Raw genomic sequence first — 138,737 nt, forward strand, 5'->3', positions numbered from 1 at the left:
TCAGCAGCATCCCCCACAATGCACCATAGTCAGTAAGAGAGGTGAGTGAAATGGCTGCCAGCAGCACATGGCAAACAAAACAGGGAAAAAAACCTGACAGTAACCTCCCCTCAACGACTCCTCCCCCGCGGGAGACAAAAGGCTTTATGGTGGAAACGGGCATGGAAGGCACTGAGGAGGGCGGGAGCATGAACATCAGAGGGAACCCAAGAACGCTCCTCCAGACCGTAGCCCCTCCAGTGAACCAAATATTGTACACGGCCCCTGGACATACAAGAGTCAATAATGCTGCTGACCTCATACTCCTCATGGTTGTCAACAAAGATAGGACGGGGACGAGGCAACACAGTGGTAAACCGATTAAAAACCAATGGTTTCAAGGAGACATGAAAAACATTGGAGATGCGCATTGCAGGAGGAAGGTCAAGAGCGTAGGCCACAGGATTGACCTGTCAGAGTATTCGAAAAGGACCAACATAATGGGGAGCCAGTTTATTGGAAGGCACACGAAGGTTCAAGTTGTGGGAGGACAGCCAAACTCTCTCACCAACCTGGTAGGAAGGCGCGGGCAGACGCCTACGATCAGCCTGGAACTTTTGGCGCTGCATAGAACGATTAAAGCAATCCTGAATCTGCACCCACATGGAACGGAGTTGCCGGAGATGCTCCTCCAAAGCCGGAATACCCTGAGACATGAATGAATCGGGCAATAAGGATGGTTGAAACCCATAATTTGCCATGAAGGGGATAACTTGGAGGAAGCATTAATAGCACTATTACGAGCAAACTCTGCCCAAGGTAACAGTTCAGACCAATTATTGTGGTGATCTGAGACATAGCAACGGAGGAACTGTTTCAGAGCTTGATTAGACCATTCCGCAGCCCCATTAGATTGAGGGTGATATGCAGAGGAGAAGGAAAGCTGGATCCCCATTTGAGCACAAAAGGAACGCCAAAATCTGGAGACAAACTGGCTACCCTGGTCCGACACTATCTCCTTGGGTAACCCATGTAAACGGAAGACCTCACAGGCAAAAATTGAAGCAAGCTCCTGAGCGGTAGGCAACTTCTTCAAGGGAATGCAATGTGACATTTTAGAAAAACGGTCAACCACCATAAGGATAACAGTATTGCCATTGGAAACAGGGAGCTCAACAATGAAGTCCATGGAAAGATGTGTCTAAGGACACTCACCATTAGTAATAGGTTGAAGAAGACCCACAGGAAGACGTTGAGGAGTCTTATTCTGTGCACAAACTGAGCAGGAGGCAACATACGCAGCAACATCAGAACGAAGACCTGGCCACCAGAATTGTCGAGTGACAGACCAAATCATTTGGTTCTTGCCTGGGTGACCTATGGCTTTAGGATAGTGGTAAGTGTGCAAAAGTTTAGTTCGAAGATTCTCAGGAATAAAACACTTACCATTAGCTTTCTCAGGAGGTGCATTGGTTTGTGCAGCCAGGATCTCTTCCCCCAAGGGAGAAATCAAATTAGTACGTATGGTAGCTAAAATATGGTCAGGAGGTATAACAGGAGTAGGTACAGACTCCTCCTTGGACAGAGGCGAAAATTGTCGAGAGAGGGCATCAGCCCTAACATTCTTACTACGAGGCAGGTAGGAGACCATATAATTAAACCGAGAAAAAAATAGTGTCCATCTGGCCTGTCGGGGCGACAAACGTTTTGCTTCTGATAGATAAGTTAAATTCTTGTGGTCAGTAAGAATAAGCACTGGCACGCTACTACCCTCAAGAAGATGGCTCCATTCCTTGAGTGCCAAAATTATGGCCAGTAATTCCCTGTCGCCAATTTCATAATTGCACTCCGCTGGAGACAATTTCTTAGAGAAGAAACCACACGGATACAAGGAACCGTCAGGCGTAGGACGTTGAGTCAAGAGGGCACCTACTCCAGTCTCAGATGCATCGACCTCAAGAACGAAAGGCAGGACAGGGTTAGGATGAGCCAGAACTAGAGCGGCAGCAAAGGCAGTCTTAAGTCTTTCAAAGGCCTTAATGGCAGTAGGTGACCAATGGAGTGGATCATTGTCTTTACGGGTCATGTCTGTGATAGGTTTGACCAAGGAAGAAAAGTTTTTAATAAACCCACTATAGTAATTGGCAAACCCAAAAAAACGTTGAATAGACCGAAGACCAGCTGGGCGAGGCCACTGCAGAACTGCAGATAACTTGTCAGGATCCATGGAGAACCCTGCAATGGAGATAACATAACCTAGGAAGGTTACTTGAGTCTGATGGAACTCACATTTTCCAAGTTTACAAAAAAGGCCGTTCTCACGTAGTCTCTGAAGAACCCCTGTAACATCAGAACGATGAGCCTCAAGTGTGGGTGAGTGTATGAGGATGTCGTCTAAGTACACCACAACACACTGTTGCAACATATCTCGTAGGACATCATTAATAAATTCCTGGAAAACAGCAGGAGCATTACATAGGCCAAAGGGCATTACAAGATACTCATAATGCCCGCTCCTGGTGTTAAACGCTGTTTTCCATTCGTGGCCCTCCTTGATCATAACGAGATTGTACGCTCCTCTCAAATCAAGTTTAGTAAAGACCGTAGCTCCCTTGAGGCGGTCAAAGAGTTCCGTAATGAGCGGAATAGGGTAAGCATTTTTAATGGTAAGACTATTAAGACCCCTATAATCAATGCACGGCCTTAACTCACCACCCTTTTTCTTCACAAAGAAGAAGCCAGCCCCTGCAGGAGAGCAGGATTTGTGGATGATCCCCCGCGACAGAGCATCGGCAACATACTCCTCCATAGCACAATTCTCTGCAACAGACAGAGGGTAAACCCGGCCCTGAGGAGGAATGGCTCCGGGTGTCAGGTCTATGGCACAATCGTAAGACCGGTAAGGAGGCAACGTACTGACATGCACCTTGTCAAAAATGTCTAGGAACTCTCGGTACTCCTCTGGCAATTGAGATACCGAAGAAGTGCACAAGACTTAAACTGGTTTCCGAAGACAAGTGGAAATACATTGTGGGGACCACGACAACATTTCGGACCTGCACCAGTCGAGACTGGGATTGTGCTTTTGGAGCCAGGGATAACCCAGAACAACCGGAAAATGCGGAGAGTTTATCACCTGGAACTGGAGGGTTTTAAAATGGAGAGCCCCAACAGCCATGGACAACGGAGCAGTTTCGGGAGTAACTAGTGCGGGCTGAAGGGGCCTGCCATCAATGGCCTCAATAGCAAGCGGAACGGGCCGAGGCAAAACAGGAATGGAGTGCTTTGATACAAAAGCACTGTCAATGAAATAGCCCGCAGCACCAGAGTCAACAAGACCCTGGGTGACTATGGAGGAGTCCACCCAGGAAAGGACAACCGTGACCAAAGGTTTCTCCTTAAGCGGTTCCGGGGACGAGGATAAACCACCCAAGGTCTGCCCCCGACAGGACCTTAGGTGTGAACGTTTCCCGGCCGTGTAGGACAAGACTTCAAAAGGTGGCCCTGTAACCCACAATAGAGGCAGAGCCCCTCCCTCCTCCTAGAGGCCCTCTCCGCCTCAGAGAGACGCGTGAATCCCAACTACATCAGCTCAGCAGTACCTGGTGACTCGTGGACCAGGAGGCATGGGAGGAGAGGGAGGCATGGGTGGGAACAAACACGTAGGAGACAACGGAACAGGAGGCTTCCGCAAGCGCTTCTTGAAAGAAGGCCTCTCTTTGAGTCTGATGTCAATTAGGATCAAAAAAGACACCAATGCCTCGAGATCCTCTGATAAATCTCTGGCAGCAACTTCGTCTTTAATCGCATCAGATAGCTCATGAAAGAAGGCGGCAACAAGGGCTTCATTGTTCCAACCAACCTCTGCGGCAAGCATACGGAACTTAATAGCATACTAAGCAACAGATCTTGTACCTTGCTGAATGGACATGAGTCGTTTAGCAGCAGAGGAGGAGCGAGCCAGAACATTAAATACCCTTCGAAAAGAGGCCTCAAATTCAGGGTAATTTGAAATCAACGGTTTATTAGTCTCCCACAAGGGATTAGCCCAGGCAAGATCTGTGTCAGAGAGTAACAAGATAAGAAATCCCACCTTAGCTCACCTGGTTCAAAAAGCCTCTGCACTGAATAGTATAGCCTCCATATCGCTGAGGTAGAGGTGCAGAACCGGACATGCTCCTGGTAGGACTAGGTGCAGCAGTGGAAACAGGAGCAGCCATAACTTGTGGGACACTTTGGTCCAAATGTGCAGTGCGAGTCAGCAGGGTTTGCAGGGCTAGTGCAAATTGATCCAAGCGGTGATCCTGTTCATCCATCCTGGAAATGATGGCAGGTGAAGATGGATTATTAGCACCATCAGGATTCATGGCCTTTGCGTAATGTCAGGGTGCCAGGGTTCAGACAAGAAGTGCAAAAATAATCACACCTTTATTAATAACAAAAATATAATATAAAGTCCCCAAGTCAAATAACAAGCCAGGGGTCAAAACCAGAGCTGGTAGTCAGACGAGCCGAGTCAGGAGCCAAAGCGAATAGTCAGACGAGCCGGAATCAGGAACAAGGAAAACAGCAGAGTCAGGAACATGCCAGGGATCAGGAACCAGGAAGGACGTCAGACAGCCAGGTAATACACAGGCAGTCTCACAAACAGGTCTGAGACAACGCAAAGGCAAAGCATACTGAACAGAGGCCCTTTAAATAATAAGTGATGACATCATAATTCTGAGACTGCTGGGAGGGTCTGATTAAGCACTGAAAGACGTAAATGGCCTAAGGAAGAGGGGCTGACGGATCTCTTACTGAATGTCTATAACTTAAGCATTTAAAAGAGTGTCTCAATACTCTGTGACTGACAAGAATCTATTTGAGAGCCAGTTTCCTCTTTTTCTTTTTTTTTTTTCTTTTTTTTGTAGTTTTTGTTTGTATAAGTATAACTGAGTGCCTGATTATATGAGACAATATACTTAGGATACTTTGCTTTAGTTGCTAAGTGTCTCTTAGATGTATAGTCATATCTCTGTACTGCTGTCTTCTATGTTAAGCCAAACTTGGCTAGTTTAAGTTGAGCTAACAGGGAAACGAGGCTAAAGGGCAATGCAATTTATCTGAGACCTATGAAAAGGTGTCCTCAGCTGGACCAGGTCTGGATATGGTAGTTTAAGTATATGAACCTGAAAAGCTAAAATCTATCAGATTAGGAGGGTTGATATCACCTGTCTGGGAATCATTATATACTATTCTGTGTATTGTTGTATAAATTCCTACATTTCGTAGGATGGTAGCTAGGTGGTCAGTAGTTTAAGTGGTAAGACAACTTTGTTCTGACATTTATTGTCGTTTGGTCTTAAAACACCCCTTTTTTAACTTCTTGTCTTCTCTTCTTTCTCCTTCACTGTTTTCTTCTTCTTCCATCTGTTTTTTTTTCACTTACACTCACTTATACAAGAATCCACTTTATTCTTCTTGTTTTGTTCTTTCTTTCTATTTTTTTATCTGTGATACCCACGTGTGTCACACATAAGTAAACATTTTCATTGTGTGTGTATTGTTTCATAACATGGAATTTTTTCGATGCGTCTAACACGTATATTACTATTTTGCAATTTGGGATAAGTTACCTAGAGGTCTTTTTTAGGTATATCAGAGTGTTTTTGCACTTGATTTATTATTTTTATTGTGTGCTATACACTCTCTCACATGAAAAGGTATATTTCTCCAACATAGGTGTGTCCGGTCCACGGCGTCATCCTTACTTGTGGGATATTCTCCTCCCCAACAGGAAATGGCAAAGAGCCCAGCAAAGCTGGTCACATGATCCCTCCTAGGCTACGCCTACCCCAGTCATTCTCTTTGCCGTTGCACAGGCAACATCTCCACGGAGATGGCTAAGAGTTTTTTGGTGTTTAAATGTAGTTTTTATTCTTCAATCAAGTGTTTGTTATTTTAAAATAGTGCTGGTATGTACTATTTACTCTGAAACAGAAAAGAGAAGAAGATTTCTGTTTGTAAGAGGAAGATGATTTTAGCAAACGTTACTAAAATCGATTGCTGTTTCCACACAGGACTGTTGAGATGAAGTAACTTCAGTTGGGGGAAGCAGTTGGCAGACTTTTCTGCCTGAGGTATGACTGGCCACATTTCTAACAAGACTTTGTAATGCTGGAAGGCTGTCATTTTCCCTATGGGGACCGGTAAGCCATTTTCTTAGATTAAGTAAAAGAATAAAGGGCTTTATAAGGGCTTAAAAAACTGGTAGACATTTTTCTGGGCTAAAACGATTACTTTGCTAAGCATATTTGGCAGATTATAACTCTTTATAGTTATTATAATCTTGGGGATTGTTGTTAAAAAACGGCAGGCACTGTATGGACACCTTTTTCAGATGGGGGCCTTCTCTAGTCATAGGCAGAGCCTCATTTTCGCGCCACTAATGCGCAGTTGTTTTTGGAAAGCAAGGCATGCAGATGCATGTGTGAGGAGCTAAGAACCACTGAAAAAGCTTATAGAAGGCGTCATTTGGTATCGTATTCCCCTCTGGGCTTGGTTGGGTCTCAGCAAAGCAGATACCTGGGACTGTATAGGGGTTAAATGTAAAAACGGCTCCGGTTCCGTTATTTTAAGGGTTAAAGCTTTCAAATTTGGTGTGCAATACTTTTAAGGCTTTAAGACACTGTGGTGAAATTTTGGTGAACTTTGAACAATTGCTTCATGCTTTTTCGCATATTCAGTAATAAAGTGTGTTCTGTTTAAAATTTAAAGTGACAGTAACGGTTTTATTTTAAAACGTTTTTTGTGCTTTGTTGACAAGTTTAAGCCTGTTTAACATGTCTGAACCATCAGATAAGCGATGTTCTATATGTATGAAAGCCAATGTGTCTCCCCATTTAAATATATGTGATAATTGTGACATAGTGTCCAAACAAAGTAGGGACAATGATGCCACAGATAATAATAGTGCCCAAGATGATTCTTCAGATGAGGGGAGTAAGCATGGTACTGCATCACCCCCTTCTGTGTCTACACCAGTTTTGCCCACACAAGAGGCCCCTAGTACATCTAGTGCGCCAATACTTATTACCATGCAACAATTAACGGCTGTTATGGATAATTCTATTGCAAATATTTTATCTAAAATGCCTACTTATCAGAGAAAGCGCGATTGCTCTGTTTTAAACACTGAAGAGCAAGAGGACGCTGATGATAATGTTTCTGACATACCCTCACACCAATCTGAAGGGGCCAGGAGGGAGGTTTTGTCTGAGGGAGAAATTTCAGATTCAGGAAAAATTTCTCAACAAGCTGAACCTGACGTTGTAACATTTAAATTTAAATTAGAACATCTCCGCGCACTGCTTAAGGAGGTATTATCTACTCTGGATGATTGTGACAATTTGGTCATTCCAGAGAAATTATGTAAGATGGACAAGTTCCTAGAGGTTCCGGTGCCCCCCGATGTTTTTCCTATACCCAAGCGGGTGGCGGACATAGTAAATAAGGAATGGGAAAGGCCCGGCATACCTTTTGTTCCTCCCCTTATATTTAAGAAATTATTTCCTATAGTCGACCCCAGAAAGGACTTATGGCAGACAGTCCCTAAGGTCGAGGGGGCGGTCTCTACTCTAAACAAACGCACTACTATTCCCATAGAAGATAGTTGTGCTTTCAAAGATCCTATGGATAAAAAATTAGAGGGTTTGCTTAAAAAGATGTTTGTTCAGCAAGGTTACCTTCTACAACCAATTTCATGCATTGTTCCTGTCACTACGGCAGCGTGTTTCTGGTTCGAAGAACTAGAAAAGTCGCTCAATAAAGAATCTTCGTATGAGGAGGTTATGGACAGAGTTCAAGCACTTAAATTGGCTAACTCTTTTATTCTAGATGCCGCTTTGCAATTAGCTAGATTAGCGGCGAAAAATTCAGGGTTTGCTATCGTGGCGCGCAGAGCGCTTTGGCTAAAGTCTTGGTCAGCGGATGTGTCTTCCAAGACAAAATTGCTTAACATCCCTTTCAAGGGCAAAACACTGTTTGGTCCTGATTTGAAAGAGATTATTTCAGACATCACCGGGGGGAAGGGCCACGCCCTTCCTCAGGATAGGTCTTTTAAGGCTAGAAATAAGCCTAATTTTCGTCCCTTTCGCAGAAACGGACCAGCCTCTACTTCTACATCCTCTAAGCAAGAGGGTAATACTTCTCAACCCAAACCAGCCTGGAGACCGATGCAAGGCTGGAACAAGGGTAAGCAGGCCAAGAAGCCTGCCACTGCTACCAAAACAGCATGAAGGGATGGCCCCCGATCCGGGACCGGATCTGGTGGGGGGCAGACTTTCTCTCTTTGCTCAGGCTTGGGCAAGAGATGTTCAGGATCCTTGGGCACTAGAAATAGTCTCTCAAGGTTATCTCCTGGAATTCAAGGAACTACCCCCAAGGGGAAGGTTCCACAGGTCTCAATTATCTTCAAACCAAATAAAAAGACAGGCATTCTTACATTGTGTAGAAGACCTGTTAAAGATGGGAGTAATTCATCCAGTTCCAATAGGAGAACAAGGGATGGGGTTTTACTCCAACCTGTTCATAGTTCCCAAAAAAGAGGGAACATTCAGACCAATTTTAGATCTCAAGATCCTAAACAAATTTCTCAGGGTTCCATCGTTCAAAATGGAAACCATTCGAACGATCCTTCCTACCATCCAGGAAGGTCAATTTATGACCACGGTGGATTTAAAGGATGCGTACCTACATATTCCTATCCACAAGGAACATCATCAGTTCCTAAGGTTCGCTTTTCTGGACAAGCATTACCAGTTTGTGGCACTTCCATTCGGATTAGCCACTGCTCCGAGAATTTTCACAAAGGTACTAGGGTCCCTTCTAGCGGTTCTAAGACCAAGGGGCATTGCAGTAGTACCGTACTTGGACGACATCCTGATTCAAGCGTCGTCTCTGTCAAAAGCAAAGGCTCATACGGACATCGTCCTAGCCTTTCTCAGATCTCACGGATGGAAAGTGAACATAGAAAAAAGTTCTCTTTCTCCGTCAACAAGAGTTCCCTTCTTGGGAACAATAATAGACTCCTTAGAAATGAGGATTTTTCTGACAGAGGTCAGAAAATCAAAACTTCTAAGTTCTTGTCAAGTACTTCATTCTGTTCTTCGTCCTTCCATAGCGCAGTGCATGGAAGTAATAGGATTGATGGTTGCAGCAATGGACATAGTTCCTTTTGCACGAATTCATCTAAGGCCATTACAACTGTGCATGCTCAGACAGTGGAATGGGGATTATACAGACTTGTCTCCGACGATTCAAGTAGATCAAAGGACCAGAGATTCACTCCGTTGGTGGCTGATCCTGGACAACCTGTCACAGGGAATGAGCTTCTGCAGACCAGAGTGGGTCATTGTCACGACCGACGCCAGTCTGGTGGGCTGGGGCGCGGTCTGGGAACCCCTGAAAGCTCAGGGTCTATGGTCTCGGGAAGAATCTCTTCTCCCGATAAACATTCTGGAACTGAGAGCGATATTCAATGCTCTCAAAGCTTGGCCTCATCTAGCAAAGGCCAAATTCATAAGGTTTCAATCAGACAACATGACGACAGTTGCATATATCAACCATCAGGGGGGAACAAGGAGTTCCCTGGCGATGGAGGAAGTGACCAAGATAATTCAATGGGCGGAGGATCACTCCTGCCACTTGTCTGCAATCCACATCCCAGGAGTGGAAAATTGGGAAGCGGATTTTCTGAGTCGTCAGACATTCCATCCGGGGGAGTGGGAACTCCATCCGGAAATCTTTGCCCAAATAACTCGATTATGGGGCATTCCAGACATGGATCTGATGGCCTCTCGTCAGAACTTCAAGGTTCCTTGTTACGGGTCGAGATCCAGGGATCCCAAGGCGACTCTAGTAGATGCACTAGTAGCACCTTGGACCTTCAACCTAGCTTATGTATTCCCACCGTTTCCTCTCATTCCCAGGCTGGTAGCCAGGATCAATCAGGAGAGGGCTTCGGTGATCTTGATAGCTCCTGCGTGGCCACGCAGGACTTGGTATGCAGACCTGGTGAATATGTCATCGGCTCCACCATGGAAGCTACCTTTGAGACAGGACCTTCTTGTTCAAGGTCCATTCGAACATCCGAATCTGGGTTCCCTCCAACTGACTGCTTGGAGATTGAACGCTTGATTTTATCAAAGCGTGGGTTTTCAGATTCTGTAATAGATACTCTGATTCAGGCTAGAAAGCCTGTAACTAGAAACATTTACCATAAGATATGGAAAAAATATATCTGTTGGTGTGAATCTAAAGGATTCCCATGGAACAAGATAAAAATTCCTAAGATTCTATCCTTTCTACAAGAAGGTTTGGAGAAAGGATTATCTGCAAGTTCTCTGAAGGGACAGATCTCTGCGTTATCTGTTTTACTTCACAAAAGGCTGGCAGCTGTGCCAGGCGTTCAAGCGTTTGTTCAGGCTCTGGTAAGAATCAAGCCTGTTTACAGACCTCTGACTCCTCCCTGGAGTCTTAATCTAGTTCTTTCAGTTCTTCAAGGGGTTCCGTTTGAACCCTTACATTCCGTAGATATTAAGTTATTATCTTGGAAAGTTTTGTTTTTGGTTGCAATTTCTTCTGCTAGAAGAGTTTCTGAGTTATCTGCTCTGCAGTGTTCTCCGCCCTATCTGGTGTTCCATGCAGATAAGGTGGTTTTGCGTACTAAGCCTGGTTTTCTTCCGAAAGTTGTTTCCAACAAGAATATTAACCAGGAGATAGTTGTACCTTCTTTGTGTCCGAATCCAGTTTCAAAGAAGGAACGTTTGTTACACAATTTGGACGTTGTCCGTGCTCTAAAATTCTATTTAGAGGCCACTAAAGATTTCAGACAAACATCTTCTTTGTTTGTTGTTTATTCTGGTAAAAGGAGAGGTCAAAAAGCAACTTCTACCTCTCTTTCTTTTTGGCTTAAAAGCATTATCCGATTGGCTTATGAGACTGCCGGACGGCAGCCTCCTGAAAGAATCACAGCTCATTCCACTAGGGCTGTGGCTTCCACATGGGCCTTCAAGAACGAGGCTTCTGTTGACCAGATATGTAAGGCAGCGACTTGGTCTTCACTGCACACTTTTGCCAAATTTTACAAATTTGATACTTTTGCTTCTTCAGAGGCTATTTTTGGGAGAAAGGTTTTGCAAGCCGTGGTGCCTTCCATTTAGGTGACCTGATTTGCTCCCTCCCTTCATCCGTGTCCTAAAGCTTTGGTATTGGTTCCCACAAGTAAGGATGACGCCGTGGACCGGACACACCTATGTTGGAGAAAACAGAATTTATGCTTACCTGATAAATTACTTTCTCCAACGGTGTGTCCGGTCCACGGCCCGCCCTGGTTTTTTTAATCAGGTCTTATGAATTATTTTCTCTAACTACAGTCACCACAGTATCATATGGTTTCTCCTATGCATATTTCCTCCTGTACGTCGGTCGAATGACTGGGGTAGGCGGAGCCTAGGAGGGATCATGTGACCAGCTTTGCTGGGCTCTTTGCCATTTCCTGTTGGGGAGGAGAATATCCCACAAGTAAGGATGACGCCGTGGACCGGACACACCGTTGGAGAAAGTAATTTATCAGGTAAGCATAAATTCTGTTATCACATTCCAAATCCAACTCACCAGTCATGCCACCCAAACATAACAGAAAACCTAAGCCTAATGAAAGTTCGTTAGAATCCAGTGGCAACGCAAACCCTGGCAATCTTGATATATCTGTATTGTTGCAACAAATCTCAGAATTATTTATGCCGCAATTTGACTCGCTAAAACATGAAATGGGTTAATCTGACAGGTGAAGTCAAACAGTTCTCTGCGAGAATGACAGAATTAGAAAATAGAATTTCAGATACAGAGGATAGATCTATGGCCCAAGAACAAATCATTATTGTACATAGCAACAAGTTAAACACTTTACAAATAATATTGGAAGAGCTGGAAGATAGATCGCGGCGCAATAACCTCAGGGTGATAGGACTCCCCGAAACTGAGGATTTTCAGGATTTAATTAAATTTGCAGCAGTGAAACTTCCCCAATTAGTAGGAAGTAATATTGAGAACATTGTGATCCCGATAGAAAGAGCCCACAGAATAGGCCCCCTTCGTAGAAATCCTGATGGAACTTTAAAGCCAAGAGCTGTAATAATCAAATTTTTGAATTTTTAGGATAAATTCCATATCTTGAGGTTATATTACAAGAACAATAACATCCTGATAGGACAGCATAAAGTACTTTTATTTCAGGACTTCTCAGTAGAAACTCAAAATAAATGGAGGGAAGTGGCGCCATACCGTTCGAGATTAATTAAAGCTAATTTAAATGTGAGGTTTATTTACCCTGCTAAAATTATCTTGGCTAAAGATGACCTTTAACAAATTGGAGAAAGTACAAGCATTCTGCCACAATAATGGTATAGATTAACGCAAGGTATACTTGTAAAATAGTTAAAGGGGCAGTCAACACCAGAATTTTTGTTGTTTAAAATCCCTTTATTACCCATTCCCCAGTTTTGCATATCCAACACAGTTATAATAATACACGTTTTACCTCTGTAATTAACTTGTATCTAAGCCTCTGTTGACTGCCCCCTTATTTCAGTTCTTTTGACAGACATGCAGTTTAGCCAATCAGTGCTCACTCCTAGGTCACTTTACGTGCATGAGCTCAATGTTATCTATATGAAACATGTGAACTAATGCCCTCTAGTGGTCAAAATGTATTCAGATTAGAGGCAGTCTTCAAGGTCTAAGAAATTAGCATATGAACCTCCTAGGTTTAGCTTTCAACTAAGAATACCAAGAGAACAAAGCAAAATTTGTGATAAAAGTAAATTTGGAAGTTGTTTAAAATTGTATCATGAAAGTTTTTTTTGGACTTGACTGTCCCTTTAAGAAATAATCATGCTATACGAAAATAAAAAAAATGGTTTGGTTGCATGTGTGGCATCCCCATTTCCCCGCCCCTTTCCTTATCCCCTGCAGTCCTCTTCCCTCCTTTTTTTTTTTAATACTTAATGAGTAAGTTAAATTTGATTTAATGGAATATTGGTGGGACCTTATCACCCATTAAGAGGAAACTAATGATACAATTACTAGGGAAAAACAATCCAGATATAGCATTTGTGCAGGAGACACATCTGAACCCCCAAGAATCTCTGAAGTTAAAAACTAAATTGGTGGGGGAGGTGATATGTACACCCTATGAGAAAAAGAAAAGAGGCCTGGCTATATTGTTCAATAAACATCTATCTATCAGATAATGTTTTCGGAAAATGACCCAGAAGGGAGATATCAAATAATTGAAGTCATGATTAATAAACATCTGTTCATATTTTGTAATGTATACGGTCCAAACAAGTTGGAGAGAGAGTTCTGGGAGATACTTAGCCGCAAATTGTTTCAATTCATTGGGAAGAATATAGTGTTAGTTGGAGACTTCAATATGACTTTTTCACACATGCTAGACAGAACTAATACAAGACAGATACCCAGGAAATTTATGTCAGACTCTGGGTTTGAAGGATATCTGGCCTCTTCAAAATCCTGACGCCAGAGAGTATAAATGCGAATCCAAGACTTTTAGGACGTTTTCCAGATTTTTTTTTTTTTAAAGCGCAAAATATGATGGGAATGGAAATAAAGTTAGGCATAAGGGAAATTGTACTGTCAGATCATGCCATAATTTCACTAGAGATAGGATATAGGGAACCGTTGGCAACAAATAACAGACTCCCCCCCCAATATCTTGAACATAATGTACATTTCAAGTCATGGTTACATAAGGAGTGGAAGGAGTTTCTGGAGTTTAATATCGATAACAGGCCGGAAATACTATGGGAAACTGCAAAAGAAGTGTTTTAGAGGGGCTATAAAGGCCTATCTTTGTAAAAATAAAACCATAAGGAGAAAAAGAGATGAGCAATTATCGAACGCAGTGTTGAATAGTTATAGGCGATACATAAATAACCCGTCCATCGTGTTATGGAACAAATACAAAGACATTAGGTTAGAACGGGACTTATTCTTAAAACAAAATATGGCCTTTGAGGAACAAAAAACAAAATCATGTTTTGCAGGTATACAGTGTACATCAGCCAAATACCTTGCTAAAATTACTAAGATAAGACGACAGAAGAACTATATAGCTGTACTGAAAGTTCATAATGAAAGGCTAAGGTTTCAGAAATTAGAGAGGCGTTTTTACAATACTTTCAGGAGGTTTACTCACCGGTACAGATTAATAATAGTAACAAAGAAAGATTCTTGTATAATATAACTCTTCCTCAAGTCTCGACGGCCGATCTTCAAAAATTAAATGAGGCGATTTCTCTAGATGAAATCTCTGAAGCTATAAATAAATTAAAGTCAGGTAAAACTCCAGGACCAGACTCTCTGCCAGCAAATTGTTAAAGGATCCAATTCTTCCTATTCTCAGTTCTCTTTTTAATGATTATTTCATGAAAAAGAAATCCTATTCCCCTTTATTTGCAGCATCCAACATAACTTTGATACTCAAAGGTAAAGACCCGGAACTTCCAACATCCTACAGACCTATCTCCTTCTTAAACCAAGACTATAAAATCTTAACAGCTATCATAGCTAATAGATTAAAAACATGCCTGAACTATATCATATACCCAGATCAGACTGGGTTTATGATGAGTAGGAACCTGGGTTAAAAACTTACGGAAAGCCCAGTTAATTTAAGATTTTTTTTAAACCAGATTTGGCAATGTTGATGGTCGATGCTGAGAAAGCATTCGACTCTATTAGTTGGGACCACTTATTCACCTCTTTAGAAGGTTTTGGGCTGACAGGGGTCTTTTTACAATTTGTTTGTTCGCTGTATAAAGCACCACTCTCAGCAGTTATAGTTAATGGAGATTTATCGGATAAATATTCTTTGAAGAGAGACACACGTCATGGTTGTCCATTGTCACCTTTGCTGTTTAATTTAGCCGTAGAACCGCTTGTGATTAATCTTAGACAGGAAGTAAAAGGCATTCATCTAGGAGGGCAAGAGATGGTGTTGTTTCTCTTTGCCAATGATCTCCTATTGTTCCTGAGTAATACAACTGATTCCATACCGCAGGTTCCCCAGATCCTGGAAATGTTTAGTTCTTTCTCAGGATATAAGATAAACAATGAGAAATCTGAACTGCTGTGGATTCATAAGCCACCACACATGGTCCGTTTCAGGTAACTAAACAGATCAAGTATTTGGGGATTATGCTGATTATTAACCCAACACAATGGTATGATCTGAACTTCACTAAGTGCTTTGAGGATTTTAAGTTAAATTGTAGAACTGGAGGGACCTCCTTTTAAGTTAGGCATCAATAATTTATGAATATCAATTAATAAATTAATATGCAACAATCAAAGCACCGAATTACAACATTAATATTTTTTAGTTATTGTTATTATGGTCAAATATGTGGAAGAGAAACACACAAAAGAGTAAAATATCAATTGACAATTTACTTGGCAATCGATATTAAAGTTAACACAATAAAACAATACTAGTACAAAAGACAGAAGCAATACCTGACACAGTGATAACACAAAACAATACAATAAACACAACTATGAATCAAAACAATACTCGCAACAGTACACATTCTAACCTACTGGGCATAAACTCCAGTCCTTAATCATTGCTGGCTCATGGTGGAAGGGCCAAGCCTTTTCCAAATCCCTCAATTTACTCTAAAAATGGGAGGTACTATATCAGGTAGGCTGGTCTATGATGTCACTACCTGGAAATGAATTCTACATACTGCCCCCCAGTGGACTCTCTAGCAAATTGCATAATAATTATTGATAATTATGCTTAATTTATGATATAAATCATTAGTGAATAATCAATACAAACAACCCTTTGAATTATGTCATAAACAAGCATTTATAAAACAATTACCTCTCAAATCTCCCCAGCTTTCACAACTACCTGCCCCACAACAGATCCATTTATTCCAAAGAACAATAGACATTTACCTATAATAGCTGCTTTCTATTACATACTCTTATTTTTTTTTTTTTTTTAATAGTTTTTATTGAGGCAAATAAGGTTATGACATACAGACATAATAAAAAACAAAATAGCATCACAGAATAAGTGAAACTGTAACATAAATAGTACTGATTTCCAACATAAAAATAGAAGATGCAAAAATAATCGGTTGTAAAGTCATAGTTAGAGTCCCAAATCAAATGAAAGCCTCGTAATTTTTTGTTTTATAACGCTTTTCCAACAGCTATTGAACTGTTACCTATAAATTTAAACATAGTCAGATAGGATTTCAAATTTAAACTGTCTGTATACATATAAGACTTGGTTAGCAACATACATAGAATCAAAAAAATGTTTCATGAATACTCAATCTAGGGCTTATTCTCTTTCACAAAATGTCATGAATCCCATACATTCAATATGTTGTTACACATAAATAACCAGGAATGAAATAGAATCCACAGGATTGCTATCAGTATATGATTCTGTTTGCGGTATTTAACGAGAGAAACCGCGCAAACCACTGAGACTAATTACAAATCTCAGAGTTTAGAGGTGGGCGGGGGGGGGGGGATACAACCATAGGACTTTGTAAGTGGACTCTATGAGTCTATGAGTGGATGGCTTGTATGGGCAATTATACTGGGCATATGTGATAATAAAACTCAAATATAGGCTGCTTAAAGAAAGCAATATGTTGTATTGGGGATACTGGTAGGTGTGTAGCCTGCTTAACTCATGTAAAAAGATAAGGACAACTATGTTGTACAGGTATTTCTTTGGGGTTTTATATCATTTATACGCAAGTTTCATAAGTGACCTTGACACAAACCCTACCATGAATTACAGTTAGTAGTTAGCTATCTGGGGATACTATGGCCCTGGAAATATCTAGATAGGAAAACATCTCTCAAAAACTAAAGACCACACCAACCCTGGAAGCAAAACTGACTGAAGAAGCTGGATCTATGGTAGATAGGAACTGGCACACACGTGTCTGACCTTACGAATCTCTACACATCATTATAGGCCATACCTAGATTAAACACATAATTGGAGTTAGCTCCCAAACACGGGAATTGACATACCCCCCTTTGAAGACTATGCCCTCTCTGGGGAGGAGGAGAAGACTGAATCAGAGGAAATGTATAGAATATGAGTGCTATAAGTGAGTGATTACTATACAAAGAATGAGAAATATAAATAGATAGAGTAATAGCAGCCGTATAATCTTTAGTGTTCCCTGCAGTTTGGGTACGGGCCCTATACCCATCAACAGGTACACATATTAAATAAAAGCTGTCTATAGAAATTACATCATTTTCTGAGTAGTACTAACATTGAGAGCAAGGGACAGAATAACTCTAATACATGATATAGCATAAAGTAAAATTACCCCAGTCAAGTTCTCAATTAAAAGCGACAATACCTTTATATATATTTCTGAATCCGTTCCCCCTAATCTCATATAGTTTTAGTTTTCCATAGAGGGATGATATATAGTTTGAAAATCTCTCTAAGATTTAACCTAAATCGCAATGAAGGAATATATTTAGGATGTGTATCCGTAAGCAGGGATTATGCAGGCGGGCACATTAGCGTAGTTATAGATATGCAGAAACATGTACCAATATATTTTAAACAGTTACCAGGGGTTGGAGGTCTAACTAAAAGAATAAGAACAAAAATTCAACAAGATAATTATCCCCACAGTTAGGGAACATATGAGACCTCTAGCAAATCTTAAATAGAACAATAAAAAGACATGCACACGAGGTAGGCCTTCTTATTAAACATGAGAACAGGGGTTCCATTATGTAAGCACATAAGAACGATCAGTTCCATCATAAAGTCAGTCAATACCGTGTTTGGGTCCGCTCAGTCTGGTGGGCAATACTTGAAAGGAGTGCACTAATTGGATCAAGGGCAGTTAGCATAGTCATAGGGAGCTCCAGATTAGCCGATGCCCCTTCTCAGGTTACCGGGAGTATGCTGTATTTGTAATGTGAGGCCCTGTGATGTGCACCAACTTACAGTGTCCATCCGATGCTGATAATCCCAGCGTGCACACAATGCAATAACTTTCTCTGAGGCAAGCTTTGGATTCCCTGATATGAGCCGGTCACCCCCCAAGGGCGCCTTCTTAGGGTCTGACCCACTACCTCTGCCATGTTATTTATGCTAAAAGGGTCATAGTCGGCATGTCTCTTAGGTGCGATTGTGTGCGATGTGCTCACAGTAATACCCGGCAGAATGTTAGGTACCTCATGTGGCGGCTTAGTAAATGCTTCCAGCGCATATTCCAACTTAGGGCACTCTAGAGGGAGATGTGTCGGAACAAGATGTACTAGGTTTAGAGCCTGCATTTCTGCAACACAGTCGTCCGTTGTGATACTCTTGCCTGTTTCCTCATCTGACATGTTCCCCAGCACTGCCTGAGTGGGAGGAGGGATGGTGTCCTGTCCGTCGGCAGCTCCAGCATGCTTAACCGCAGCTAGCTTCATGAGCTCCTCAGTGTCTGTGTCCGATTTTCTCTGCTCATACCGCGTTCCTGTATGCCCATCCCCATATTGACAAGGCTTAGTGGAGAATATTTTGCTCGTCAGAGCCTCTTGCATGGCTTGTGTAAGGGTATGAAAATGGTCATGAAGAAGCTGCGCCATTTCTGTTCTCCACATGGCTACGGCCTCCCTCACAGTACCACCGCCACTAAATCCAATAGGTCAAAAGTGTCTCAACAAGCTCCAACAGTTATAGCAAGAGTCACCCTACACAACTGGGTGCTAACTTCAGTTGCCAAAGTCCTTATTTAGATGCAAAAATCCATAAATATAGAAAGTTATAGCCAGGAGCTTGACAATTGCACGTCTTGTTCCCTGGCTGGCTAGCTCCGCCCTACATACTCTTATTGAAATACACCAGAAAGTTATTACATATTATCTACTCTTTCAAACATACACAATTGAGCACGTGCCTCACCAGAAACCTTAGCCTAAAATAGGTACGTGCCCACCCTTACAATCATGAACAACTCAACCCCATTTTTTTTATTATAAGCCAATAATATTGTATTCATGTGAGGATGTGAGGTGGAGCTTAATATAATATTAGTCACAACAACCCAATAGCAACTCTAAATAATGTTGAACAGTCACTGGAACTGGACTCCTGCAGTCTATGATTGGTCTGTGTGCCTGACATTTCCTAAACTTTAAAGGGATAGTAATGTAAAAAAAAAAAACTTTCATGATTTAAATAGGGCATGTAATTTTAAACAACTTTCCAGTTTACTTTTATTACAAATTTTGCTTTGATCTCTTTGTATTCTTAGTTGAAGCTAAATCTAGGAGGTTCATATGCTAAGTTCTTAGACCTTGAAGGCCGCCTCTAATCTGAAAGTATTTTGACAGTTTTTCACCACTAGAGGGCGTTAGTTCATGTGTTTCATATAGATAACATTCAGCTCAGGCACGTGAAGCTCCTAGGAGTCAGCACTGATTGGCTAAAAATGCAAGTCTGTCAAAATAACTGAAATAAGGGGGCAGTTTGCAGAGGCTTAGATACAAGGTAATCACAGAGGTAAAAAGTATATTATTATAACTGTGTTGGTTATGCAAAATTGGGGAATAGGTAATAAAGGGATTATCTACCTTTTTAAACAACAAAAATTCTGGTGTTTACTGTCCCTTTAATCCTCGGAAACTGGAACAGTTTTTAAAGTCTCAAAGAACTTGACAAACGGAGACAGATGAGAGAAATAATTTGCGCAAACAAAGAAGAAGGATGTTGGATAACAGTTTGTGTGTGCAGGGACTATTCTGTGTTTTGTGGTCATAGATTTTTTCTTTATTTCCTTTACCACCTTGACGTAACACAGGTTCCTGCTCCTTTTTTTTTTTTTAAACTCCCATTACTCTCTGCTGCAGTTCTTCTCACAATAAAAGATGAGCTTTCTATCCAGGGGTCTGGTCTCTTCTTATGGCTCCCGAGTGGCACTAAAATTCCCATTTCTTAAAAGTTCTTAAAGGGATAGTCTACACCAGAATATTTATTGTTTTAAAAAAATAGATAATCCCTTTATTACCCATTCCCTAGTTTTGCATAAACAACACAGTTATATTAATACACTTTTTGCCTCTGTGATTATCTTGTATCTAAGCCTCTGCAAACTGCCCCCTTATTTCCATTCTTTTGACAGACTTGCATTTTAGCCAATCAGTGCAGGCTCCTAGGAACTCCACATGCCTGAGCACACCTTCTAGTGGTGGGCTTAGAAATTAGCATATGTACCTCCTAGATTTAGCTTTCAACTAAGAATAAAAAAGAACAAAGCAAAATTGGTGATAAAAGTAAATTGGAAAATTGTTTAAAATGACATGCCTTATCAGAATAATGAAAGTTTGTTTTGGACTAGACTGTCCCTTTAAATGAAAAAAACGCAGGCATTAACGTGCACAGACAGAAACAGCAGATAAAATCCTCTCGCTGGAAAGTTCTTGAACACAGGCAATGATGGTCGGCTGATCACTTTGTGCCAATTATCACAAGTAACTATTTGGTTGTGGTGTCTTAAGTATATTTTACCCTATGGTGATAGATAAAATACCTACACATATCTCCTGAGAATTTTCTCTATACATCCACCCCACTCCTAATTCACTGATAAACACAATTTCTTTCATGTAATTGGCAAGAGTCCATGAGCTAATGACATATGGGATATACAATCCTACCAGGAGGGGCAAAGTTTCCCAAACCTCAAAATGCCTATAAATACACCCCTCACTACACTCAGAATTCAGTTTTTACAAACTTTGCCTCCTATGGAGGTGGTAAAGTAAGTATGTGCTAAGATTTCTACGTTGATACGCGCTTCTCAGCATTTTGAAGCCCGATTCCTCTCAGAGTACAGTGAATGTCAGAGGGATGTGAAGGGAGTATCACCTATTGAATGCAATGGTTTTCCTCACGGGAGATCTATTTCATAGGTTCTCTGTTATCGATCGTAGAGATTCATCTCCTACCTCCCTTTTCAGATCGACGATATACTCTCATATCCCATTAACTCTACTGATAACCGTTTCAGTACTGGTTTGGCTATCTGCTGTATGTGGATGGGTGTCTTTCTGTAAGTATGTTTTCATTACTTAAGACACTCTCAGCTATGGTTTGGCACTTTATGAATGTATATAAAGTTCTAAATATATGTATTGTACTTATATTTGCCATGATTCAGGTTTCAGTATATTTCCTTTTGCAGACTATCCGTTTCATATCTGGGAAATGCATTTTTTTAGGAAAATGTATTTCTTACCTGGGTTATAGTCTTTTTGCAATTGACTGTCATTTTAAATTCACTGGCAGAATTAGGCTCGCGAGGGTGCAAAATGCCAACATTTTCTCTGTTTGTTTGTGCGTCATTCTTGGCGCCAAATATTTTCATAATTTAAACCCCATTCCTATGTGCCTCTTGCCTTTTTTCTCTATCAGAGGGCTATGCTGTTGCATTTTTTCCCATTCCTGAAACTGCCATATAAGGAAATTGATAAGATTGCTTTATATGTTGTTTTTTCTCCTACATTTTTGCAAGATGTCTCAATCTGTTCCTGTCTCAGAAAACACTGTTGGAATCCTGCTGACTGATAAAAGTTCTACCAAAGCTAAGTACATTTGTTGTAATTTTATGGAGATTATATCTCCAGCTGTGGTTTGTAATAAGTTGTCATGATAAACTTTTACATGCAGAGAATGTGTCCATCAGTAATAATACATTGCCTGTTGCTGTTCTTTTAACATCTAATGTATACCTGTGAATTTTATAAGAATTTTTTGCTGATTCTATTCAGAAGGCTTTGTCTGCTATCCCGCCTTCTAATAAATGTAAAGGTCTTTTTAAATTTCTCAAAACGTTGATGAAGTTTCAAATGACCAACAACATACTGAATTATCCTCTTTCTGATGAGGATCTATCTGATTCAGAAGATCCTTCGTCAAATATTGACACTAACAAATCTACTTATGTATTTAAAATAGAGTACATTTGTTCTTTGTTGAAGAAGTGTTGATTATATTGGATATTGAGGCGACTAGTCCTCTTGATTTTAACGCTAGTAAACGTTTAAATTCTGTTTATAAACCTACTGTGGTTATTTCAGAGGTTTTTTTCAGTTCCTGATGCTATTTCTGATATGATTTCTAAGGAATGGAATAGGCCTGGTACTTCTTTTATTCCTTCTTTAAGGTTTAATTGTATCCTTTGCCAGCAATTAGATTGGAGTTTTGAGAAAAGATCCCCAAAATTGATGGGGCTATCTCTACTCTTGCTAAACGTACTACTATTCCTACGGAAGATAGTATTTCTTGTTAAGATCCTTTAGATAGGAAACTTGAATCTTATCTAAGGAAAGCTTATTTATTTTCAGGTCTTCTTCTTAGGCCTACAATTTATTTGGCTGATGTTGCAGCTGCTTCAACTTTTTGGTTGGAAACTTTAGCGCAACAAGTATCAAATCATGATTTGTCAAGCATTGTTAACTTGATTCAACATGCTAATAATTTCATTTGTAATACCTTTTTTTGTTATCATCAAAATTGATGTTAAATCTCTGTCTTTATCTATTTTAGCTAAAAGAGCTTTGTGGCTTAAATCTTGGAATGCTGATATGACTGCTAAGTCCAGATTGCTATTTCTTTCCTTCCAAGGTAATACATTATTTGGTTCAGTTGGATTTAATATTTTTAATTGTCACTGGGTGAAAGGGAGTTTTTTTGCCTCAAGATAAGATCTAAGGATAAATTTAAAGCTTCTAACCATTTTTGTTCTTAAATAAGGAACAGAAACCTAATTCTTCCCCAAGGAATCTGTTTCCAATTGGAAGCTTTCTTCAAATTGGAATAAATCCAAGCCATTTAAGAGATCAAAGCCAGCCTCTAACTCCGCATGAAGGTGTGGCTCTTATTCTAACTCAGCTGGTAGGGGCAGATTAAGATTTTTCTAAGATGTTTGGATCAATTCGGTCCAAAATTATTGGATTCAGAATATTGTCTCTCAGGGGTACAGAATAGGATTCAGAGTAAGACCGCCTGTGAGAAGATTTCTTCTCTCACACATTCCAGCAGACTTGGTAAAGGCTCAGGCTTTCCTGAAGTGTGTTTCAGACCTGGAGTTATCTGGGGTAGTCATTCCAGTTTCGTTTCAGGAACAGGGTCTCGGGGTTTTATTCAAATCTATTCATTGTCCCATAGAAAGTAATTTCATTCAGACCAGTTTTGGATCTAAACATTTTGAATCGATATGTAAGAGTACCAACTTTCAAAATGGTGACTTTAAGGTCTATTTTGATTTTTGTTCAGCAAGGGCATTATATGCCCACAATAGATTTACAGGATGCATATCTTCATATTCCGATTCATCTAGATTGCTTTCAATTTCTGAGATTCTCTTTTTTAGACAATCATTACCAATTTGTTGCTCTTCCTTTTTGGCTTAGCAACAGCTCTAGGAATCTTTTCAAAGGTTCTTGGTGTCCTACTCTCTGTTATCAGAGAGCAGGGTGTTGCAGTGTTTCCTTATTTGGACGATATCTTGGTAATTGCTCGGTCTTTACATTCTGCAGAATCTCACATGATTCAACTACTATTGTTTTTTCAAATACATGGTTGGAGGATCAATTTACCAAAAAGTTCCTTGATTCCTCAGACAAGGGTCACTTTTTTAGATTTCCAGATAGAATCAGTGTCCATGACTCTGTCTCTAACAGACAAGAGACCATTTAAATTGGTTTCAGCTTGTCAGAACCTTCCCTCTCTATTATTCCCTTCAGTAGCAATGTGCATGGAAGTTTAGGTCTCATGACTGCAGCATCGGACGTGATTCTCTTTGCTCGTCTTTATATGAGACCTCTCCAGCTTTGTATGCTGAATCAATGGTGCAGGGATTATACAAGGATATCACAATTAATATTCTTACATCCCAGTGTTTGGCTATCTCTGACTTGGTGGTTAGATCACCATTGTATGGTTCTAGGGGCCTCTTTGGTTCGTCCAACCTGGACTGTTATTACAACAGATGCAAATCTTTTCAGGTTGGGAAGCTGTTTGGGGATCTCTGACAGCACAAGGGGTTTAAAAATCTCAAGAGGCGAGATTACCAATCAATATTTTGGAAACTCCGTGCGATTCTCAGGGCTCTTCAGTTTTGGCCTCTGTTGAAGAGCGATCCATTCATTTGTTTTCAGTCCTCAAGCTATGAAAGAAGTATCTCGGATACTTGTTTGGGCGGAATCCAGCTCCTGTCTAATTTCTGCAGTTCATATCCCAGGTATAATTGGGAAGCGGATTACCTCAGTCTTCAGACTTTACATCCGGGAGAATGGTCTCTCCACCCAGATGTGTTTTCTCAAATTGTTCAGATGTGGGGGCTTCCAGAAATAGATCTGATGGCATCTCATCTAAACAAAAAACTTCCCAGGTACCTGTCCAAGTCCAGGGATCCTCAGGCGGAAGCAGTGGTTGCATTGACAATTCCTTGGTGTTATGAGTCTGCTTATATTTTCCCGCCTCTAGTTCTTCTTCCAAGAGTGATCTCCAAAATCATCATGGAGCAATCATTTGTGCTGCTGGTAGCTCCAGCATGGCCTTACAGGTTTTGGTATGCGGATCTTGTTCAGATGTCCAGTTGCCAACCTTGACCACTTCCATTAAGGCCAGACCTTCTATCTCAAGGTCTGTTTTTTTCCATCAGGATCTCAAATTATTAAATTTGAAGGTATGGAAATTGAATGCTTAGTGTTTAGTCATATAGTTTTCTCTGACTCAGTGATTAATACTATGTTGCAGGCTCGTAAATCTGTTTCTAGAAAGATTTATTATCGAGTTTTGAAGACTTACTTTTGATGGTGTTCTTCTCATAAATTCTCTTGGCATTCTTTTAGAATTCCTAGAATTTTACAGTTTCTTCAGGATGGTTTGGATAAAGGTTTGTCTGCAAGTTCCTTGAAGGACAAACCTCTGCTCTTTCTGTTTTATTTCACAGAAAGATTGCTAGACTTCCTGATATTCATTGTTTTGTGCAGGCTTTGGTTCGTATCAAGCCTGTCATTAAATCAATCTCTCCTCCTTGGAGTCTTAATATAGTTTTGAAGGCTTTACAGGCTCCTCCGTTTGAGCCTATGCATTCTTTGGTCATTAACTACTTTCTTGGAAAGTGTTGTTTCTTTTGGTCATCTCTTCTGCTAGAAGAGTTTCTGAATTATCCGCTCTCTCTTGTGAATCTCCTTTTCTGATTTTTCATCAGGATAAGGCGGTTTTGCAGACTTCATTTTCTTGTTCATAAAACGGTAAAACCCCTTACCCATCCACCTACTAAATAACTTTGGATAAGTCACATTAGTTATAGAAGCATTATGCAACTGTCATTAACTTATAAGAGAGGAGGATGCATGAGATCATAGTATACACATGTTAAATAGATGCAGCAATATAAAACACATTAGATCAGAATTTAAACAATAGTCTTCTTCTTGGATCGTAACCGTGTTCCCGTTTTCACCTCTGTAATATCTAAAAAAAATAAAGAACACAGGTCATAATTCCTTTCACGGTCATTTATAGCATATGAAATCCAACACTAGCAAGTATGTATATATAATTATATATATTCTGGCAACTTAAACTACCAGCTTGTAGCTGCTTTCTCCTACCTATCTGCATACACAGTTCTAAATATCTCTCCACCCCTCAGGTTTTGGGTATTATCCACTATTTTTGCACAGGGACTTACGGTTTCCTGTACTTTTCCCCTCCTGCTAGGCGACAAATGTGTTCATCATCCTGAGGTGACCGCCCCATAAACTAAACCACAAATGTTCCTACATTATCAGGTTGAAGGCTGTAGCCTTATGCAGGGACTAATGGGGTCATTTCCTACCTTTTGCCTTCCCCGCATTCATTTTTATAGAGGAGCAAACATGCAGCTTACCTCTTCCAGCTCCTTTAAAGGCTATGGGCCAATATGTCTTCAATTGCAAAAAGAAATCATGCTTCCCATCTCCACCCTTACCTGGACATGTCAAATTTAGATATGCAAAACATACAGCATTTCTTTCCCGCTCACTAAATGATTATGGGCCAATATGTCTCAATGACAGCTATGGGTATGTTTCCCATATTTTAATCCTACCGGACATATAAAGTTAGTGAAGCAAACTACAACTCCTCTTCAAGCTCTATTAAAGGGTATAGACCATTATGCCTGCAATTTAAACAACCCCACCACAACTATTGGATAAATTCCACATCTTTCAGACTTTCTCCTGGACATGTAACCACAACTCTTAGAGCGCTTCATATTGAACCTTGTGGTAAAGAGCCTGCACAGCTGCACATTGTAGTAACAGTGGCTTTCCGCTTCTGTTACCATTTCCACTGTAACTACTTGGTCCTGGATGTTAAAACTAAAATACATACTTTATACAATGGTTACCTTAGGCATATAATTGTAATTTCTTACAGATAAGACCACTCACACAGTGTAACAAAAGAAAAGCTCCTCCCCCTGGCTGCAGCTGCTAGCCAAGGTGTACACTGTATCTTAACTCAATGGCTTTCCACATGTCCTCTGTTAAAAGGATGGTCTTTATCTCACTAGTCATCATTATATATATTATATAAACATACTAAACTGCATATTATTAAATGTTTACTCTACTAAACTTTCCTTTTTCTTCCTGTAAAAGAGAGAAATTAATTAATAAAAACACAAACCATAAAAAGAATGGTGATTCTAGCTAAATAACACAGATTTAAACCAAATCTGTGTTTTTCATTATGGAGGCAGGAAAAAACAAAAACTAACCAGTTTCAAAGTGAACTGTTAAAGGTCTTTTCATATGTAAATTACACTAGGCCTCAACACACACCATGAGGCCACCAAATAGTCAGTCAGTGGCACAAAATAAAATAGCTTCTAAAAAAACACCAAAGATTTAAATAGAAAATTGCAGTAATTAATTTCTATCTTCTACACCAATAAACATAATATTAAACTTATTTTCTGTATACAGGTGTGGCACATTGATTCACAAATTTAATATATCTTTGCACGGGCGGAAATGATAAAAACTGGGTACAATGCATCATCTATTCTTTCATTCATTCATTTATCTACAAAGACACTCAAGTTACTGTAACTTTTAAAGCCAAACATTTGTATTTTCTCCAATATTCAAGCATAATCCCATACCTCGTCGTCAAATGTTAAGTAAGGCATCAATAATTTCTGAATATCAATTAATAAATTAATATGCAACAATCAAAGCACTGAATTACAACATTAACCCAAAACAATACAATAAACACAACTATGAATCAAAACAATACTCACAACAGTACACATTCTAACCTACAGGGCCCAGGCTGCCAGCTGGGCCCAGCATAAACTCCAGTCCTTAATCCTTGCTGGCTCATGGTGGAAGGGCCAAGCCTTTTCCAAATCCCTCAATTTACTATAAAAATGGGAGGTACTATATCAGGTAGGCTGGTCTATGATGTCACTACCTGGAAATGAATTCTACACACTGCCCCCAGTGGACCCTCTAGCAAATTGCATAATAATTATTGATAATTATGCTTAATTTATGACAGAAATCATTAGTGAATAATCAATACACCTCCCTTCCATCCATTCATCCATCACGGCACAAACTATGTTAATAAAAACAATTATATTTCCTAAATTATTATATATGCTCCAAAATTTACCTTTTCATCTCTATAATAAAGATATAACCCATCTTCACAGGATCTTTAATAACTTTATCTGGCATGGAAAGAAACCTTAAATGTCTTTGTATACACTGACATTCCCCAAAAACATGGGGGGTTGGCATGTCTTAATATCAGATAATATAATTAAGCCGCTCTCTGTAAATTTGCATTGGTTTGGATTGCTGAGAGAGATTATACTATTTTTTACTAAATAGAATCGAATCTTGTCACTCCTTTTACTCTAAAAGCAATCTTATATTGTCCCTCTCCAAAACTACCTAGCATTATTACACAATAATCCTCGTTCAAATATATTATTGTGGCATGGCAGAAGATGTGCACAGAGATAAAGGTAGATTATCATAGATCAGAATTTCTTCCACTGATAGGGAACCCGGACTTTCCACCAGGACTAGGTAGGTCTGAGTTTACTGTATGGGCACAGAATGGACTTGAATTTATAGGACAGATGTGTGAAGAAAAAACTCTATTGGTAAGAACATTTGAAGAACTGAGATCAATCTACGATTTACCAAGAATCTCGTTTTATGCGTACTTGCAAGCCAGACACTGGATAAGGAAGGTGAGAATAGAAACAGGAGCAGACCTAGAGCAAGATAAATTAGATGAGTTGATTAAGTTATACTATGATGGGAAAAATTCTATTTCACTGATTTATAATATGTTAGTGAACTACCATGGGGAAGCACATGTTTTGATTAACTGGAGAGAATCACACGTCAAGATTTTAAATATGGCATATTTAATGCCAGCTAGAATAGCTAAATGGGCTAAATAGCTAAATGTTCCAAGTGTGGTTCGGATAGGGCAGATTTGGTTCATTGCTTATGGGCTTGTCCTAAGATTTGTCAATTTTGGCAAAAAATCAATTTCTGGTGTGTCAAGATCTTGGGAATTCAGTTTAAACTAAAATCTGCTCAGATATTTTTAATCAATAATATAGCCCCCCCCCGCACTCTCCCACATGCATTAGATTATTTGGGTCCAGTACTCCCTTATGGTCTAAGTCCAATATGGTGGTGGAAATGGCAATTGCCAGACATAAAAGGAATTTGTCATAAGAAGTAAAGGGAGCCAGAGACGTAGTACCCATAAGGAGGTAAATCAATAATAGTTAGCTTTGATAATAACAAAATGCTGAAGGTTGAATATTATTCAAGTTAATAGACAGAGTAATGCATTTCTTGTACAGCGTATTAGGTGTCTGAGAGCATAAGGGAAAATGCAGACTTTTTTGTTTTCTTTGGTTTTATCTTTTTGTCTGTAAATAAGATGCTCTTTGGTGGAGCTAGGAAACTTTGTTAGGACTGTATATTTTATAATAATGTAACGATCAGACTGAATGGCTATGTCTGACTCGTGGATATGATGTTATGTTTACCTTTTTCTGTTAATAAAAAAACAAGATAGAGTTGTAAAAATATATAGTGATAGTGATATATTTGTATAAAGATATAGTGACATACTTGTATAGAGATATAATTGTATAGAGATATAGTGATAAAGTTGTATAGAGATATAATTGTATAGATATATAGCTCTATGTTGATATAGTATTATAGTTATATAGCTGTATAGAGATATAATTGTATAAAATTATAGTGATATAGTTGTATAGAGATATAGATGTATATAAATATAGTAGTATAGAGATATATTGGTATATAGATATAGTGGTATAGTGTAAATAAAAAGAGAGAAGCGCTCAACCTGGAAACGAACAATAGCATAATAGCTTGTTCTATGGCTAGTTACCACCCAAGAAGCAGCCTCTTTTTGCTCAACATGTGCCTTTCACAGAGAAAAACTTTCCTGAAGCATATCAGTCTGATCCTGACTTCACAGTACAGTCCAGCCCCGAAATACCAGGCAATCCTTCTCTGAACAAGAGAAACAGCAAAACCCCAGACGAACGTTTCGGCCTATTGTGGGCCTCGTCAGTGAGGTGCAGCCATATCCCTCTAGGCACACTGAGCAACGGGTCCACGTCTGGATTCCCGCATCACACTTAGGGAGACTTCCCAAAATGTCATAATTTGCATAAATAAAAAGAGAGAAGCGCTCAACCTGGAAACAAACAATAGCATAATAGCTTGTTCTATGGCTAGTTACCACCCAAGAAGCAGCCTCTTTTTGCTCAACATGTGCCTTTCACAGAGAAAAACTTTCCTGAAGCATATCAGTCTGATCCTGACTTCACAGTACAGTCCAGCCCCGAAATACCAGGCAATCCTTCTCTGAACAAGAGAAACAGCAAAACCCCAGACGTACGTTTCGGCCTATTGTGGGCCTCGTCAGTGAGGTGCAGCCATATCCCTCTAGGCACACTGAGCAACGGGTCCACGTCTGGATTCCCGCATCACACTTAGGGTGTAATATACCTTTAAGACAGATCCCTCCTACTATTAACCAAACCCTATTTAACCTATCATTACCATATGCACCTTGCCTGTTAATTGTTGTTCTACGCTCAGTTAGCTCTGTGTAGAGTCAGCTCTATTTCATAGTTTTATCTCCAGGTCCTTGGTAGTATTCACCTCTGATTTTTTGTACCAGCGACAACTACCTTTACTTTCATCAACTACTTGTGGATGAACAAAGCAACTTTATCACAGTCTCCATATTATCATATCCTGTACCGGTAACTGCAGCTTCTACTCAGTACAATCAGTAGCGGTTTCCTTCAGAACTCCTTACCGCAACCGGAAGTGAGTCACACTCTCACCGGCTTCACTTTCCTCCACACGCTGACGGACGAACTTCTCCCCAAACTCGAACTTCTGACTAAGGTATCATACTGCTCATTTTGGTCTGAAGTCGGTAAGCACATTTACGATATCCTCTAAAGCATTCCAGTTCTCTACTTTGATACTTGTGACTGAATCACCAATTATTACCTGTGCTATTCTACTGGATGAATGTATAACTACTGTATATATTTTATTCCGGTGTGAGTGTGTGAAGATTGATTGCCAAACTTGCTGAAACCTCTAACATTGCTATAACGGATATGCTGCACTAAAGCTAATTTACGTTTTCATACCAGACTGCAGAGATCTCAATCTGCAACCTATCACTGCTTATTAGAAAGTCTCTGTATTAATGTGCACTTGCTTTCTTTATATTCAGTGTCATTTATCTAACTGTTCCTACAACTAAAAAGCTCACAGTTACTGATCTTAGTAAAATCAAATACTTTGCCGAGACAAATAACACAAGAGCAACAAAACCAATTTTACATTGGTCAGAGCATTACAGTATTAACAGGCCAAAAACTACCTGTTTGTTTAACTCTTTAAGTCATGGAACCACAAGAGATTCAGAATGAGTTCAATAATATACATCAAAAATTGGACTACCTTGCATGTGGCTTAACAGAGGTGCAAGCAGAGAATACAGCACTTAAAGCATTAATTAAAGACTGTTTAACCCCTAAAGAGCAGGCAACTCCTGAACCTCAAATTCAGCCTCCCACACCTTTTGCAGGTAAACGTTCTGCCTTTAGGGATTTTAAAAATGCGTGCAATTTACTTTTCACTATGAGACCTAGGACTTACCATAGTGAGAAAATCAAAGTTTGCACAACTATTTCCTACTTACTTGGGGAACCTAGAACATGGGCCAATAGGCTATATGAAACTAATGATCCCGTATTAGATTCTTTGCAGGACTTTTTTTCTGCTATGTCTATCTTATATGAAGACACAAACATTCAGATTAATGCAGAGTCTAAATTACGTGCCCTTAAACAAGGCAAGCGAAGTGTTGAAGAATACATCACTGATTTTCAGATGTGGGCTTCAGACTCACAATGGAATGAGGTTAGCCTCAGAAATCAGTTTAGGTTGGGACTATCTGAGAGTCTAAAGGATGAACTTTCACGCCTTGAAATGCCTGACTCTTTAGCAGCTCTCATAAAGATTTGCATCACTCTTGACAGACGCTTAAGAGAACGTAAAGCAGAGAGATCCCTTTATGAGACAGTCCCAAGACGCTCATACCCCACACCTGTAACACAAGAAAAGAGCTCCTCCAATCCTATACCCATGGAAATAGGAGCTATAAGGGGTCCTCTTTCCTCAGAGGAAAAGATAAGACGAAGGTTATCAAATCTCTGCCTTTATTGTGCACATAAAGAGCACTCTGTGAGTGATTGTCCATTGTTAGCTAAACAAAGAAAGGGTAAGACAGTATTTGTTAAACACATAGATAACACCTCAAAGACACAACATCTAACTATTCCCCTTTCTTTACAGTGGGATCAAGACAACCTACAGACTGAAGGACTGATAGATTCTGGGGCGACTGGAATATATATTGACACTGATTTTGTAAATAGAAATAAAATACCCACTGTGTGCAAAGCAAATCCAGTTTTTGTCAAGTTAATTGATGGCACTTTCATTCAGAAAGGACCAATCACTCATCACACCATACCTCTCCTATTAACCACATCTAACATACACACTGAATATGTCTCATTCGATATAATTCCTATAGCACAACATTCAGTTATTTTGGGTTATACATGGTTAGTGACTCATAATCCTCTAATTGATTGGACACAAAACTCTGTAAAGTTAAATTCACCTTATTGTTCTAAGACTTGCTACCCACAGGTTTCCATTGCTACTATGGAACAGGGTATTCCATGTGTTTATCAGGATCTGGCAGATGTATTTGATTTGAAAGAAGCTGAAAATCTACCACCACATAGGACATTTGACTGTCCCATTGATATTATTCCTGGATCTCAAATACCTCATGGCAAAATATACCCAATGAATCAAAATGAGCTACAAGATTTACGTACCTATTTGGATGATAATTTAAGAAAGGGGTTTATTACACACTCTATCTCTCCCGCAGCCGCTGGGATTTTTTTTGTGAAAAACAAAGATGGAACTTTACGTCCCATCATCGATGATAGAGCCTTAAACAAGATTACAATAAAGAACCGTTACCCTCTCCCTTTAATACCCGAGCTATTAGAAAGACTTACAGGAGCCACGGTATTTTCAAAGCTGGATCTAAAAGGAGCATACAATCTAATCCGTATCAAGAAGGGTGATGAGCGGAAAACCGCTTTCCGCACTAGATACGGACTATTCCAATACAACGTTATGCCCTTCGGATTATGTAATGCTCCGGCAACCTTCCAGCATTTCATAAATGAGATTTTCCATGATCTCACTGACGTTTGTGTAATCATCTATTTGGATGATATCTTAATATATTTCAAAGACATGACTGAACATGAGAAACACGTACGTTGGGTTTTATCTAGACTTAGACAAAACAAGTTATATGCTAAGTTGGAGAAATGTATCTTTCATACATCTGAAATAAAATTCTTGGGATACATTCTAAAACCTAACAAAATTGAGATGGATCAACAAAAGATGCAGGCAATTATAGATTGGCCAGAACCCTCTACTGTACGCTCACTCCAGAGGTTTCTGGGGTTTGCAAATTTTTACAGGAAATTTATTAAAGGATTTTCCTCCGTAGTAAAACCCCTTACACAACTGACTAGTATCAGACACAAATTTCATTGGACAGAAGAGTCCAAAGAAGCTTTTAATAAGCTCAAAAAACTTTTTACTTCAGCTCCAGTTTTAACCTTACCAGATTACAACCAACCATTTATATTAGAAGTAGATGCTTCCAATTCTGGAATCGGAGCTGTACTATCACAACAAAACAAGGAGACTAACCAGATCCATCCTATAGCATTTTATTCCAAGACCTTCTTACCAGCAGAGAACAATTACTCTTGGTGACAAAGAGTTACTAGCTATAAAATGCTCGCTAGAACATTGGAGACACCTATTAGAAGGAACGAAAGAACCCTTTCTAATTTACACTGACCATAAAAACCTTGAATACTTGAGGACCAATAAGACTCTTTCTTCCCGTCAAGTACGGTGGACACTTTTCTTGGATCGCTTTAATTTTCTGATTACATACCGGCCAGGTATAGCAAATGTAAAAGCTGACGCTTTATCAAGACAATTTGATTCCAACCAACCATTAAGTATCACAACATCAATTATACCAGAAGAAAAGATTCTGGGTACTCTTACTAATTTAGAGACTGAGATTCTAACCGCTCTACAAACTGAGATACACATACCCCCAGAGTGTGTCAAGGATCCTACAACAGGATTATTCTACAACAAGGGAAGGTTATTCATCCCTGAGTCTCAACGACAGATTATATTAAACAACACTCATGACAATTTGTTATCTGGACATACAGGAATTCAAAAGACTATTGAGTTAACTAAACAAAATTTTTGGTGGCCTCAGATGGAAAAGACTATAACTGAGTATATCATTGGCTGTGATGTCTGTGCCAGAAACAAGATTGAACACAGGAAACCTATTGGTTACTTAACATCGCTACCAATACCTGATAGACCATGGAGTACCATATCCATGGACTTTATTGTTGAATTACCAGAGTCACAACATTACAATACGATATTCGTTGTAGTAGACCAATTAACCAAACTTGCTCATTTCACACCACTGAAGGCTCTTCCCACTGCTTACATAACAGCAAAAGCCTTCATCAGAGCTATAGTCCGGTTACATGGTTTACCAACAACCATTATAACTGACAGGGGTACTCAGTTCACCTCCGCTTTCTGGAGATCACTCTGTAAATTACTAAAGATTGATACACGTTATTCTACAGCATTCCACCCTCAGACCAATGGTCTAACTGAACGGTTGAATCAAACCTTAGAACAGTACCTCAGGTGTTATATTACACATTTACAGGATGATTGGGTAGCATACCTACCCATGGCAGAATTCTCATACAACAACTCTGTGTCCTCCTCAACAAAGATGACTCCATTTTTTGCCACATATGGTTTTCACCCCACATCAATCACTCTATCAAACACTCCAGTCAACTCCCCAGGTGCTACAACATATATCACTACATTACAAGATCGCTTAGAACAAATAAAGACACACCTCGTTCAAGCTATAGACCGACAAAAACATTATTATGACCAGAGACATCGACCCTCACCAGATTATAAGTTGGGTGATCAAGTACTCTTATCCACTAAGTATTTGAGGTTACAGATACCTAGTAAAAAATTAGCAAATCAGTTTATAGGACCATTCCTGATAGACAAAATCATCAATCCCAATGCAGTACGACTCAAACTACCAAGACATTACAAGATTCATAACACTTTTCATGTCTCTTTATTAAAACCTTACACTTCGGACCGAAACAGATTGCATTTGGTAGATCCTCCTCCCTTGCTCTCGAACAGTCAAGAAGACTTCGAGGTCGAAAGCATTTTAGACTCTCGTATTAGGAGAAAGAGATTAGAGTATCTCATCCAATGGAAGGGTTATGGACCAGATGAGAATTCTTGGCAGCTTCACTCTGAGGTTACTGCTCCAAGACTTCTTAGGCGCTTCCATCTGCGTTACCCCTCTAAACCTCATCCTGAATCACCGGGGGTGATTCTTTAACGGGGGGGAGATGTAATATACCTTTAAGACAGATCCCTCCTACTATTAACCAAACCCTATTTAACCTATCATTACCATATGCACCTTGCCTGTTAATTGTTGTTCTACGCTCAGTTAGCTCTGTGTAGAGTCAGCTCTATTTCATAGTTTTATCTCCAGGTCCTTGGTAGTATTCACCTCTGATTTTTTGTACCAGCGACAACTACCTTTACTTTCATCAACTACTTATGGATGAACAAATCAACTTTATCACAGTCTCCATATTATCATATCCTGTACCGGTAACTGCAGCTTCTACTCAGTACAATCAGTAGCGGTTTCCTTCAGAACTCCTTACCGCAACCGGAAGTGAGTCACACTCTCACCGGCTTCACTTTCCTCCACACGCTGACGGACGAACTTCTCCCCAAACTCGAACTTCTGACTAAGGTATCATACTACTCATTTTGGTCTGAAGTCGGTAAGCACATTTACGATATCCTCTAAAGCATTCCAGTTCTCTACTTTGATACTTGTGACTGAATCACCAATTATTACCTGTGCTATTCTACTGGATGAATGTATAACTACTGTATATATTTTATTCCGGTTTGAGTGTGTGAAGATTGATTGCCAAACTTGCTGAAACCTCTAACATTGCTATAACGGATATGCTGCACTAAAGCTAATTTACGTTTTCATACCAGACTGCAGAGATCTCAATCTGCAACCTATCACTGCTTATTAGAAAGTCTCTGTATTAATGTGCACTTGCTTTCTTTATATTCAGTGTCATTTATCTAACTGTTCCTACGACTAAAAAGCTCACAGTTACTGATCTTAGTAAAATCAAATACTTTGCTGAGACAAATAACACAAGAGCAACAAAACCAATTTTACATTGGTCAGAGCATTACATAGGGAGACTTCCCAAAATGTCATAATTTGCATAAATAAAAAGAGAGAAGCGCTCAACCTGGAAACGAACAATAGCATAATAGCTTGTTCTATGGCTAGTTACCACCCAAGAAGCAGCCTCTTTTTGCTCAACATGTGCCTTTCACAGAGAAAAACTTTCCTGAAGCATATCAGTCTGATCCTGACTTCACAGTACAGTCCAGCCCCGAAATACCAGGCAATCCTTCTCTGAACAAGAGAAACTGCAAAACCCCAGACATACGTTTCGGCCTATTGTGGGCCTCGTCAGTGAGGTGCAGCCATATCCCTCTAGGCACACTGAGCAACGGGTCCACGTCTGGATTCCCGCATCACACTTAGGGAGACTTCCCAAAATGTCATAATTTGCATAAATAAAAAGAGAGAAGCGCTCAACCTGGAAACGAACAATAGCATAATAGCTTGTTCTATGGCTAGTTACCACCCAAGAAGCAGCCTCTTTTTGCTCAACATGTGCCTTTCACAGAGAAAAACTTTCCTGAAGCATATCAGTCTGATCCTGACTTCACAGTACAGTCCAGCCCCGAAATACCAGGCAATCCTTCTCTGAACAAGAGAAACAGCAAAACCCCAGACGTACGTTTCGGCCTATCGTGGGCCTCGTCAGTGAGGTGCAGCCATATCCCTCTAGGCACACTGAGCAACGGGTCCACGTCTGGATTCCCGCATCACACTTAGGGAGACTTCCCAAAATGTCATAATTTGCATAAATAAAAAGAGAGAAGCGCTCAACCTGGAAACGAACAATAGCATAATAGCTTGTAATATGGCTAGTTACCACCCAAGAAGCAGCCTCTTTTTGCTCAACATGTGCCTTTCACAGAGAAAAACTTTCCTGAAGCATATCAGTCTGATCCTGACTTCACAGTACAGTCCAGCCCCGAAATACCAGGCAATCCTTCTCTGAACAAGAGAAACAGCAAAACCCCAGACGTACTTTTCGGCCTATTGTGGGCCTCGTCAGTGAGGTGCAGCCATATCCCTCTAGGCACACTGAGCAACGGGTCCACGTCTGGATTCCCGCATCACACTTAGGGAGACTTCCCAAAATGTCATAATTTGCATAAATAAAAAGAGAGAAGCGCTCAACCTGGAAACGAACAATAGCATAATAGCTTGTTCTATGGCTAGTTACCACCCAAGAAGCAGCCTCTTTTTGCTCAACATGTGCCTTTCACAGAGAAAAACTTTCCTGAAGCATATCAGTCTGATCCTGACTTCACAGTACAGTCCAGCCCCGAAATACCAGGCAATCCTTCTCTGAACAAGAGAAACAGCAAAACCCCAGACGTACGTTTCTGCCTATTGTGGGCCTCGTCAGTGAGGTGCAGCCATATCCCTCTAGGCACACTGAGCAACGGGTCCACGTCTGGATTCCCGCATCACACTTAGGGAGACTTCCCAAAATGTCATAATTTGCATAAATAAAAAGAGAGAAGCGCTCAACCTGGACTCCTTGCTCAGTGTGCTTAGAGGAATACTGCTACACCTCACTGACGAGGCCCAATGAAGGCCGAAACGATCGTCTGGGGTTGCTTTGTTCCTTGTTCAGAGAGGAATTGCCTGGTATTTCGGCGCTGGACTGACCGTAATAGGCGGGATCAGACTGATATACTACAGGAAAGTTCTACTCTGTGAAAAGCATTGCTGGGCTAAAAGAAGTTGAACCCAGGTGGTAAATCACCATAGAACAGGCTAACAATGGTATTGAGCTGGTTGTTCGTTCCTGTGAGTGCATTTCTCTTTGTGTGTATTTAGTATCCCTATGGGAAAAAGGGGAAACCAGACCTGGACTCCTTGCTCAGTGTGCTTAGAGGAATACTGCTACACCTCACTGACGAGGCCCAATGAAGGCCGAAACGATCGTCTGGGGTTGCTTTGTTCCTTGTTCAGAGAGGAATTGCCTGGTATTTCGGCGCTGGACTGACCGTAATAGGCGGGATCAGACTGATATACTACAGGAAAGTTCTACTCTGTGAAAAGCATTGCTGGGCTAAAAGAAGTTGCACCCAGGTGGTAAATCGCCATAGAACAGGCTAACAATGGTATTGAGCTGGTTGTTCGTTCCTGTGAGTGCATTTCTCTCTGTGTGTATTTAGTCTCCCTATGGGAAAAAGGGGAAACCAGACGTGGACTCCTTGCTCAGTGTGCTTAGAGGAATACTGCTACACCTCACTGACGAGGCCCAATGAAGGCTGAAACGATCGTCTGGGGTTGCTTTGTTACTTGTTCAGAGAGGAATTGCCTGGTATTTCGGCGCTGGACTGACCGTAATAGGCGGGATCAGACTGATATACTACAGGAAAGTTCTACTCTGTGAAAAGCATTGCTGGGCTAAAAGAAGTTGCACCCAGGTGGTAAATCGCCATAGAACAGGCTAACAATGGTATTGAGCTGGTTGTTCGTTCCTGTGAGTGCATTTCTCTCTGTGTGTATTTAGTCTCCCTATGGGAAAAAGGGGAAACCAGACGTGGACTCCTTGCTCAGTGTGCTTAGAGGAATACTGCTACACCTCACTGACGAGGCCCAATGAAGGCCGAAACGATCGTCTGGGGTTGCTTTGTTCCTTGTTCAGAGAGGAATTGCCTGGTATTTCGGCGCTGGACTGACCGTAATAGGCGGGATCAGACTGATATACTACAGGAAAGTTCTACTCTGTGAAAAGCATTGCTGGGCTAAAAGAAGTTGCACCCAGGTGGTAAATCGCCATAGAACAGGCTAACAATGGTATTGAGCTGGTTGTTCGTTCCTGTGAGTGCATTTCTCTCTGTGTGTGTATAGTGGTATAGTGATTTAGTTGTATGCAGCTGAAATGCTATAGTTGTATAGAGATATAATAATATTCTTGTATATAGATTTAATGATAATGCTGTATAGAGATATAGTGATATAGTTATAGTTATGTAGAGATGTATTGATATAGTTGTATAGAGAAATAGAGACTTACTTTTATAGATATATAGTGATTTATTTTTATAGAGTAATTACGATATCGTTGTTTAGAGATATAGTGATAGCTTTGCATAGAGACATAGTGATATAGGTGTATAGAGATATAATGGTATACTGAGATAGTAATTTAGTTGTATAGAGATATAGATGTATAGAGATATATTGCTATGAAGATATAGTGGTATAGAGATTTAGTTGTGTGCAGATGTAGTGATATAGTTGTATAGACATATAGTAATTTTAATGTATAAAGATATAGAGATGTAGTAATATAGTTATGTAGATATGTAGTGATATATTTGTATAGAGAAATAGAGATTTAGTTGTATAGAGATATAGTGATATATTTGTATAGAGACATACTGATATAGTTGCATAGAGATATATTGAAATTGTTGTATAGAGATTTAGTGATATAGTTGTATCGTTATATAGAGATATACGGCTAGATTACGAGTTTTGCGTTAGAGGCTATGCGGTGGTAACGAGCAGTTTTCTCTCACCGCTCACTTACCTGCAGCGCTGGTATTACGGGTTTTTACAAACCTGGCGTTAAAAGGCAAAGAGTGAGCGTTGAGCAAAATTGTGCTCCTTACCGCACTCCAATACCAGCGCTGCTTAAGTCAGCGGTGAGCTGGTCATACATGCTCGTGCACGATTTCCCCATAGGAATTAATGGGGAGAGCCGGCTGAGAAAAAGTCTAACACCTACCAAAAAGCAGCGTAAAACTCAGTAACGCAGCCCCATTGATTCCGATCGGGAAATAAAATGTATGTCTACACCTAACACCCTAACATGAACCCGAGTGTAAACACCCCTAATCTTACACTTATTAACCCCCCCGACATCGCAACACCTGCATTATATTTGTTAACCCCTAATCTGCCGCTCCGGACACCGCCGCCACCTACATTATATTTATGAACCCCTAATCTGCTGCCCCCAACATCGCTGACACCTACATTATATTTATTAACCCCTAATCTGCCGCCCCCAATGTCGCTGCTACCTACCTACACTTATTAACCCCTAATCTGCATGCCTCCAACGTCGCCGCCACTATAATAAACATATTAACCCCTAAACCGCCGCACTCCCGCCTTGCAGACATTAGTTAAATATTATTAACCCCTAATCTGCTGTCCCTAACATCTCCGCCACCTACCTACATTTATTAACCCCTAATCTGCCGCCCCAACGTCGCCGCCACTATACTAAATGTATTAACACCTAAACCTAAATCTAACCCTAACACCCCCTAACTTAAATATAATTAAAATAAATCTAACTAAAAATTCCTATCATTAACTAAATAATTCCTATTTAAAACTAAATACTTACCTATAAAATAAACCCTAAGCTAGCTACAATATAACTAATAGTTACATTGTATCTAGCTTAGGGTTTATTTTTATTTTACAGGCAAGTTTGTATATATTTTAACTAGGTAGAATAGTTATTAAATAGTTATTAACTATTTACTAACTACCTAGCTAAAATAAATACAAAAGTACTTGTAAAGTAAAACCTAACCTAAGTTACAATAACACCTAAAACTACACTATAATTAAATAAATTAGCTAAATTAACAACAATTAAATACATTAAATTAGCTAAAGTACAACCCCCCCACTAAATTACAGAAAATAATAAACAAATTACAAGATATTTAAACTAATTACACCTAATCTAATAGCCCTATCAAAATAAAAAGGGCCTTTTTGCGGGGCATTGCCCCAAAGTAATCAGCTCTTTTACCTGTAAAAAATAATATAAACAACCCCCCCAACAGTAAAACCCACCACCCACACAACCAACCCCCCAAATAAAATACTAACTAAAAAAAGCTAAGCTCCCCATTGCCCTGAAAAGGGCATTTGGATGGGCATTGCCCTTAAAAGGGCAGTTAGCTCTTTTGCGGCCCAAACCCTAACCTAAAAATAAAACCTACCAAATACACCCTTAAAAAATCCTAACACTAACCCCCTGAAGATCGACTTACTGTTCTGAAGACCGGACATCCATTCTCAAGGAAGCGGCAGAAGTCTTCATCCAACCGGGCCGAAGTCCTCAACGAAGCCGGGAGAAGTCTTCATCCAAGCCGGGCGAAGTGGTCCTCCAGACGGGCAGAAGTCTTCATCCAGACGGGATCTTCTATCTTCATCCATCCGACGTGGAGCGGGTCCATCTTCAAGACATCCGACGCAGAGCATCCTCTTCAAACGAATTCTTCTTACTGAATGACGGTTCCTTTAAGTGACGTCATCCAAGATGGTGTGCCTTAGATTCCGATTGGCTGATAGAATTCTATCAGCCAATTGGAATTAAGATAGAAAAAATCCTGTTCCAATCAGCCAATAGAATGCGAGCTCAATCCTATTGGCTATTTGCATCAGCCAATAGGATTTTTTCTACCTTAATTCCGATTGGCTGATAGAATTCTATCAGTCAATCGGAATCTAAGGGACGCCATCTTGGATGACGTCACTTAAAGGGACACTGAACCCAAATTTTTCTTTTGTGATTCAGATAGAGCATGCAATTTTAAGCAACTTTCTAATTTACTCCTATTATCAAATTCTTGGTATCTTTATTTGAAATGCAAGAATGTAAGTTTAGATGCCCACCCATTTTTGGTGAACACACTGTGTTGTTCTTGCTGATTGGTGGATAAATTCACCCACCAATAAACAAGTGCTTTCCATGGTACTGAACCAAAAAATAGCTTAGATGCTTAAATTTGCATGCTCTATCTGAATCACGAACGAAAACATTTGGGTTCAGTGTGCCTTTAAAGGAACCGTCATTCAGTTAGAAGACTTTGTTTGAAGAGGATGCTCCGCGCCGGATGTCTTGAAGATGGAGCCGCTCCGCATCGGATGGATGAAGATAGAAGATGCCGTCTGGATGAAGACTTCTGCCCGTCTGGAGGACCACTTCGCCCGGCTTGGATGAAGACTTCTCCCGGCTTCGTTAGGGACTTCGGCCCGGTTGGATGAAGACTTCTGCCGCTTCCTTGAGGATGAATGTCCGGTCTTCAGAACAGTAAGTCGATCTTCAGGGGGTTAGTGTAAGGTTTTTTTAAGGGTGTATTGGGTGGGTTTTATTTTTTAGATTAGGGTTTGGGCCGCAAAAGAGCTAACTGCCCTTTTAAGGGCAATGCCCATCCAAATGCCCTTTTCAGGGCAATAGAGAGCTTAGATTTTTTTAATTAGTAATTTATTTGGGGGGTTGGTTGTGTGGGTGGTGGGTTTTACTGTTGGGGGGGTTGTTTGTATTTTTTTTACAGGTAAAAGAACTGATTACTTTGGGGCAATGCCCCGCAAAAGGCCCTTTCAAGGGCTATTGGTAGTTTAGTTTAGGCTAGGGTTTTTTTTTATTTTGGGGGGCTTTTTTTTATTTTGGGGGGCTTTTTTTTATTTTGATAGGGCTATTAGATTAGGTGTAATCAGTTTAAATATCTTGTAGTTTGTTTATTATTTTCTGTAATTTAGTGTTTTTTGTACTTTAGCTAATTTAATTTATTTAATTGTTGTTAACGTAGTTAATTTATTTAATTATAGTGTATTGTTAGGTGTTATTGTAACTTAGGTTAGGATTTATTTTACAGGTACTTTTGTATTTATTTTAGCTAGGTAGTTATTAAATAGTTAATAACTATTTAATAACTATTCTACCTATTTAAAATAAATACAAACTTGCCTGTAAAATAAAAATAAAACCTAAGCTAGCTACAATATAACTATTAGTTATATTGTAGCTAGCTTAGGGTTTATTTTATAGGTAAGTATTTAGTTTGAAATAGGAATAATTTAGTTAATGATATTAATTTTATTTAGATTTATTTAAATTATATTTAAGTTAGGGGGTGTTAGGTTTAGGGGTTAATACATTTAGTATAGTGGCGGCGACGTTGGGGGCGGCAGATTAGGCGTTAATAAATGTAGGTAGGTGGTGGCGATGTTAGGGACGGCAGATTAGGGGTTAATAATATTTAACTAGGGTTTGCGAGGCGGGAGTGCGGCGGTTTAGGGGTTAATATGTTTATTATAGTTGTGGCGATGTCCGGAGCGGCAGATTAGGAGTTTTAGTGTTTGCGATGCGGGAGGGCCTCGGTTTAGGGGTTAATAGGTAGTTTATGGGTGTTAGTGTAATTTTTAGCACTTTAGTTCTGAGTTTTATGCTACAGCGTTGTACCATAAAACTCTTAACTACTGACTTTTAAATGCGTTAGGACTCTTGACGGGGTAGGGTGTACCGCTCACTTTTTGGCCTCCCAGGACAGACTCGTAATACCGGCGCTATGGAAGTCCCATAGAAAAAAGACTTTACGAAGTTTACGTAAGTCGTTTTGCATTAAGGCCAAAAAAGTGTGCAGTGACCCTAAACCTGCAAGACACGTAATACCAGTGGGCATAAAAAAGCAGCGTTAGGACCTGTTAATGCTGCTTTTTTACCATAACGCACAACTCGTAATCTAGCCAATAGTTTATATAAATGTAGTGATATCATTGCATAGACCTCTCTAAAACTAAATCGGGCCTTAACCCCTTAACGACATGCGTCGCACACAACCTGGTCTTTAAACACCAGCGACGTACCCTGTACGACGTTGGGGAATAAAACGACTGGAAGCGATCCTGATCACTTCCAGCCACTTTACGGTTATTGCAGTGATGCCTCGATATCGAGGCATCCTGCAAAAACATTTCCCCCCATCCGATGCAGAGAGAGCCACTCTGTGGCCCTCTCTGCACCAGCATCGATGGCCGCAATCATTGGTGGGAGCTGACATGGGAGGCGGGTGGGCGGCCATTCATGAAAGACTGAAGAGAGAGGGGATGGGATGGGGGGGCGGGGTTGTCGGGAGCGCGCACAGGCGCGTGCGTGCACGGGGGGGCGGCAGGCGGTCGGCGGTCGTGTGCACGGGGAGGGAGCGGGTGGGAACCGCTACACTACAGAAAAATCATTTGTTATAAGTGGCAGTAAGGGGGGATAAAATCCCTAATAAAAGTAAATCTAAGGGATCTGGGAGCGGGTGGAGGATTGGTCTGTGGGGGGGGGGAGCTACACTACAGAAAAAAGGGAAAAAAAAAAAGATTTTTATTTGCAAACTGGGTACTGGCAGACAGCTGCCAGTACCATAAGATGGCTCCCAGTAAGGTAGCGGTGGAGGGTTAGAGAGCTGTTTAGGGGGGATCAGGGAGGTTGGGGGCTAAGGGGGGATCCTACACAGCTGCATATGTAAGTATGCTATACAATTATTATTATTATTTTTTAAATATACCTTTTATTTTAGTACTGGCAGACTTTCTGCCAGTACTTAAGATGGCGGGGACAATCGTGGGATGGGGGAGGGAAGAGAGCTGTTTGGGAGGGATCCTGGGGTGTGATGTGTCAGGTGGGAGGCTGATCTCTACGCTAAAGTTAAAATGAACCCTGCAAGCTCCCTATAAACTACCTAATTAACCCCTGCACTGCAGGGCATAATACATGTGTGGTGCACAACGGCATTTAGCGGCCAGTTATAATTACCAAAAAGCAACGCCAAAGCCATATATGTCTGCTATTTCTGAACAAAGGGGATCCCAGAGAAGCATTTACAATCATTTATGCCATACTTGCAAAAGTTGTTTGTAAATAATTTCAGTGAGAAACCTAAAATTGTAAAAAAAAATTACGTTTTTTTTTATTTGATCGCATTTAGCTGTGAAATGGTAGCATGAAATATACCAAGATGGGCCTAGATCAATACTTGGGGTTGTCTACTACACTACACTAAAGCTAAAATAAACCCTAGATGCTCCATACATGCTCCCTAATTAACCATTTCACTGCTGGTCATAATACACGTGTGATGCGCAGTGGCATTTAGCGGCCTTCTAATTACCAAAAAGCAACGCCAAAGTCATATATGTCTGCTATTTTTGAACAAAGAGGATCCCAGAGAAGCATTTACAACCATTTATGCCATAATTGCACAAGTTGTTTGTAAATAATTTCAGTGAGAAACCTAAAGTTTGTGAAAATATTTGGGAAAAAGTGAACAATTCTTTTTATTTGATCGCATTTGGTGGTGAAATGGTGGCATGAAATATACCAAAATGGGGCTAGATCAATACTTTGGGATGTCTTCTAAAAGAAAATATATACATGTCAATGGATATTCAGGGATTCCTGAAAGATATCAGTGTTCCAATGTAACTAGCGCTAATTTTGAAAAAAAGTGGTTTGGAAATAGCAAAGTGCTACTTGTACTTATTGCCCTATAACTTGCAAAAAAAAAACAAAGAACATGTAAACATTGGGTATTTCTAAACTCAGGACAAAATTTAGTAACTATTTAGCATGGGTGTTTTTTGGTGATGGTAGATGTGTAACAGATTGTGTGTGTCAAAGTTAGAAAAAGTGTGGGTTTTTTTCCATTTTTTCCTCATATTTTATCATTTTTTTTAAGTAAATGGTAAGATATGATGAAAATAATGTTATCTTTAGAAAGTCCATTTAATGGCGAGAAAAACGATATATAATATGTATCGGTACAGTAAATGAGTAAGAGGAACAAACACCGCAGAATTTTAAAAATAGCCCTGGTCCTTCAGGGAAAGAAATTGAAAAATGTCCTGGTCCTTAAGGGGTTAAGCAGAGTGACATATCCGCTTCTCCTCAGTGGGTTAGTGAATCAGTGGTGGGGTGGAGAGGAGGTGGGTAAGGAGGAGGGATTATCATTATGATAGAATATAGTGATATAGTAATATAAATGTTGAGATTTAGGGGCCCATTTCTCAAGCTCCGTACGGAGCTTGTGGACCCGTGTTTCTGGTGAGTCTTCAGACTCTCCAGAAACACAAGTTATGAAGCAGTGGTCTAAAGACCGCTGCTCCATAACCCTGTCTGCCTGCTCTGAGGAATCGCCGGACAGGAATCGCCGAAAATCAACCCGATCGAGTACGATCGTGTTAATTGACAGCTCCCTGCTGGCGGCCCATTGGCCGCGAGTCAGCAGGGGGTGGCGTTACACCAGCAGCTCTTGTGAGCTGCTGGTGCAATGTTAAATGCGGAGAGCGTATTGCTCTCCGCATTCAGCGAGGTCTTGCGGACCTGATACGCACTGTCGGATCAGGTCCGCAAGACCTTTAATAAATAGGCCCCATAGTGATATAGTTGTATAGAAATATAGTGATATAGTTGTATAATGATATAAATATATAGTTGTAAAAAGATATAGTGATATAGTTGTATAGAGATAGTGATATATTTGTTTATAGATATAGTGACATACGTGTATAGAGATATAATTGTACAGAGATATAGTGATAAAGTTGTATAGAGATATATTTGAATAGAGCTATAGCTGTATATAAATATAGTTGTGCACAAATTTAATTGTATAGATATATAGCTGTACGGTGATATAATGTTATAGTGCTATAGGGATATAATTGTATAGAAATATAATGGTATAGTGAGGTAGTGGTATAGTGATATAGTTGTATAGAGATATTAATGTATAGAAATATAGTGGTATATAGATATATTGTTATGTAGATAAAGGGGTATAGTGATTTAGTTGTGTGCAGATGTAGTGCTATAGTTGTATAGAGATATAGTAATATTCTTGTATAAAGATATATAGATGTAGTGATATAGTTATGTAGATATGTAGTAATATAGTTATGTAGATATGTAGTGATATATTTGTATAGAGACATACTGATATAGCTTCATAGAGATATAGTTATATTGTTATATAGAGATACAGTTTCATATAAATATAGTGATATCATTGCATAGACCTCTCTAAATCTAAATAGGTCCTTAAAGGGACAGTCAAGTCCAAAAAAACTTTAATGTTTTAAATAGGGCATGCAATTTTAAACAACTTCCCAATTTACTTTTATCACCAATTTTGCTTTGTACTCTTGGTATTCTTAGTTGAAAGCTAAAACTAGGAGGTTTATATGCTAATTTCTTAGACCTTGAAGACTGCCTCTAATCTGAATACATTTTGACCACTAGAGGGCATTAGTTCACATGTTTCATATAGATAACATTGAGCTCATGCACGTAAAGTGACCTAGGAGTGAGCACTGATTGGCTAAACTGCATGTCTGTCAAAAGAACTGAAATAAGGGGGCAGTCAGCAGAAGCTTAGATACAAGATAATTACAGAGGTAAAACGTGTATTATTATAACTGTGTTGGTTGTGCAAAACTGGGGAATGGGTAATAAAGGGATTATATTTCTTTTTAAACAACAAAAGTTCTGGTGTTGACTGTCCCTTTAAGCAGAGTGACATGTCCGCTCCTCCTCAGTGGGTTATTGAATTGGTGGTGGAGAGGAGGTGGGCATGGAGGAGGGATTATCACTCTGATAATATATAGTGATATAGTAATATAGATGTTGTGATATAGGTGTATAGAAATATAGTGATATAGTTGTATAGTGATATAAAGATATAGTTGTAAAAATATATAGTGATATCGTTGTATAGAGATAGGGATATATTTGTATCTAGATATAGTGACATACTTGTATAGAGATATAGTGATAAAGTTTTATAGAGATATATTTGTAAAGAGCTATAGCTGGATAGGGATATAATGTGCATAGATTGTATAGAATTGTATAGATTGTATAGAATTGTATAGAGATATAGCTGTATGGTGATATAGCGTAATAGTGATATAGTTGTATAGAGATTTAATTGTATAGAAATATAGTGATATTGTTGTTTAGAGATATAATGGTATAGTAAGATAGTGGTGTATACTCATCGTTGTATAGAGATATAGATGTATAGATTTATAGACATGTGTGTTTCGTTTCGGACGAATTTTACTAAATTCGGAGATTCGGATGCATTGCCGACACAAACTTAACTTATTAACCCCTAAACCGCCATTCCCAAACATCGACATAAAGTAGTACCTAAACCTATTAACCCCTAACCCCCCCCCCCCACATCACCAACACTAACTGAACCTATTAACCCCTAAACCACAGCTCCCTGACATCGCCAACACTAACTAAACCTATTAACCCCTAAACCGCCGTTCCCAAACATCGTCAACACTAATTTAAACCTATTAACCCCTAATTTCGTTACAAATGCATTCTTATTAGTTCCGAATTTCAATTCGGAACGAAACAAAACGCACATGTCTAGTTCTGTGTTGCAACCCTATGTTTTAGGATGATTTCTGTGTTGCTGCTTTGATTTTGTTGGTTAAATTGTCTCTCCAGTAGGTACAAGTTGCTTAGAATAAATCTTAGAAGTGTCTTAGTCTACCTTTTCCAGAAAACATGATTTTTCCTAAGCTTTTTTAGCCACATCAGTTTTATCTTCTTTCCTCTGAGTACTACAGGTGAAACTCGAAAAATTAAAATATCGTGCAAAAGTTAATTTATTTCACTAATGCAACTTAAAAGGTGAAACTAATATATGCGATAGACTCATTACATGCAAAGCAAGATAGTTCAAGCAGTGATTTGTCATAATTGTGATGATTATGGCTTACAGCTCATGAAAACCCCAAATCCACAATCTCAGAAAATTAGAATATTGTGAAAAGGTGCAATATCCTAGGCTCAAAGTGTCCCACTCTAATCAGCTAATTAAGTCATAACACCTGCAAAGGGTTCCTGAGCCTTTAAATGGTCTCTCAGTCAGGAATCACAATCATGCGAAAGACTGCTTACCTGGAAGTTGTGCAGAAAACCATAATTGACACCCTCCATAAGGAGGGAAAGCCTCAAAAGGTAATTGCAAAAGAAGTTGGATGTTCCCAAAGTGCTGTATCAAAGCACATTAATAGATAGTTATGTGGAAGGGAAAAGTGTGGAAGAAAAAGGTGCACAAGCAGCAGGGATGCCCGCAGCCTGGAGAGGATTGTCAGGAAAAGGCCATTCAAAAGTGTTGGGGACTTTCACAAGGAGTGGACTGAGGCTGGAGTCAGTGCATCAAGAGCCACCACACACAGACGGATCCTGGACATGGGCTTCAAATGTCGTATTCCTCTTGTCAAGCCACTCCTGAACAACAAACAACGTCAGAAGCGTCTTACCTGGGCTAAAGAAAAACAGAACTGGTCAGTGGTCCAAAGTCCTCTTTTCTAATGAGAGCAAATTTTGCATCTCATTTGGAAACCAAGGACCCAGAGTATGGAGGTAGAATGGAGAGGCACACACTGCAAGATGCTTGAAGTCCAGTGTGAAGTTTCCACAGTCTGTGTTGATTTAGGGAGCCATGTCATCTGCTGGTGTTGATCCACTGTGCTTCATTAAGTCCAGGGTCAACGCAGCCGTCTACCAGGAGATTTTGTAGCACTTCATGCTTCCTTCCGCAGATGAGCTCTATGGGGACGCTGACTTCATTTTCCAGCAGGACTTGGCACCTGCTCACACTGCCAAAAGCACCAAAACCTGGTTCAATGACCGTGGGATTACTGTGCTTGATTGGCCAGCAATCTTGCCTGACCTAAACCCCATATAAAATCTATGGGGCATTGCCAAGAGAAAGATGAGAGACATGAGACCAAACAATGCAGAAGAGCTGAAGGCCGCTAATGAAGCATCCTGCTCTTCCATAACACCTCAGCAGTGCCACAGGCTGATAGCTTCCATGCCACGCCGCATTGAGGCAGTAATTGCTGCAAAAGGGGCCCAAACCAAGTACTGAGTACACTCAGCATGCATGCTTATACTTTTCAGAGGTCCGATATTGTTCTATGTACAATCCTTTTTTTATTGATTGCATGTAATATTCTAACTTTCTGAGATTGTGGATTTGGGGTTTTCATGAGCTGTAAGCCATAATCATCACAATTATGACAAATCACGGCTTGAACTATCTTGCTTTGCATGTAATGAGTCTATCTCATATATTAGTTTTACCTTTTGAGTTGCATTAGTAAAATAAATGAACTTTTGCACAATATTCTAATTTTTCGAGTTTCACCTGTATATTTTTTCATACTTTGATATCCTTTTAGTAGATCTAGTGTTGCTAGTGTATGTTAGAAAGAACATATTCAATATATGGTGAAGAGTATTTAAAACATGGGCTCCTCTGGGATTTGAACCTGGGATCTCTCGCACCCAAAGCAAGAATCATACCCCTAGACCAACGAGCCAGAATGTTGCAGTGGTAGCACTGGCAAGTATTTGGTTGGATATGGCTGGGAAAGTATCAAAAAGGAAAATCAAAAACAAGTCTTTCTTTAATGTAATTGTAAATAGTTCATTAACTAGTGACGTATGGGATATACAATCCTACCAGGAGGGGCAAAGTTTCCCAAACCTCAAAATGCCTATTAATACACCCCTCAACACACCCACAATTCAGTTTTACAAACTTTGCCTCCTATGGAGGTGGTGAACTAAGTTTGTGCTTGATTTTCTACGTTGATATGCGCTTCTCAGCATTTTGAAGCCCGATTCCTCTCAGAGTACAGTGAATGTCAGAGGGATGTGAAGGGAGTATCGCCTATTGAATTCTATGGTTTTCCTTGCGTTAAATCTTTTTCATAGGTTCTCTGTTATCGGTCGTAGAGATTCATCTCCTACCTCCCTTTTTCAGATCGACGATATAGTCTCATATTCCATTACCTCTACTGATAACTGTTTCAGTACTGGTTTGGCTAGCTGCTATATGTGGATGGGTGTCTTTTGGTAAGTATGTTTTCATTACTTAAGACACTCTCCGCTATGGTTTGGCACTTTATGTATTAATATAAAGTTCTAAATATATGTATTGTACTTATATTTGCCATGAGTCTGGTTTAAGTATATTTCCTTTTGCAAACTATCACTTTCATGTTTGGGAAAAAACATATTTAGGAAAATATTTTTCTTACCTGAGGTATAGTCTTTTTTCAAATTGACTGTTTTTTCATTAAATTTGCAAGCAAAATTAGGCTTGCGAGGTCGCAAAATGATGCTGTTTATTGCGTCATTCTTGGTGTGAGAGTTTTTTGGGCGCAAAGGTATGTCCGGTGACGCAAATTTGTCATTTCTCCAACATAGGTGTGTCCGGTCCACGGCGTCATCCTTACTTGTGGGATATTCTCTTCCCCAACAGGAAATGGCAAAGAGCCCAGCAAAGCTGGTCACATGATCCCTCCTAGGCTCCGCCTACCCCAGTCATTCTCTTTGCCGTTGTACAGGCAACATCTCCACGGAGATGGCTTAGAGTTTTTTAGTGTTTAACTGTAGTTTTTATTATTCAATCAAGAGTTTGTTATTTTGAAATAGTGCTGGTATGTACTATTTACTCAGAAACAGAAAAGAGATGAAGATTTCTGTTTGTATGAGGAAAATGATTTTAGCAACCGTAACTAAAATCCATGGCTGTTCCACACAGGACTGTTGAGAGCAATTAACTTCAGTTGGGGGAACAGTGTGCAGTCTCTTGCTGCTTGAGGTATGACACATTCTAACAAGACGATGTAATGCTGGAAGCTGTCATTTTCCCTATGGGATCCGGTAAGCCATGTTTATTACGATCATAAATAAGGGCTTCTCAAGGGCTTATTAAGACTGTAGACTGTTTCTGGGCTAAATCGATTCATTATTAACATATATTTAGCCTTGAGGAATCATTTTATCTGGGTATTTTGATATAATAATATCGGCAGGCACTGTATTAGACACCTTATTCCTTAGGGGCTTTCCCAAAGCTTAAGCAGAGCCTCATTTTCGCGCCGGTGTGGCGCACTTGTTTTTGAGAGGCATGGCATGCAGTCGCATGTGAGAGGAGCTCTGATACTTAGAAAAGACTTTCTGAAGGCGTCATTTGGTATCGTATTCCCCTTTGGGCTTGGTTGGGTCTCAGCAAAGCAGATACCAGGGACTGTAAAGGGGTTAAAGTTTAAAACGGCTCCGGTTCCGTTATTTTAAGGGTTAAAGCTTCCAAATTTGGTGTGCAATACTTTTAAGGCTTTAAGACACTGTGGTGAAAATTTGGTGAATTTTGAACAATTCCTTCATGTTTTTTTCGCAATTGCAGTAATAAAGTGTGTTCAGTTTAAAATTTAAAGTGACAGTAACGGTTTTATTTTAAAACGTTTTTGTACTTTGTTATCAAGTTTATGCCTGTTTAACATGTCTGAACTACCAGATAGACTGTGTTCTGAATGTGGGGAAGCCAGAATTCCTATTCATTTAAATAAATGTGATTTATGTGATAATGACAATGATGCCCAAGATGATTCCTCAAGTGAGGGGAGTAAGCATGGTACTGCATCATTCCCTCCTTCGTCTACACGAGTCTTGCCCACTCAGGAGGCCCCTAGTACATCTAGCGCGCCAATACTCCTTACTATGCAACAATTAACGGCTGTAATGGATAATTCTGTCAAAAACATTTTAGCCAAAATGAACCCTTGTCAGCGTAAGTGTGGCTGCTCTGTTTTAGATACTGAAGAGCATGACGACGCTGATATTAATATCTCTGAAGGGCCCCTAACCCAGTCTGATGGGGCCAGGGAGGTTTTGTCTGAGGGAGAAATTACTGATTCAGGGAACATTTCTCAACAGGCTGAACCTGATGTGATTGCATTTAAATTTAAGTTGGAACATCTCCGCATTCTGCTTAAGGAGGTATTATCCACTCTGGATGATTGTGAAAAGTTGGTCATCCCAGAGAAACTATGTAAAATGGACAAGTTCCTAGAGGTGCCGGGGCTCCCAGAAGCTTTTCCTATACCCAAGCGGGTGGCGGACATTGTTAATAAAGAATGGGAAAGGCCCGGTATTCCTTTCGTCCCTCCCCCCATATTTAAAAAATTGTTTCCTGTGGTCGACCCCAGAAAGGACTTATGGCAGACAGTCCCCAAGGTCGAGGGAGCGGTTTCCACTTTAAACAAACGCACCACTATACCCATAGAGGATAGTTGTGCTTTCAAAGATCCTATGGATAAAAAATTAGAAGGTTTGCTTAAAAAGATGTTTGTTCAGCAGGGTTACCTTCTACAACCAATTTCATGCATTGTCCCTGTCGCTACAGCCGCATGTTTCTGGTTCGATGAGCTGATAAAGACGCTCGATAGTGATTCTCCTCCTTATGAGGAGATTATGGACAGAATCAATGCTCTCAAATTGGCTAATTCTTTCACCCTAGACGCCACTTTGCAATTGGCTAGGTTAGCGGCTAAGAATTCTGGGTTTGCTATTGTGGCGCGCAGAGCGCTTTGGTTGAAATCTTGGTCGGCTGATGCGTCTTCCAAGAACAAGCTACTAAACATTCCTTTCAAGGGGAAAACGCTGTTTGGCCCTGACTTGAAAGAGATTATCTCTGATATCACTGGGGGTAAGGGCCATGCCCTTCCTCAGGATCGGCCTTTCAAGGCAAAAAATAGACCTAATTTTCGTCCCTTTCGTAAAAACGGACCAGCCCAAAGTGCTACGTCCTCTAAGCAAGAGGGTAATACTTCTCAAGCCAAGCCAGCTTGGAGACCAATGCAAGGCTGGAACAAGGGAAAGCAGGCCAAGAAACCTGCCACTGCTACCAAGACAGCATGAAATGTTGGCCCCCGATCCGGGACCGGATCTGGTGGGGGGCAGACTCTCTCTCTTCGCTCAGGCTTGGGCAAGAGATGTTCTGGATCCTTGGGCGCTAGAAATAGTCTCCCAAGGTTATCTTCTGGAATTCAAGGGTCTTCCCCCAAGGGGGAGGTTCCACAGGTCTCAGTTGTCTTCAGACCACATAAAAAGACAGGCGTTCTTACATTGTGTAGAAGACCTGTTAAAAATGGGAGTGATTCATCCTGTTCCATTAAGAGAACAAGGGATGGGGTTCTACTCCAATCTGTTCATAGTTCCCAAAAAAGAGGGAACGTTCAGACCAATCTTAGATCTCAAGATCTTAAACAAGTTTCTCAAGGTTCCATCGTTCAAGATGGAAACCATTCGAACTATTCTTCCTTCCATCCAGGAAGGTCAATTCATGACCACGGTGGATTTAAAGGATGCGTATCTACATATTCCTATCCACAAGGAACATCATCGGTTCCTAAGGTTCGCATTCCTGGACAAACATTACCAGTTCGTGGCGCTTCCTTTCGGATTAGCCACTGCTCCAAGGATTTTCACAAAGGTACTAGGGTCCCTTCTAGCTGTGCTACGACCAAGGGGCGTTGCGGTAGTACCTTACTTGGACGACATTCTGATTCAAGCGTCGTCCCTTCCTCAAGCAAAGGCTCACACGGACATCGTCCTGGCCTTTCTCAGATCTCACGGATGGAAAGTGAACGTGGAAAAGAGTTCTCTATCCCCGTCTACAAGGGTTCCCTTCTTGGGAACAATTATAGACTCCTTAGAAATGAGGATTTTTCTGACAGAGGTCAGAAAAACAAAACTTCTAGACTCTTGTCGGATACTTCATTCCGTTCCTCTTCCTTCCATAGCTCAGTGCATGGAAGTGATCGGGTTGTTGGTAGCGGCAATGGACATAGTTCCTTTTGCGCGCATTCATCTAAGACCATTACAACTGTGCATGCTCAGTCAGTGGAATGGGGACTATACAGACTTGTCTCCGAAGATACAAGTAAATCAGAGGACCAGAGACTCACTCCGTTGGTGGCTGTCCCTGGACAACCTGTCACAAGGGATGACATTCCGCAGACCAGAGTGGGTCATTGTCACGACCGACGCCAGTCTGATGGGCTGGGGCGCGGTCTGGGGATCCCTGAAAGCTCAGGGTCTTTGGTCTCGGGAAGAATCTCTTCTACCGATAAATATTCTGGAACTGAGAGCGATATTCAATGCTCTCAAGGCTTGGCCTCAGCTAGCGAGGACCAAGTTCATACGGTTTCAATCAGACAACATGACAACTGTTGCGTACATCAACCATCAGGGGGGAACAAGGAGTTCCCTAGCGATGGAAGAAGTGACCAAAATCATTCTATGGGCGGAGTCTCACTCCTGCCACCTGTCTGCTATCCACATCCCAGGAGTGGAAAATTGGGAAGCGGATTTTCTGAGTCGTCAGACTTTGCATCCGGGGGAGTGGGAACTCCATCCGGAAATCTTTGCCCAAGTCACTCACCTGTGGGGCATTCCAGACATGGATCTGATGGCCTCTCGTCAGAACTTCAAAGTTCCTTGCTACGGGGCCAGATCCAGGGATCCCAAGGCGGCTCTAGTGGATGCACTAGTAGCACCTTGGACCTTCAAACTAGCTTATGTGTTCCCGCCATTTCCTCTCATCCCCAGGCTGGTAGCCAGGATCAATCAGGAGAGGGCGTCGGTGATCTTGATAGCTCCTGCGTGGCCACGCAGGACTTGGTATGCAGATCTGGTGAATATGTCATCGGCTCCACCTTGGAAGCTACCTTTGAGACGAGACCTTCTTGTTCAGGGTCCGTTCGAACATCCGAATCTGGTTTCACTCCAGCTGACTGCTTGGAGATTGAACGCTTGATCTTATCGAAGCGAGGATTCTCAGATTCTGTTATCGATACTCTTGTTCAGGCCAGAAAGCCTGTAACTAGAAAGATTTACCACAAAATTTGGAAAAAATATATCTGTTGGTGTGAATCTAAAGGATTCCCTTGGGACAAGGTTAAGATTCCTAGGATTCTATCCTTCCTTCAAGAAGGATTGGAAAAAGGATTATCTGCAAGTTCCCTGAAGGGACAGATTTCTGCCTTGTCGGTGTTACTTCACAAAAAGCTGGCAGCTGTGCCAGATGTTCAAGCCTTTGTTCAGGCTCTGGTTAGAATCAAGCCTGTTTACAAACCTTTGACTCCTCCTTGGAGTCTCAATTTAGTTCTTTCAGTTCTTCAGGGGGTTCCGTTTGAACCCTTACATTCCGTTGATATTAAGTTATTATCTTGGAAAGTTTTATTTTTAGTTGCAATTTCTTCTGCTAGAAGAGTTTCAGAATTATCTGCTCTGCAGTGTTCTCCTCCTTATCTGGTGTTCCATGCAGATAAGGTGGTTTTACGTACTAAACCTGGTTTTCTTCCAAAAGTTGTTTCTAACAAAAACATTAACCAGGAGATTATCGTACCTTCTCTGTGTCCGAAACCAGTTTCTAAGAAGGAACGTTTGTTGCACAATTTGGATGTTGTTCGCGCTCTAAAATTTTATTTAGATGCTACAAAGGATTTTAGACAAACATCTTCCTTGTTTGTTGTTTATTCAGGTAAAAGGAGAGGTCAAAAAGCAACTTCTACCTCTCTCTCTTTTTGGATTAAAAGCATCATCAGATTGGCTTACGAGACTGCCGGACGGCAGCCTCCCGAAAGAATCACAGCTCATTCCACTAGGGCTGTGGCTTCCACATGGGCCTTCAAGAACGAGGCTTCTGTTGATCAGATATGTAGGGCAGCGACTTGGTCTTCACTGCACACTTTTACCAAATTTTACAAGTTTGATACTTTTGCTTCTTCTGAGGCTATTTTTGGGAGAAAGGTTTTGCAAGCCGTGGTGCCTTCCATTTAGGTGACCTGATTTGCTCCCTCCCTTCATCCGTGTCCTAAAGCTTTGGTATTGGTTCCCACAAGTAAGGATGACGCCGTGGACCGGACACACCTATGTTGGAGAAAACAGAATTTATGTTTACCTGATAAATTGCTTTCTCCAACGGTGTGTCCGGTCCACGGCCCGCCCTGGTTTTTTAATCAGGTCTGATAATTTATTTTCTTTAACTACAGTCACCACGGTACCATATGGTTTCTCCTATGCAAATATTCCTCCTTAACGTCGGTCGAATGACTGGGGTAGGCGGAGCCTAGGAGGGATCATGTGACCAGCTTTGCTGGGCTCTTTGCCATTTCCTGTTGGGGAAGAGAATATCCCACAAGTAAGGATGACGCCGTGGACCGGACACACCGTTGGAGAAAGCAATTTATCAGGTAAACATAAATTCTGTTTTCCTTGCACAAGGTTGCATCTGCAATGACATAAGTGTGTCATTTCCGGATGTTGTTAGCGCCAGAAAATTTCATTTTGCGTTGTGCGTCATACTTGGCGCCAAATAGTTTCATTATTTAAAACCCCATTCCTATATGCCTCTTGCCTTTTTCTATGTCAGAGGGCTATGCTGTTTGCATTTTGTTCCCATTCCTGAAACTGCCATATAAGGAAATTGATAATTTTGCTTTATATGTTGTTTTTTCTCTTACATTTGCAAGATGTCTCAATCTGATCCTGTTTCAGAAACTACTGTTGGAACCCTGGTGCCTGATAACAGTTCTACCAAAGCTAAGTGTATCTGCTGTAAATTTGTGGAGATTATATCTCTAGCTGTGGTATGTAATAGTTGTCATGATAAGCTTTTACATGTAGAGAATGTATCCATCAGTAATAGTACAATGCCTGTTGTTCCTTCAACATCTAATGTACATGATATCCCTGTGAATATAAAAGATTTTATTGCTGATGCGATTCAGAAGGCTTTGTCTGCTATCCCGCCTTCTAATAAACGTAAAAGGTCTTTTAAAACTTCTCATAAAGTTGATTAAATTTCAAATGACCGACAACATATCTGAATTATCCTCCTCTGATGAGGATCTATCTGATTCAGAAGATCCTATCTCAGATATTGACACTGACAAATCTACTTATTTATTTAAAATGGAGTATATTCGTTTCTTGTTAAAAGAGGTGTTGATTATGTTGGATATTGAGGAAACTAGTCCTCCTCTTGATACTAAAACTAGAAAACGTTTGACTTCTGTTTATAAACCTCTATTTGTGATATGATTTCTAAGGAATGGAATAGGCCTGGTACTTCTTTTATCCCTTCCTCAAGGTTTAAAAAATTCTATCCTTTGGCAGCAGTTAGATTGGAGTTTTGGGAAAAGATCCCCAAAGTTGATGGGGCTATTTCTACTCTTGCCAAACGTACTACTGTTCCTATGGAAGATAGTACTTCCTTTAAGGACCCTTTAGATAGGAAACTTGAATCGTATCTAAGGAAAGCTTATTTATATTCTGGGCTATCTTCTCAGGCCTGCCATTTCTATGGCTGATGTTGCAGCTGCATCAACATTTTGGTTGGAAAGTTTAGCGCAACAGGAAATGGATCCTGATTTGTCTAGCATTGTTCGCTTGCTTCAACATGCTAATCATTTTATCTGTGATGCCATTTTTATATCATCAAAATTGATGTTAAATCTGTGTCTTTAGTTATTTTAGCTAGAAGCGCTTTGAGGCTCAAATATTGGAATGCTGACATGGTATCTAAGTCTATATTACTATCTCTTTCTTTTCAAGGTAATAATTTATTTGGTTCTCAGTTGGATTCCATTATTTCAACTGTCACTGGTGGGAAGGGAGTTTTTTGCCTCAGGATAAAAGACCTAAGGATAAATCTAAAGCTTCTAACCGTTTTCGTTCCTTTCGACAAAATAAAGGAACAGTAACCCAATCCTTCCCCCAAAGAATCTGGTTCCAATTGGAAACCTTCTTCAAGTTGGAGTAAATCCAAGCTGTTTAAGAAACCAAAGCCAGCGCCCAAGTCTGCATGAAGGTGCGGCCCTCATTCCAGCTCAGCTGGTAGGGGGAAGATTAAGATTCTTCCAAAGCATTTGGGCAGATTATGTCCAAAAATAAATGGATTCAGAGTATTGTCTCTCAAGGTTACCGAATAGGATTCAGAGTAAGACCTCCTGTGAGAAGATTTTTTCTCTCACGCATCCCAGCAAATCCAGTAAAGGCTCAGGCTTTTCTGAAGTGTGTTTCAGACCTGGAGCTTTCAGGGGTAATCATACCAGTTCCATTTCAGGAACAGGGTCTGGGGTTTTATTCAAATCTATTCATTGTCCCAAAGAAAGAAAGTGAATTCAGGCCAATTCTGGATTTGAAAATTTTGAATCGTTTTGTAAGATTGGCAACTTTCAAAATGGTGACTATAAGAACTATTCTGCCTTTTTGTTTAGCAAGGGCATTATATGTCCACGATAGACTTACAGGATGCATATCTTCATATTCCGACCACTATCAGTTTCTGAGATTCTCTTTTCTAGACAAGAATTACCAATTTGTCGCTCTTTCATTTGGCCTAGTGACAGCTCCAAGAATCTTTTCAAAGGTTCTCGGTGCCCTACTCTCTGTAATCAGAGAACGGGGTATTGCGGTGTTTCCTTATTTTGACGATATCTTGGTACAAGCTCAGTCTTTAAATTCTGCAGAATCTCACACAAATCAACTAGTGTTGTTTCTTCAAAGACATGGTTGGAAGATCAATTTACCAAAAAGTTCCTTGATTCCTCAGACAAGGGTCACCTTTTTAGGTTTCCAGATAGATTCAGTGTCCATGACTTTGTCTCTAACAGACAAGAGATGATTAAAATTGGTTTCAGCTTGTCGGAACCTTCAGTAGCTATGTGCATAGAAGTTTTAGGTCTCATGACTGCAGTATCGGATGCGATCCTCTTTGCTCTTTTCATATGAGACCTCTCCAGCTTTGTATTGAATCAATGGTGCAGGGATTATACAAAGATATCACAATTAATATCCTTAAGTACCAATGTTCGACTCTCTCTGACTTGGTGGTTAGATCACCATCGTATAGTTTAAGGGGCCTCTTTTGTTCATCCAACCTGGACTGTGATCACAACAGATGCAAGTCTTTCAGGTTGGGGAGCTGTCTTAGGATCTCTGACAGCACAAGGGGTTTGGAAATCTCAAGAGGCGAAGTTACCAATCAATATTTTACAACTCCGTGCTATTTTCAGGGCTCTTCAGATTTGGCCTCTGTTGAAGAGAGAACCGTTCATTTGTTTTCAGACAATATCACAACTGTGGCATATGTCAATCAGGTTGGGACTCACAGTCCCCAAGCTATGAAACACGTATCTCGGATACTTGCTTGGGTGGAATCCAGCTCCTGTCTAATTTCTGCGGTTCATATCCCAGGTGTAGACAATTGGGAAGCGGATTATCTCAGCCGTCAGACTTTTCATCCGGGGGAGTGGTCACTCCATCCAGATGTGTTTTCTCAGATTGTTCAGATGTGGGGGTTTTCAGAAATAGATCTGATGGCTTCCCATCTAAACAAGAAACTTCCCAGGTACCTGTCCAGGTCCAGGGATCCTCATGCGGAGACGGTAGATGCGTTAGCAGTTCCTTGGTGTTACCAACCTGCTTCTAGTTCTTCTTCCAAGAGTGATCTCCAAGATCGCCATGGAACAATCGTTTGTGTTGTTGGTAGCTCCAGCATGGCCTCACAGGTATTGGTATGCGGATCTTGTTCGGATGTCCAGTTACAACCTTGGCCACTTCCATCAGGATCTCAAATCATTCATTTTGAAGGTATGGAAATTGAACGCCTAGTGATTAGTCATAGAGGTTTCTCTGACTCAGTTATTAATACTATGTTACAGGCTCGTAAATCTGTTTTTAGGAAGATTTATTTGTGAGTTTGGAAGACATATTTCTTTTAGAATTCCTAGAATTTTACAGTTTCTTCAGTATGGTTTGGATAAAGGTTTGTCTGAGAGTTCCTTGAAGGGACAGATCTCTGCTCTTTCTGTTTTATTTCACAGAAAGATTGCTAAGCTTCCTAATATTCACTGTTTTGTACAGGCTTTGGTCTGTATCAAGTCTGTCATTAAATCAATATCTCCTCATTGGAGTCTTAATTTGGGTTTGAAGGCTCTACAGACTCCTCCTTTTTAGCCTATGCATTCTTTGGACATTAAACTACTTTCTTGGAAAGCGTTGTTCCGTTTAGCTATCTCTTCTGCTAGAAGAGTTTCCGAATTATCTGCTCTTTCTTGTGAATCTCCTTTTCTGATTTTCTATCAGGATAAGGCAGTTTTGCGGACTTCATTTACATTTCTACCTAAGGTTGTGAATTCTAACAACATTAATAGAGAAATTGTTGTTCCTTCTTCGTGTCCTAATCCTAAGAATTCTTTGGAGAGATCCTTACATTCTTTGGATGTTGTAAGAGCTTTGAAATATTATGTTGAAGCTACTAAAGATTTCAGGAAGACTTCTAGTCTATTTCTTATCTTTTTTGGTTCTACTGGGAAAGGTCAGAAGGCTTCTGCCATTTCCTTGGCATCTTGGTTAAAGCTTTTGATTCATCAGGCTTATTTGGAGTCGGGTCAGATCCCGCCTCCGAGAATTACAGCTCATTCTACTAGATCAGTCTCCACTTTGTGGGCTTTTAAGAATGAAGCTTCAGTTGATCAGCTTTGCAAAGCAGCAACTTGGTCTTCTTTGCATACATTTACTAAATTCTACCGTTTTGATGTATTTGCTTCTTTGGAAGCAGTTTTTGGTAGAAAAGTTTTTCAGGCAGCTGTTTCAGTTTGTTTCCTCTGCTTATGTTTAAGTTTTTTTCTTTTCATTTATGAGATTAAACTTATATTTTGGGTTGTGGATTAATTTTTTCAGCGGATAATGGCTGTTATTATGTTTATCCCTCCCTCTCTAGTGACTCTTCTGTGGAGTTCCACATCTTGGGTATAACTATCCCATACGTCACTAGCTCATGGACTCTTGTCAATTACATGAAAGAAAACCTTATTTATGTAAGAACTTACCTGATAAATTAATTTCTTTCATATTGGCAAGAGTCCATGAGACCCACCCTTTTTATGGTGGTTATGATTTTTTGTATAAAGCACAATTATTTCCAAATTCCTTTTTTTTTATGCTTTTTACTCCTTTCTTTATCACCCCACTACTTGGCTATTTGTTAAACTGAATTGTGGGTGTGGTGAGGGGTGTATTTATAGGCATTTTGAAGTTTGGGAAACTTTGCCCCTCCTGGTAGGATTGTATATCCCATACGTCACTAGCTCATGGACTCTTGCCAATATGAAAGAAATGAATTTATCAGGTAAGTTCTTACATAAATTATGTTTTCATGTGTTTAATATCCTTCACATGACTAAAGAAAGTATAATTTCTTTGTGAATGAGATACAGTACACGGAGAAGGCATCTGAGGAAGTTAACTCTTCAGGATGAATCTATTTAAAGGATATAGTTCTGTAGATTTCTTTTTTCAGAAAATTTGGGCATGTCTGTGATTTGGACTCGGAACCTCTCCCACCTTAAGCGAGGATCATACCCCTAGACCAATGAGCCATTGGTTCAGTTTTCCAAAATACATTTCTGTGAACTTTTTCAAAGTGGCTTCTAACACACATTCCACTTAAAAAATTACTAGGTTTTCAGTCATGTAGTTCAAAGATATATATAGCAGCTTTTTGTAATTATATGCAGACCAACAAATTAAATTTATGGAAACAAACTATGCTGGCAATGTCAGCAGATAGTTTGTAGTAGCTTTTGCTCAGCTATGGGATAATGCATCTGATATTGTACCTTGACACTCATATATCATGTTCTATTAGTGATATGTTTAACATTTTTACATTTTATCTCCTTTTTGAAATTACATTTTCCCATTTTGAAATGCAATGATTTTTTGAGATGGAGACATCAGTGACGTGTTAGGTGCTGTGGCTTTGATGGTTAAAGCGCCTGCCTAGTAAATAGGAGATGATGAGTTTGAATCTCAGCAGTGCTTTGTGCAATGCCTTTTCTTTAGTAATATGACACCTTTTTGTCAACTAATATAGCAAATATAAACAGACTTTTAGTACAATGGAATGGAAAAAAAGACTTTAAAGAATTAGATAGGTTACAATAATGCTATATTTCTATTTTCGACCCACATTTTTTTAATGTCAAGAATTCCAAGGCTTTTACAAAGACTTTAAGAATATATTAAACGCTTTTTTTTTTTTTTGCTTCAAACAGACATCTCTGGTGGGATTCAAACCCACAACCTTTGAATGTCTACAATCAACTAGAAGTCCAATGCGCTAGCCATTTCGCCACAGAGCCAGACTTGCACATCACTGAAACTTTGTGAAACATGGTAAATGATTACACTTTCTATATTTTCCATTTAATTAGCTTTATAACAAGTTATACCTTTTGTGTAAAATAAAAACACATTTATGCCATAATCAGTTAGCAAGTATTAGAGTCCATCAGTCAAACTGTTCTACAACTTTTTTTTTTTTACTAGTACTAATATAGCAAATATAAACCGACTTTTAGTACAAAGAATTGAAAAAAAGATTTTAAAGACATACAACTTACAAAGGCTTTAAAAGAATTAGATAGGTTACATACAACTTACAAAGGCGTTAAAAGAATTAGGCTACAATAATGCTATATTTGTATTTTCGAGCCACATTTTTTTAATGACAAGAATTCCAAGGCTTTTACAAACACTAAGAATATATTAAAGCCTTTGTTTTTGGCATTAAACAGACGACTCTGGTGGGACTCGAACCCACAACCTTTGAATGTCTACAATCAACTAGAAGTCCAATGCGCTATCCATTGCGCCACAGAGCCAGACTTGCACAACACTGAAAATTTGTGAAACACGGTAGATGATTACACTTTCTATATTTTCCATTTAATTAGCTTTATAACAAGTTATACCTTTTGTGTAAAATAAAAACACATTTAGGCCATAATCAGTTAGCAAGTATTAGAGTCCATCAGTCAAACTGTTCTCCTACAACTTTTTTTTTTTACTAGTACTAATATAGCAAATATAAACCGACTTTTAGTACAAAGGATTGAAAAAAAAAGATTTTAAAGACATACAACTTACAAAGGCTTTAAAAGAATTAGATAGGTTACATACAACTTACAAAGGCGTTAAAAGAATTAGGCTACAATAATGCTATATTTGTAGTTTCGAGCCACATTTTTTTAATGACAAGAATTCCAAGGCTTTTACAAACACTAAGAATATATTAAAGCCTTTGTTTTTGGCATTAAACAGACGACTCTGGTGGGACTCGAACCCACAACCTTTGAATGTCTACAATCAACTAGAAGTCCAATGCGCTATCCATTGCGCCACAGAGCCAGACTTGCACAAAACTGAAAATTTGTGAAACACGGTAAATGATTACACTTTCTATATTTTCCATTTAATTAGCTTTATAACAAGTTATACCTTTTGTGTAAAATAAAAACACATTTAGGCCATAATCAGTTAGCAAGTATTAGAGTCCATCAGTCAAACTGTTCTCCTACAACTTTTTTTTTTTACTAGTACTAATATAGCAAATATAAACCGACTTTTAGTACAAAGGATTTAAAAAAAAGATTTTAAAGACATACAACTTACAAAGGCTTTAAAAGAATTAGATAGGTTACATACAACTTACAAAGGCGTTAAAAGAATTAGGCTACAATAATGCTATATTTGTAGTTTCGAGCCACATTTTTTTAATGACAAGAATTCCAAGGCTTTTACAAACACTAAGAATATATTAAAGCCTTTGTTTTTGGCATTAAACAGACGACTCTGGTGGGACTCGAACCCACAACCTTTGAATGTCTACAATCAACTAGAAGTCCAATGCGCTATCCATTGCGCCACAGAGCCAGACTTGCACAACACTGAAAATTTGTGAAACACGGTAAATGATTACACTTTCTATATTTTCCATTTAATTAGCTTTATAACAAGTTATACCTTTTGTGTAAAATAAAAACACATTTAGGCCATAATCAGTTAGCAAGTATTAGAGTCCATCAGTCAAACTGTTCCCCTACAACTTTTTTTTTTTACTAGTACTAATATAGCAAATATAAACCGACTTTTAGTACAAAGGATTGAAAAAAAAGATTTTAAAGACATACAACTTACAAAGGCTTTAAAAGAATTAGATAGGTTACCTACAACTTACAAAGGCGTTAAAAGAATTAGGCTACAATAATGCTATATTTGTAGTTTCGAGCCACATTTTTTTAATGACAAGAATTCCAAGGCTTTTACAAACACTAAGAATATATTAAAGCCTTTGTTTTTGGCATTAAACAGACGACTCTGGTGGGACTCGAACCCACAACCTTTGAATGTCTACAATCAACTAGAAGTCCAATGCGCTATCCATTGCGCCACAGAGCCAGACTTGCACAACACTGAAAATTTGTGAAACACGGTAAATGATTACACTTTCTATATTTTCCATTTAATTAGCTTTATAACAAGTTATACCTTTTGTGTAAAATAAAAACACATTTAGGCCATAATCAGTTAGCAAGTATTAGAGTCCATCAGTCAAACTGTTCTCCTACAACTTTTTTTTTTTACTAGTACTAATATAGCAAATATAAACCGACTTTTAGTACAAAGGATTTAAAAAAAAGATTTTAAAGACATACAACTTACAAAGGCTTTAAAAGAATTAGATAGGTTACATACAACTTACAAAGGCGTTAAAAGAATTAGGCTACAATAATGCTATATTTGTATTTTCGAGCCACATTTTTTTAATGACAAGAATTCCAAGGCTTTTACAAACACTAAGAATATATTAAAGCCTTTGTTTTTGGCATTAAACAGACGACTCTGGTGGGACTCGAACCCACAACCTTTGAATGTCTACAATCAACTAGAAGTCCAATGCGCTATCCATTGCGCCACAGAGCCAGACTTGCACAAAACTGAAAATTTGTGAAACACGGTAAATGATTACACTTTCTATATTTTCCATTTAATTAGCTTTATAACAAGTTATACCTTTTGTGTAAAATAAAAACACATTTAGGCCATAATCAGTTAGCAAGTATTAGAGTCCATCAGTCAAACTGTTCTCCTACAACTTTTTTTTTTTACTAGTACTAATATAGCAAATATAAACCGACTTTTAGTACAAAGGATTTAAAAAAAACATTTTAAAGACATACAACTTACAAACGCTTTAAAAGAATTAGATAGGTTACATACAACTTACAAAGGCGTTAAAAGAATTAGGCTACAATAATGCTATATTTGTATTTTCGAGCCACATTTTTTTAATGACAAGAATTCCAAGGCTTTTACAAACACTAAGAATATATTAAAGCCTTTGTTTTTGGCATTAAACAGACGACTCTGGTGGGACTCGAACCCACAACCTTTGAATGTCTACAATCAACTAGAAGTCCAATGCGCTATCCATTGCGCCACAGAGCCAGACTTGCACAAAACTGAAAATTTGTGAAACACGGTAAATGATTACACTTTCTATATTTTCCATTTAATTAGCTTTATAACAAGTTATACCTTTTGTGTAAAATAAAAACACATTTAGGCCATAATCAGTTAGCAAGTATTAGAGTCCATCAGTCAAACTGTTCTCCTACAACTTTTTTTTTTTACTAGTACTAATATAGCAAATATAAACCGACTTTTAGTACAAAGGATTGAAAAAAAACATTTTAAAGACATACAACTTACAAAGGCTTTAAAAGAATTAGATAGGTTACATACAACTTACAAAGGCGTTAAAAGAATTAGGCTACAATAATGCTATATTTGTATTTTCGAGCCACATTTTTTTAATGACAAGAATTCCAAGGCTTTTACAAACACTAAGAATATATTAAAGCCTTTGTTTTTGGCATTAAACAGACGACTCTGGTGGGACTCGAACCCACAACCTTTGAATGTCTACAATCAACTAGAAGTCCAATGCGCTATCCATTGCGCCACAGAGCCAGACTTGCACAACACTGAAAATTTGTGAAACACGGTAAATGATTACACTTTCTATATTTTCCATTTAATTAGCTTTATAACAAGTTATACCTTTTGTGTAAAATAAAAACACATTTAGGCCATAATCAGTTAGCAAGTATTAGAGTCCATCAGTCAAACTGTTCTCCTACAACTTTTTTTTTTTACTAGTACTAATATAGCAAATATAAACCGACTTTTAGTACAAAGGATTGAAAAAAAAGATTTTAAAGACATACAACTTACAAACGCTTTAAAAGAATTAGATAGGTTACATACAACTTACAAAGGCGTTAAAAGAATTAGGCTACAATAATGCTATATTTGTAGTTTCGAGCCACATTTTTTTAATGACAAGAATTCCAAGGCTTTTACAAACACTAAGAATATATTAAAGCCTTTGTTTTTGGCATTAAACAGACGACTCTGGTGGGACTCGAACCCACAACCTTTGAATGTCTACAATCAACTAGAAGTCCAATGCGCTATCCATTGCGCCACAGAGCCAGACTTGCACCATATTAAAAATTTGTGAAACACGGTAGATGATTACACTTTCTATATTTTCCATTTAATTAGCTTTATAACAAGTTATACCTTTTGTGTAAAATAAAAACACATTTAGGCCATAATCAGTTAGCAAGTATTAGAGTCCATCAGTCAAACTGTTCTCCTACAACTTTTCTTTTTTTACTAGTACTAATATAGCAAATATAAACCGACTTTTAGTACAAAGGATTGAAAAAAAAGATTTTAAAGACATACAACTTACAAAGGCTTTAAAAGAATTAGATAGGTTACCTACAACTTACAAAGGCGTTAAAAGAATTAGGCTACAATAATGCTATATTTGTAGTTTCGAGCCACATTTTTTTAATGACAAGAATTCCAAGGCTTTTACAAACACTAAGAATATATTAAAGCCTTTGTTTTTGGCATTAAACAGACGACTCTGGTGGGACTCGAACCCACAACCTTTGAATGTCTACAATCAACTAGAAGTCCAATGCGCTATCCATTGCGCCACAGAGCCAGACTTGCACAACACTGAAAATTTGTGAAACACGGTAAATGATTACACTTTCTATATTTTCCATTTAATTAGCTTTATAACAAGTTATACCTTTTGTGTAAAATAAAAACACATTTAGGCCATAATCAGTTAGCAAGTATTAGAGTCCATCAGTCAAACTGTTCTCCTACAACTTTTCTTTTTTTACTAGTACTAATATAGCAAATATAAACCGACTTTTAGTACAAAGGATTGAAAAAAAAGATTTTAAAGACATACAACTTACAAAGGCTTTAAAAGAATTAGATAGGTTACCTACAACTTACAAAGGCGTTAAAAGAATTAGGCTACAATAATGCTATATTTGTAGTTTCGAGCCACATTTTTTTAATGACAAGAATTCCAAGGCTTTTACAAACACTAAGAATATATTAAAGCCTTTGTTTTTGGCATTAAACAGACGACTCTGGTGGGACTCGAACCCACAACCTTTGAATGTCTACAATCAACTAGAAGTCCAATGCGCTATCCATTGCGCCACAGAGCCAGACTTGCACAACACTGAAAATTTGTGAAACACGGTAGATGATTACACTTTCTATATTTTCCATTTAATTAGCTTTATAACAAGTTATACCTTTTGTGTAAAATAAAAACACATTTAGGCCATAATCAGTTAGCAAGTATTAGAGTCCATCAGTCAAACTGTTCTCCTACAACTTTTTTTTTTTACTAGTACTAATATAGAAAATATAAACCGACTTTTAGTACAAAGGATTGAAAAAAAAGATTTTAAAGACATACAACTTACAAAGGCTTTAAAAGAATTAGATAGGTTACCTACAACTTACAAAGGCGTTAAAAGAATTAGGCTACAATAATGCTATATTTGTAGTTTCGAGCCACATTTTTTTAATGACAAGAATTCCAAGGCTTTTACAAACACTAAGAATATATTAAAGCCTTTGTTTTTGGCATTAAACAGACGACTCTGGTGGGACTCGAACCCACAACCTTTGAATGTCTACAATCAACTAGAAGTCCAATGCGCTATCCATTGCGCCACAGAGCCAGACTTGCACAACACTGAAAATTTGTGAAACACGGTAGATGATTACACTTTCTATATTTTCCATTTAATTAGCTTTATAACAAGTTATACCTTTTGTGTAAAATAAAAACACATTTAGGCCATAATCAGTTAGCAAGTATTAGAGTCCATCAGTCAAACTGTTCTCCTACAACTTTTTTTTTTTACTAGTACTAATATAGCAAATATAAACCGACTTTTAGTACAAAGGATTGAAAAAAAAGATTTTAAAGACATACAACTTACAAAGGCTTTAAAAGAATTAGATAGGTTACCTACAACTTACAAAGGCGTTAAAAGAATTAGGCTACAATAATGCTATATTTGTATTTTCGAGCCACATTTTTTTAATGACAAGAATTCCAAGGCTTTTACAAACACTAAGAATATATTAAAGCCTTTGTTTTTGGCATTAAACAGACGACTCTGGTGGGACTCGAACCCACAACCTTTGAATGTCTACAATCAACTAGAAGTCCAATGCGCTATCCATTGCGCCACAGAGCCAGACTTGCACCATACTAAAAAATTTGTGAAACACGGTAGATGATTACACTTTCTATATTTTCCATTTAATTAGCTTTATAACAAGTTATACCTTTTGTGTAAAATAAAAACACATTTAGGCCATAATCAGTTAGCAAGTATTAGAGTCCATCAGTCAAACTGTTCTCCTACAACTTTTTTTTTTTTACTAGTACTAATATAGCAAATATAAACCGACTTTTAGTACAAAGGATTGAAAAAAAAGATTTTAAAGACATACAACTTACAAACGCTTTAAAAGAATTAGATAGGTTACATACAACTTACAAAGGCGTTAAAAGAATTAGGCTACAATAATGCTATATTTGTATTTTCGAGCCACATTTTTTTAATGACAAGAATTCCAAGGCTTTTACAAACACTAAGAATATATTAAAGCCTTTGTTTTTGGCATTAAACAGACGACTCTGGTGGGACTCGAACCCACAACCTTTGAATGTCTACAATCAACTAGAAGTCCAATGCGCTATCCATTGCGCCACAGAGCCAGACTTGCACCATATTAAAAATTTGTGAAACACGGTAGATGATTACAGTTTCTATATTTTCCATTTAATTAGCTTTATAACAAGTTATACCTTTTGTGTAAAATAAAAACACATTTAGGCCATAATCAGTTAGCAAGTATTAGAGTCCATCAGTCAAACTGTTCTCCTACAACTTTTTTTTTTTACTAGTACTAATATAGCAAATATAAACCGACTTTTAGTACAAAGGATTGAAAAAAAAGATTTTAAAGACATACAACTTACAAAGGCTTTAAAAGAATTAGATAGGTTACATACAACTTACAAAGGCGTTAAAAGAATTAGGCTACAATAATGCTATATTTGTATTTTCGAGCCACATTTTTTTAATGACAAGAATTCCAAGGCTTTTACAAACACTAAGAATATATTAAAGCCTTTGTTTTTGGCATTAAACAGACGACTCTGGTGGGACTCGAACCCACAACCTTTGAATGTCTACAATCAACTAGAAGTCCAATGCGCTATCCATTGCGCCACAGAGCCAGACTTGCACAAAACTGAAAATTTGTGAAACACGGTAAATGATTACACTTTCTATATTTTCCATTTAATTAGCTTTATAACAAGTTATACCTTTTGTGTAAAATAAAAACACATTTAGGCCATAATCAGTTAGCAAGTATTAGAGTCCATCAGTCAAACTGTTCTCCTACAACTTTTTTTTTTTTACTAGTACTAATATAGCAAATATAAACCGACTTTTAGTACAAAGGATTGAAAAAAAAGATTTTAAAGACATACAACTTACAAAGGCTTTAAAAGAATTAGATAGGTTACATACAACTTACAAAGGCGTTAAAAGAATTAGGCTACAATAATGCTATATTTGTATTTTCGAGCCACATTTTTTTAATGACAAGAATTCCAAGGCTTTTACAAACACTAAGAATATATTAAAGCCTTTGTTTTTGGCATTAAACAGACGACTCTGGTGGGACTCGAACCCACAACCTTTGAATGTCTACAATCAACTAGAAGTCCAATGCGCTATCCATTGCGCCACAGAGCCAGACTTGCACCATATTAAAAATTTGTGAAACACGGTAGATGATTACACTTTCTATATTTTCCATTTAATTAGCTTTATAACAAGTTATACCTTTTGTGTAAAATAAAAACACATTTAGGCCATAATCAGTTAGCAAGTATTAGAGTCCATCAGTCAAACTGTTCTCCTACAACTTTTTTTTTTTACTAGTACTAATATAGCAAATATAAACCGACTTTTAGTACAAAGGATTGAAAAAAAAGATTTTAAAGACATACAACTTACAAAGGCTTTAAAAGAATTAGATAGGTTACCTACAACTTACAAAGGCGTTAAAAGAATTAGGCTACAATAATGCTATATTTGTAGTTTCGAGCCACATTTTTTTAATGACAAGAATTCCAAGGCTTTTACAAACACTAAGAATATATTAAAGCCTTTGTTTTTGGCATTAAACAGACGACTCTGGTGGGACTCGAACCCACAACCTTTGAATGTCTACAATCAACTAGAAGTCCAATGCGCTATCCATTGTGCCACAGAGCCAGACTTGCACAAAACTGAAAATTTGTGAAACACGGTAAATGATTACACTTTCTATATTTTCCATTTAATTAGCTTTATAACAAGTTATACCTTTTGTGTAAAATAAAAACACATTTAGGCCATAATCAGTTAGCAAGTATTAGAGTCCATCAGTCAAACTGTTCTCCTACAACTTTTTTTTTTTTACTAGTACTAATATAGAAAATATAAACCGACTTTTAGTACAAAGGATTGAAAAAAAAGATTTTAAAGACATACAACTTACAAAGGCTTTAAAAGAATTAGATAGGTTACCTACAACTTACAAAGGCGTTAAAAGAATTAGGCTACAATAATGCTATATTTGTAGTTTCGAGCCACATTTTTTTAATGACAAGAATTCCAAGGCTTTTACAAACACTAAGAATATATTAAAGCCTTTGTTTTTGGCATTAAACAGACGACTCTGGTGGGACTCGAACCCACAACCTTTGAATGTCTACAATCAACTAGAAGTCCAATGCGCTATCCATTGCGCCACAGAGCCAGACTTGCACCATACTTAAAAATTTGTGAAACACGGTAGATGATTACAGTTTCTATATTTTCCATTTAATTAGCTTTATAACAAGTTATACCTTTTGTGTAAAATAAAAACACATTTAGGCCATAATCAGTTAGCAAGTATTAGAGTCCATCAGTCAAACTGTTCTCCTACAACTTTTCTTTTTTTACTAGTACTAATATAGCAAATATAAACCGACTTTTAGTACAAAGGATTTAAAAAAAACATTTTAAAGACATACAACTTACAAAGGCTTTAAAAGAATTAGATAGGTTACATACAACTTACAAAGGCGTTAAAAGAATTAGGCTACAATAATGCTATATTTGTATTTTCGAGCCACATTTTTTTAATGACAAGAATTCCAAGGCTTTTACAAACACTAAGAATATATTAAAGCCTTTGTTTTTGGCATTAAACAGACGACTCTGGTGGGACTCGAACCCACAACCTTTGAATGTCTACAATCAACTAGAAGTCCAATGCGCTATCCATTGCGCCACAGAGCCAGACTTGCACCAAACTGAAAAATTTGTGAAACACGGTAGATGATTACAGTTTCTATATTTTCCATTTAATTAGCTTTATAACAAGTTATACCTTTTGTGTAAAATAAAAACACATTTAGGCCATAATCAGTTAGCAAGTATTAGAGTCCATCAGTCAAACTGTTCTCCTACAACTTTTTTTTTTTTACTAGTACTAATATAGCAAATATAAACCGACTTTTAGTACAAAGGATTGAAAAAAAACATTTTAAAGACATACAACTTACAAAGGCTTTAAAAGAATTAGATAGGTTACATACAACTTACAAAGGCGTTAAAAGAATTAGGCTACAATAATGCTATATTTGTAGTTTCGAGCCACATTTTTTTAATGACAAGAATTCCAAGGCTTTTACAAACACTAAGAATATATTAAAGCCTTTGTTTTTGGCATTAAACAGACGACTCTGGTGGGACTCGAACCCACAACCTTTGAATGTCTACAATCAACTAGAAGTCCAATGCGCTATCCATTGCGCCACAGAGCCAGACTTGCACCATATTGAAAATTTGTGAAACACGGTAGATGATTACACTTTCTATATTTTCCATTTAATTAGCTTTATAACAAGTTATACCTTTTGTGTAAAATAAAAACACATTTAGGCCATAATCAGTTAGCAAGTATTAGAGTCCATCAGTCAAACTGTTCTCCTACAACTTTTTTTTTTTTACTAGTACTAATATAGCAAATATAAACCGACTTTTAGTACAAAGGATTTAAAAAAAAACATTTTAAAGACATACAACTTACAAACGCTTTAAAAGAATTAGATAGGTTACATACAACTTACAAAGGCGTTTAAAGAATTAGGCTACAATAATGCTATATTTGTATTTTCGAGCCACATTTTTTTAATGACAAGAATTCCAAGGCTTTTACAAACACTAAGAATATATTAAAGCCTTTGTTTTTGGCATTAAACAGACGACTCTGGTGGGACTCGAACCCACAACCTTTGAATGTCTACAATCAACTAGAAGTCCAATGCGCTATCCATTGCGCCACAGAGCCAGACTTGCACCATATTAAAAATTTGTGAAACACGGTAGATGATTACAGTTTCTATATTTTCCATTTAATTAGCTTTATAACAAGTTATACCTTTTGTGTAAAATAAAAACACATTTAGGCCATAATCAGTTAGCAAGTATTAGAGTCCATCAGTCAAACTGTTCTCCTACAACTTTTTTTTTTTTACTAGTACTAATATAGAAAATATAAACCGACTTTTAGTACAAAGGATTGAAAAAAAAGATTTTAAAGACATACAACTTACAAAGGCTTTAAAAGAATTAGATAGGTTACATACAACTTACAAAGGCGTTAAAAGAATTAGGCTACAATAATGCTATATTTGTATTTTCGAGCCACATTTTTTTAATGACAAGAATTCCAAGGCTTTTACAAACACTAAGAATATATTAAAGCCTTTGTTTTTGGCATTAAACAGACGACTCTGGTGGGACTCGAACCCACAACCTTTGAATGTCTACAATCAACTAGAAGTCCAATGCGCTATCCATTGCGCCACAGAGCCAGACTTGCACAACACTGAAAATTTGTGAAACACGGTAAATGATTACACTTTCTATATTTTCCATTTAATTAGCTTTATAACAAGTTATACCTTTTGTGTAAAATAAAAACACATTTAGGCCATAATCAGTTAGCAAGTATTAGAGTCCATCAGTCAAACTGTTCTCCTACAACTTTTTTTTTTTTACTAGTACTAATATAGCAAATATAAACCGACTTTTAGTACAAAGGATTGAAAAAAAAGATTTTAAAGACATACAACTTACAAAGGCTTTAAAAGAATTAGATAGGTTACCTACAACTTACAAAGGCGTTAAAAGAATTAGGCTACAATAATGCTATATTTGTAGTTTCGAGCCACATTTTTTTAATGACAAGAATTCCAAGGCTTTTACAAACACTAAGAATATATTAAAGCCTTTGTTTTTGGCATTAAACAGACGACTCTGGTGGGACTCGAACCCACAACCTTTGAATGTCTACAATCAACTAGAAGTCCAATGTGCTATCCATTGCGCCACAGAGCCAGACTTGCACGTCATTGAAAATTTGTGAAACACGGTAGATGATTACAGTTTCTATATTTTCCATTTAATTAGCTTTATAACAAGTTATACCTTTTGTGTAAAATAAAAACACATTTAGGCCATAATCAGTTAGCAAGTATTAGAGTCCATCAGTCAAACTGTTCTCCTACAACTTTTTTTTTTTACTAGTACTAATATAGAAAATATAAACCGACTTTTAGTACAAAGGATTGAAAAAAAAGATTTTAAAGACATACAACTTACAAACGCTTTAAAAGAATTAGATAGGTTACATACAACTTACAAAGGCGTTAAAAGAATTAGGCTACAATAATGCTATATTTGTATTTTCGAGCCACATTTTTTTAATGACAAGAATTCCAAGGCTTTTACAAACACTAAGAATATATTAAAGCCTTTGTTTTTGGCATTAAACAGACGACTCTGGTGGGACTCGAACCCACAACCTTTGAACGTCTACAATCAACTAGAAGTCCAATGCGCTATCCATTGCGCCACAGAGCCAGACTTGCACCCCTTAAAAATTTGTGAAACACGGTAGATGATTACACTTTCTATATTTTCCATTTAATTAGCTTTATAACAAGTTATACCTTTTGTGTAAAATAAAAACACATTTAGGCCATAATCAGTTAGCAAGTATTAGAGTCCATCAGTCAAACTGTTCTCCTACAACTTTTCTTTTTTTACTAGTACTAATATAGCAAATATAAACCGACTTTTAGTACAAAGGATTTAAAAAAAACATTTTAAAGACATACAACTTACAAAGGCTTTAAAAGAATTAGATAGGTTACATACAACTTACAAAGGCGTTAAAAGAATTAGGCTACAATAATGCTATATTTGTATTTTCGAGCCACATTTTTTTAATGACAAGAATTCCAAGGCTTTTACAAACACTAAGAATATATTAAAGCCTTTGTTTTTGGCATTAAACAGACGACTCTGGTGGGACTCGAACCCACAACCTTTGAATGTCTACAATCAACTAGAAGTCCAATGCGCTATCCATTGCGCCACAGAGCCAGACTTGCACAAAACTGAAAATTTGTGAAACACGGTAAATGATTACACTTTCTATATTTTCCATTTAATTAGCTTTATAACAAGTTATACCTTTTGTGTAAAATAAAAACACATTTAGGCCATAATCAGTTAGCAAGTATTAGAGTCCATCAGTCAAACTGTTCTCCTACAACTTTTTTTTTTTTACTAGTACTAATATAGCAAATATAAACCGACTTTTAGTACAAAGGATTAAAAAAAACATTTTAAAGACATACAACTTACAAACGCTTTAAAAGAATTAGATAGGTTACATACAACTTACAAAGGCGTTAAAAGAATTAGGCTACAATAATGCTATATTTGTATTTTCGAGCCACATTTTTTTAATGACAAGAATTCCAAGGCTTTTACAAACACTAAGAATATATTAAAGCCTTTGTTTTTGGCATTAAACAGACGACTCTGGTGGGACTCGAACCCACAACCTTTGAACGTCTACAATCAACTAGAAGTCCAATGCGCTATCCATTGCGCCACAGAGCCAGACTTGCACCATATTAAAAATTTGTGAAACACGGTAGATGATTACAGTTTCTATATTTTCCATTTAATTAGCTTTATAACAAGTTATACCTTTTGTGTAAAATAAAAACACATTTAGGCCATAATCAGTTAGCAAGTATTAGAGTCCATCAGTCAAACTGTTCTCCTACAACTTTTTTTTTTTTACTAGTACTAATATAGCAAATATAAACCGACTTTTAGTACAAAGGATTGAAAAAAAAGATTTTAAAGACATACAACTTACAAAGGCTTTAAAAGAATTAGATAGGTTACCTACAACTTACAAAGGCGTTAAAAGAATTAGGCTACAATAATGCTATATTTGTAGTTTCGAGCCACATTTTTTTAATGACAAGAATTCCAAGGCTTTTACAAACACTAAGAATATATTAAAGCCTTTGTTTTTGGCATTAAACAGACGACTCTGGTGGGACTCGAACCCACAACCTTTGAATGTCTACAATCAACTAGAAGTCCAATGCGCTATCCATTGCGCCACAGAGCCAGACTTGCACCATATTAAAAATTTGTGAAACACGGTAGATGATTACAGTTTCTATATTTTCCATTTAATTAGCTTTATAACAAGTTATACCTTTTGTGTAAAATAAAAACACATTTAGGCCATAATCAGTTAGCAAGTATTAGAGTCCATCAGTCAAACTGTTCTCCTACAACTTTTTTTTTTTTACTAGTACTAATATAGAAAATATAAACCGACTTTTAGTACAAAGGATTGAAAAAAAAGATTTTAAAGACATACAACTTACAAAGGCTTTAAAAGAATTAGATAGGTTACCTACAACTTACAAAGGCGTTAAAAGAATTAGGCTACAATAATGCTATATTTGTAGTTTCGAGCCACATTTTTTTAATGACAAGAATTCCAAGGCTTTTACAAACACTAAGAATATATTAAAGCCTTTGTTTTTGGCATTAAACAGACGACTCTGGTGGGACTCGAACCCACAACCTTTGAATGTCTACAATCAACTAGAAGTCCAATGCGCTATCCATTGCGCCACAGAGCCAGACTTGCACCACACTGAAAATTTGTGAAACACGGTAGATGATTACACTTTCTATATTTTCCATTTAATTAGCTTTATAACAAGTTATACCTTTTGTGTAAAATAAAAACACATTTAGGCCATAATCAGTTAGCAAGTATTAGAGTCCATCAGTCAAACTGTTCCCCTACAACTTTTTTTTTTTACTAGTACTAATATAGAAAATATAAACCGACTTTTAGTACAAAGGATTGAAAAAAAAGATTTTAAAGACATACAACTTACAAAGGCTTTAAAAGAATTAGATAGGTTACCTACAACTTACAAAGGCGTTAAAAGAATTAGGCTACAATAATGCTATATTTGTAGTTTCGAGCCACATTTTTTTAATGACAAGAATTCCAAGGCTTTTACAAACACTAAGAATATATTAAAGCCTTTGTTTTTGGCATTAAACAGACGACTCTGGTGGGACTCGAACCCACAACCTTTGAACGTCTACAATCAACTAGAAGTCCAATGCGCTATCCATTGCGCCACAGAGCCAGACTTGCACCATATTAAAAAAATTTTGAAACACGGTAGATGATTACAGTTTCTATATTTTCCATTTAATTAGCTTTATAACAAGTTATACCTTTTGTGTAAAATAAAAACACATTTAGGCCATAATCAGTTAGCAAGTATTAGAGTCCATCAGTCAAACTGTTCTCCTACAACTTTTTTTTTTTTACTAGTACTAATATAGCAAATATAAACCGACTTTTAGTACAAAGGATTGAAAAAAAAGATTTTAAAGACATACAACTTACAAAGGCTTTAAAAGAATTAGATAGGTTACATACAACTTACAAAGGCGTTAAAAGAATTAGGCTACAATAATGCTATATTTGTAGTTTCGAGCCACATTTTTTTAATGACAAGAATTCCAAGGCTTTTACAAACACTAAGAATATATTAAAGCCTTTGTTTTTGGCATTAAACAGACGACTCTGGTGGGACTCGAACCCACAACCTTTGAATGTCTACAATCAACTAGAAGTCCAATGCGCTATCCATTGCGCCACAGAGCCAGACTTGCACCATATTAAAAATTTGTGAAACACGGTAGATGATTACAGTTTCTATATTTTCCATTTAATTAGCTTTATAACAAGTTATACCTTTTGTGTAAAATAAAAACACATTTAGGCCATAATCAGTTAGCAAGTATTAGAGTCCATCAGTCAAACTGTTCTCCTACAACTTTTTTTTTTTTACTAGTACTAATATAGCAAATATAAACCGACTTTTAGTACAAAGGATTGAAAAAAAAGATTTTAAAGACATACAACTTACAAACGCTTTAAAAGAATTAGATAGGTTACATACAACTTACAAAGGCGTTAAAAGAATTAGGCTACAATAATGCTATATTTGTATTTTCGAGCCACATTTTTTTAATGACAAGAATTCCAAGGCTTTTACAAACACTAAGAATATATTAAAGCCTTTGTTTTTGGCATTAAACAGACGACTCTGGTGGGACTCGAACCCACAACCTTTGAATGTCTACAATCAACTAGAAGTCCAATGCGCTATCCATTGCGCCACAGAGCCAGACTTGCACCATATTAAAAATTTGTGAAACACGGTAGATGATTACACTTTCTATATTTTCCATTTAATTAGCTTTATAACAAGTTATACCTTTTGTGTAAAATAAAAACACATTTAGGCCATAATCAGTTAGCAAGTATTAGAGTCCATCAGTCAAACTGTTCTCCTACAACTTTTTTTTTTTTACTAGTACTAATATAGCAAATATAAACCGACTTTTAGTACAAAGGATTTAAAAAAAAGATTTTAAAGACATACAACTTACAAACGCTTTAAAAGAATTAGATAGGTTACATACAACTTACAAAGGCGTTAAAAGAATTAGGCTACAATAATGCTATATTTGTATTTTCGAGCCACATTTTTTTAATGACAAGAATTCCAAGGCTTTTACAAACACTAAGAATATATTAAAGCCTTTGTTTTTGGCATTAAACAGACGACTCTGGTGGGACTCGAACCCACAACCTTTGAATGTCTACAATCAACTAGAAGTCCAATGCGCTATCCATTGCGCCACAGAGCCAGACTTGCACAATACTGAAAATTTGTGAAACACGGTAGATGATTACACTTTCTATATTTTCCATTTAATTAGCTTTATAACAAGTTATACCTTTTGTGTAAAATAAAAACACATTTAGGCCATAATCAGTTAGCAAGTATTAGAGTCCATCAGTCAAACTGTTCTCCTACAACTTTTTTTTTTTACTAGTACTAATATAGCAAATATAAACCGACTTTTAGTACAAAGGATTGAAAAAAAAGATTTTAAAGACATACAACTTACAAACGCTTTAAAAGAATTAGATAGGTTACATACAACTTACAAAGGCGTTAAAAGAATTAGGCTACAATAATGCTATATTTGTAGTTTCGAGCCACATTTTTTTAATGACAAGAATTCCAAGGCTTTTACAAACACTAAGAATATATTAAAGCCTTTGTTTTTGGCATTAAACAGACGACTCTGGTGGGACTCGAATCCACAACCTTTGAATGTCTACAATCAACTAGAAGTCCAATGCGCTATCCATTGCGCCACAGAGCCAGACTTGCACAACACTGAAAATTTGTGAAACACGGTAAATGATTACACTTTCTATATTTTCCATTTAATTAGCTTTATAACAAGTTATACCTTTTGTGTAAAATAAAAACACATTTAGGCCATAATCAGTTAGCAAGTATTAGAGTCCATCAGTCAAACTGTTCTCCTACAACTTTTTTTTTTTTACTAGTACTAATATAGAAAATATAAACCGACTTTTAGTACAAAGGATTGAAAAAAAAGATTTTAAAGACATACAACTTACAAACGCTTTAAAAGAATTAGATAGGTTACATACAACTTACAAAGGCGTTAAAAGAATTAGGCTACAATAATGCTATATTTGTAGTTTCGAGCCACATTTTTTTAATGACAAGAATTCCAAGGCTTTTACAAACACTAAGAATATATTAAAGCCTTTGTTTTTGGCATTAAACAGACGACTCTGGTGGGACTCGAACCCACAACCTTTGAATGTCTACAATCAACTAGAAGTCCAATGCGCTATCCATTGCGCCACAGAGCCAGACTTGCACCAAACTGAAAAATTTGTGAAACACGGTAAATGATTACACTTTCTATATTTTCCATTTAATTAGCTTTATAACAAGTTATACCTTTTGTGTAAAATAAAAACACATTTAGGCCATAATCAGTTAGCAAGTATTAGAGTCCATCAGTCAAACTGTTCTCCTACAACTTTTTTTTTTTTACTAGTACTAATATAGCAAATATAAACCGACTTTTAGTACAAAGGATTTAAAAAAAAGATTTTAAAGACATACAACTTACAAACGCTTTAAAAGAATTAGATAGGTTACCTACAACTTACAAAGGCGTTAAAAGAATTAGGCTACAATAATGCTATATTTGTAGTTTCGAGCCACATTTTTTTAATGACAAGAATTCCAAGGCTTTTACAAACACTAAGAATATATTAAAGCCTTTGTTTTTGGCATTAAACAGACGACTCTGGTGGGACTCGAACCCACAACCTTTGAATGTCTACAATCAACTAGAAGTCCAATGCGCTATCCATTGCGCCACAGAGCCAGACTTGCACAAAACTGAAAATTTGTGAAACACGGTAAATGATTACACTTTCTATATTTTCCATTTAATTAGCTTTATAACAAGTTATACCTTTTGTGTAAAATAAAAACACATTTAGGCCATAATCAGTTAGCAAGTATTAGAGTCCATCAGTCAAACTGTTCTCCTACAACTTTTTTTTTTTACTAGTACTAATATAGCAAATATAAACCGACTTTTAGTACAAAGGATTGAAAAAAAAGATTTTAAAGACATACAACTTACAAACGCTTTAAAAGAATTAGATAGGTTACATACAACTTACAAAGGCGTTAAAAGAATTAGGCTACAATAATGCTATATTTGTATTTTCGAGCCACATTTTTTTAATGACAAGAATTCCAAGGCCTTTACAAACACTAAGAATATATTAAAGCCTTTGTTTTTGGCATTAAACAGACGACTCTGGTGGGACTCGAACCCACAACCTTTGAATGTCTACAATCAACTAGAAGTCCAATGCGCTATCCATTGCGCCACAGAGCCAGACTTGCACAAAACTGAAAATTTGTGAAACACGGTAAATGATTACACTTTCTATATTTTCCATTTAATTAGCTTTATAACAAGTTATACCTTTTGTGTAAAATAAAAACACATTTAGGCCATAATCAGTTAGCAAGTATTAGAGTCCATCAGTCAAACTGTTCTCCTACAACTTTTTTTTTTTTACTAGTACTAATATAGCAAATATAAACCGACTTTTAGTACAAAGGATTTAAAAAAAACATTTTAAAGACATACAACTTACAAACGCTTTAAAAGAATTAGATAGGTTACATACAACTTACAAAGGCGTTAAAAGAATTAGGCTACAATAATGCTATATTTGTATTTTCGAGCCACATTTTTTTAATGACAAGAATTCCAAGGCTTTTACAAACACTAAGAATATATTAAAGCCTTTGTTTTTGGCATTAAACAGACGACTCTGGTGGGACTCGAACCCACAACCTTTGAATGTCTACAATCAACTAGAAGTCCAATGCGCTATCCATTGCGCCACAGAGCCAGACTTGCACAAAACTGAAAAATTTGTGAAACACGGTAAATGATTACACTTTCTATATTTTCCATTTAATTAGCTTTATAACAAGTTATACCTTTTGTGTAAAATAAAAACACATTTAGGCCATAATCAGTTAGCAAGTATTAGAGTCCATCAGTCAAACTGTTCTCCTACAACTTTTTTTTTTTTACTAGTACTAATATAGCAAATATAAACCGACTTTTAGTACAAAGGATTTAAAAAAAAGATTTTAAAGACATACAACTTACAAACGCTTTAAAAGAATTAGATAGGTTACATACAACTTACAAAGGCGTTAAAAGAATTAGGCTACAATAATGCTATATTTGTATTTTCGAGCCACATTTTTTTAATGACAAGAATTCCAAGGCTTTTACAAACACTAAGAATATATTAAAGCCTTTGTTTTTGGCATTAAACAGACGACTCTGGTGGGACTCGAACCCACAACCTTTGAATGTCTACAATCAACTAGAAGTCCAATGCGCTATCCATTGCGCCACAGAGCCAGACTTGCACAACACTGAAAATTTGTGAAACACGGTAAATGATTACAGTTTCTATATTTTCCATTTAATTAGCTTTATAACAAGTTATACCTTTTGTGTAAAATAAAAACACATTTAGGCCATAATCAGTTAGCAAGTATTAGAGTCCATCAGTCAAACTGTTCTCCTACAACTTTTTTTTTTTTACTAGTACTAATATAGCAAATATAAACCGACTTTTAGTACAAAGGATTTAAAAAAAAGATTTTAAAGACATACAACTTACAAACGCTTTAAAAGAATTAGATAGGTTACATACAACTTACAAAGGCGTTAAAAGAATTAGGCTACAATAATGCTATATTTGTAGTTTCGAGCCACATTTTTTTAATGACAAGAATTCCAAGGCTTTTACAAACACTAAGAATATATTAAAGCCTTTGTTTTTGGCATTAAACAGACGACTCTGGTGGGACTCAAACCCACAACCTTTGAATGTCTACAATCAACTAGAAGTCCAATGCGCTATCCATTGCGCCACAGAGCCAGACTTGCACCAAACTGAAAAATTTGTGAAACACGGTAGATGATTACAGTTTCTATATTTTCCATTTAATTAGCTTTATAACAAGTTATACCTTTTGTGTAAAATAAAAACACATTTAGGCCATAATCAGTTAGCAAGTATTAGAGTCCATCAGTCAAACTGTTCTCCTACAACTTTTTTTTTTTACTAATACTAATATAGCAAATATAAACCGACTTTTAGTACAAAGGATTGAAAAAAAAGATTTTAAAGACATACAACTTACAAACGCTTTAAAAGAATTAGATAGGTTACATACAACTTACAAAGGCGTTAAAAGAATTAGGCTACAATAATGCTATATTTGTATTTTCGAGCCACATTTTTTTAATGACAAGAATTCCAAGGCTTTTACAAACACTAAGAATATATTAAAGCCTTTGTTTTTGGCATTAAACAGACGACTCTGGTGGGACTCGAACCCACAACCTTTGAATGTCTACAATCAACTAGAAGTCCAATGCGCTATCCATTGCGCCACAGAGCCAGACTTGCACAACACTGAAAATTTGTGAAACACGGTAGATGATTACAGTTTCTATATTTTCCATTTAATTAGCTTTATAACAAGTTATACCTTTTGTGTAAAATAAAAACACATTTAGGCCATAATCAGTTAGCAAGTATTAGAGTCCATCAGTCAAACTGTTCTCCTACAACTTTTTTTTTTTTACTAGTACTAATATAGCAAATATAAACCGACTTTTAGTACAAAGGATTGAAAAAAAAGATTTTAAAGACATACAACTTACAAACGCTTTAAAAGAATTAGATAGGTTACATACAACTTACAAAGGCGTTAAAAGAATTAGGCTACAATAATGCTATATTTGTAGTTTCGAGCCACATTTTTTTAATGACAAGAATTCCAAGGCTTTTACAAACACTAAGAATATATTAAAGCCTTTGTTTTTGGCATTAAACAGACGACTCTGGTGGGACTCGAACCCACAACCTTTGAATGTCTACAATCAACTAGAAGTCCAATGCGCTATCCATTGCGCCACAGAGCCAGACTTGCACCATATTAAAAAATTTGTGAAACACGGTAAATGATTACACTTTCTATATTTTCCATTTAATTAGCTTTATAACAAGTTATACCTTTTGTGTAAAATAAAAACACATTTAGGCCATAATCAGTTAGCAAGTATTAGAGTCCATCAGTCAAACTGTTCTCCTACAACTTTTTTTTTTTTACTAGTACTAATATAGCAAATATAAACCGACTTTTAGTACAAAGGATTGAAAAAAAAAGATTTTAAAGACATACAACTTACAAACGCTTTAAAAGAATTAGATAGGTTACCTACAACTTACAAAGGCGTTAAAAGAATTAGGCTACAATAATGCTATATTTGTAGTTTCGAGCCACATTTTTTTAATGACAAGAATTCCAAGGCTTTTACAAACACTAAGAATATATTAAAGCCTTTGTTTTTGGCATTAAACAGACGACTCTGGTGGGACTCGAACCCACAACCTTTGAATGTCTACAATCAACTAGAAGTCCAATGCGCTATCCATTGCGCCACAGAGCCAGACTTGCACCATATTAAAAAAATTTTGAAACACGGTAGATGATTACACTTTCTATATTTTCCATTTAATTAGCTTTATAACAAGTTATACCTTTTGTGTAAAATAAAAACACATTTAGGCCATAATCAGTTAGCAAGTATTAGAGTCCATCAGTCAAACTGTTCTCCTACAACTTTTTTTTTTTTACTAGTACTAATATAGCAAATATAAACCGACTTTTAGTACAAAGGATTGAAAAAAAAGATTTTAAAGACATACAACTTACAAACGCTTTAAAAGAATTAGATAGGTTACATACAACTTACAAAGGCGTTAAAAGAATTAGGCTACAATAATGCTATATTTGTATTTTCGAGCCACATTTTTTTAATGACAAGAATTCCAAGGCTTTTACAAACACTAAGAATATATTAAAGCCTTTGTTTTTGGCATTAAACAGACGACTCTGGTGGGACTCGAACCCACAACCTTTGAATGTCTACAATCAACTAGAAGTCCAATGCGCTATCCATTGCGCCACAGAGCCAGACTTGCACAACACTGAAAATTTGTGAAACACGGTAAATGATTACACTTTCTATATTTTCCATTTAATTAGCTTTATAACAAGTTATACCTTTTGTGTAAAATAAAAACACATTTAGGCCATAATCAGTTAGCAAGTATTAGAGTCCATCAGTCAAACTGTTCTCCTACAACTTTTCTTTTTTTACTAGTACTAATATAGCAAATATAAACCGACTTTTAGTACAAAGGATTTAAAAAAAACATTTTAAAGACATACAACTTACAAAGGCTTTAAAAGAATTAGATAGGTTACATACAACTTACAAAGGCGTTAAAAGAATTAGGCTACAATAATGCTATATTTGTATTTTCGAGCCACATTTTTTTAATGACAAGAATTCCAAGGCTTTTACAAACACTAAGAATATATTAAAGCCTTTGTTTTTGGCATTAAACAGACGACTCTGGTGGGACTCGAACCCACAACCTTTGAATGTCTACAATCAACTAGAAGTCCAATGCGCTATCCATTGCGCCACAGAGCCAGACTTGCACAACACTGAAAATTTGTGAAACACGGTAGATGATTACAGTTTCTATATTTTCCATTTAATTAGCTTTATAACAAGTTATACCTTTTGTGTAAAATAAAAACACATTTAGGCCATAATCAGTTAGCAAGTATTAGAGTCCATCAGTCAAACTGTTCTCCTACAACTTTTTTTTTTTTACTAGTACTAATATAGCAAATATAAACCGACTTTTAGTACAAAGGATTGAAAAAAAAGATTTTAAAGACATACAACTTACAAAGGCTTTAAAAGAATTAGATAGGTTACCTACAACTTACAAAGGCGTTAAAAGAATTAGGCTACAATAATGCTATATTTGTAGTTTCGAGCCACATTTTTTTAATGACAAGAATTCCAAGGCTTTTACAAACACTAAGAATATATTAAAGCCTTTGTTTTTGGCATTAAACAGACGACTCTGGTGGGACTCGAACCCACAACCTTTGAATGTCTACAATCAACTAGAAGTCCAATGCGCTATCCATTGCGCCACAGAGCCAGACTTGCACAAAACTGAAAAATTTGTGAAACACGGTAGATGATTACAGTTTCTATATTTTCCATTTAATTAGCTTTATAACAAGTTATACCTTTTGTGTAAAATAAAAACACATTTAGGCCATAATCAGTTAGCAAGTATTAGAGTCCATCAGTCAAACTGTTCTCCTACAACTTTTTTTTTTTTACTAGTACTAATATAGAAAATATAAACCGACTTTTAGTACAAAGGATTGAAAAAAAAGATTTTAAAGACATACAACTTACAAACGCTTTAAAAGAATTAGATAGGTTACATACAACTTACAAAGGCGTTAAAAGAATTAGGCTACAATAATGCTATATTTGTATTTTCGAGCCACATTTTTTTAATGACAAGAATTCCAAGGCTTTTACAAACACTAAGAATATATTAAAGCCTTTGTTTTTGGCATTAAACAGTCGACTCTGGTGGGACTCGAACCCACAACCTTTGAACGTCTACAATCAACTAGAAGTCCAATGCGCTATCCATTGCGCCACAGAGCCAGACTTGCACCCCTTAAAAATTTGTGAAACACGGTAGATGATTACACTTTCTATATTTTCCATTTAATTAGCTTTATAACAAGTTATACCTTTTGTGTAAAATAAAAACACATTTAGGCCATAATCAGTTAGCAAGTATTAGAGTCCATCAGTCAAACTGTTCTCCTACAACTTTTTTTTTTTTACTAGTACTAATATAGCAAATATAAACCGACTTTTAGTACAAAGGATTTAAAAAAAACATTTTAAAGACATACAACTTACAAAGGCTTTAAAAGAATTAGATAGGTTACATACAACTTACAAAGGCGTTAAAAGAATTAGGCTACAATAATGCTATATTTGTATTTTCGAGCCACATTTTTTTAATGACAAGAATTCCAAGGCTTTTACAAACACTAAGAATATATTAAAGCCTTTGTTTTTGGCATTAAACAGACGACTCTGGTGGGACTCGAACCCACAACCTTTGAATGTCTACAATCAACTAGAAGTCCAATGCGCTATCCATTGCGCCACAGAGCCAGACTTGCACAAAACTGAAAATTTGTGAAACACGGTAAATGATTACACTTTCTATATTTTCCATTTAATTAGCTTTATAACAAGTTATACCTTTTGTGTAAAATAAAAACACATTTAGGCCATAATCAGTTAGCAAGTATTAGAGTCCATCAGTCAAACTGTTCTCCTACAACTTTTTTTTTTTTACTAGTACTAATATAGCAAATATAAACCGACTTTTAGTACAAAGGATTGAAAAAAAAGATTTTAAAGACATACAACTTACAAACGCTTTAAAAGAATTAGATAGGTTACATACAACTTACAAAGGCGTTAAAAGAATTAGGCTACAATAATGCTATATTTGTAGTTTCGAGCCACATTTTTTTAATGACAAGAATTCCAAGGCTTTTACAAACACTAAGAATATATTAAAGCCTTTGTTTTTGGCATTAAACAGACGACTCTGGTGGGACTCGAACCCACAACCTTTGAATGTCTACAATCAACTAGAAGTCCAATGCGCTATCCATTGCGCCACAGAGCCAGACTTGCACCATATTAAAAATTTGTGAAACACGGTAGATGATTACAGTTTCTATATTTTCCATTTAATTAGCTTTATAACAAGTTATACCTTTTGTGTAAAATAAAAACACATTTAGGCCATAATCAGTTAGCAAGTATTAGAGTCCATCAGTCAAACTGTTCTCCTACAACTTTTTTTTTTTTTTACTAGTACTAATATAGCAAATATAAACCGACTTTTAGTACAAAGGATTGAAAAAAAAGATTTTAAAGACATACAACTTACAAACGCTTTAAAAGAATTAGATAGGTTACCTACAACTTACAAAGGCGTTAAAAGAATTAGGCTACAATAATGCTATATTTGTAGTTTCGAGCCACATTTTTTTAATGACAAGAATTCCAAGGCTTTTACAAACACTAAGAATATATTAAAGCCTTTGTTTTTGGCATTAAACAGACGACTCTGGTGGGACTCGAACCCACAACCTTTGAATGTCTACAATCAACTAGAAGTCCAATGCGCTATCCATTGCGCCACAGAGCCAGACTTGCACAACACTGAAAATTTGTGAAACACGGTAAATGATTACACTTTCTATATTTTCCATTTAATTAGCTTTATAACAAGTTATACCTTTTGTGTAAAATAAAAACACATTTAGGCCATAATCAGTTAGCAAGTATTAGAGTCCATCAGTCAAACTGTTCTCCTACAACTTTTCTTTTTTTACTAGTACTAATATAGCAAATATAAACCGACTTTTAGTACAAAGGATTTAAAAAAAAACATTTTAAAGACATACAACTTACAAAGGCTTTAAAAGAATTAGATAGGTTACATACAACTTACAAAGGCGTTAAAAGAATTAGGCTACAATAATGCTATATTTGTAGTTTCGAGCCACATTTTTTTAATGACAAGAATTCCAAGGCTTTTACAAACACTAAGAATATATTAAAGCCTTTGTTTTTGGCATTAAACAGACGACTCTGGTGGGACTCGAACCCACAACCTTTGAATGTCTACAATCAACTAGAAGTCCAATGCGCTATCCATTGCGCCACAGAGCCAGACTTGCACCATATTAAAAATTTGTGAAACACGGTAGATGATTACAGTTTCTATATTTTCCATTTAATTAGCTTTATAACAAGTTATACCTTTTGTGTAAAATAAAAACACATTTAGGCCATAATCAGTTAGCAAGTATTAGAGTCCATCAGTCAAACTGTTCTCCTACAACTTTTCTTTTTTTACTAGTACTAATATAGCAAATATAAACCGACTTTTAGTACAAAGGATTGAAAAAAAAGATTTTAAAGACATACAACTTACAAACGCTTTAAAAGAATTAGATAGGTTACATACAACTTACAAAGGCGTTAAAAGAATTAGGCTACAATAATGCTATATTTGTATTTTCGAGCCACATTTTTTTAATGACAAGAATTCCAAGGCTTTTACAAACACTAAGAATATATTAAAGCCTTTGTTTTTGGCATTAAACAGACGACTCTGGTGGGACTCGAACCCACAACCTTTGAATGTCTACAATCAACTAGAAGTCCAATGCGCTATCCATTGCGCCACAGAGCCAGACTTGCACAACACTGAAAAATTTGTGAAACACGGTAAATGATTACACTTTCTATATTTTCCATTTAATTAGCTTTATAACAAGTTATACCTTTTGTGTAAAATAAAAACACATTTAGGCCATAATCAGTTAGCAAGTATTAGAGTCCATCAGTCAAACTGTTCTCCTACAACTTTTTTTTTTTTACTAGTACTAATATAGCAAATATAAACCGACTTTTAGTACAAAGGATTGAAAAAAAAGATTTTAAAGACATACAACTTACAAACGCTTTAAAAGAATTAGATAGGTTACATACAACTTACAAAGGCGTTAAAAGAATTAGGCTACAATAATGCTATATTTGTAGTTTCGAGCCACATTTTTTTAATGACAAGAATTCCAAGGCTTTTACAAACACTAAGAATATATTAAAGCCTTTGTTTTTGGCATTAAACAGACGACTCTGGTGGGACTCGAACCCACAACCTTTGAATGTCTACAATCAACTAGAAGTCCAATGCGCTATCCATTGCGCCACAGAGCCAGACTTGCACCATATTAAAAATTTGTGAAACACGGTAGATGATTACACTTTCTATATTTTCCATTTAATTAGCTTTATAACAAGTTATACCTTTTGTGTAAAATAAAAACACATTTAGGCCATAATCAGTTAGCAAGTATTAGAGTCCATCAGTCAAACTGTTCTCCTACAACTTTTTTTTTTTTACTAGTACTAATATAGAAAATATAAACCGACTTTTAGTACAAAGGATTGAAAAAAAAGATTTTAAAGACATACAACTTACAAAGGCTTTAAAAGAATTAGATAGGTTACCTACAACTTACAAAGGCGTTAAAAGAATTAGGCTACAATAATGCTATATTTGTATTTTCGAGCCACATTTTTTTAATGACAAGAATTCCAAGGCTTTTACAAACACTAAGAATATATTAAAGCCTTTGTTTTTGGCATTAAACAGACGACTCTGGTGGGACTCGAACCCACAACCTTTGAATGTCTACAATCAACTAGAAGTCCAATGCGCTATCCATTGCGCCACAGAGCCAGACTTGCACCATATTGAAAATTTGTGAAACACGGTAGATGATTACAGTTTCTATATTTTCCATTTAATTAGCTTTATAACAAGTTATACCTTTTGTGTAAAATAAAAACACATTTAGGCCATAATCAGTTAGCAAGTATTAGAGTCCATCAGTCAAACTGTTCTCCTACAACTTTTTTTTTTTTACTAGTACTAATATAGCAAATATAAACCGACTTTTAGTACAAAGGATTGAAAAAAAAGATTTTAAAGACATACAACTTACAAACGCTTTAAAAGAATTAGATAGGTTACCTACAACTTACAAAGGCGTTAAAAGAATTAGGCTACAATAATGCTATATTTGTAGTTTCGAGCCACATTTTTTTATAGACAAGAATTCCAAGGCTTTTACAAACACTAAGAATATATTAAACCCTTTGTTTTTGGCATTAAACAGACGACTCTGGTGGGACTCGAATCCACAACCTTTGAATGTCTACAATCAACTAGAAGTCCAATGCGCTATCCATTGCCCCACAGAGCCAGACTTGCACCATATTAAAAATTTGTGAAACACGGTAGATGATTACAGTTTCTATATTTTCCATTTAATTAGCTTTATAACAAGTTATACCTTTTGTGTAAAATAAAAACACATTTAGGCCATAATCAGTTAGCAAGTATTAGAGTCCATCAGTCAAACTGTTCTCCTACAACTTTTTTTTTTTTACTAGTACTAATATAGCAAATATAAACCGACTTTTAGTACAAAGGATTGTAAAAAAAGATTTTAAAGACATACAACTTACAAACGCTTTAAAAGAATTAGATAGGTTACATACAACTTACAAAGGCGTTAAAAGAATTAGGCTACAATAATGCTATATTTGTATTTTCGAGCCACATTTTTTTAATGACAAGAATTCCAAGGCTTTTACAAACACTAAGAATATATTAAAGCCTTTGTTTTTGGCATTAAACAGACGACTCTGGTGGGACTCGAACCCACAACCTTTGAATGTCTACAATCAACTAGAAGTCCAATGCGCTATCCATTGCGCCACAGAGCCAGACTTGCACCATATTAAAAAATTTGTGAAACACGGTAGATGATTACAGTTTCTATATTTTCCATTTAATTAGCTTTATAACAAGTTATACCTTTTGTGTAAAATAAAAACACATTTAGGCCATAATCAGTTAGCAAGTATTAGAGTCCATCAGTCAAACTGTTCTCCTACAACTTTTTTTTTTTTACTAGTACTAATATAGCAAATATAAACCGACTTTTAGTACAAAGGATTTAAAAAAAACATTTTAAAGACATACAACTTACAAACGCTTTAAAAGAATTAGATAGGTTACATACAACTTACAAAGGCGTTAAAAGAATTAGGCTACAATAATGCTATATTTGTATTTTCGAGCCACATTTTTTTAATGACAAGAATTCCAAGGCTTTTACAAACACTAAGAATATATTAAAGCCTTTGTTTTTGGCATTAAACAGACGACTCTGGTGGGACTCGAACCCACAACCTTTGAATGTCTACAATCAACTAGAAGTCCAATGCGCTATCCATTGCGCCACAGAGCCAGACTTGCACAACACTGAAAATTTGTGAAACACGGTAAATGATTACACTTTCTATATTTTCCATTTAATTAGCTTTATAACAAGTTATACCTTTTGTGTAAAATAAAAACACATTTAGGCCATAATCAGTTAGCAAGTATTAGAGTCCATCAGTCAAACTGTTCTCCTACAACTTTTTTTTTTTTACTAGTACTAATATAGCAAATATAAACCGACTTTTAGTACAAAGGATTGAAAAAAAAGATTTTAAAGACATACAACTTACAAACGCTTTAAAAGAATTAGATAGGTTACATACAACTTACAAAGGCGTTAAAAGAATTAGGCTACAATAATGCTATATTTGTAGTTTCGAGCCACATTTTTTTAATGACAAGAATTCCAAGGCTTTTACAAACACTAAGAATATATTAAAGCCTTTGTTTTTGGCATTAAACAGACGACTCTGGTGGGACTCGAACCCACAACCTTTGAATGTCTACAATCAACTAGAAGTCCAATGCGCTATCCATTGCGCCACAGAGCCAGACTTGCACAACACTGAAAAATTTGTGAAACACGGTAGATGATTACAGTTTCTATATTTTCCATTTAATTAGCTTTATAACAAGTTATACCTTTTGTGTAAAATAAAAACACATTTAGGCCATAATCAGTTAGCAAGTATTAGAGTCCATCAGTCAAACTGTTCTCCTACAACTTTTTTTTTTTTACTAGTACTAATATAGCAAATATAAACCGACTTTTAGTACAAAGGATTGAAAAAAAAAGATTTTAAAGACATACAACTTACAAAGGCGTTAAAAGAATTAGGCTACAATAATGCTATATTTGTATTTTCGAGCCACATTTTTTTAATGACAAGAATTCCAAGGCTTTTACAAACACTAAGAATATATTAAAGCCTTTGTTTTTGGCATTAAACAGACGACTCTGGTGGGACTCGAACCCACAACCTTTGAATGTCTACAATCAACTAGAAGTCCAATGCGCTATCCATTGCGCCACAGAGCCAGACTTGCACAACGTTTAAAATTTGTGAAACACGGTAAATGATTACACTTTCTATATTTTCCATTTAATTAGCTTTATAACAAGTTATACCTTTTGTGTAAAATAAAAACACATTTAGGCCATAATCAGTTAGCAAGTATTAGAGTCCATCAGTCAAACTGTTCTCCTACAACTTTTTTTTTTTTACTAGTACTAATATAGCAAATATAAACCGACTTTTAGTACAAAGGATTGAAAAAAAAGATTTTAAAGACATACAACTTACAAACGCTTTAAAAGAATTAGATAGGTTACATACAACTTACAAAGGCGTTAAAAGAATTAGGCTACAATAATGCTATATTTGTAGTTTCGAGCCACATTTTTTTAATGACAAGAATTCCAAGGCTTTTACAAACACTAAGAATATATTAAAGCCTTTGTTTTTGGCATTAAACAGACGACTCTGGTGGGACTCGAACCCACAACCTTTGAATGTCTACAATCAACTAGAAGTCCAATGCGCTATCCATTGCGCCACAGAGCCAGACTTGCACAACACTAAAAATTTGTGAAACACGGTAGATGATTACAGTTTCTATATTTTCCATTTAATTAGCTTTATAACAAGTTATACCTTTTGTGTAAAATAAAAACACATTTAGGCCATAATCAGTTAGCAAGTATTAGAGTCCATCAGTCAAACTGTTCTCCTACAACTTTTTTTTTTTTACTAGTACTAATATAGAAAATATAAACCGACTTTTAGTACAAAGGATTGAAAAAAAAGATTTTAAAGACATACAACTTACAAACGCTTTAAAAGAATTAGATAGGTTACCTACAACTTACAAAGGCGTTAAAAGAATTAGGCTACAATAATGCTATATTTGTAGTTTCGAGCCACATTTTTTTAATGACAAGAATTCCAAGGCTTTTACAAACACTAAGAATATATTAAAGCCTTTGTTTTTGGCATTAAACAGACGACTCTGGTGGGACTCGAACCCACAACCTTTGAATGTCTACAATCAACTAGAAGTCCAATGCGCTATCCATTGCGCCACAGAGCCAGACTTGCACCAAACTGAAAATTTGTGAAACACGGTAAATGATTACACTTTCTATATTTTCCATTTAATTAGCTTTATAACAAGTTATACCTTTTGTGTAAAATAAAAACACATTTAGGCCATAATCAGTTAGCAAGTATTAGAGTCCATCAGTCAAACTGTTCTCCTACAACTTTTTTTTTTTTACTAGTACTAATATAGCAAATATAAACCGACTTTTAGTACAAAGGATTGAAAAAAAAGATTTTAAAGACATACAACTTACAAACGCTTTAAAAGAATTAGATAGGTTACATACAACTTACAAAGGCGTTAAAAGAATTAGGCTACAATAATGCTATATTTGTAGTTTCGAGCCACATTTTTTTAATGACAAGAATTCCAAGGCTTTTACAAACACTAAGAATATATTAAAGCCTTTGTTTTTGGCATTAAACAGACGACTCTGGTGGGACTCGAACCCACAACCTTTGAATGTCTACAATCAACTAGAAGTCCAATGCGCTATCCATTGCGCCACAGAGCCAGACTTGCACAAAACTGAAAATTTGTGAAACACGGTAGATGATTACAGTTTCTATATTTTCCATTTAATTAGCTTTATAACAAGTTATACCTTTTGTGTAAAATAAAAACACATTTAGGCCATAATCAGTTAGCAAGTATTAGAGTCCATCAGTCAAACTGTTCTCCTACAACTTTTTTTTTTTTTACTAGTACTAATATAGCAAATATAAACCGACTTTTAGTACAAAGGATTGAAAAAAAAGATTTTAAAGACATACAACTTACAAACGCTTTAAAAGAATTAGATAGGTTACATACAACTTACAAAGGCGTTAAAAGAATTAGGCTACAATAATGCTATATTTGTAGTTTCGAGCCACATTTTTTTAATGACAAGAATTCCAAGGCTTTTACAAACACTAAGAATATATTAAAGCCTTTGTTTTTGGCATTAAACAGACGACTCTGGTGGGACTCGAACCCACAACCTTTGAATGTCTACAATCAACTAGAAGTCCAATGCGCTATCCATTGCGCCACAGAGCCAGACTTGCACCATACTGAAAATTTGTGAAACACGGTAGATGATTACAGTTTCTATATTTTCCATTTAATTAGCTTTATAACAAGTTATACCTTTTGTGTAAAATAAAAACACATTTAGGCCATAATCAGTTAGCAAGTATTAGAGTCCATCAGTCAAACTGTTCTCCTACAACTTTTTTTTTTTTACTAGTACTAATATAGCAAATATAAACCGACTTTTAGTACAAAGGATTGAAAAAAAAGATTTTAAAGACATACAACTTACAAACGCTTTAAAAGAATTAGATAGGTTACCTACAACTTACAAAGGCGTTAAAAGAATTAGGCTACAATAATGCTATATTTGTAGTTTCGAGCCACATTTTTTTAATGACAAGAATTCCAAGGCTTTTACAAACACTAAGAATATATTAAAGCCTTTGTTTTTGGCATTAAACAGACGACTCTGGTGGGACTCGAACCCACAACCTTTGAATGTCTACAATCAACTAGAAGTCCAATGCGCTATCCATTGCGCCACAGAGCCAGACTTGCACAACACTGAAAATTTGTGAAACACGGTAAATGATTACACTTTCTATATTTTCCATTTAATTAGCTTTATAACAAGTTATACCTTTTGTGTAAAATAAAAACACATTTAGGCCATAATCAGTTAGCAAGTATTAGAGTCCATCAGTCAAACTGTTCTCCTACAACTTTTTTTTTTTTACTAGTACTAATATAGAAAATATAAACCGACTTTTAGTACAAAGGATTGAAAAAAAAGATTTTAAAGACATACAACTTACAAACGCTTTAAAAGAATTAGATAGGTTACCTACAACTTACAAAGGCGTTAAAAGAATTAGGCTACAATAATGCTATATTTGTAGTTTCGAACCACATTTTTTTAATGACAAGAATTCCAAGGCTTTTACAAACACTAAGAATATATTAAAGCCTTTGTTTTTGGCATTAAACAGACGACTCTGGTGGGACTCGAACCCACAACCTTTGAATGTCTACAATCAACTAGAAGTCCAATGCGCTATCCATTGCGCCACAGAGCCAGACTTGCACAACACTTAAAATTTGTGAAACACGGTAAATGATTACAGTTTCTATATTTTCCATTTAATTAGCTTTATAACAAGTTATACCTTTTGTGTAAAATAAAAACACATTTAGGCCATAATCAGTTAGCAAGTATTAGAGTCCATCAGTCAAACTGTTCTCCTACAACTTTTTTTTTTTTACTAGTACTAATATAGCAAATATAAACCGACTTTTAGTACAAAGGATTTAAAAAAAACATTTTAAAGACATACAACTTACAAACGCTTTAAAAGAATTAGATAGGTTACATACAACTTACAAAGGCGTTAAAAGAATTAGGCTACAATAATGCTATATTTGTATTTTCGAGCCACATTTTTTTAATGACAAGAATTCCAAGGCTTTTACAAACACTAAGAATATATTAAAGCCTTTGTTTTTGGCATTAAACAGACGACTCTGGTGGGACTCGAACCCACAACCTTTGAATGTCTACAATCAACTAGAAGTCCAATGCGCTATCCATTGCGCCACAGAGCCAGACTTGCACAACACTGAAAATTTGTGAAACACGGTAAATGATTACACTTTCTATATTTTCCATTTAATTAGCTTTATAAAAAGTTATACCTTTTGTGTAAAATAAAAACACATTTAGGCCATAATCAGTTAGCAAGTATTAGAGTCCATCAGTCAAACTGTTCTCCTACAACTTTTTTTTTTTTACTAGTACTAATATAGCAAATATAAACCGACTTTTAGTACAAAGGATTTAAAAAAAACATTTTAAAGACATACAACTTACAAAGGCTTTAAAAGAATTAGATAGGTTACATACAACTTACAAAGGCGTTAAAAGAATTAGGCTACAATAATGCTATATTTGTATTTTCGAGCCACATTTTTTTAATGACAAGAATTCCAAGGCTTTTACAAACACTAAGAATATATTAAAGCCTTTGTTTTTGGCATTAAACAGACGACTCTGGTGGGACTCGAACCCACAACCTTTGAATGTCTACAATCAACTAGAAGTCCAATGCGCTATCCATTGCGCCACAGAGCCAGACTTGCACAAAACTGAAAATTTGTGAAACACGGTAAATGATTACACTTTCTATATTTTCCATTTAATTAGCTTTATAAAAAGTTATACCTTTTGTGTAAAATAAAAACACATTTAGGCCATAATCAGTTAGCAAGTATTAGAGTCCATCAGTCAAACTGTTCTCCTACAACTTTTTTTTTTTACTAGTACTAATATAGCAAATATAAACCGACTTTTAGTACAAAGGATTTAAAAAAAACATTTTAAAGACATACAACTTACAAAGGCTTTAAAAGAATTAGATAGGTTACATACAACTTACAAAGGCGTTAAAAGAATTAGGCTACAATAATGCTATATTTGTATTTTCGAGCCACATTTTTTTAATGACAAGAATTCCAAGGCTTTTACAAACACTAAGAATATATTAAAGCCTTTGTTTTTGGCATTAAACAGACGACTCTGGTGGGACTCGAACCCACAACCTTTGAATGTCTACAATCAACTAGAAGTCCAATGCGCTATCCATTGCGCCACAGAGCCAGACTTGCACAAAACTGAAAATTTGTGAAACACGGTAAATGATTACACTTTCTATATTTTCCATTTAATTAGCTTTATAACAAGTTATACCTTTTGTGTAAAATAAAAACACATTTAGGCCATAATCAGTTAGCAAGTATTAGAGTCCATCAGTCAAACTGTTCTCCTACAACTTTTTTTTTTTTACTAGTACTAATATAGCAAATATAAACCGACTTTTAGTACAAAGGATTTAAAAAAAACATTTTAAAGACATACAACTTACAAAGGCTTTAAAAGAATTAGATAGGTTACATACAACTTACAAAGGCGTTAAAAGAATTAGGCTACAATAATGCTATATTTGTATTTTCGAGCCACATTTTTTTAATGACAAGAATTCCAAGGCTTTTACAAAGACTAAAAACATATTACAGCCTTTTTTTTTGCTTTAAACAGACAACTCTGGTGGGACTCAAACACACAACCTTTGAATGTCTACAATTAACTAGAAGTCCAATGCACTATTCATTGCGCCGCAGAGCCAGACCTGCACAACACTGAAAATTCATATTCCAGAAAGGAACCACTGGGAAGCAGATTTTCTCAGTAATCCATCTCTACATCCAGGGGAGTGGTCTCTTCACCAGGATGTGTTCAATCAGATTATGGATCTTGGGGTCTGTGAGAGTGATTTCCAAGATAAGCCTAGACAAATCTTCAGTAATGCTGATTGCCCCAGCTTGGCCTTGCAGAAATTGGTATGTAAATCTAGTTCAGGGCATGCCCCAGATACCGCCGCAGGCTGACGACTATGCCATCCCTCTCAGACTTGCTCCAATCAGAGGCCTCCACAGTATTTCATCACGAGTAGATAGATCAATCACAGGGGGTATATGCAGAATACCGTAGCCACGAAGCTGCAGGATAATGTAGCAAATGCAGTTGGCAATGGACAATAGTGTGCTCTCCTCCACTCTAGGAGTATAACACCATTTGAAACCATTTGAAACCATTTGATCTGGCAGGGTGCTAAACGCTCATACAGGCAGCAAGAACAATCCCAAAAAGGAGAGCGTTAGCATAAATAAATAAAACATAGCTTTTATTAGGCTTTCATCATAAAAACAAATGGTCAAATGACTAAGAGAGGCAGGGACACCTCCTGCAATCAGACAATAGGATTGAAGTTCAATCCTATTGACTGATCCAATCAGCCAATAGGATTGAGCTTGCATTCTATTGGCTGATTGGAACAGCCAATAGAATGCAAGCTCAATCCTATTGGATGATTGGATCAGCCAATAGGATTTTTTCTACCTTAATTCCAATTGGCTAATAGAATTCTATCAGCCAATCGGAATCTAAGGGACGACATCTTGGATGACGTCACTTAAAGGAACCGTCATTCGTTGGTTAGTCATCGGATGAAGAGGATGCTCTGCGTCGGATGTCTTGAAGATGGAGCTGCTCCGCGTCGGATGGATGAAGATAGAAGATGCCGTCTGGATGAAGACTTCTGCCCGTCTGGAGGACCACTTTGCCCAGCTTGGATGAAGACTTCTCCCGGCTTTGTTGAGGACTTCGACCCGGTTGGATGAAGACTTCTGCTGCTTCCTTGAGCATGGATGTCCGGTCTTCAGAACTGTAAGTCGATCTTCCGGGGTTAGTGTTAGGTTTTTTAAGGATGTATTGGGTCGGTTTTATTTTTAGGTTAGGGACTTTGGGCCCGCAAAAGAGCTAACTGCCCTTTTAAGGGCAATGCCCATCCAAATGCCCTTTTCAATGGGGAGCTTCGATTTTTTTATTTAGTATTTTATTTGGGGTTTGGTTGTGTGGGTGGTGGGTTTTACTATTGGGGGGTTTGTATTTTTTTTACATGTAAAAGAGCTGATTACTTTGGGGCAATGCCCTGCAAATGGCCTTTTTAAGGGCTATTGGTAGTTTAGATTAGGCTAGGGTTTTTTTTTATTTTGGGGGAACTTTTTTATTTTGATAGGGCTATTAGATTAGGTGTAATTAGTTTAAATATCTTTATCTATATTTTCTGTAATTTAGTGTTGTTTTTTTTTTGTAATTTAGCTTATTTCATTTTTTTTTTTTTAACTGTTGTTAATTTAGTTAATTTATTTAATTATAGTGTAGTGTTAGGTGTTATTGTATCTTAGATTAGGTTTTATTTTACAGGTACTTTTGTCTTTATTTTAGCTAGGTAGTTTATTAAATAGTTAATAACTATTTAGTAACTATTCTACCTAGTTAAAATTAATACAAACTTGCCTGTAAAATAAAAATAAACCCTAAGATAGATACAATGTAACTATTAGTTATATTGTAGCTAGCGTAGGGTTTATTTTACAGGTAAGTATTTCTTTTAAAATAGGAATTATTTAGGTAAAGATAGGAATTTTTAGTTAGATTCATTTTAATTATATTGAAGTTAGGGGGTGTTAGGGTTAGGTTTAGACTTAGGTTTAGGGGTTAATACATTTAGTATAGTGGCGGCGATGCTGGGGGCGGCAGATTAGGGGTTAATAAATGTAGGTAGGTGGCGGCAATGTTAGGGACGGCAGATTAGGGGGTAATAATATTTAACTAATGTTTGTGAGGCGGGAGTGCAGCAGTTTAGGGGTTAATATGTTTATTATGTTGGGGGCGGCAGATTAGGGGTTAATAAGTGTAGGTAGGTTGCGGCGACATTGGGGCGGCAGATTAGGGGTTAATAAATATAATGTAGGTGTCGACGATGTTGGGGGCAGCAGATTAGAGGTTCATAAGTATAATGTAGGTGGCGGCGGTGTCCGGAGCGGCAGATTAGGGGTTAATAAATATAATGCAGGTGTCGGCGATGTCGGGGCGGCAGATTAGGGGTTAATAAGTGTAAGATTAGGGGTGTTTAGACTCGGGGTTCATGTTAGGTGTAGAAATAAATTTTATTTCCCCATAGGAATCAATGGAGCTGCGTTACTGAGTTTTACGCTGCTTTTTTGCAGGTGTTAGACTTTTTTCTCAGCCGGCTCTCCCCGTTGATTCCTATGGGGAAATCGTGCATGTGCACGTGCACGTACGACCAGCTCACCGCTGACTTAAGCAGTGCTGGTATTGAAGTGCGGTAAGGAGCAAAATTTTGCTCAACGCTCACTTCTTGTCTTTTAACGACGGGTTTGTAAAAACCTGTAATAGCAGCGCTGCAGGTAAGTGAGCTGTGAGTAAAAACTGCTCGTTAGCACCGCACAGTTCAAAACGAAAAACTCGTAATCTAGCCGTAATATATTTATTTATGTTTATTGCAACATTCTTATAGTCTGAAGTTTTCCATCACTTTAAAGGGATACTAAACCCACAACGTCATCCTTTACTGTTGGGAATATAACTCCTGGCCAGCAGAAGGAGGCAAAGAGCACCACAGCCAAGCTGTTAAGTATCACTCCCCTTTCATTCTCATTCTCTTTGACTTGGTGCATGGAGGTGGTGAAGTTTTGGTGTCTGAAAAATATTGTAATTCCTTCGATTCAAGCAAGATTTTAATTAGTATTGAAAGCCAGAGTAGGTTTACTCTGTTGTTTCCCCTTTTCAAGGACTGGGTATAGCCGTAGTCCACGTTAATCTCTTCAGTAGAGTAGTGGTGGCTTTAAAGCAGTTAGGAACTTGTGAGGTGGGCCTCATTACGTTTTCCTAACATGCTGCTGCCCTTGTATTGAAAGCCAGAGTAGGTTTACTCTGGTCTTTCATTTTCTCTACAGGTCTCTGTGAGGAGTGGTGTCCTCTCATACTGGGTAGGCTGTCCTCCTGCCTGACGGCTAGATGCAGGTAAGTGCACTGAAGGGGTTAACCTTTAATACTGCAAAATGTTGGGACTAGAATCCTGTGGAAAGGGTTAATTTTGGTAGTAATGTGTTTTAGTGGAGACAGGGTTTAAACTCTTTTATGAGGTAAGAGTTAACTCCTCATTTGGCTCAGGACATGTAGGCAATTTTTGCTTGGTTTCGGTAATAATAGGACCTTGTTATTTAATGGGGCACTTGATTTTTGCAGTTTGCGTTATTTTAGCCGTTCACTGTAGAAGTGCTACATGAAACAGATTCATTTTGCCTCTCTTCTCTTCTGGCTGGAAGCGTGCCTTTAGATTAGTGGCACAGCTTCACTGTCTGGTCATGTGATCTCTGCTCCACTCTTGGTAGAAGTAGCTCACGGAGCGGTTACACATCTGGGAAGCATGTCTCCTTTGAGATTGGGACTGTCTCTTCACATGATCAATGAGGGGACAGGTAAGCACCTCAGTCAAAGACTGAGGTGTAGAAATGCACTAAGAGGTATTTTTATTTGTAAAACTAGAGGCATATTGAAAAGATTTAGCTTCTAAGAGCAAAATATTAAATGACTGTCATTTAGGGTGAGAACCCTTCACACCAGTATCCTGCCTTTGTCTCTTGGATCAGCCAGCTGGATTGCTGTAGAAATCCAGCCTGTCTCTATAGGCATAACTGATTGCCTTCTATACATGTGAGTGTCACATCCGATCCGCTCATCGCCGTGTAACCGCGGCTCACGGATCTCTTCTGTGTCACGGCACGTTGCCTAGCAACGTGACGCGGTTCTCTGTACCTCCTCCTGACGTCTACGTCTCTCTCTCCCTTCAAAAGACCGGCGGGAGATCTTCGCGGGGCCCGTTTGTTTTCCTGATATCTGAACTTGTGAGTACTCTGACTTCTGATATTTTTTCTTTTGCCTGCCTGACATGTTTTACCGATCCCACGAATTGCCTTCTGGATTCATTCTCCCTTGTCTTCCTGACTATTCATATGCTTATGCTAACCAGCTTAAAGGGACATTTGCTTTATCAAACCTGCCTAAAGGCATATTTCTGTTTGTTTGCTAACCTGCTTAAAGGGACATTTGCTTTATCAAACCTGCCTAAAGGAATATTTCTGTTTGTTTGCTAACCTGCTTAAAGGGACATTTGCTTTATCAAACCTGCCTAAAGGAATATTTCTGTTTGTTTGCTAACCTGCTTAAAGGGACATTTGCTTTATCAAACCTGCCTAAAGGAATATTTCTGTTTGTTTGCTAACCTGCTTAAAGGGACATTTGCTTTATCAAACCTGCCTAAAGGAATATTTCTGTTTGTTTGCTAACCAGCTTAAAGGGACATTTGCTTTATCAAACCAGCAAAAGGAATACCTCTCTGTTTGTTTGCTATCCTGCTTAAAGGGACATTTGCTTATTCCAAACCTGCTGAAAGGATTACTTCTCTGTTTATTTGTTAAACTGCTTAAAGGGACATTTGCTTTATCCAATCCTACAAGAAGGAATACTTATCTGTTTGCTTTCTAACCTACTTAAAGGGACATTTGTTTTTATCTTTCCTGAGTGGGTCACGTCCTGGATATTTCTCAGTGTGCTAGCGTGTGTTTTACTTTTCACGCTAGCAGTTGGGTTGAATCCTGGGCTGACCCTTTACGGCTGATAGTACAAACGGGCCAAAAATGGACCCCACTGAATTATCCATGGCCGTGACCCACCAGGGACAGTTATTGGGATCTCATGCTACCCACTTGCAATCCTTGGACGCAAAGTTGGATCAGATAACTGCTTTACTTCAGAATATGGCTGCTCCTATTCCTCCAAATCCTATTCCTTTGGAGCCCTCTCCTCCTACGAATCCTACCAATCCGTCACAAGGTCAACTCAGTCCGAGGATACCCCTTCCGGACAAACATGATGGGAATCCTGAGGATTGTAGAGGTTTTCTGAATCAGTGTCGCCTTCATTTTCGGAATAGTCCTCTTCTTTTTGCAACCCCCTCTTCTAGAATCACTTTCCTTATATCCTTAATGAAAGGTAGAGCCTTAGCCTGGGTATCACCTTTGCTAGAAAAGAATGATCCAATACTCCAGGATGTGGATACTTTCCTCTCTGTCTTTTCTAATGTCTTCGATAAACCAGGGAGGTCCGCCGCTGCTGAAGCTTCCCTCCTAGATTTACGACAGGGTGGTCAATCTTTATCTCAATATGCCATTGAATTTCGCACCCTAGCTTCTGAGACTACTTGGAATCAGGGAGCTCTTAGAGCAGCTTTTCGTAAAGGACTCTCTGAACGTCTCAAAGATGAGTTGGTCTATCATGAACTTCCAGAATCTCTAGAAGCTTTGATAAATCTTTGTATTTGCCTCGATTCCAGATACCGCGAACGCCAACAAGAAAGAGAAAGAAGTCAGAAATCTTCTAATCGACCTGTTCGGCTGTTTCCTCGCCTCTCTAACCCTGTAACTCCCGCTTCTCCACCTTCCGACCAGGCTGAACCAATGGAAATAGGCACCATTAGATTAACCGAAACTGAACGTCAGAGGAGACGTTCTCTTGGACTGTGTTTGTACTGTGGCCTTAAAGGACATTTATTAAAGGATTGTCCTACCAGACCGCTAAAAGCCAGGGCTTAACTTCTGTCCAGGGAGCTGAGTTAAGCCAAATAGGATTTCATTCCCTTAATAATAAACTTTTTGTTCCGGTTTCTCTTCAAATTGGAGAGGACAAGATTCATGCTCAAGCCCTTATTGACTCAGGTGCTGGAGGAGTCTTCATCGATTCCACATTTGTAACTTCTCACTCTATTCCCTTAAGTAGAAAGGAGTATCCTATTCCTGTCTCCACTGTTAGTGGAGATCCCTTGGGTCCCGGACTTATCCAGTTTGCTACTAAACCCATTCTCTTTTCTGTAGGAATCCTTCATTCGGAGACAATATGTTTTGACGTTATCTCGACTCCTCAATTTCCCATAATTTTGGGTCTTCCCTGGCTCCAGTTACATAATCCTGTTTTCTCTTGGACTCAAGGCGAACTCACTTCCTGGGGATCTGCATGTCAAAATAGTTGTCTTCAAATACCCACTAAAGTGACTCTCACTATTGCTCTCACTACTGAAACTTCTGGGTCGTTACCCGCACCTTATCAAGATTTTGTTGATGTTTTTTCCAAGAAAGAAGCAGAACGTCTTCCTCCTCACCGTCCTTTTGATTGTCCCATTGATCTTCTTCCTGGTGCCACCTACCCTCGTGGCAAGACGTATCCGCTCTCAAGGCCTGAGAATAAAGCCTTGGAGGAATATATCCAAGATAGTTTGGCTAGAGGTTTTATTCGGCCTTCCTCTTCTCCTCTAGGGGCAGGTTTCTTTTTTGTGGGAAAAAAGGATGGACGTTTACGACCTTGTATTGATTACCGGGGTTTGAATCAAATCACAGTCAAGAATAGTTACCCCTTACCCCTTATTCCTGAACTGTTCACCTATCTTCAAGGAGCTACAATATTTACCAAACTGGATCTTCGTGGTGCGTACAATCTTATCCGTATGCGCAAGGGTGATGAATGGAAAACAGCCTTTAACACTCGTTTTGGCCATTAAGAGTATTTGGTCATGCCTTTTGGGTTATGTAATGCCCCTGCTGTGTTTCAACACTTTGTGAACGAGATCTTTCGGGATTTTTTTAACACTTTTGTTATCATATATCTTGACGATATTCTAATTTTTTCTAAAAATTATCAAGATCATGTGCACCATGTCAGGAAAGTTTTGCAACGGCTAAGAGATAATCATTTGTTTGCCAAATTGGAGAAATGTTCTTTTCATCAAAAATCCATACCCTTCTTGGGTTATGTAATATCTGAATCTGGATTTGAAATGGATCCAACTAAACTTTCTTCCATTTTGGATTGGCCTAGACCTGATTCTCTTAAATCTCTACAACGTTTTCTCGGCTTCGCCAGTTATTACAGGAAATTTATCAAAGGATTTGCAACTATTACTACTCCTCTTACTTCTCTCACTAAAAAGGGGCAAAACTGTAAAGATTGGCCTCCAGAGGCTATTAAGGCTTTTGAGTCTCTCAAAGAAGCTTTTTCTTCTGCGCCCATACTCCGCCACCCAAATCCGGACTTTCAATTCATATTAGAAGTGGATGCTTCTTCTGTGGCTGCTGGGGCTGTTCTCTCTCAACGAATACCGGACACAGGAAATATTCATCCTGTAGGTTTCTTTTCCAGGAAATTTACCACTTCCGAATTAAACTACGACGTAGGCAATAAAGAGTTACTTGCCATCAAGATGGCTCTGGACGAATGGAGGCATTGGCTGGAGGGTACTACTTTACCATTTTCCATACTCACAGATCATAAAAATCTTCTTTATCTCCAAACTGCCAAACGATTGAATTCCAGACAGGCTCTTTGGTCTCTATTTTTCTCACGTTTTCATTACAATCTTTCTTATATACCTGGTTCTCAAAATATAAAAGCAGATGCTCTTTCCAGACAATTTCAATCTACCTCTACTCCTGAATCTGGTACCATCCTTCAACCACATAAAGTCATAGCACAGTTATCAACTTCTTGCTTACTGACAGCTCAAAAGGACCTTCCTTCGTCCTGCAAACCTCCTGATGGTTTACTGTTTGTCCCAGAAAACCTTCCCTCCAAGATCCTCTCTCCGGACATCCTGGCATCAGTAACACTGCTCGGAATCTCAAACAGTATGTCTGGTGGCCTACTCTCACTCAAGATGTTAAAGACTATGTATCTGTTTGCACACAATGTGCTACCAATAAGACTCCTCGTCAACTTCCTTCTGGTTTGCTTCAGCCTTTGCCCATTCCTCACCAACCTTGGACCCATTTGTCTATGGACTTTATTACTGACCTTCCTCTTTCTGCTGGAAACAACACTATTTGGGTGGTTGTCGACAGGTTCACTAAGACAGCTCATTTCATTCCTTTGCCTGGGCTACCCTCTGCCAAAAGACTTTCTGAGCTTTTTCTTTTGCATATTGTGAAATTACATGGGTTTCCTCTGGATATCGTCTCCGATAGAGGAGTATAATTTGTTTCTCGGTTCTGGAAATGGCTCTGCAAACATTTTGGTACTACTGTCTCTTTGTCTACTTCACATCATCCGCAGTCTAATGGCCAGACGGAAAGAGTTAACCAGTGTCTGGAGACTTATCTTAGACATTATGTGGACCATCATCACTCTAATTGGACTCGCTGTCTTCCTTTGGCAGAGTTGGCTCATAATGCCCGATACAATTCGTCTCTTCAATCTTCTCCCTTTTATGCAGCTTACGGATTTCAACCTAGAACATTTCCTTTGCATACTACTTCCACTGAAAATCCTGCTTCTGATCAAACTGCTCAGAGATTAACTCGCCATTGGCAGATGATACGTCGTCTTCTTTCCAAAGCCTCTAATCGATATAAACTCTTTGCGGATCGCCGACGGAAGAAAGCTCCCAAATATGGTCCTGGAGACAAGGTTTGGATTTCTACGCGTTATCTTCATCTCAAACAACCTTCTACTAAATTGGGTCCACGATATGTGGGTCCTTTCCGAATACTGGGTCAAGTTTGTTCCACTGCATACCGAGTTGCTCTTCCCAAAACTCTCAAGGCTCACCCTGTCTTCCATGTTTCTCTTCTGAAACCTGTGATATCTAATAGATATTCTAAGTCTCTACCCAAGCCTCAACCTCTCTTGGTTCAGGGACAACCTGAGTTTGAGGTTGATCACATTCTGGATTCCAAGCTTCGTGGCAAGAAATTATACTATCTCATCCATTGGAAGGGCTATCCAGTCACGGAGCGGACTTGGGAACCGGCCCAACAGGTACACGCCCCTGCTTTGATTAAGGCTTTCCACAAAATTTATCTTGCTAGGCCTGGTCCTGTCCCCCGGAGGGGTCCTTGAGGGGGGGGTGCTGTCATATCCGATCCGCTCATCGCTGTGTCACCGCGGCTCACGGATCTCTTCTGTGTCACGTCACGTTGCCTGCTAGGCCTGGTCCTGTCCCCCGGAGGGGTCCTTGAGGGGGGGGGGGTGCTGTCATATCCGATCCGCTCATCGCTGTGTCTCCGCGGCTCACGGATCTCTTCTGTGTCACGTCACGTTGCCTAGCAACGTGACGCGGTTCTCTGTACCTCCTCCTGACGTCTACGTCTCTCTCTCCCTTCAAAAGACCGGCGGGAGATCTTCGTGGGGCCCGTTTGTCTTCCTGATATCTGAACTTGTGAGTACTCTGGCTTCTGATATTTTTTCTTTTGCCTGCCTGACATGTTTTACCGATCCCACAAATTGCCTTCTGGATTCATTCTCCCTTGTCTTCCTGACTATTCATATGCTTATGCTAACCTGCTTAAAAAGGACATTTGCTTTACTAAACCTGCTAATAGGATTACCTCTCTGTTTGTTTGCTAACCAGCTTAAAGGGACATTTGCTTTATCAAACCTGCCTAAAGGAATATTTCTGTTTGTTTGTTAACCTGCTTAAAGGGACATTTGCTTTATCAAACCTGCCTAAAGCAATATTTCTGTTTGTTTGCTAACCTGCTTAAAGGGACATTTGCTTTATCAAACCTGCCTAAAGGAATATTTCTGTTTGTTTGCTAACCTGCTTAAAGGGACATTTGCTTTATCAAACCTGCCTAAAGGAATATTTCTGTTTGTTTGCTAACCTGCTTAAAGGGACATTTGCTTTATCAAACCTGCCTAAAGGAATATTTCTGTTTGTTTGCTAACCAGCTTAAAGGGACATTTGCTTTATCAAACCAGCAAAAGGAATACCTCTCTGTTTGTTTGCTATCCTGCTTAAAGGGACATTTGCTTATTCCAAACCTGCTGAAAGGATTACTTCTCTGTTTATTTGTTAAACTGCTTAAAGGGACATTTGCTTTATCCAATCCTACAAGAAGGAATACTTATCTGTTTGCTTTCTAACCTACTTAAAGGGACATTTGTTTTTATCTTTCCTGAGTGGGTCACGTCCTGCATATTTCTCAGTGTGCTAGCGTGTGTTTTACTTTTCACGCTAGCAGTTGGGTTGAATCCTGGGCTGACCCTTTACGGCTGATAGTGAGTACCTTGTGTATATCACTTGTTACAGGTGCTCTTGAATCACCATTGATCTGCACCATTGGCGCCTCTATCTATTGCTTTTTTCTACAGATTGTCTTCTATTGGATGCCGTTAGAGAGCTGCCCCTATGATCAGCTAGCCGGACTGCTGATTAAATTCAGCCTGCCCCTATTGGCATAATTGATTGCCTTCTACACAAGTGAGTACCCTGTGTTCGCCTAACATCAGCTTCATATAAGAATCACCATTGATCTGCACCATTGGCGCCTCTTCCCTCTGTGTTTTTTCCTAACAGATTGCCCATATTTGGATTTCGTGAGAGAGCGGCCTTTGTGATCTTGAGAATATCATACAAATCATATCAGATTTGGGAGGACCCTTTGCCTATTATCATTATCTGGACTTTACCCCATTGTTTGGGGTGGTAATATTCCACTGTTGTTATTACATTTGTTAACTGGATATATACTTACCATCTGGGGTTGTGGCATAGTCAAAGGTGGTGTTATATGTATATATTTGTCTACATTGAAGAGGTGTATATCGTATGATATCACTTAGAAGACTAGGAACGTGTACAGATATTTGATCTTGAATGTATTTCCTTGTATATCCAATTTGGGTATTTACTGCTTATATATATATATATATATATATATATATATCTGTTGTTCATATATCTCTAGTAGCATGCTGTCATCGGCTGAAAGAAACCAACGCAGATTGAGCCACCAGCAAGGTGCTAATTACATAGATCCGTCCCCTAATCTTGCACCTAATATTAATGTAGAAAATGTATTTTCTAAACTAGAAGATCTATTGAAAACAGAACATAGACATTGGTGGGACATTGATTGTCTCAAAAAATATAAGGAGAAGAAACAAATTCCTAGGGGTTTGAGGTTATTTATGAATTGCTCATTTAAGAAGGATGCAGACCTTTTAGCCAAATGGTATGAAGCCCTAGATGATTGTTCCTTTCACCTTATTGATCTCCTTATTGCCCATAGGGAGAAATTGATAGCGGAGGTATCCACCCAGATAGATACAGTACAGAAAGATCTAGAACCCCTTAAAGAACATCCTGAATATTCTAAACTTAACACTCAGACCATAAAAGCTGTGGACGATTATCAATTAGAAATCATTACAAATAAAAATAAAAAACTTTTTTCTAAAAATTATCAAGATCATGTGCACCATGTCAGGAAAGTTTTGCAACGGCTACGAGATAATCATTTGTTTGCCAAATTGGAGAAATGTTCTTTTCATCAAAAATCCATACCCTTCTTGGGTTATGTAATATCTGAATCTGGATTTGAAATGGATCCAACTAAACTTTCTTCCATTTTGGATTGGCCTAGACATCATTCTCTTAAATCTCTACAACGTTTTCTCGGCTTCGCCAGTTATTACAGGAAATTTATCAAAGGATTTGCAACTATTACTACTCCTCTTACTTCTCTCACTAAAAAGGGGCAAAACTGTAAAGATTGTCCTCCAGAGGCTATTAAGGCTTTTGAGTCTCTCAAAGAAGCTTTTTCTTCTGCGCCCATACTCCGCCACCCAAATCCGGACTTTCAATTCATATTAGAAGTGGATGCTTCTTCTGTGGCTGCTGGGGCTGTTCTCTCTCAATGAATACCGGACACAGGAAAGATTTATCCTGTAGGTTTCTTTTCCAGGAAATTTACCACTTCCGAATTAAACTACGACATAGGCAATAAAGAGTTACTTGCCATCAAGATAGCTCTGGACGAATGGAGGCATTGGCTGGAGGGTACTACTTTACCATTTTCCATACTCACAGATCATAAAAATCTTCTTTATCTCCAAACTGCCAAACGATTGAATTCCAGACAGGCTCGTTGGTCTCTATTTTTCTCACGTTTTCATTACAATCTTTCTTATATACCTGGTTCTAAAAATATAAAAGCAGATGCTCTTTCCAGACAATTTCAATCTACCTCTACTCCTGAATCTGGTACCATCCTTCAACCACATAAAGTCATAGCACAGTTATCAACTTCTTGCTTACTGGATTTACAGACAGCTCAAAAGGACCTTCCTTTGTCCTGCAAACCTCCTGATGGTTTACTGTTTGTCCCAGAAAACCTTCGCTCCAAGATCCTACATTGGGCCCATGATAGTCCTCTCTCCGGACATCCTGGCATCAGTAACACTGCTCGGAATCTCAAACAGTATGTCTGGTGCCCTACTCTCACTCAAGATGTTAAAGACTATGTATCTGTTTGCACACAATGTGCTACCAATAAGACTCCTCGTCAACTTCCTTCTGGTTTGCTTCAGCCTTTGCTCATTCCTCACCAACCTTGGACCCATTTGTCTATCGACTTTATTACTGACCTTCCTCTTTCTGCTGGAAACAACACTATTTGGGTGGTTGTCGACAGGTTCACTAAGACAGCTCATTTCATTCCTTTGCCTGGCCTACCCTCTGCCAAAAGACTTTCTGAGCTTTTTCTTTTGCATATTGTGAAATTACATGGGTTTCCTCTGGATATCGTCTCCGATAGAGGAGTACAATTTGTTTCTCGGTTCTGGAAATGGCTCTGCAAACATTTTGGTACTACTGTCTCTTTGTCTACTTCACATCATCCGCAGTCTAATGGCCAGACAGAAAGAGTTAACCAGTGTCTGGAGACTTATCTTAGACATTATGTGGACCATCATCACTCTAATTGGACTCGCTGTCTTCCTTTGGCAGAGTTGGCTCATAATGCCCGATACAATTTGTCTCTTCAATCTTCTCCCTTTAATGCAGCTTACAGATTTCAACCTAGAACATTTCCTTTGCATACTACTTCCACTGAAAATCCTACTTCTGATCAAACTGCTCAGAGATTAACTCGCCATTGGTGGATGATACGTCGTCTTCTTTCCAAAGCCTCTAATCGATATAAACTCTTTGCGGATCGCCGACGGAAGAAAGCTCCCAAATAGCGCCCTGGAGACAAGGTTTGGATTTCTACGCGTTATCTTCATCTCAAACAACCTTCTACTAAATTGGGTCCACGATATGTGGGTCCTTTCAGAATACTGGGTCAAGTTTGTTCCACTGCATACCGAGTTGCTCTTCCCAAAACTCTCAAGGCTCACCCTGTCTTCCATGTTTCTCTTCTGAAACCTGTGATATCTAATAGATATTCTAAGTCTCTACCCAAGCCTCAACCTCTCTTGGTTCAGGGACAACCTGAGTTTGAGGTTGATCACATTCTGGATTCCAAGCTTCGTGGCAAGAAATTATACTATCTCATCCATTGGAAGGGCTATCCAGTCACGGAGCGGACTTGGGAACCGGCCCAACAGGTACACGCCACTGCTTTGATTAAGGCTTTCCACAAAATTTACCCTGCTAGGCCTGGTCCTGTCCCCCGGAGGGGTCCTTGAGGGGGGTGCTGTCATATCCGATCCGCTCATCGCCGTGTCACCGCGGCTCACGGATCTCTTCTGTGTCACGTCACGTTGCCTAGCAACGTGACGCGGTTCTCTGTACCTCCTCCTGACGTCTACGTCTCTCTCTCCCTTCAAAAGACCGGCGGGAGATCTTCGCGGGGCCCGTTTGTCTTCCTGATATCTGAACTTGTGAGTACTCTGGCTTCTGATATTTTTTCTTTTGCCTGCCTGACATGTTTTACCGATCCCACGAATTGCCTTCTGGATTCATTCTCCCTTGTCTTCCTGACTATTCATATGCTTATGCTAACCTGCTTAAAAAGGACATTTGCTTTACTAAACCTGCTAATAGGATTACCTCTCTGTTTGTTTGCTAACCAGCTTAAAGGGACATTTGCTTTATCAAACCTGCCTAACGGAATATTTCTGTTTGTTTGTTAACCTGCTTAAAGGGACATTTGCTTTATCAAACCTGCCTAAAGGAATATTTCTGTTTGTTTGCTAACCTGCTTAAAGGGACATTTGCTTTATCAAACCTGCCTAAAGGAATATTTCTGTTTGTTTGCTAACCTGCTTAAAGGGACATTTGCTTTATCAAACCTGCCTAAAGGAATATTTCTGTTTGTTTGCTAACCTGCTTAAAGGGACATTTGCTTTATCAAACCTGCCTAAAGGAATATTTCTGTTTGTTTGCTAACCAGCTTAAAGGGACATTTGCTTTATCAAACCAGCAAAAGGAATACCTCTCTGTTTGTTTGCTATCCTGCTTAAAGGGACATTTGTTTATTCCAAACCTGCTGAAAGGATTACTTCTCTGTTTATTTGTTAAACTGCTTAAAGGGACATTTGCTTTATCCAATCCTACAAGAAGGAATACTTATCTGTTTGCTTTCTAACCTACTTAAAGGGACATTTGTTTTTATCTTTCCTGAGTGGGTCACATCCTGCATATTTCTCAGTGTGCTAGCGTGTGTTTTACTTTTCACGCTAGCAGTTGGGTTGAATCCTGGGCTGACCCTTTACGGCTGATAGTGAGTACCTTGTGTATATCACTTGTTACAGGTGCTCTTGAATCACCATTGATCTGCACCATTGGCGCCTCTATCTATTGCTTTTTTCTACAGATTGTCTTCTATTGGATGCCGTTAGAGAGCTGCCCCTATGATCAGCTAGCCGGACTGCTGATGAAATTCAGCCTGCCCCTATTGGCATAATTGATTGCCTTCTACACAAGTGAGTACCCTGTGTTCGCCTAACATCAGCTTCATATAAGAATCACCATTGATCTGCACCATTGGCGCCTCTTCCCTCTGTGTTTTTTCCTAACAGATTGCCCATATTTGGATTTCGTGAGAGAGCGGCCTTTGTGATCTTGAGAATATCATACAAATCATATCAGATTTGGGAGGACCCTTTGCCTATTACCATTATCTGGACTTTACCCCATTGTTTGGGGTGGTAATATTCCACTGTTGTTATTACATTTGTTAACTGGATATATACTTACCATCTGGGGTTGTGGCATAGTCAAAGGTGGTGTTATATGTATATATTTGTCTACATTGAAGAGGTGTATATCGTATGATACCACTTAGAAGACTAGGAACGTGTACAGATATTTGATCTTGAATGTATTTCCTTGTATATCCAATTTGGGTATTTACTGCTTATATATATATATATATATATATATATATATATATATATATATATATATATATATATATATATATATATATATCTGTTGTTCATATATCTCTAGTAGCATGCTGTCATCGGCTGAAAGAAACCAACGCAGATTGAGCCACCAGCAAGGTGCTAATTACATAGATCCGTCCCCTAATCTTGCACCTAATATTAATGTAGAAAATTTATTTTCTAAACTAGAAGATCTATTGAAAACAGAACATAGACACTGGTGGGACATTGATTGTCTCAAAAAATATAAGGAGAAGAAACAAATTCCTAGGGGTTTGAGGTTATTTATGAATTGCTCATTTAAGAAGGATGCAGACCTTTTAGCCAAATGGTATGAAGCCCTAGATGATTGTTCCTTTCACCTTATTGATCTCCTTATTGCCCATAGGGAGAAATTGATAGCGGAGGTATCCACCCAGATAGATACAGTACAGAAAGATCTAGAACCCCTTAAAGAACATCCTGAATATTCTAAACTTAACACTCAGACCATAAAAGCTGTGGACGATTATCAATTAGAAATCATTACAAATAAAAATAAAAAACTAAAGAGAGATGAGGAAGACTATAGTAAAGGGGAAGTATACAATTATACCCATAATAATAAGAAAGATGACTGGTCTACAGTGTCGTATAACAAAAAGAACAAGAAACAACCAAATAGCCAAAACACTAGTCAAGGTAGAAACAATTCTTTTCACAAAACCAATAGTCACAATAATTCATTGCCAGGTAAGAATCATCATAATATGCAGTATGACAGACGGCAGAATAATGAGAATTACCAGGCTAGAGGTTATCAGAATAAACAGATACCCCAACAGGAGGTTTACATTCCCTCACATCAACATAATACATATCAACAGTATGACAACCCCAAAATGATCCCAGTGCAAAATAGGTTCCAAGCCTTAAATTCTGTAAATAATGAAAATCATATGGGGCATTATGGAGCTGGGCACAATCCAACTCAGAATTATGATAATCAAGCCACCACCTCGAATGAGGTTTTTTTAGGGACACCGAACCTCGCTCCTTTATGGAGGAGGAACCAGCAATTACCTTCCAATCAATCAATGGCTGTTACATAGATGACCTTCTGTTTATTTTTGAGGGATCTTCTAAAGAAGCGCAGGAATTTGTCAACTTCTTGAATAGTAATAATATGGGCATAGATTTTACATCTAATATACAGACACAAACAATTGAATTTTTAGATATAGTGCTCACCTGGGGTTCAAATGGAACCATTTGCACCTCTACTTTTTTTAAGTCAGTAGACTGCAATAATTTCTACATTATTCCAGCAATCATTTCAACAGCTGGAAAATTAACATTCCTTATAGTCAATTTTGTCGCATTAGGCGCAATTGCAGTTCTATTGACACGTACGACGAGCAGTCCCTCATACTAAAAGATAGGTTTAGAGAAAAGGGTTACCCAAAGGAATTAATTGAATATGGTTATAATAGAGCAAGACTGTTGGATAGAGGTGAACTCCTCTCTAGGGGGAAAAATTCTAAGAAGGAGAAAGAAGATGGCGGTCCACAGGGACAACCTTTATTTGTGACCCAATTTAATTTGAATCATAAGGCAGTCAATAGAGTCTTAAAAAAGCACTGGCCAATCCTACTTAGAGACCCCATACTAAAGAAAGTGTTGACTCCACAACCTAGGATTGTATATAGGAGAGCGCCTACCTTGAAACAAAAACTGGCACCTAGCAAGGTAGTGATGACTAAAAAATCTATCAAACATCAAAAGAATGGGTATAAGAATCATAATCCCACAACTAGGAATACACAAAGTAATAATGGTACCTATAGATGTGGACATAGGCGCTGTCACATGTGTAAATTCATCACGCATGGGACAAAATCTATAATCTCAAACGTGACAGGTGAAGAACATCATATTACAGAGCACCTGTCATGTGACTCCAGCTATGTGATATATGCACTTATTTGTGCATGTGGGATTCAATATATTGCAGGAAGGTGCGGCTTAGATGGGGTGAACATCAAAGGAATGTGATAAAAAAATCCCATAAACATAGTGTCTCTAGACACAGTTGTGCTAAAAGTATTAGAGGCAGGCGTCAATTTAGGATTACCCCACTAGAAAGTGTCCCCAGTAGTCATCATTATAATAGATTTACTCACCTTAGACAAAGGGAGACATATTGGATTTTTAAATTCCAAACACTATTCCCGATGGGGTTAAATTAAGTCATAGATTCGACTGCATTTGTTTAGTTTAGCTTTACGAATCTATTAGTACATTATAGGGTTGCTGATTATAGTCACAAGGTTGTAATACATGATATCAGTTATATATACAAATTGTGATGCATGTTTGTAGCCCTATTTGGACAAATTATGATGTATTTTTGGAGCTTTCTTGAGATCGGGTTATGGGGTATATGATTTGTACACCAGAGTTTGGTGGCATTCCCCCTGCTGCTAGTTTTTATTTATTTTACTCAGTTCTCTTATTTCTGTCATTATATGGATATCCATATCGCCGTCAATTGGCCTGGGGCCTTGCACATCTCTTATTATTATATGTAAGTTATTCAATATGTATTTGTATGGCTTGAGGCCATAATCCCAATATATGTTTGTATATATATATATGTATATATATATATATATATATATATATATATATATGGGGTAGATATACTCTTTTTATATATATTTTTTATCTTTATACTGATCATCTACTCATTTGGGTAGGATTAAACCTTAGGATCTATTCATACGTTGGGTAACTATTTTGGTCACACTTATTATTGATAGTTATTATATATATTAATATATTCACTTATGTTTCTTATATAGTTTCATTGTGATATTCTTCACCTTTCATTTTATAGACATTAATGTCATTTAATAAGAACCCAATAGTACACACTCACATATCCTAATGGTGTTATTTTGTGGATTATCCTATCATTAGGAGAGTGTCCCTACACTATATTTCCAACACTTATGTTTATACCAATAATGATATTGTATCCTAATATAAATTCAATCGTACACCTCATTTCCCAGGGAAGGGTTATTCTGGCAGATTATCCTTTGATAAGGAGAGCACTTTAACATTGCAATATATATATATTTTCCCCTTTTCATATTATTATTAGGATTAATCAATAAAGGGAGCACTTTGCACTTTACTATGATTTAATTATTAATACCACTATGAGCCCCCCCACATATATACACCACCATATAGAGGAAGGCATCTAACAGGCACTTTCCTACATCACTTTTTATTATTATTTTTATTTTTATCTTTACAGACACTGTCTTCTTTTTTGTATGTCCCCTGCAATTAATTAGATCAATCTCGTTTATAGCAACTTGTAGGTGAATAGGCTCGTTATTAAAAGGTGAATACACTAATCCTACAGCGCTAATGTAATAATGCAATTATAGATGAGAAGTACAGTGCGCAGAATATATGTGTATTTTCGTTTGAGAGTGGTTCGATTATAGATGAGGAGTATGGAGTGCACTGACAAATGTTTTATTTTTATTTTCGTTTGTTATGTTGCCGTAATTATCGTCATCTGGTATTAGGACCAATTGGGCCATTTGTTGACATCAGGAGGGTATCGACACCTACGAATATCTTAACAAGAGTGTTGTTAGAGGTGTGGTCTGATAACCGGACATTCATTGGCAGATAGTTCACAGTGGGCTAGAAGATTATTGGTCAGAGAGCCGTGACTATTTTTGCCGCGGTTATCAGTTGATTGACGGCAATCTGTACCTATCAGAGAGCCGTGTAGACGATCTTCCCTAGGAATATTTGATGGATGTAGTCAGCACCCAATCAGGTCGCAGCATTTACGGCCAGAGATAATTATAGATATTTCAACTATAGGAATCACGAGATATGCATTACAATATTGATAATATATATATAATGAAAGAAATATTGATGAGATCTATATATTTTTATTATAACATCGTTTTTAACATAGCTACATTAGAATATGATTGCAGCAGGGTGGGTGTTGTTCAAATGACAGGTTTTGATTGGTCCTACTTGTGATCATTGTTTGGGGTGGGTTATTGGTGTGTTTAGTAGCGTAGCCCTATATAAGGATGTAAAGAACTGATGAGAAACATGCCTGAGGAAACAGTCTATCTGAGAAACGTGTCGCACTGTTTCTCCACTAGCCATAACTTATTTTGGCACTGAGATGAGTGGTAAACTTTTATATACTTTTTAATAAATATGTTTTTAATTTTACCTACTCTGAGTGCTGTGTATGGTCTATTGCTATGCTACGTTTAGGCTGAGAACCCTTCACACCAGTTTCCTGCCTTTGTCTCTTGGATCAGCCAGCTGGATTGCTGTAGAAATCCAGCCTGTCTCTATAGGCATAACTGATTGCCTTCTATACATGTGAGTACCTTGTATATATAACTTGTTACAAGTGCTCTTGAATCACCATTGATCTGCACCATTGGCGCCTCTATCTATTGCTTTTTTCATTTAGAGAAGGGGCTTTTCTTCATACAGAGCCTTATTTCTCATAGTGTTAATAGAGGCTTGTACTTTTAGGTACATAGCTTTTACCACAATATTTATTTAAAGAGACAGTACCTAATAAATAATTTTATTATTTCTCTGGTTTATTTGCTAAAAATAATTTCCCTGCATAATGGATCAGGATCCTGCTCCTATGGACAGGTGTATTCTTGTTTGGATAGTCAAGTTGTGCCACCCATGCAATTTTGTTCCTCATGCATACAGAGGACTTTAAAAAATAAGAAAATGTTTTTGTCTATGAACAGAATGTCTCTCAGGATGATGCTGTTCAGGCATTGCCACAGCTTTCTCCTCAATCGTCCCAAGCCTTAATGGCGTCACATGCAGTGCCCTGCGGTTTCTCTCAATCTCCTGGAGAAGTTTATTTGCAAGCAGAAATTGCTGCCCAGGTATCCTCCGTGGTATCTGCGGCATTAGCTGCCATTCCCATGCTACAGGGAAAATGCAAGAGTAAATATAGAGATTTAGATAGTAAGGTTTCTGCTCCAGCTACCCAAGTTGTCCTTTCTCATAAGTCTGATGAGAAAGATATGTCGGTAGCCTCTGATGGTAAAATCTCAGATTTGGACAGAATAATTCCTTCATCTGATGCTGAAGTTGTATCCTTCAGATTTAAGCTTGAACACCTCTGTGTACTGTTAAAGGAGGTTTTGGCTACCCTGGACGACTTTGATACTCCTTGTTTATCAAGGTCTCCAATGGCAACATGCAGTGTGTATTGCTACTGTGACAAGTGCAGCAGCCTATTGGTTCAACGTCTTGTCTGAGTCTCTTCAGGTAGAGACACCTTTTAGAAGAGATCCAAGACAGGATTAAGGCTCTTAAGCTAGCCAATTCCTTTATTACAGATGCTTCCATGCAGGTTATTGAATTGGGAGGAAAAATTTCTGGTTTTGCTGTGCTAGCGCACTGAGTATTGTGGTCGAAATGTTGATCAGCTGATGTTTCCTCTAAGTCAAAGTTTTTGGCGATTCCCTACAAGGGTAAGACCTTGTTCAGAACTAGTCTGACAGAAATTATTTCTGATATTACAGGTGGAAAAGGGTCCTTCCTTCCACTAGAAGAATAGTTCGATAGGACGTCAGAGTAATTTTAGTTCCTTTTGTAACTTCAGAGGACAGTCTTCCCCTTCATCCTCTAAACAGGAACAGTTCAAGTCTTCTTTGAAACCCAAGCAGTGTTGGAACAAGGGGAAGCAATCAAAGAAAATTGCAGCTGAGTCTAAATCAGCTTGAATGGTTTGCCCCTGATGGGGGGCAAACTTTCTCAGTTCTCTAAAGCATAGATACGAGATGTCCAAGATTCCTTGGCTGTGAACATAGTATCTCAGGGTTACAAATTGGAATTCAGGAGCAGGTTCTACCTCTCCAGATTATCTGCAGTCCCGATAAAATGAGAGGGATTCTTGAAATGTGTACATCTTCCCTCCCTGGGAGGGATAGTTCCAGTTTTTAAAAAACAATTAGCTTAATTGCGCCTAAAATGTAAACCTATATTAGGTCAACAATATAGTATAAAAGTGGAGTACTGTGGAGTAATCTCTTACACTAAAAAAGGGGTTATAAAAATATATATTAAAAAAAATATATATATAAATATACACACAATCAGATAATTCAAATTTAATAAATTATAAAAGCAATAAATTAATCTCTATAAAGAACCCTAATCACAAATAGACTGGTCAGTCTTAAAACTAACAATATTAATCTAAATCAACAACATATATAAAATATATAGTATAAGGTGTACACTGATACGATAAAATATCAAACTGAAAAATAATAATAGTATTGGCAAAAAGCCACTATCTCTTATGAGCAAGGTTTACAATAACGTTTATACAAATGTTTTATGTTAGAACCGATGAGGCAAGCGGTTCCAAAGAGTTTGTAACAGACTCAGAAATTCAAATAGTCAAACAGAAAGTGTTGCTTTAAAGGCAACACTTAAGAGCAAATACCGGTAAATGCAAAAATTCTTTTGTAATCCATCCAGACAAAGCGGTTATCCTTATTAGAGCATCAGAGTCTTACTGTGTTTGGGTAAACCTCTGTTCAGGTCCGGTCTTCTTACAGTTAATCCATACAATTTTTCAGCGTCTCTCACACGCTACCGGAAGTGCAGGCTAACTTCAGGAGGATCCTGCCAGTAACTCATCCGTCTGTGTGCCGGGAAACCACTTCCCCAATTGTGCAACTCACACTTAGTAGTTTGGAACCAATAGGATTAACGCTACGCGTTTCAGCTGACCAGGCAGGGTTTCTCAAGCGATCTGGCTTGCCTCATCAGAACGGTTCTTTTAAACCTTATCAACTAGTATAATTGGGTGAATTGATTGTCATAGAATAAAGAGAAAACATTTATTAGCTAATTGTGCCATTCTGTTAAAACAAAGGAGAAGAGAAATATAAACACTTAGGCCTAGATTTGGAGTTTGGCGGTAGCCGTGAAAACCAGCGTTAGAGGCTCCTAACGCTGGTTTTAGGCTACCGCCGGTATTTGGAGTCATTCAAAAAAGGGTCTAACGCTCACTTTTCAGCCGCGACTTTTCCATACCGCAGATCCCCTTACGCCATTTGCGTATCCTATCTTTTCAATGGGATCTTTCTAACTCCGGTATTTAGAGTCGTGGCTGAAGTGAGCGTTAGAATTCTAACGACAAAACTCCACCCGCAGAAAAAAGTCAGTAGTTAAGAGCTTTCTGGGATAACGCCGGTTCATAAAGCTCTTAACTACTGTACTCTAAAGTACACTAACACCCATAAACTACCTATGTACCCCTAAACCGAGCCCCCCCCACATCGCCGCCACTCGATTACATTTTTTAACCCCTAATCTGCCGACCGCCACCTACGTTATACTTATGTACCCCTAATCTGCTGCCCCTAACACCGCCGACCCCTATATTATATTTATTAACCCCTAACCTGCCCCCCACAACGTCGCCGCCAGCTACCTACAATAATTAACCCCTAATCTGCCGACCGCCACCTACGTTATACTTATGTACCCCTAATCTGCTGCCCCTAACACCGCCGACCCCTATATTATATTTATTAACACCTAATCTGCCCCCCTCAACGTCGCCTCCACCTGCCTACACTTATTAACCCCTAATCTGCCGAGCGGACCGCACCGCTACTATAATAAAGTTATTAACCCCTAATCCGCCTCACTCCCGCCTCAATAACCCTATAATAAATAGTATTAACCCCTAATCTGCCCTCCCTAACATCGCTGACACCTAACTTCAATTATTAACCCCTAATCTGCCGACTGGAGCTCACCGCTATTCTAATAAATGTATTAACCCCTAAAGCTAAGTCTAACCCTAACACTAACACCGCCCTAAATTAAATATAATTTTAATCTAACGAAATTAATTAACTCTTCTTAAATAAATTATTCCTATTTAAAGCTAAATACTTACCTGTAAAATAAATCCTAATATAGCTACAATATAAATTATAATTATATTATAGCTATTTTAGGATTTATATTTATTTTACAGGTAACTTTGTATTTATTTTAACCAGGTACAATAGCTATTAAATAGTTAAGAACTATTTAATAGCTAAAATAGTTAAAATAATTACAAATTTACCTGTAAAATAAATCCTAACCTAAGTTACAATTAAACCTAACACTACACTATCAATAAATAAATTAAATAAAATACCTATAATTATCTACAATTAAACCTAACACTACACTATCAATAAATAAATTAAATACAATTCCTACAAATAAATACAATGAAATAAACTAACTAAAGTACAAAAAAAAAAAAGAACTAAGTTACAAAAAATAAAAAAATATTTACAAACATTAGAAAAATATTACAACAATTTTAAACTAATTACACCTACTCTAAGCCCCCTAATAAAATAACAAAGCCCCCCAAAATAAAAAAATGCCCTACCCTATTCTAAATTACTAAAGTTCAAAGCTCTTTTACCTTACCAGCCCTGAACAGGGCCCTTTGCGGGGCATGCCCCAAGAAATTCAGCTCTTTTGCCTGTAAAATAAAACATACAATACCCCCCCCCAACATTACAACCCACCACCCACATACCCCTAATCTAACCCAAACCCCCCTTAAATAAACCTAACACTAAGCCCCTGAAGATCTTCCTACCTTATCTTCACCATACCAGGTTCACCGATCGATCCAGAAGAGCTCCTCCGATGTCCTGATCCAAGCCCAAGCGGGGGGCTGAAGAGGTCCATGATCCGGCTGAAGTCATCATCCAAGCGGGAGCTGAAGAGGTCCATGATCCGGCTGAAGTCTTCATCCAAGCGGGAGCTGAAGAGGTCCATGATCCGGCTGAAGTCTTCTATCAACGGCATCTTCAATCTTCTTTCTTCGGGAGCCATCATCTTCCATCCGACGCGGAACATCCTCTTCTCCCGACGCCTACTCGCCGAATGACGGTTCCTTTAAATGACGTCATCCAAGATGGCGTCCCTCGAATTCCGATTGGCTGATAGGATTCTATCAGCCAATCGGAATTAAGGTAGGAATATTCTGATTGGCTGATGGAATCAGCCAATCAGAATCAAGTTCAATCCGATTGGCTGATTGGATCAGCCAATGGGATTGAACTTGAATCTGATTGGCTGATTCCATCAGCCAATCAGAATATTCCTTCCTTAATTCCGATTGGCTGATAGAATCCTATCAGCCAATCAGAATTCGAGGGACGCCATCTTGGATGACGTCATTTAAAGGAACCGTCATTCGGCGAGTAGGCGTCGGGAGAAGAGGATGTTCCGCGTCGGATGGAAGATGATGGCTCCTGAAGAAAGAAGATTGAAGATGCCGTTGATAGAAGACTTCAGCCGGATCATGGACCTCTTCAGCTCCCGCTTGGATGAAGACTTCAGCCGGATCATGGACCTCTTCAGCTCCTGCTTGGATGATGACTTCAGCCGGATCATGGACCTCTTCAGCCCCCCGCTTGGGCTTGGATCAGGACATCGGAGGAGCTCTTCTGGATCGATCGGTGAACCTGGTATGGTGAAGATAAGGTAGGAAGATCTTCAGGGGCTTAGTGTTAGGTTTATTTAAGGGGGGTTTGGGTTAGATTAGGGGTATGTGGGTGGTGGGTTGTAATGTTGGGGGGGGTATTTTATGTTTTTTTTTACAGGCAAAAGAGCTGAATTCTTTGGGGCATGCCCCGCAAAGGGCCCTGTTCAGGGCTGGTAAGGTAAAAGAGCTTTGAACTTTAGTAATTTAGAATAGGGTAGGGCATTTTTTTATTTTGGGGGGCTTTGTTATTTTATTAGGGGGCTTAGAGTAGGTGTAATTAGTTTAAAATTGTTGTAATATTTTTCTGATGTTTGTAAATATTTTTTTATTTTTTGTAACTTAGTTCTTTTTTATTTTTTGTACTTTAGTTAGTTTATTTCATTGTATTTATTTGTAGGAATTGTATTTAATTTATTTATTGATAGTGTAGTGTTAGGTTTAATTGTAGATAATTATAGGTATTTTATTTAATTTATTTATTGATAGTGTAGTGTTAGGTTTAATTGTAACTTAGGTTAGGATTTATTTTACAGGTAAATTTGTAATTATTTTAACTATTTTAGCTATTAAATAGTTCTTAACTATTTAATAGCTATTGTACCTGGTTAAAATAAATACAAAGTTACCTGTAAAATAAATATAAATCCTAAAATAGCTATAATATAAATATAATTTATATTGTAGCTATATTAGGATTTATTTTATAGGTAAGTATTTAGCTTTAAATAGGAATAATTTATTTAATAAGAGTTAATTAATTTCGTTAGATGTAAATTATATTTAACTTAGGGGGGTGTTAGTGTTAGGGTTAGACTTAGCTTTAGGGGTTAATAAATTTATTAGAATAGTGGTGAGCTCCAGTCGGCAGATTAGGGGTTAATACTATTTATTATAGGGTTAGTGAGGTGGATTAGGGGTTAATAACTTTATAATAATAGCGGTGCGGTCTGCTCGGCAGATTAGGGGTTAATAAGTGTAGGCAGGTGGAGGCGACGTTTTGGGCGGCAGATTAGGGGTTAATAAATATAATATAGGGGTCGGCAGTGTTAGGGACAGCAGATTAGGGGTACATAGGGATAACGTAGGTTGCGGCGGTGTACGGAGCGGCAGATTAGGGGTTAATAATAATATGCAGGGGTCAGCGATAGCGGGGGTGGCATATTAGGGGTTAATAAGTGTAAGGTTAGGGGTGTTTAGACTCGGGTTACATGTTAGAGTGTTAGGTGCAGACGTAGGAAGTGTTTCCCCATAGGAAACAATGGGGCTGCGTTAGGAGCTGAACGCGGCTTTTTTGCAGGTGTTAGGTTTTTTTTCAGCTCAAACAGCCCCATTGTTTCCTATGGGGGAATCGTGCACGAGCACGTTTTTGAGGCTGGCCGCGTACGTAAGCAACTCTGGTATCGAGAGTTGCAGTGGCGTTAAATATGTCAACGCTCCTTTTTTGGAGCCTAACGCAGCCATTCTGTGGACTCTCAATACCAGAGTTATTTTAAAGGTGCGGCCAGAAAAAAGCCAGCGTTAGATACGCGGGTCGTTACCGACAAAACTCTAAATCTAGCCGTTAGATAGCATTAAAAACTAAAATTAAAAAATAAATAAAAAAATGAAATGCCATAATTTGTTCAAAATATTTATGATGAATATCTGATTTTAGAAAAAATATAAAAAATATATAAGAAAATTATATATATATAACCAAACAACTAGACATATATATATATATATATATATATATATATATATATATATATATATATAAACAAAGAGAAAGAAAAGAAATACTTTATAATCTGAATAAAGCTATTGAACGTTAATATGTAAGACAAATATCTCTAAGGACTACTCCACAGATAAACAATTGATTAATTAGTGATCAAACTACTATATACCACAAGGAACAGTATCCATAGAACTATCTATTCTAAAATATAAATAAAATATTTATAAAATATTATAATCAATTAAGTACATTAAATATCAGTTAAATGCAATAAAAAGCAAATAAAAGTCGCACCACTTCAATAAATATATTTTAAAATCCATGTAAAATTTAAAAAAGGGGAGAAAAATAAATAGTAAAAGGTATATATATTTACAAGAAACACACCAGTTGGTAACAATTTATAGTATTAACAACCCATACATATCATAGAAATCTATAAAATGAGGATACGTTTAGCTATAGTACTAAAAAATAATGTAATTATAATTTAATTATTTAATTATTAATATATTTTAGGGATAGTTCCATTCTCAGTACAGGAACAGGATCTAGGTTCTATTCCAGTCTGTTCATCGTTCCCAAAAAAGAGGGAAGTTTCCAACCTATTCTAGAGCTGAAGTGTTTAAATAAATTTCTCAAAGTTCCGTCCTTCAAGATGGAAACTATCCGTTCCATTCTTCCTTTACTACAAGAGGGTCAGTTCATGATGACAATAGACCTGAAGGATGCGTACCTTCATGTTCCCATTCACAGGGATCATCACAAATTTCTGAGATTTGCCTTTCTGGACAAACACTTTCAGTTTGACGCTCTTCCATTTGGCCTTGCCACAGCTCCCAGATTTTTAGCAAAGGTTCTGGGAGCTCTTTTGGGGAATTGCAGTGGGGCCCTTCCTGGACTTCATATTGATTCAGGCGCCATCTTTTTAACAAGCAAACTCTCACACAGAGATCTTTTTGTCATTTCTTCATTTAAATGGACAGACAAGTCTAGTTTTCTTAGGGACCATAATAGATTCCCTATTGAAAATATTTCTGACAGAGGTCAGAAGAGCCAAACTTTTTCCGCTTGCCTCTTTCTACAGTCTACTGTTCGGCCATCAGTGGCTCATTGTATGGAGGTAATTGGTCGGATGGTTGCCTCCATGGACATCATTCCCTTTGCTCAATTCCATTTGAGAGCTCTGCAGTTATGCATGCTCAGGAAATGGAACGGGGACCATGCGGATGTGTCTCAGAGGATCGATCTAGATCAATCAACAAGAGACTCTCTTCCATGGTGGTTTTCTCAGGAACATCTGTCTCAGGACACATGCTTTCGCAGACAATCTTGGGTGATTGTGACCACGGATGCCAGTCTGCTGGAACTTGTTAAAGGCGCAGGGACTTTGGCCTCAGGTGGAGTCTGCTCTCCTCATAAACATCTTGGACTTGAAAGTGATTTTCAATGCTCTGATGGCTTGGTCTCAGTTGTCCTCAGCCCGGGTTATCAGGTTCCAGTCAGACAACATATCCCCAGTGGCTTACATAATCCACCAGGGAGGAACTCAGAGTTCCTTAGCCATGATGGAGGTGGCTCGGATTGTTCTGTGGGTGGAAGCTCAGAATTGCTGTCTATCTGCCATCCACATTCTAGGAGTGGAAAATGGGAAGCGGATTTCCTGAGCAGACAGACTTATCATACTGGGGAGTGGGCACTCCATCCGGAGGTGTTCTCCAGCTTAACTCTCAGATGGTAGGTGCCGGAGTTGGATCTGATGGCGTCTCGGCAGAAAGCCAAGCATTCAAGGTACAGTTTAAAGTCATGATATCCACAGACTGCTCTGATAGATGCTCTGGCGGTCCCTTGGGATTTTAGAATGGCATACCTGTTTCCACCGTTCTGTTCTCCTTCCTTGAGTCATTGTTCGTATCTAACAAGAGAGAGCATCAGTGATTCTAATAGCTCTTGCATGGCCTCACAGGATCTGGTATGCAGACCTAGTGGAGATGCTGTCTTTCCCACCTTGGGGATTGCCTATGAGGAAGGACCTTCCGAATCAGGGTCCCTTCCTTCACCCAAATCTAATTTCTCTGAAACTGACTGTTTAGAGATTGAACGCTTAGTTCTGTCTAAGCGTGGTTTAGACAGAACATGTTTCAGGCTCGATAGCCTGTTACTAGAAAGATTTACCATAAGATATGGCATAAATATCTTTATTGGTATTAATCCAAGGGCTACTCTGGGAGAAGCATCAGGATTCCTAGAATTGTGTCTTTTCTCCAGGAAGGGCTGGAGAAGGATTTGTCAGTCAGTACTCTGAAGGGTCAGATTTCTGCATTATCTATTTTGTTACACAAGCGTCTGGCTAACGTACCAGATGTGCATTTTTTTTGTCAGGCCTTGGTCAGAATCAGGTCTGTGTTTAAGTCTGTTGCTCCTCCTTGGAGCCTTAATCTTATTCTTAAAGTTTTGCAGCAGGCTCCTTTTGAGCCATTGCATTCCAATAGATATTACATTATTATCCAGGAAGGTTTTTGTTTCTTATTGCTATCTCTTCTGGGTGGAGAGTCTCTGAACTCTCGGCTTTGCAGTGTGATTCGCCTTATCTTACCTTTCATGTTGATAAGGTGGTTCTTTGTACTAAGTTAGGTTTCCTTCTTAAAGTGGTTTCGGATAGAAATATTAATCAGGAAATTGTTGTTCCTTCACTATATCCTAATCCTTCCTATCATAAGGATCGTTTGTTGCACAATTTGGTTGTTGTGCATGCTCTAAAATGTTATCTACAGGCGACTAAGGATTTTCGCCAGTCTTCTTCCCTGTTTGTTGTTTCTCTGGAAAGTTTAAAGGATAGAAAGCTACTGCTGCTTCTCTTTCTCTCTGGTTGAGAAGTATTACTCGTTTTGCTTCTGAGACTGCTGGGCAGCAGCCTTATGAGAGAATTACAGCTCATTCTACAAGGGCTGTTTCCTCTTCTTGCGCCTTCAAAACTGAGGCATCTGTGGAACAGATTTGCAAGGCTGCACCTTGGTCTTCTGTGCATACTTTTTTCCAAATTTGATCATTTTGCCTCGGTTGAGGTTTCTTTTGGGAGAAAGGTTCTTCAAGCGGTGGTGCCTTCTGTTTAGGTCTGCTCGTCTTCTCCCTCCCTAGTCATCTTTGTCCTCTAGCTTGGGTATTGGTTCCCAACAATAAATTATGACGTCTTGGACTTGGACCATATCTTAGGAAAGAAAACAAAATTCATGTTTACCTGATAAATGTATTTATTTCCGGATATAATGAGTCTACGACCCCGCCCCTTATTTTAAAACCTCAGACACCTCTACACCTTTGTGTTACTTCTTTCTTCTCTATTACCCTTCAGTCAAATGACTGGGGTTTGTGGGAAGGGGAGTGATACTTAACAGCTTGGCTGTGGTGCTCTTTGCCTTCTCCTGCTGGTCAGAAATGATATACCCAACAGTAAATGATGATATCATGGACTCACCATATCCGATTTTTTTTTTATATCAGTTAAGCATAAATTTTGTTTATTTCTTTCATGATTCAGATAGAGCATGCCATTTTAAGCAACTTTCTAATTTACTCCTACTATTAATTTTTCTTTGTTCTCTTGCTATCTTTATTTAAAAAGCAGGAATTTAAAGCTTAGGAGCCAGCCCATTTTAGGTTCAGCACCCTGGATAGCGCTTGCTTATTGATGGCTACATTTAGCAAACCAATAAGCAAGCATAAACCAGGTTCTGAAGCAAAAATGGACAGACTCTTAAGCTTTACATTTCTTCTTTTTAAATAAAGATAGCAAGAGAACGAAGGAATATTGATAATAGGAGTAGCTCTATCTGAATAATTAAAGAAAAAAATTGTGTTTAGTTTCCCTTTAAATAGGACTGAAATCCTGAAGTCTAGATGCAATGCTACACCCACATTTCTATTTCATTATTTAGACAGAACATGTCATTTTAAACCAGCAACTTTTCAGTTTACTTCCATTATCTAATTTTTTTCTCTTCTTTGTTGAAAAGGATACCTAGGTAGACTCAGGAGCTGCTGATTGGTGGCTGCACATAAATGCCTCATTATTGGCTCACCCAGTGCATTCAACTAGCTCCTAGTTGTGCATTGTTGCTTCTTCAATAAAGGATACAAAGAGAATGAAGCAAATTAGATAATAGATGTATATTTGAAAGTTGCTTACTATGGTCTATCTGAATCATGAAAGAAAAAAAAATGGGTTTCATGTCCCTTTAAAGAAAAAAATAATTTTGTATGAAGTTTATGAAATATCTTAAAGGGACTACAAAGTCAAATTAAACTTAAATGGATTGTATAGCTCATACAATTTTAAGAAACATTTCAATTTAATTCTATCATTAATTTTGCTTAGTTCTCTTGGTATTCTTTGTTAAATAGTAATCCTAGATGAGCTTAGGAGCGTGCACGTGTCCTTAGCCACCTGTCAGCAGTGTTTGCAGCAATGTTTATAGCATTGTTATGCATAGTTACAGCCACAGCTGTCAGAATGCTACAGACACTCTGTGGCAACAGAGTTTGCAACTGTGTATAACGTTGCTATAAAGATTGTTGCAAACACTGCTGCCAGATGTCTAAGGATACTTACAAGCTCCTGAGCTCACCTAGGATTACTTTTCTTCTTAAATGGAAAGAGTCCACAGCTGCATTCATTACTTTTGGGAAATAAGAACCTGGCCACCAGGAGGAGGCAAAGACAACCCAGCCAAAGGCTTAAATACTCCTCCCACTCCACTCATCCCCCACTCATTCTTTGCCTTTCGTCCCAGGAGGATGGCAGAGAAGTGTCAGAATTTTTAATTTTTGTTTTTGTCTCTTATGGAGGGTAGTACTCTTCGGCATGAGACAGGAGTTTTAAGTAGTCCTGTCAGTATCTCAGCGAGGGCTTGGATGAAAGTTAGAGTCCGGAGATGCAGGGAGTTTCTTTCTGTGAAACCATCCTGACTCATATTAACAGCTCCTCAAGCAATCAGCGTTGTCGAACTTCGCTCCGCTACCTGCTTTCTTCTCTCAAGTCCACGGGGGAGGCGATGCTACTATCCGTCACACTTGAAAGGCCGTGTTCCTGTTCCACAGCGTTGATTCCGGTAAAATCGTTTCATTTTACTTTATTTGCAATGTATTGTAATGTGAATATTTTTCCAAGAGGCTACCACCTTTGCGGGTCTAACTTATACACAAGGGTCTCAGTGAGTCTCTTTTAGTATCTTGGAATCGAGGGTTAATATCTCCTGAGGGGGGTTATTGAACAGAGGGGGGGGGGGGTTATAATCATGTTTGTTATGTGATTCAACCTGCTTATGGGCGATGTTTACTGGGCTCATGGTTGGAACTTGAGGCCTTTTTGGAAGTGACGCAGCCTTTTGGTTGGGCACGCTGGTTTTGGACTGTACGGTTCACCTTGTGTTCGGCCGCGGCTACGTTCCGTTTTTCCATTTCTGCATTCCCGACCGTGTGGCGAAGGAAAAATTTCTAGTCCGCAGTGGTCTGGTCATAGGAGGTGGTGAGTGCCCCAGCCATTGGGGGTGCCAGGTGCCATATTAGTTTTTTCTACTTTAGTCCATATTTAAATATCCTCTATCCAGTTATGGAGGATCCTGATGCAGAGACTGTGTTAATTTCAGATTCAGTTACAGAGGATACTGAGACTATTTTATTATTCTTTCTTTATTATTATTCTTTATTTATAAAGCGCCAACAGATTCCGCAGCGCTGCCCATGGGTACAAGGATAACAGTACAATGGAGAAACAATATGATAAGACAAAATTTTACAGACAAAAACAGGGGGAATTGAGGGCCCTATTCCCGTGGGAACTTACAATCTAGATGGGGGAATTTCAGATTCAGATTCTGTGTCCGGTGATGAATCCGGAGTAGCCTCGTTGACGCCTGTCAACCAGTTTTGTTCCGTATGCCATTTCAGAGCGCCTGGTTCTTCAGACTCGGGGAATCAAGGGACTGCTGAGCCATCCGCCTCTGAGGGGTCCTATCCTCCGAGAGGTGAGTTCCCTACCAAATCATACTTCTGCACATGCGGGTAACCCAGTTTATGGTTCCTCCATGCGGGGTGGCATGTTTCCCCCGGAGGTTGCAGCACGTTTTGGCTTCCACATAATGTTGGCGATTGTTCGTCTGCAGAGTCCAGATGTTTATTTGAGAATGTGCTTGTGCCCTATTGTCCCGGGTCTTCTGCCTTAGGGAGGGCCTCTACAGTTCCCTGTGGGGATATCTGTCCCTGAGTGTTGTGCCTTCCGTTACAGGATTGCGCACCTTTGTGTGTTGCTCAGACATGTTTTTCAGTTATTGAATGACCCTATTGTTACCAGATACAGGAATTTTCAGTCTGATAATTCGAATGGTGCACCTCATTAGACATGTGGGGATGAAGTAAGCTCCTGATTGTCATTTGTTTGAGTTCTTTCACAGTTTTGTGAGATAGGGCTCCGTTTGGCTGGTCCTGTGGGTAGGCCTGTGTCTTTTTGGGCGTTAACCTCTGGGTTGCCTTATATTTTATTTATATCCGATGGGATATCTTTTATTTTTTTTTGTTTCCTTTGGGAATCTTCTGGGATTGATACTCTTTATTACTTCTTTGGAAGTTGTTGGACATGTTAGTCCTCAGTTACAAATGTCTGTTTTCTGTTTTTTCCCCTATGAGGGAGAATTTACGCAGCTTGCTGGTTGGGACCCTAGGTGCAGGCTGGTCCTGTTGGGTTTGTTGAGTCTTGCAGCTGTTCTGACACGTGGCGCTGTTCTGCTCGGCTGGTTCTGTGGAAGTGCTGAGTGCTCAGGTTATCATTGTTTGTTTTCATGTTAAGCTAAGAATTCAAGAGGACCTGTGGGTCCGTGAGGTGGGAAGGATTGTTTCAGTCCTTATAGCCTTCAATCATAAGTGACCGGGCAGGGTAGTTTTCCGCTGCATCACTCTATCTGACATCTGATTTAATCAAAACTTAGTGTTTCCTCCCCCATGTGGTAGAGGATGGGAGGGCTTAGTGCCCCTTACCGCTATTGAGCAGTTTGGCCTTCATTTCTAGGCCTCTGGAATTGTCCTTTTGGGCTTGATCCAACAGCTTGTACGGGATAGCTGACTAGCATGCAGAAGGTTTGCAGTTTGAAACCTGTTGCAGCTCTTAACACCTTGCAGGTGTACGCTTAAGCTGTTTCTAGCGTATCTAGATGCAGCTCTTACTCTTGACTTAGTTATAAGAAGCCTTTTGGGTCTTCTTCCATTGCCTCCGGGTGAGTGGATCTCCTTTTAGGGATCTGTGTTTCCGAGTGATAGTGTTCCCTGCATGGATTTTTGTGTAGCTCAGGGTTCTCTGGAGCTGGGTAGGCTTCGTGCCTTCTCTTCCTTGTGTCCTCTGCTTGTGCAGAGGTGTTAGGGAGACTAGTCCTGTTAGTAGGACTTTTTGACCTCAAGGTATCCCTTGGTTGTCCTGAGGCTCTGAGAAGTATCTTCATACGACTTTTCCTTGGAGCGTTGCACTTAAGTTAGGGGTTGTCCCTTCCTTTGGTCTGTGTTTTCATGTTCTCTCGCTATCTGGATTTTCTGTATATGCATCCATACCCTTGTGTCTGTTTTTTGGCCAGTTGGGGTGTTTAGTTCTAGAGTAAGGTTTGCCTGAACTATTGGGTACCCAGACCTGTTTTTCTCCCTGAGCCTTACGGTTTCTGAAGCTTTGCTTGGCCTTTTTACCGACCCAGTCTGGGTGGTTTTGGAATCTTGGATCTCAGGGCTGGTTGGGGGGTTCCACGGTAGTGGGAACTGGGGCTATGTCCTTAATCCATCTACCTAACCTGGTCATGGTTGGCCAGGATTTCTGAGTATTTCTTACTCTTTGCCACAGAGTGACCCTTTTCCTCTGGTGGTTAGCCATGTGGCTTGAGCCTTAAAAGTGGTTGGTTCATACCCAGCTGCTGGCGTTGGATGTCCAATTTATGGTGTGCCTTAAGGTTGCATTCCCCTGCTTAACTTGCCAGTCAGTGTTCCCATGGATTTGGCTGTGTCTCTGCTTGGCAAGCTACTTGTAGGGGGGTCCTTTTCTAGGACATCTGTGTTGGGAATTTCTCTTCCCATTAGCCGGTGCCTTCGGGCCTTGAGAACAGATGTTGCTCTTCTGGCATCATCCCCTTTCTTTAGGGGATATTCTCCTCCCTATGGAGATGGAGTCCTTGCTTGGGGCTTCTCCTGGATGGGAGGTAGAAAGGTGGGATTGGTTCCCCCGGGGGTCTTGTTGGCTCCAAGCAGACTTGTTGGGCCTTTATTTTGATAGATCCTTTGCTCTATGGCTTTGTTGTCTGTTTTCAGAGTTGGGTTATAGTTGTACTCTGTGGGGATGGCTGTGCTATCCTTACGCTCGTTCCTGTACCTGTTTCAGGATTCTTTGTTCCACTGTTTTGGATCCCTGAGGCTGGGTTGGTCCAGCTGGCTGTGGGTCTGCAGGTCAGGATAGCCGAGCGGTCTATGGAGCTGCGTTCGATCACAGTCTCCTCTGGATGTGTGGGCTTTGTTGAGTCTATCCTGCTTAGTCTGCTAGGGTATAGATTTTCCTTCAACTGGCTCCATTGATTTCAGAAGAGAGTTTGCTCTTCCTTTGGGTTCTGAGGGTATACTCTTCTTCTCAGGGGGCCTCGATTGAGGTTTTTGTTCCCCTTTAGGGTCCTGTGTGCAGGTCCGGCGACTTAGGTTGCCTGGAGCGTGCCCTCTGTCTGGTTGCTTTTGCGGTCTGTTTCTTACTTGACTGCTTCTTCTTCCTTGCAAGTATCCTCTGTGTCATCCTGTTATGGATTCTGTGTTTTCAAACTTGGGGTTCTCTCCTGGGTGCATTACACACTTTTTCATGGTTGAATGCCTTGCTATTCTTGACACTGGGAGGATTTTGCCTTTTCAGTTGCAATCCGTACTTGCAGGATGTTGATGAGGCATCTGTTCTGTCTCTGTGCCCGGTCTTATCCCGGGTTTCACTTGGTATAGGCATGGCCTCCTTTCCTTGTTTGGGCCTCTGTGAGCTGAACTCACGTGTGGAGGTGTTCTTTTTTGTATTAGGGGACTTTTTGTTTTTTTTGGTCCTCCCTTGCCTTGTTCCCTTGGGGGTTTCGGCTGGTGTCTCCTTCATTTGTGTAGATGAGCGGTGGAGGACTGTTTGTTGGGCGACGGTGTCTCCTGGAGGACTGTTGGCTCAGTCGAGTCTGTTTGCGGTCTCTAGTTTGACTTCTGGACTAACTGCGAGTCAGTGTCATTGGGGCTTTCTCTTTTTCAAATTTTCTCAGCTTCGGATGAAGCAGTGTTTTTTTTGGTAGAATTTCAGGCTTGGTGCCCTCAGTATGGGCCTCCTATGTACCCTCCTGTCTTGGCATTCAGTGTCCTCTATAGCTTGGGTATTGTTTTCCCAAAAGTAATAAATGCAGCTGTGGACTCTTTTCATTTAAGAAGAAAAAACATAATTTATGTAAGAACTTACCTGATAAATTAATTTCTTTCATATTGGCAAGAGTCCATGAGCTAGTGACGTATGGGATATACAATCCTACCAGGAGGGGCAAAGTTTCCCAAACCTCAAAATGCCTATTAATATACCCCTCACCTAACCCACAATTCAGTTTAATGAATAGCCAAGTAGTGGGGTGATAAAGAAAGGAGTAAAAAGCATCAACAATGGAATTTGGAAATAATTGTGCTTTATACTAAAAAATCATAACCACCAGAAAAAGGGTGGGCCTCAGGTAAGTTCTTTTCATAAATTATGTTTTCTTTCATGTCCATGAGCTAGTGACGTATGAGATAGCAATACCCAAGATGTGGAACTCCATGCAAGAGTCACCAGAGAGGGAGGGATAAAATAAAAACAGCCCAAAATATAAGTTTATTCTCATAAATGAAAAGAAAAACTTAAAACATAAGCAGAAGAATCCAACTGAAACAGCTGCCTGAAGAACCTTTCTACCAAAAACTGCTTTTGAAGAAGCAAATACATCAAAATGGTAGAATTTAGTAAATGTATGCAAAGAAGACCAAGTTGCTGCTTTGCAAATATGATCAACTGAAGCTTCATTCTTAAAAGCCCATGAAGTGGAGACTGATCTAGTAGAATGAGCTGTAATTCTCTGAGGCGGGGCTTGACCCGACTCCAAATAAGCCTGATGAATCAAAAGCTTTAACCACGAAGCCAAGGAAACAGCAGAAGCCTTCTGACCTTTCCTAGAACCAGAAAAGATAACAAATAGACTAGAAGTCTTCATGAAATCTTTAGTAGCTTCAACATAATATTTCAAAGCTCTTACCACATCCAAAGAATGTAATGTCCAAAGAATGCATAGGCTCATAAGGAGGAGCCTGTAAAGCCTTCAAAACCAAATTAAGATTCCAAGGATGAGAGATTGATTTAATGACAAGCTTGATATGAACCAAAGCCTGTACAAAGCAGTGAATATCAGGAAGTTTAGCAATCTTTCTGTGAAATAAAACAGAAAGAGTGGAGATTTGTCCCTTCAAGGAACTTGCAGACAAACCCTTATCCAAACCATCCTGAAGAAACTGTAAAATTCTAGGAATTCTGAAAGAATGCCAAGAGAATTTATGAGAAGAACACCATGAAATATAAATCTTCCAAACTCGATAACAAATCTTTCTAGAAACAGATTTACGAGCCTGTAACATAGTATTAATTACTGAGTCAGAGAAACCTCTATGACTAAGCACTAGGCGTTCAATTTCCATACCTTCAAATTTAATGATTTGAGATCCTGATGGAAAAACGGACCTTGAGACAGAAGGTCCGGCCTTAATGAAAGTGGCCAAGGTTGGCAACTGGACATCTGAACAAGATCCACATACCAAAACCTGTGAGGCCATGCTGGAGTCACCAGCAACACAAACAATTGCTTCATGATGATTTTGGAGATCACTCTTGGAAGAAGAACTAGAGGCGGGAAAATATAAGCAGGTTGATAACACCAAGAAAGTGTCAACGCATCCACTGCTTCCGCCTGAGGATCCCTGGACCTGGACAGGAACCTGGGTAGTTTCTTGTTTAAATGGGAAGCCATCAGATCTATTTCTGGAAGACCCAACATCTGAACAATCTGAGAAAACACATCTGGATGGAGCGACCACTCCCCTGGATGTAAAGTCTGACGGCTGAGATAATCCGTTTCCCATAATACAAGAAACACGGAAGAGACTTTGAGAAACAGATATATAACCATCCCTCGGGTCATTGAAATGGTTATGCAAATTGTCTTATTGATTATTTGATATACCTGTACGCATAAAATCTCAAAATTATCTTTTAATATATTAATGTATAAACTATATATAAGACTGTATAGACTTTTAACAAACAGAAGTCAGGATACAAATGTATAAACCTATAGATATACTTGTACATTTTTAGCATTAGACAGACACCGGTGTCAATATAATTTTTAATACTTTTATTTATTGTGATAATACACGTATTTGTACAATAAAATATTTTGTTTTTTATACTACTAGTTTCACGTTTAATTTTCCAAAAGGAATATACAAATTTGAGGTGCTTATAAAGACAGGTAAAACCATAACTATTTTTTAGCTTATATATTGGGAATTGCAATTCAATTTGCGCCACCTTACACAGCATAATCACAGTTCTGATATTGTCTGTCTGAAAACAAATGAATGGTTCTATCTTCAAAAGAGGCCAAATCTGAAGAGCCCTGAAAATCGCACAGAGTTCCAAAATATTGATTAGTAATCTCGCCTCTTGAGATTTCCAAACTCCTTGTGCTGTCAGAGATCCCCAAACAGCTCCCCAACCTGAAAGACTTGCATCGGTTGTGATCACAGTCCAGGTTGGATGAATAAAAGAGGCCCCTTGAACTATACAATAGTGATCTAACCACCAAGTCAGAGATAGTCGAACATTGGGATTTAAGGATATTAATTGTGATATCCTTGTATAATCCCTGCACAATTGGTTCAGCATACAAAGCTGAAGAGGTCTCATGTGAAAACGAGCAAAGGGGATAGCGTCCGATGCTGCAGTCATGAGACCTAAAACCTCAATGCACATAGCTACTGAAGGTAATGACTGAGACTGAAGGTTCCGACAGGCTGCAACCAATTTTAAACGTCTCTTGTCTGTTAGAGACAGAGTCATGGACACTGAATTTATCTGGAAACCTAAAAAGGTGACCCTTGTCTGAGGAATCAAAGAACATTTTGGTAAATTGATCTTCCAACCATGTTTTCAAAGAAACAACACTAGTTGATTTGTGTGAGATTCTGCAGAACGTAAAGACTGAGCTAGTACCAAGATATCGTCCCAATAAGGAAACACAGCAATACCCGCTCTCTAATTAGAGAGAGTAGGGCACTGAGAACCTTTGAAAAGATTCTTGGAGCTGTCGCTAGGCCAAAAGGAAGAGCGACAAATTGGTAATGCTTGTCTAGAAAAGAGAATCTCAGAAACTGATAATGATCTGGATGAATCGGAATATGAAGATATGCATCCTGCAAGTCTATTGTGGACATATAATGTCCTTGCTGAACAAAAGGCAGAATAGTCCTTATAGTCACCATTTTGAAAGTTGGTACTCTTACATAACGATTCAACATTTTCAGATCCAGAACTGGTCTGAATGATTTTTCTTTCTTTGCGACAATGAATAGATTTGAATAAAACCCCAAACCCTGTTCCTGAAACGGAACTGGCATGATTACCCCTGAAAACTCCAGGTCTGAAACACACTTCAGGAAAGCCTGAGGCTTTACTGGATTTGCTGGGATGCGTGAGAGAAAATATCTTCTCACAGGAGGTCTTACTCTGAATCCTATTCGGTACCCCTGAGAGACAATACTCAGAATCCATTGATTTTGGACAGAATTTATCCAAACATCCTTGAAAAAAATCATAATCTGCCTCCTACCAGCTGAGCTAGAATGAGGGCCGCACCTTCATGCAGACTTGGGGGCTGGCTTTGGTTTCTTAAATGGCTTGGATTTATTCCAATTTGAGGAAGGTTTCCAATTGGAAACAGATTCCTTGGGGGAAGGATTAGGTTTCTGTTCCTTATTTTGTCGAAAGGAACAAAAAATGGTTAGAAGCTTTAGATTTACCCTTAGTTGAAATAATCGAATCCAACTGAGAACCAAATAACTTATTACCTTGGAAAGAAAGAGATAGCAATCTGGACTTAGAAGTCATGTCACCATTCCAAGATTTAAGCCACAAAGCTCTTCTAGCTAAAATAGCTAAAGACATAGATTTAACATCAATTTTGATGATATCAAAAATGGCATCACAAATAAAATGATTAGCATTTGGAAGCAAGCGAACAATGCTAGATAAATCAGAATCCAATTCTTGTTGCGCTAAATTTTCCAACCAAAAAGTTGATGCAGCTGCAACATCAGCCAAAGAAATTGCAGGCCTGAGAAGATGACCCGAATATAAATAGGCTTTCCTTAGATAAGATTCAAGTTTCCTATCTAAAGGATATTTAAAAGAAGTACTATCTTCCATAGGAATAGTAGTACGTTTAGCAAGAGTAGAGATAGCCCCATCAACTTTGGGGATCTTTTCCCAAAACTCCAATTTAACTGCTGGCAAAGGATACAATTTTTTAAACCTTGAAGAAGGAATAAAAGAAGTACCAGGCCTATTCCATTCCTTAGAAATCATATCAGAAATAGCATCAGGAACTGGAAAAACCT

The 138,737-nt window shown here is 38.1% G+C and overlaps 65 non-coding genes across 65 annotated transcripts; all 65 read right to left on the reverse strand.

Moving 5' to 3' along the window:
- Positions 1 to 63,464: 63,464 nt before the first annotated feature.
- TRNAR-UCU (transfer RNA arginine (anticodon UCU)) lies at positions 63,465 to 63,550 on the reverse strand. Its single transcript is given in 2 exon segments — positions 63,465 to 63,500; positions 63,514 to 63,550. It is a non-coding gene; the product is annotated as a tRNA-Arg (tRNA).
- A 440-nt stretch (positions 63,551 to 63,990) lies between these two features.
- On the reverse strand, positions 63,991 to 64,076 carry TRNAR-UCU (transfer RNA arginine (anticodon UCU)). Its single transcript is given in 2 exon segments — positions 63,991 to 64,026; positions 64,040 to 64,076. It is a non-coding gene; the product is annotated as a tRNA-Arg (tRNA).
- A 439-nt stretch (positions 64,077 to 64,515) lies between these two features.
- TRNAR-UCU (transfer RNA arginine (anticodon UCU)) lies at positions 64,516 to 64,601 on the reverse strand. Its single transcript is given in 2 exon segments — positions 64,516 to 64,551; positions 64,565 to 64,601. It is a non-coding gene; the product is annotated as a tRNA-Arg (tRNA).
- A 439-nt stretch (positions 64,602 to 65,040) lies between these two features.
- On the reverse strand, positions 65,041 to 65,126 carry TRNAR-UCU (transfer RNA arginine (anticodon UCU)). The gene is given in 2 exon segments: positions 65,041 to 65,076; positions 65,090 to 65,126. It is a non-coding gene; the product is annotated as a tRNA-Arg (tRNA).
- A 439-nt stretch (positions 65,127 to 65,565) lies between these two features.
- On the reverse strand, positions 65,566 to 65,651 carry TRNAR-UCU (transfer RNA arginine (anticodon UCU)). The gene is given in 2 exon segments: positions 65,566 to 65,601; positions 65,615 to 65,651. It is a non-coding gene; the product is annotated as a tRNA-Arg (tRNA).
- A 439-nt stretch (positions 65,652 to 66,090) lies between these two features.
- On the reverse strand, positions 66,091 to 66,176 carry TRNAR-UCU (transfer RNA arginine (anticodon UCU)). Its single transcript is given in 2 exon segments — positions 66,091 to 66,126; positions 66,140 to 66,176. It is a non-coding gene; the product is annotated as a tRNA-Arg (tRNA).
- Positions 66,177 to 66,615: 439 nt separating this feature from the next.
- On the reverse strand, positions 66,616 to 66,701 carry TRNAR-UCU (transfer RNA arginine (anticodon UCU)). The gene is given in 2 exon segments: positions 66,616 to 66,651; positions 66,665 to 66,701. It is a non-coding gene; the product is annotated as a tRNA-Arg (tRNA).
- Positions 66,702 to 67,140: 439 nt separating this feature from the next.
- Positions 67,141 to 67,226, reverse strand: TRNAR-UCU (transfer RNA arginine (anticodon UCU)). The gene is given in 2 exon segments: positions 67,141 to 67,176; positions 67,190 to 67,226. It is a non-coding gene; the product is annotated as a tRNA-Arg (tRNA).
- A 440-nt stretch (positions 67,227 to 67,666) lies between these two features.
- On the reverse strand, positions 67,667 to 67,752 carry TRNAR-UCU (transfer RNA arginine (anticodon UCU)). The gene is given in 2 exon segments: positions 67,667 to 67,702; positions 67,716 to 67,752. It is a non-coding gene; the product is annotated as a tRNA-Arg (tRNA).
- Positions 67,753 to 68,192: 440 nt separating this feature from the next.
- On the reverse strand, positions 68,193 to 68,278 carry TRNAR-UCU (transfer RNA arginine (anticodon UCU)). The gene is given in 2 exon segments: positions 68,193 to 68,228; positions 68,242 to 68,278. It is a non-coding gene; the product is annotated as a tRNA-Arg (tRNA).
- Positions 68,279 to 68,717: 439 nt separating this feature from the next.
- Positions 68,718 to 68,803, reverse strand: TRNAR-UCU (transfer RNA arginine (anticodon UCU)). The gene is given in 2 exon segments: positions 68,718 to 68,753; positions 68,767 to 68,803. It is a non-coding gene; the product is annotated as a tRNA-Arg (tRNA).
- A 439-nt stretch (positions 68,804 to 69,242) lies between these two features.
- On the reverse strand, positions 69,243 to 69,328 carry TRNAR-UCU (transfer RNA arginine (anticodon UCU)). Its single transcript is given in 2 exon segments — positions 69,243 to 69,278; positions 69,292 to 69,328. It is a non-coding gene; the product is annotated as a tRNA-Arg (tRNA).
- A 441-nt stretch (positions 69,329 to 69,769) lies between these two features.
- Positions 69,770 to 69,855, reverse strand: TRNAR-UCU (transfer RNA arginine (anticodon UCU)). The gene is given in 2 exon segments: positions 69,770 to 69,805; positions 69,819 to 69,855. It is a non-coding gene; the product is annotated as a tRNA-Arg (tRNA).
- A 439-nt stretch (positions 69,856 to 70,294) lies between these two features.
- TRNAR-UCU (transfer RNA arginine (anticodon UCU)) lies at positions 70,295 to 70,380 on the reverse strand. Its single transcript is given in 2 exon segments — positions 70,295 to 70,330; positions 70,344 to 70,380. It is a non-coding gene; the product is annotated as a tRNA-Arg (tRNA).
- Positions 70,381 to 70,820: 440 nt separating this feature from the next.
- TRNAR-UCU (transfer RNA arginine (anticodon UCU)) lies at positions 70,821 to 70,906 on the reverse strand. The gene is given in 2 exon segments: positions 70,821 to 70,856; positions 70,870 to 70,906. It is a non-coding gene; the product is annotated as a tRNA-Arg (tRNA).
- A 439-nt stretch (positions 70,907 to 71,345) lies between these two features.
- On the reverse strand, positions 71,346 to 71,431 carry TRNAR-UCU (transfer RNA arginine (anticodon UCU)). The gene is given in 2 exon segments: positions 71,346 to 71,381; positions 71,395 to 71,431. It is a non-coding gene; the product is annotated as a tRNA-Arg (tRNA).
- Positions 71,432 to 71,871: 440 nt separating this feature from the next.
- Positions 71,872 to 71,957, reverse strand: TRNAR-UCU (transfer RNA arginine (anticodon UCU)). The gene is given in 2 exon segments: positions 71,872 to 71,907; positions 71,921 to 71,957. It is a non-coding gene; the product is annotated as a tRNA-Arg (tRNA).
- A 441-nt stretch (positions 71,958 to 72,398) lies between these two features.
- TRNAR-UCU (transfer RNA arginine (anticodon UCU)) lies at positions 72,399 to 72,484 on the reverse strand. Its single transcript is given in 2 exon segments — positions 72,399 to 72,434; positions 72,448 to 72,484. It is a non-coding gene; the product is annotated as a tRNA-Arg (tRNA).
- A 441-nt stretch (positions 72,485 to 72,925) lies between these two features.
- On the reverse strand, positions 72,926 to 73,011 carry TRNAR-UCU (transfer RNA arginine (anticodon UCU)). The gene is given in 2 exon segments: positions 72,926 to 72,961; positions 72,975 to 73,011. It is a non-coding gene; the product is annotated as a tRNA-Arg (tRNA).
- A 441-nt stretch (positions 73,012 to 73,452) lies between these two features.
- Positions 73,453 to 73,538, reverse strand: TRNAR-UCU (transfer RNA arginine (anticodon UCU)). The gene is given in 2 exon segments: positions 73,453 to 73,488; positions 73,502 to 73,538. It is a non-coding gene; the product is annotated as a tRNA-Arg (tRNA).
- Positions 73,539 to 73,978: 440 nt separating this feature from the next.
- Positions 73,979 to 74,064, reverse strand: TRNAR-UCU (transfer RNA arginine (anticodon UCU)). The gene is given in 2 exon segments: positions 73,979 to 74,014; positions 74,028 to 74,064. It is a non-coding gene; the product is annotated as a tRNA-Arg (tRNA).
- A 440-nt stretch (positions 74,065 to 74,504) lies between these two features.
- On the reverse strand, positions 74,505 to 74,590 carry TRNAR-UCU (transfer RNA arginine (anticodon UCU)). The gene is given in 2 exon segments: positions 74,505 to 74,540; positions 74,554 to 74,590. It is a non-coding gene; the product is annotated as a tRNA-Arg (tRNA).
- A 439-nt stretch (positions 74,591 to 75,029) lies between these two features.
- On the reverse strand, positions 75,030 to 75,115 carry TRNAR-UCU (transfer RNA arginine (anticodon UCU)). Its single transcript is given in 2 exon segments — positions 75,030 to 75,065; positions 75,079 to 75,115. It is a non-coding gene; the product is annotated as a tRNA-Arg (tRNA).
- A 439-nt stretch (positions 75,116 to 75,554) lies between these two features.
- TRNAR-UCU (transfer RNA arginine (anticodon UCU)) lies at positions 75,555 to 75,640 on the reverse strand. The gene is given in 2 exon segments: positions 75,555 to 75,590; positions 75,604 to 75,640. It is a non-coding gene; the product is annotated as a tRNA-Arg (tRNA).
- A 439-nt stretch (positions 75,641 to 76,079) lies between these two features.
- On the reverse strand, positions 76,080 to 76,165 carry TRNAR-UCU (transfer RNA arginine (anticodon UCU)). The gene is given in 2 exon segments: positions 76,080 to 76,115; positions 76,129 to 76,165. It is a non-coding gene; the product is annotated as a tRNA-Arg (tRNA).
- A 440-nt stretch (positions 76,166 to 76,605) lies between these two features.
- Positions 76,606 to 76,691, reverse strand: TRNAR-UCU (transfer RNA arginine (anticodon UCU)). Its single transcript is given in 2 exon segments — positions 76,606 to 76,641; positions 76,655 to 76,691. It is a non-coding gene; the product is annotated as a tRNA-Arg (tRNA).
- Positions 76,692 to 77,131: 440 nt separating this feature from the next.
- On the reverse strand, positions 77,132 to 77,217 carry TRNAR-UCU (transfer RNA arginine (anticodon UCU)). The gene is given in 2 exon segments: positions 77,132 to 77,167; positions 77,181 to 77,217. It is a non-coding gene; the product is annotated as a tRNA-Arg (tRNA).
- A 439-nt stretch (positions 77,218 to 77,656) lies between these two features.
- On the reverse strand, positions 77,657 to 77,742 carry TRNAR-UCU (transfer RNA arginine (anticodon UCU)). The gene is given in 2 exon segments: positions 77,657 to 77,692; positions 77,706 to 77,742. It is a non-coding gene; the product is annotated as a tRNA-Arg (tRNA).
- Positions 77,743 to 78,183: 441 nt separating this feature from the next.
- Positions 78,184 to 78,269, reverse strand: TRNAR-UCU (transfer RNA arginine (anticodon UCU)). Its single transcript is given in 2 exon segments — positions 78,184 to 78,219; positions 78,233 to 78,269. It is a non-coding gene; the product is annotated as a tRNA-Arg (tRNA).
- A 440-nt stretch (positions 78,270 to 78,709) lies between these two features.
- TRNAR-UCU (transfer RNA arginine (anticodon UCU)) lies at positions 78,710 to 78,795 on the reverse strand. Its single transcript is given in 2 exon segments — positions 78,710 to 78,745; positions 78,759 to 78,795. It is a non-coding gene; the product is annotated as a tRNA-Arg (tRNA).
- Positions 78,796 to 79,235: 440 nt separating this feature from the next.
- TRNAR-UCU (transfer RNA arginine (anticodon UCU)) lies at positions 79,236 to 79,321 on the reverse strand. Its single transcript is given in 2 exon segments — positions 79,236 to 79,271; positions 79,285 to 79,321. It is a non-coding gene; the product is annotated as a tRNA-Arg (tRNA).
- A 439-nt stretch (positions 79,322 to 79,760) lies between these two features.
- Positions 79,761 to 79,846, reverse strand: TRNAR-UCU (transfer RNA arginine (anticodon UCU)). Its single transcript is given in 2 exon segments — positions 79,761 to 79,796; positions 79,810 to 79,846. It is a non-coding gene; the product is annotated as a tRNA-Arg (tRNA).
- Positions 79,847 to 80,286: 440 nt separating this feature from the next.
- Positions 80,287 to 80,372, reverse strand: TRNAR-UCU (transfer RNA arginine (anticodon UCU)). Its single transcript is given in 2 exon segments — positions 80,287 to 80,322; positions 80,336 to 80,372. It is a non-coding gene; the product is annotated as a tRNA-Arg (tRNA).
- Positions 80,373 to 80,813: 441 nt separating this feature from the next.
- TRNAR-UCU (transfer RNA arginine (anticodon UCU)) lies at positions 80,814 to 80,899 on the reverse strand. Its single transcript is given in 2 exon segments — positions 80,814 to 80,849; positions 80,863 to 80,899. It is a non-coding gene; the product is annotated as a tRNA-Arg (tRNA).
- A 439-nt stretch (positions 80,900 to 81,338) lies between these two features.
- On the reverse strand, positions 81,339 to 81,424 carry TRNAR-UCU (transfer RNA arginine (anticodon UCU)). Its single transcript is given in 2 exon segments — positions 81,339 to 81,374; positions 81,388 to 81,424. It is a non-coding gene; the product is annotated as a tRNA-Arg (tRNA).
- Positions 81,425 to 81,864: 440 nt separating this feature from the next.
- Positions 81,865 to 81,950, reverse strand: TRNAR-UCU (transfer RNA arginine (anticodon UCU)). Its single transcript is given in 2 exon segments — positions 81,865 to 81,900; positions 81,914 to 81,950. It is a non-coding gene; the product is annotated as a tRNA-Arg (tRNA).
- A 441-nt stretch (positions 81,951 to 82,391) lies between these two features.
- Positions 82,392 to 82,477, reverse strand: TRNAR-UCU (transfer RNA arginine (anticodon UCU)). The gene is given in 2 exon segments: positions 82,392 to 82,427; positions 82,441 to 82,477. It is a non-coding gene; the product is annotated as a tRNA-Arg (tRNA).
- A 440-nt stretch (positions 82,478 to 82,917) lies between these two features.
- Positions 82,918 to 83,003, reverse strand: TRNAR-UCU (transfer RNA arginine (anticodon UCU)). Its single transcript is given in 2 exon segments — positions 82,918 to 82,953; positions 82,967 to 83,003. It is a non-coding gene; the product is annotated as a tRNA-Arg (tRNA).
- A 440-nt stretch (positions 83,004 to 83,443) lies between these two features.
- TRNAR-UCU (transfer RNA arginine (anticodon UCU)) lies at positions 83,444 to 83,529 on the reverse strand. Its single transcript is given in 2 exon segments — positions 83,444 to 83,479; positions 83,493 to 83,529. It is a non-coding gene; the product is annotated as a tRNA-Arg (tRNA).
- A 440-nt stretch (positions 83,530 to 83,969) lies between these two features.
- TRNAR-UCU (transfer RNA arginine (anticodon UCU)) lies at positions 83,970 to 84,055 on the reverse strand. Its single transcript is given in 2 exon segments — positions 83,970 to 84,005; positions 84,019 to 84,055. It is a non-coding gene; the product is annotated as a tRNA-Arg (tRNA).
- Positions 84,056 to 84,497: 442 nt separating this feature from the next.
- TRNAR-UCU (transfer RNA arginine (anticodon UCU)) lies at positions 84,498 to 84,583 on the reverse strand. The gene is given in 2 exon segments: positions 84,498 to 84,533; positions 84,547 to 84,583. It is a non-coding gene; the product is annotated as a tRNA-Arg (tRNA).
- A 441-nt stretch (positions 84,584 to 85,024) lies between these two features.
- Positions 85,025 to 85,110, reverse strand: TRNAR-UCU (transfer RNA arginine (anticodon UCU)). The gene is given in 2 exon segments: positions 85,025 to 85,060; positions 85,074 to 85,110. It is a non-coding gene; the product is annotated as a tRNA-Arg (tRNA).
- A 440-nt stretch (positions 85,111 to 85,550) lies between these two features.
- On the reverse strand, positions 85,551 to 85,636 carry TRNAR-UCU (transfer RNA arginine (anticodon UCU)). Its single transcript is given in 2 exon segments — positions 85,551 to 85,586; positions 85,600 to 85,636. It is a non-coding gene; the product is annotated as a tRNA-Arg (tRNA).
- A 440-nt stretch (positions 85,637 to 86,076) lies between these two features.
- Positions 86,077 to 86,162, reverse strand: TRNAR-UCU (transfer RNA arginine (anticodon UCU)). Its single transcript is given in 2 exon segments — positions 86,077 to 86,112; positions 86,126 to 86,162. It is a non-coding gene; the product is annotated as a tRNA-Arg (tRNA).
- Positions 86,163 to 86,603: 441 nt separating this feature from the next.
- TRNAR-UCU (transfer RNA arginine (anticodon UCU)) lies at positions 86,604 to 86,689 on the reverse strand. The gene is given in 2 exon segments: positions 86,604 to 86,639; positions 86,653 to 86,689. It is a non-coding gene; the product is annotated as a tRNA-Arg (tRNA).
- A 439-nt stretch (positions 86,690 to 87,128) lies between these two features.
- TRNAR-UCU (transfer RNA arginine (anticodon UCU)) lies at positions 87,129 to 87,214 on the reverse strand. The gene is given in 2 exon segments: positions 87,129 to 87,164; positions 87,178 to 87,214. It is a non-coding gene; the product is annotated as a tRNA-Arg (tRNA).
- Positions 87,215 to 87,654: 440 nt separating this feature from the next.
- Positions 87,655 to 87,740, reverse strand: TRNAR-UCU (transfer RNA arginine (anticodon UCU)). The gene is given in 2 exon segments: positions 87,655 to 87,690; positions 87,704 to 87,740. It is a non-coding gene; the product is annotated as a tRNA-Arg (tRNA).
- Positions 87,741 to 88,182: 442 nt separating this feature from the next.
- Positions 88,183 to 88,268, reverse strand: TRNAR-UCU (transfer RNA arginine (anticodon UCU)). Its single transcript is given in 2 exon segments — positions 88,183 to 88,218; positions 88,232 to 88,268. It is a non-coding gene; the product is annotated as a tRNA-Arg (tRNA).
- A 441-nt stretch (positions 88,269 to 88,709) lies between these two features.
- On the reverse strand, positions 88,710 to 88,795 carry TRNAR-UCU (transfer RNA arginine (anticodon UCU)). Its single transcript is given in 2 exon segments — positions 88,710 to 88,745; positions 88,759 to 88,795. It is a non-coding gene; the product is annotated as a tRNA-Arg (tRNA).
- Positions 88,796 to 89,235: 440 nt separating this feature from the next.
- TRNAR-UCU (transfer RNA arginine (anticodon UCU)) lies at positions 89,236 to 89,321 on the reverse strand. Its single transcript is given in 2 exon segments — positions 89,236 to 89,271; positions 89,285 to 89,321. It is a non-coding gene; the product is annotated as a tRNA-Arg (tRNA).
- Positions 89,322 to 89,762: 441 nt separating this feature from the next.
- Positions 89,763 to 89,848, reverse strand: TRNAR-UCU (transfer RNA arginine (anticodon UCU)). Its single transcript is given in 2 exon segments — positions 89,763 to 89,798; positions 89,812 to 89,848. It is a non-coding gene; the product is annotated as a tRNA-Arg (tRNA).
- Positions 89,849 to 90,288: 440 nt separating this feature from the next.
- On the reverse strand, positions 90,289 to 90,374 carry TRNAR-UCU (transfer RNA arginine (anticodon UCU)). Its single transcript is given in 2 exon segments — positions 90,289 to 90,324; positions 90,338 to 90,374. It is a non-coding gene; the product is annotated as a tRNA-Arg (tRNA).
- Positions 90,375 to 91,340: 966 nt separating this feature from the next.
- TRNAR-UCU (transfer RNA arginine (anticodon UCU)) lies at positions 91,341 to 91,426 on the reverse strand. The gene is given in 2 exon segments: positions 91,341 to 91,376; positions 91,390 to 91,426. It is a non-coding gene; the product is annotated as a tRNA-Arg (tRNA).
- A 441-nt stretch (positions 91,427 to 91,867) lies between these two features.
- Positions 91,868 to 91,953, reverse strand: TRNAR-UCU (transfer RNA arginine (anticodon UCU)). The gene is given in 2 exon segments: positions 91,868 to 91,903; positions 91,917 to 91,953. It is a non-coding gene; the product is annotated as a tRNA-Arg (tRNA).
- A 440-nt stretch (positions 91,954 to 92,393) lies between these two features.
- TRNAR-UCU (transfer RNA arginine (anticodon UCU)) lies at positions 92,394 to 92,479 on the reverse strand. Its single transcript is given in 2 exon segments — positions 92,394 to 92,429; positions 92,443 to 92,479. It is a non-coding gene; the product is annotated as a tRNA-Arg (tRNA).
- A 402-nt stretch (positions 92,480 to 92,881) lies between these two features.
- On the reverse strand, positions 92,882 to 92,967 carry TRNAR-UCU (transfer RNA arginine (anticodon UCU)). Its single transcript is given in 2 exon segments — positions 92,882 to 92,917; positions 92,931 to 92,967. It is a non-coding gene; the product is annotated as a tRNA-Arg (tRNA).
- Positions 92,968 to 93,407: 440 nt separating this feature from the next.
- Positions 93,408 to 93,493, reverse strand: TRNAR-UCU (transfer RNA arginine (anticodon UCU)). Its single transcript is given in 2 exon segments — positions 93,408 to 93,443; positions 93,457 to 93,493. It is a non-coding gene; the product is annotated as a tRNA-Arg (tRNA).
- Positions 93,494 to 93,933: 440 nt separating this feature from the next.
- TRNAR-UCU (transfer RNA arginine (anticodon UCU)) lies at positions 93,934 to 94,019 on the reverse strand. The gene is given in 2 exon segments: positions 93,934 to 93,969; positions 93,983 to 94,019. It is a non-coding gene; the product is annotated as a tRNA-Arg (tRNA).
- Positions 94,020 to 94,459: 440 nt separating this feature from the next.
- TRNAR-UCU (transfer RNA arginine (anticodon UCU)) lies at positions 94,460 to 94,545 on the reverse strand. Its single transcript is given in 2 exon segments — positions 94,460 to 94,495; positions 94,509 to 94,545. It is a non-coding gene; the product is annotated as a tRNA-Arg (tRNA).
- A 441-nt stretch (positions 94,546 to 94,986) lies between these two features.
- Positions 94,987 to 95,072, reverse strand: TRNAR-UCU (transfer RNA arginine (anticodon UCU)). The gene is given in 2 exon segments: positions 94,987 to 95,022; positions 95,036 to 95,072. It is a non-coding gene; the product is annotated as a tRNA-Arg (tRNA).
- A 440-nt stretch (positions 95,073 to 95,512) lies between these two features.
- TRNAR-UCU (transfer RNA arginine (anticodon UCU)) lies at positions 95,513 to 95,598 on the reverse strand. The gene is given in 2 exon segments: positions 95,513 to 95,548; positions 95,562 to 95,598. It is a non-coding gene; the product is annotated as a tRNA-Arg (tRNA).
- A 440-nt stretch (positions 95,599 to 96,038) lies between these two features.
- Positions 96,039 to 96,124, reverse strand: TRNAR-UCU (transfer RNA arginine (anticodon UCU)). The gene is given in 2 exon segments: positions 96,039 to 96,074; positions 96,088 to 96,124. It is a non-coding gene; the product is annotated as a tRNA-Arg (tRNA).
- Positions 96,125 to 96,564: 440 nt separating this feature from the next.
- On the reverse strand, positions 96,565 to 96,650 carry TRNAR-UCU (transfer RNA arginine (anticodon UCU)). Its single transcript is given in 2 exon segments — positions 96,565 to 96,600; positions 96,614 to 96,650. It is a non-coding gene; the product is annotated as a tRNA-Arg (tRNA).
- A 440-nt stretch (positions 96,651 to 97,090) lies between these two features.
- On the reverse strand, positions 97,091 to 97,176 carry TRNAR-UCU (transfer RNA arginine (anticodon UCU)). The gene is given in 2 exon segments: positions 97,091 to 97,126; positions 97,140 to 97,176. It is a non-coding gene; the product is annotated as a tRNA-Arg (tRNA).
- A 439-nt stretch (positions 97,177 to 97,615) lies between these two features.
- On the reverse strand, positions 97,616 to 97,701 carry TRNAR-UCU (transfer RNA arginine (anticodon UCU)). The gene is given in 2 exon segments: positions 97,616 to 97,651; positions 97,665 to 97,701. It is a non-coding gene; the product is annotated as a tRNA-Arg (tRNA).
- Positions 97,702 to 138,737: the final 41,036 nt, after the last annotated feature.

The sequence above is a fragment of the Bombina bombina genome, chromosome 4, assembly GCF_027579735.1.
Source record: "Bombina bombina isolate aBomBom1 chromosome 4, aBomBom1.pri, whole genome shotgun sequence".
In the NCBI taxonomy this organism is placed as follows: Eukaryota; Metazoa; Chordata; class Amphibia; order Anura; family Bombinatoridae; genus Bombina; species Bombina bombina.